The sequence below is a fragment of the Phalacrocorax aristotelis genome, chromosome 5 (genome assembly GCF_949628215.1).
Source record: "Phalacrocorax aristotelis chromosome 5, bGulAri2.1, whole genome shotgun sequence".
NCBI classification, from domain to species: Eukaryota; Metazoa; Chordata; class Aves; order Suliformes; family Phalacrocoracidae; genus Phalacrocorax; species Phalacrocorax aristotelis.
Genome location: NC_134280.1, coordinates 70,909,689 through 71,047,830, shown reverse-complemented (window position 1 = coordinate 71,047,830; position 138,142 = coordinate 70,909,689). Strand labels below are relative to the sequence as shown.

Below are 138,142 nucleotides of genomic sequence, written 5' to 3'. Positions count from 1 at the left end.
ACCTGCCGGATTCTTGAAACCTTAACTTCCCTTGTTTATCCCTTTCCCACCCGCCCCCTCCCATGACGGGACTGCGCTTCTGACCATGCATCAGCTTGCTGGAGCTCTATGCGTGCTTTGCTGTATGTCCGCTGTCTACAATAACTGGCAGATTAGAAGCCCTTGATTGTGATTTCTAGTAAGACTGTAAGTCCTGAAGGCATTCGAAAGGAGAACACAAAACCTCTTCCATGTAGTGTTCTATCAGGTGAAGTATGAAAATACTTTAATTTCTTTGATCTTTATTTTAAGATATGAATCATTGAGAAAGAGTTATGGGAATTTATATAGGCTTACATAATATTCCTGAAAGCATTAGGCTCTCCTACAGTCAAATAAAGCTGTAAGTATTTCTTATGCCAAAAGTTTAATCTTCATTTTAGGAATACCATTCTGGATGAGAAACAGCAGACATGATAAAAACCTTGATAAACAGACCTTGTTGTAGAGCAGCACCCACAGCATACCGCTGCAAACTTAAGGTTTTATTCAGAAGTTTGCGTTTCTGAGGTCTTATTAAATAGCAGATTTTAGACTTTCCTTCCTGGTACAGTTAACGCTGGTTCCTACTACAAGACAAATTACTCCTTTTAAGGACACTGGTGATATCTGAGTGCCTTCAGCTTTGGAACATCCAGCGGTTTTGGCAGGGACAGAAGTCATTTTAATTGCCTAGAACAAAGTAGCATGAATGGGATGGGGAGAGTGCAAAGGTCAGAGATGTCTAAGCAAACTTCTGGCAGGGACTGAGCCAGTGTCTACCACCTCTGCATGCTGCTGTCTTGGAAACAGCCGTTGCTGGGCTGAAGCCGACTATCTTTCAGCTGAATCAAATCATCCATGAACAGGGTGATTGCAGAAGTTCCCATGTATTCAGTCACTTCAAATACTGAACGTATTCATGTCATCTTTTGCCTTCACCTTTCCTCTAGCTTGTTTGACAGGATGATCTTCTGAAGAGTGCTTGGCTGGGATAGTGGATACTTCCACGGTCGCAGGGGGACATCTGGGTGCCTGTTCAGAGGAGAACAGCAGTCTTCCTCCATACCTCTCCTGTGGGAGGGCTTTTGTGGGCAGCAGAGGGGATGGCATTGCAGCCCCGTGAGGTTCAGCACCAGCTCTCCAGTTAGAGGAGTGTATTAGGAAGTTCTCATCAGGCAGTTGAGTCTCTGACCTTAGCTTTGTAGTGCTGTTCCAGGAGAAAGATCTCATCTCAAAGGAACTGGCACTGCAGACCGCTGCTGTGCGCTGCTTCCATTTATAGGGCAGAAGGAAGCCTTTGGGTCAGCCAGGTCACTACGGTCACATATACAGCCACATCAGATCTGTTACATGGACTCTTCAGGCTGTAGCTTAAGTAGCTAGGTTTCATGCACTGCTTCTGTCAGGTGATTTTCAAGCCTTATTATTCTGTATGTGAGTACTTATTGATGACCAGCTCAGAGGTGGCTTGTTTTGGCTTGGTTTTTGTGGCTAATGTTGTTGTTCTATTTAAAGTTCTACTTACTCCGTGTTTACCCGCCTGATGTATTTTTACACAACTCGTGTACCAATTTGCTATTGGTTTTGCTAAAGCAATGAGCTTTGCTTTTAGACTCCCCCCAACAATGTTAGCTTTCCCCCTAACATTTTAGTAGTTCTTCTCTTTGTGTGTTTTGAGTTTTTTTCTTAGAAAATGGCTGTCCAGAACTGTGTAGGATGTTGCAGATGTGCGAGGGCTTATGTTTTGTGTGATAGTCTTAATGCTTCCCAGTATCTCTCTGCCAGTACCTTGATGGCCGTCTGTGCATGTGCTTTTATCATGGCTGTATTACAGTGACAGCTCAGTGGCTGGCAGATAATACAGAGTCCTTCTGTTGCAGCTGATGAGCTAATATGAAAACTTACTGGTTCCTAAGTGTGCAACTGTATTGTGAGCTCTTCTGTTACTCTAGTCCTTTGAGATCAGCTGATTTTTATCTTTGCTGTCCCTGCCTTCCCTGCTGCTGCTGTTTGTGCTTTGTGTTATTAACCTACTTTTCACCAAGGCCATTGATCTTAGCCACCACCTGAGTGGTATCCATCTAGGCTGGTGACTCTTTTTTGCCTTCATTTCAGTATTACTGGCAATGTCAGCTTTGGCCAATGGTTCATCCAGCTTTACCATTTTTCTACTGACTTCACATCCCCTCCCCCCCATTTTCTCCAGTTTAGCTAATAATTTGCTACATGGACCTGTACCAGTTGCCTTACTGTGATTCAGAGATGTAGGACTATCATGAAAATAAGTATGTATGACTATTTAGGAAAGATTTCTTTACAAACTTACCTGGCTTTTTATCCCATTTTCCGTGTTGTTCCTGTAAAGCGTTGGCTTCAAGGCCCCCATTTGGTTCCATCCAAACCTTCTAGTAAAGGAGGAATACTGCCTTAACCCCAAGAAACAATATTTTACAGGTGGCAGATCTTAAGCTCTGCTTGAGGGTCCATTTGTTGGTGGGTGAACGCCCGAATTTGGGAAGGGTAATGCATTTCATGATAAAATTAATCATGGATAAAGTCAGCATCAGTATGCTGACTTTTTAGTATTTGCAAATAAAAGATATTCTTCATTTGTATTGTCAACTCCTTTTATGGAGCCTTGGACATGCAAATAGCCTGGTGTTGCAAGAGTTCAACGATGCTTTATTGTCTTTGTCAAAGTAACGTGCCCACATTGCAATTGTGAAGAAATTTTCCGTGACAGTTATTAATGCCCTAGGAAATAGCTTTTAATATTCCCAACCTTTGCCAATGGTTATTTTGATTTACTACATCACACGTGACAGCACAAGCCGTTTGGAGAGTAAGCTGTGAAATTCTTAACTAACCCATAGGCTAGAGGGCTCAAGTAGCTAGATACGAGCAGGCAAGAACTGGATCTCTTCTGTCCCTGGGTAGGAGGCACAGGCAGAGCAGGCCACTGATGGAAGTGGATGGAGCAGCTGGTGTCCTTGTAATTCTGCAGTTCATTAGAACTTGGTCCAGGGAATGGTACGTGATCTGCTCCTTTCTGACAACTCCTTTAACAATTCCGGAATCTGGATACTCACCACTGGGTTTGCTTAAATTATTGGACTGTTGAGATGTGGTACTAATTGGCTGCCTTTTCACTGACTGGGTGGAATAAATGATTCTCTATGTAGGGGTTTTGACAAGATGAGCTTTTTTTAACACATTTTTCTATCTTAACATAGCATTTAATGTGTTCAGACATTACATTTAGACATACAGAATTGCCCACACAGAGCCTGAAGGGCTCACCTGTCTCGGTTACTCTCAGTTGTCCCACCTCCTGGTCATTGTGACTCTCAGGTCATGGGTGATGCTTTTGAACCTGAGCTTGCTGTGGAAAACCTTGTACTCCAGAGTGGTAATTTGAGCAGGCGTATGCTGGCCCAGGCTCATGTGGCTGCTCAGACCAGGCAGTTCTCCCTGCTCATGTCCTGTGCAACTTCTGATTAGCCCTTCATAGCTTCCACCTGCTCTGCAGCTCTAAGTGTCTTGCTCAGGCAAATAACTTAGAATTTCTTTACTCATTTAGCCTTTCAGGTGGCATAGGTCAACTCAAACCTCTGTTGATAAGTAGGGGTAGGTGGCTGGTTGTGCACTCAGCCAGGCAGGGCTCTCCTGTTAAGTGTTCACCCTGAGTTCGCAAGTCTCCCTACAATGGCAACAGCTTAGTGTTTGAGCATAGTCATCACTAAACTATCAGGTATGTAAATGATTAGTTGAAGCCTACTTAATCGGGAAGATAGTCCTAATTTGAGGGAGGTTGATGGTGACAAGTGCATTTAAGGAAAACAAATATTAGAGGCGTGCCAAAAATAACAGCTAAAGCTGAGGCCAGTCCAGGAAGAGAGAGAACACAATGTTCATACGGCTTTGAAAACATCTTGTTTATGGTGAACGTGTACAGATATAAAGTAGTCTTCAAAACCTCCTGATGACTTATGTCAGCCAGGGAGAAAGCACACTAAGTTATAACCAGGTCTTATTTTTTTATTCTGAGGTATTGCTGAGCATGTTCAGCAGCGGCAGATCACCTTGCCAGAACCCTATGTATACAGGAGAAGAAAGGGTCCTATATAGAAAAAGAATTTATATTTTTCTGGTTTCTGAGCTGTGTGTATGTCAGTTTCAGCGCTAGTCTGCCACATTTATGTCTGTGAGTAGTGTAAAATCTGTCATACAAGGCTTTATAGATCAGAAAAGAGCATTTTTAGGGCTCTTAGTCTGAAGGCGACGTTTGAAGGAAACAACGCCCAGTTCTGTGGGAGAAGTGTGTTAATGAAAGGTTAACTCTTCTGGCTTGAATGTAGTGCTTACTCTTCAAGGTACGCAGTCATTAGAGGAAAGGATAGAAAACACCTTGTCAAACACAAACTGATTTTTTTAATCAATCACTTACAAAATCGCCAGTGTATTTCTTTTTATCCTGCAGACTCGCATGCAAAAGGCTGAAGTACTCTGCAGCAACACAGTGGTGCCGGTCTAGGGAGAGGTTCCTCTCTTCCAAATAATCCTTTGACCAATGGAGGGGTTTTACTTATTTGTTTTTCTTAAGCTGCATCCTAGAAAGACAAGAGGGTGCAAGCATGCTCTCAGTCTGTCCTTCCAAGTGCAACTTGCCAGTGGATTTGAAAGTTAAACACATCTGAAGGAAGGACAAAAGGCTCAGGTAAGGGTTTTTACAACTCTTGTGTAAGGACGGCTGCACAAGAGGCACTATGTATTGCCTTGCCAAGGAGAAGGTATGCTGAACTCTGGTTTTCCTTCCCTCAAGGAGACCAAGGGGCAAAACCACCTCATAACGTGTGTTTAGAGGTTGGTTTGTTTGTTTTTTTTTTAATGGCTGACCCCTAAGAAGACACTTCATTGTATCGCATAATTAAGACATGACAATTATGTTTGTAGACTTTAAGTAAAAATCTTAAAAGTTCCAAATTTCCAGATAAAGCTATTATAGAGCTCTGAACTTTTTGTTATACAGGCCCCACCTGCCTATTTTTTTTTCCTGGAAGTGTAAAGTAGGCTATTTTGACGAAATTAATTTGGCAGTTCTGCTGAAAACAGGTCACACCTTCTCACGTTTCAGCCTATTTTAGTGATGGTGCCAGAAGCAGGTTGTTGGAGACTTCGTTTTAAAATGTGGGATTTTTTTATTTTTATTTCGGCTGCTTGAGGCTGAATTGGGCAACGACGACATTGATTTTTGTTTCAAGGGGCAGACAAGCCTCTGGGAAGCTCTGCAACAACTGCATCATTGTCCTGCTTTTAAGCATTAACATACCTGAGTTGCCTTGGGGTTATAGAGATAAATGCCCAAATCAGGCCTGAAGGTTCTTGGCTTTTTCACTTCCTGGCAAAGCACATTCATGCGGGTGGAACAGCTTGCTGTCTCAGCTCAACCATGTGAATGACTGTCTTGATTCCTCTTTGCCCCAATCCAATTCTAATTATCACCTAGATGTAACCATGGAAGGAGAGCTCTGTTTTATAAGTGTAAACAGGAAACACCTGAAGGAAAGTCTATTACAATCATTCCAGAGTGATTAGTACGTGATGTGACTGAGAGATTCAAATATCCCCGTGGAATGAGTCAAGTTTTGCTGAATTACCGTTCGTAAATTTTTGGATGTGGTTAGGAAAAAATGCTGGAGCGCTCTGCCAGTGCGCATACTGGCTCTGCCTTGACCTGCTCCCTTCCATATGGGAGTCAACAAAAACACTGGGTGAGATTTCAGAGCCCAGAAATCGCTTTACAGAATAGAGGCCAAACCAGTCTCTGGGTGGAGTAGGATGAATGAGGGGCATGAGGGCAGCCCATGGACCTCAAAGTTTGTACCCAGGACAGGCAGAGAGCCTGCTACCTGAGGACTGAGTCTTTCAGAGGAACCTAGGGGACAACGATGGAGCTGGAAGTGCACAAATACTTTAATTTGTGTACCCTTTAGATTCAGTGTGAGAAGATCTGTAATCACACATCTTGGGAGGATGAAAAACTGCTGCAGACTCTGAAGCAGTTGAGTTTTGCATGATGTTTCTCTTATGAAGAGCTTGAGGTGATCTCATAGGTCTTGCATCTAGCACCTGCTAAAGCTTTGGTACATCTTAAAAATTTAATTCCTAGTAAAAGTGAAAATACGTTTGATATTTTGAGATGCTTTCTGCCCCTTGAGGGAACAACCTTGTCTTCAGGGAGAAAGATTGGCTTACAAAAGTAAAAGCAGTTGTTCCTTCAGCCGGCCTCAGTCTTGCCTTTCCTAGCAGTAGGCAGGCAGAAGTTGGCAAAGCGTGTTAGCTGTGTAGGGCTGGGAAAACCAAAGCTGGACAGCTCAGGTTACGTGAGATCGTGGAGAAAGAAGTTAGATTGGTTCAGGAAGGATACAGTTCTCTTCCAAGGACTGCTAGAAAGCATTGCAAGTGACACATCTTTCCTTCTAATTCTTAAATGTTTAGTTCATTGGGTGGAAGCATTGTCACACACTGATCCCATATTATTATCCACAGCGTGACAGATTCTGTCTGTTAACACGCTTCACTGGCGAGGTGCCAGGCAGTTAACATGTACCACAATTTATTAAGTTTTCCACTGTCCTTAAGCAAGTCGCTTTAACCCATATGACAGGAATTGGTAGAGCAAGATGCACGAAACTGGGGGAAGGGGGATACGATCTGTTCAGAGGTCCAGTAGTCTGCGGCAAGGTCAAGGGTGGTAGGGGTCTCAGACCAGCTGGGAGGGAGCTCCACAGAGTTGCTCCCATCCTCCGATTTTCATAGCTGGTGTGAAACCCCCAGTCCCTACATATCTTTGTTCCCAGAGTCTTAATCGCCGCAGCACACCCTGCTACGGCTTTTGGAGCTGAACGGGGGCTGTTTGGGCAGATAAATGAGGGGCAAGGTGGGAGGAAGGCTTCTTGGTTCAGTGAAAATGTCCATGCTTGTATAGGTTAAAAGAGCAACACAACTAAACCCTCAACCACAAGGTGTGCTTGTGATTAGCGCTTAGCAGCGAGTGGGTGACAGCTTCTTGATTTGGTTTAAATACTTGCCTCAGGGTGTTTTGTTAGAAACTGTCCAGGCTCTTGACATAAGTTTAGGCCTAATCTGCTGGCAGGTGATAAGGAGTGTAGGGAGTGGCAGAGGCACCTTATTGGGGTCTGCACAGCTGGGGCTGGGGGCTAAGCAAGGGGTGACTACCAAGTCTTCACCTAGTCCCACCCCTCACCTTGGCCTCATCGTGGTGCCCCCCTCTTCAGCAGACCCCCGACATTAGTCTGGTCCCAGGGTCGGGACCCCACAAGCGTTCTTAGGGGTCCTGGTCCATTCTCAGAGACCCAGGTAATGCCTGAGCAATTCTGGCAAATTTACATAGCAGCCTGTCTGGTGGTTAGAGAGCCTTTCTGGCTGTACTCTTTAGGACTGATGGTGAACGCTTTACTTGAATGCTGGGATTTATCGTTGTGTGGTGGGAGCATCTCTTCTGGAGATCTTTAGTTACATTACAGTAAGGGAATAATTGACTGCTTTTCTGCTTGAAAGCTTGCTAACATCCCGTTTGTCTGTTTCTGTAGCTTACTGGAGGTTTTGGCTGTGTGTCAGCGTTGTGTATGAGCTCTTCCTCATCTTTATACTCTTTCAGGTAAGTGACTAAACCTCTAGTTACTGAATGCCAGTGTAACGTGGATATAAAATCCTTTGTGGTGTTCTTCAGGATTCTCGCTGATGGCAGGAGATGCTCTTCATTTTTGTGAAATCAAATCATTGTGCTATTCAATGAGATTTCTAGGTTGAAGAATTAGAATATTATAAAAATATTTCACCTGGCTGTCTAACATCCAGTTAGTCTCAGCCCAGGTTAGACACTGCAGCAAAGTGTTCTTATATGAGTTGATAAGAAGTCAGAGCTCTTGTTTAGATCAAACGATCAGGAGTTGGTGATTCTGATGTTTAGTCTCTGCTCTGCTGGACTTGATGTGACTTGCTGAAGTTGTGTACCAGCTGTTAGTTTCTTAGATCCTACAGGTTATGGGGTGAATTCATCTTATTTAACCTTTTGAAATACTTTTTACCTTGGATGGTAAGTGCTTTGAATGGGGTCTTTTTTTTTTTGCAATAAACTGAAACTTCATACACGATTTTTGTAGTGGCAGCAAACTGAGGATGATCTTTCTTCTAGAAAGATGTGCTGTCAGTACTTCCAAACAAAGCATGTTCTTTCCTACCATATCCTCACCCTTTAGTAAACTGAGATTTTTTCCCCTGGCTTTTATAATTCTGTGACTTCTCAGAAACGCAGCAATTGGTAAAATATTTTGAGATAGGCGAGAACAGTAAACCTGACGCTATTACCAAAGCCATTGTGTTCCTACACATGTGCTTACACCACTGCAGATGAAGTCTGAGTGGCAAGAAAGAGCTCGAGATTCTGAAGGAGACTCGCCTTTCCTCAGCTACGCAATCAGTGATTGCATTCATCTCCTCTGGCAACAGCATGGTTTTAAACCAAAAGCAAACGTAGAGATATTAAACCATGAGAGGTAACTGTCCTGTTCCATCAGACAGCTGGCTGGAATTCAGATTTAGATCCCAGTTGTTCATTTTCAAATAGGTCCTTCTTGCTGACATCTTAGTAGTGTTCAGTGTTTTGCCTTGTAAAAGGGTTGTGCGAGTACCATCACATACTCATCAGGTAGGTTTAAAAACTCATTTGAGATGAGAGAAGGATGAGGAGCGTGTTTGTAAAAAGTGTTTTGCCTCTAGAAGCCAAATGAGCTTGAAGAAGTGGGGCTGGAATTCAGAGGTGTCAAGATCTGTCAGTCTTCTGTTGGAGCTGTGAACAAGTTTTTAATATTGATCAAACCCTTTCCAGCTAATCAAAGATTTCCTTTGGCTCCAGCATTTCATGGTCTGCTTGGCTTTCCTGGAGGCTCCGCAAAAGTCAGTGCCAAGCTCTCTTAAGAACACAAAACTGTCCTTTTTTTTTTGTTTGTTTGCCTGGCTTTTTGTTTCAGTGGGCAGCTGGAATGTGTAGGTCAGTAAACAACGTGAGTTTCTGTCCTGTTGACGTAACTTGGGGGTTCGGTGTAAACCCTTACGCAGGGCCCTAATGTCTCGTTAGGGTTTCTTTCAGGCTGCCTGTCCTGCTTGGAGGGAGTGGAGTTCAGACCCTTTCACAGGCATGAACAGGTCTGTCTTGCCTTTTTTGTTGCTGTTCCTCACCACTGAGGAATACTTAATTTATTCTCATGTTCTTAGTGCTTCATGTCACCCTGTTTTTTTCCAGGCATCCTTGTAAATGATACTCCTGACTAGCCGCAGTCAGACTGAATAATATGTTCCATTTTTATTTGATAGTACTGTCAGAGTTCTGAATTCTGATAGAAAAGCCTGGAATTGCTTTGCTTTCCTCTGGCGGGATGTCGTGTTACCAGCTATTTAGCTGTAAAGGACACTCGCTAGCTGTTGCTCGGCTCTGCACTAAAAATACATTATTACTTTGCACAGGTTTAAATAAGGTGAACGTTTTGCTGAGTCTGTGACTCAGCTTCCTTAAAAGCAAATACAAGCTCGATCATAGTTGAAACTTGTCTTACCGTCAGTGTGAATTTAGTAGTTTTATTCTGTAACTATTATTTTCGCTGTTAACTAATTTTGGCCTTGCCCTGCTTTTACTGTCAGCTAGTCTGTCATAGAAGTTACATTGCTTCTCTTGTGAAACGCTGTCCACAGCAGCGAGCAGCTTCATTGGGAAATACCTGTTCAGCAGGTGTGAGTTACTAGTAAACTAGTTAAAGTTTTGGTCACTGTTTATAACTGATATTTTGATAGTTTATTCCTTGCTGTTCGCTTCAAGTTTGTTACCTGTGCTGCTAGAGGGACCCTACCTGAAACGACTGTTTATTCAACGAGCCGCAGTGAAATGTTTCTGCCATGAAGTGCGGTGCGGTTCTGACTTTGTGTAGCTGAAGCGAGCTGAGCACGCGTGCGCGACTAATCCTGCTAACGGCGCGCGTCCTCGCTCTGCTCGGTCTGCGGATGTTTGCATGTGCCGCATCTCTCCTGAGCTGCGCGTTCGAAGTGCTGCTGGATCTTCCCCATTCTAGGAAACCAGCAGGTCACTAACGCAGGAGATGCAGCCATTCAGTGAGCCGTTCCTGAGTTACTGGCTGCATTTTAACCCTTGCTGAGCTCAGGGAGGGGAGGGGAAGGGCAAAAGGGTCAGTGGGAAGGATGAATTGTGTGCCAGTTCGAGTGCTAAGCTTTTGGGAGGGAGGGGGCATAGAGGAGCGGGTTGGGAAATGGAGTTAGAGCTCTGATTTTTCATCTTTAAGAAATCTTAAGTTCATTCTGCAGTCATTTTTTCCCCTTAATATTTAGCATTAGAGGCCCAGAAAGTCAGGTATATGTGCTGTCTGATGCTTTGACGTCTGGATGTATTTCAAGAATTGTTCTGCAACACATTTGGAAAAAAAAAAACCCACCCATTTGAGGATACAATATTGATCTTAATTATCTTTGTGCTTCTCCCTGTATTAATACTTCCTAAGAGGGAAACACGGGTTTTGTGTTCCTTTTGCAGACTGTACAAGATGGCAGACAGTTCATGAAGTACATTGATCCACATTTAGGTGTTCCTTTGCCGGAAAGAGACTACGGTGGCAACTGCCTGATTTATGATCCTGGCAATGAAACTGATCCATTTCACAACATCTGGGTGAGAAACAAATAAAGTTACTTGGTAATGAGTCTGACTAGTTTTTGGTAAAAGGCTGCTTAATCGAACTCTTCAAAGTGCAATCCTGAGTCTTCCTGAGCGTCGAATGAAAGAACACACCATGACTGACTCTTTAGCTCTCTTATTTCTCCTCTTGACCTTTCCTGTCGATCAGATGGAGGTGTGGCTCTTTGTATCCTAATTACATTGCCTAGGAGAGAGGGCAAACTGTTTAACAATCCTTGTTTCTCAGATTATTGATGCAAACCTTTGCCCCTAGGAGTCTGGGTTTATTTGTGTGCTTAAAGAATCTTCTGCTTACAGTCACTTTGGGCACAAAGTTCAAAAGTTGCATGTTGCCGAGCAACCCCTAAGTTACTTTTCTGAATACCAGAAACTGTCTGGTTATTGTTTCTTGCTGGCAAACAGAAGACTTGAAATTCAACGGCAAAGGAATTGTGATTGTTTACAACTCCGTGATTGCATGGAGCTGTTGGTGCTTGTGTAGTGAATCCTTTGGGTCTACTGTGTAAGTATTCAGTGCATCAAGAGCTGGAGTAACTGAGAGCAGCTGTCCTTTTCTAGTTTTGGGGCAAAACTAGGAGGAGGATTTTCCCTTTCCCTTTGCCCGGGCATTTATGGTGGCAGGACTGATAAGACTTAAGAAGCTCTGATAGGTGAAAGATGGGGGCCTGATGAAGAAATGCACGTTCTTGCTCTGGCTTGAACATGTTCTGCTTCTGTCCCCTTGGAAGGCAAAGAACATGACATCTAGCATTAAAAAGGTAGTCTCCACTTTATCAATACAATCCTAATTCCAGTTTCTGCCCCTTAAAATTGTGACTTTGCTTTGAGGTTAGCTTATTTGTTCAGTGTGCTTGAGAACATAAACTCATAAAATGCATCTGGTATTTATATGAGAAACAACTGAAGTTTATTGCTGCATTTTTCTTGGGGAAGAAAGTACGCCTTAATGGGTTATTGTTTGTAGTGCAAAGTGACTCACTCTCTCTTCTTGGTTTATAGGACAAACTGGATGGATTTGTTCCTGCTCACTTTTTTGGCTGGTACCTGAAAGTAAGAATGGGTCTTCTGTTACAGTACTAGTCTACTTTTAAAGCTTGACTGCTTCTGTTTTAGTGATGCCAGTCTTTGCGGTCAATTATATTAGGCAGTCATCTGTGAACTAGAATAAGTGTTTGTAATACATGAAAGGCGCTTCCCCCCCCCCCGACCATGTTAGGTCACCTCATTTCTTTCCAAAGTAACATTACGTTGACAAGCTCCCTCCAGCACTGTAATTAATTCTGAGGTCAGATCAATAAAAGTAAAAACCTTTACTCCTGTATCAAGATAAAAGCGTGAATGACCTCTGAATGTAGAGTACGGGGATGACAGCGTTCAGTGGAAGTCTACTGTTACCCAAACACAGATGCATGATGATACACTACTATACCGAGGCAGGCTTTTGCCTGTGGCATCCAAATCAGGACTTTAAATATTTAAACGGGTAGTGGGCTAATTCTTGTTACTTTTAGTCAATATCAACCTCCTGCAGACGGAATTCCAGTTGTGCTTGTCTTTGGCAGAACACATGTTTTGCTGATTGCTTTGGTCTCTTAGCTGCTTTTTAACCTGAGCAAACTTACTAGCTACCTTTATTTTGCTCTGCAGACCCTGTTTGGTTTTTTTCACCTACAAGACCGCCATATGTAATAAACTGGAAAAGCTCAGGCCATTTTAACAATAAGCTATAACTGTTGTTTTGTTTTTCCTTTTCAAAAGCACAGATGTATTCCTGTCAGTGTTTTCTTTTGTTCTGGCTGTTTTCCCCTGTAACCAAAAGATGGGTATGCTAGGCATGGGGAGGCTTAGATGTCAGATCAGCTTGTCTGTGGCTTGCTCTGTTAGCATACAGAACTGTAAATCTGGAGAAACTTGGATCTACTTCACCCAAGAGAATTACATGAGAAACTTAAATATCCAAATAGCATTTCAGTTGCATTCTGTATTTATTTTTACAAATAATGTCATACTGAGGAAAAAACGCCTAAATCGTGAGAGCCTCGTAACAAGACATAAGGGGAATGGTAACACATTCCTGAGGAACTAGAATGGGATAGAATTCAATATGCCAGGCCACTCAATCAAGCTATTATCTGTCTTGGTCTGGAAGAAGCCTAGTTTTTATTAGAGAGACTGTTTCTGCAGAAAAGCTTGAGATGATATGTCATCCTGTCACCCTGCAGTCTGATTTGAAGAGCCCAGCATACTCCACGAGGTGTTTGTTTCTGTGCTGCTAAGCTTGAAGGAAACTGGCTGCTATATTTCCTGTTTGTCAGTTAACATATTTTTCTATAAAAAGCTGGAGGTTGAGTGTGTTGTCGTCATAAACAGAGATGAGCGTGTGTTTGGGTTTGTTGTCTTTTTTTTTTTTTCTCTGGTTCAAGTAACAGACTCTTAAGCTGTATCTTGAAGCACCAGAATGGCAGTACTCAAAATGAATGTGCCTCATTCATCAGAAATTACTGTGGGACTCCCCGGTTGCTCTGGAGTCATTTAGATCACATGCTGTCAGACTAATGTGTGATGATGCCTATCTTGTATTTTTCCATCTCCTGGCTGAGGCGCTCAATGCCAAGCTCCGTCTGCTTTTGCAGAATCGGTGCTAGCACATTTGGGGTTGCCCCTTCCATCCAGGCACCCTGCTGAGGATACAGCAGACCAGATGTACAGGCTCTCTGTGCTTTTATCCACTAACAAATATGAAATAAAGTGTTACCACAAATCTCTTCCCTTGTTTTGGCAGTAGGCGGAGATGGTACATATGTTCTAGGGCTGCAGCTCGGCTGAGTCCTTATGTTGAATGTGGAAGAAGATGCTGCTCTTCATTGCTCACCCTGACGAGCTGCCAGCTGGTATAAAGTAGGCTCAGGTGTCCCAGCACAGCCAGGGCTGAGATTTAGTGCAGGTGACTTTAAAAGTTTGCATTCAGCAGGCCCCGAAAAGCCTTTTTGGAGCAGCATTAGAAGGTCTACCTGTGGTGGTTGAGCACCTCATAACTCCATTTAACTAGCATACTTCTGAATCCCACCTTGCCTGCCTTTAGTCTTTCATGTAATGGTATTAATGTCACCATCTATATTCTTCAGTGTCTGTCTTGTCCATTGTGCTGCATACCTGATAAGTTTAGAGGCCTGTGAGCATTTGGCTTTACTAGACTATCACATGATAAAAATAAGATTGTCATGAGTTTCCTGATCCTTTTCTGGATACTGAGGCAAGATATTCAACTGTAGAAATAACCAGTAAACAAAGCACAGTGTTGTCTGCTGTGATCAGAGTCCAGAAGGGTTAACCTCATATTCCTCAAGTGATTGGTTTTGAAATTTGGGAAAAAAGGTACTAATTTTTCCAAACACTCTTGCAAAACTGTAAATCTGAGCAGTGCCTCCACAGTATTTATGGAGTTCTGCTTTATTTAGATTTCTAAAGGGCGATAGCATAAGTGGGGCCTGGTTCTGCTCAGCCTGGTGTGCAACTATTCATTTGGTAATGGTTTTTAGTGTGTTGTGCAGCTGTTGTGGATGTTTGACAGAGTTTGTTCTCCCTTTATATAGACATTGATGATTCGAGACTGGTGGATGTGTATGATCATCAGTGTAATGTTTGAGTTTCTGGAGTACAGTCTGGAACACCAGCTTCCAAACTTCAGCGAATGTTGGTGGGATCACGTATGTACTGCATCGATCATAATATAATGTATTTGTCTAGATGGAAGTATGTATTTTAAAGGGAGGGGGTAGGAAATGATGAGAACTAAATTATGTCACGTGCATGTGGCCAAAGATGCCTGTGTGAGTACTACAGCTCGGGAGCATTGGTGCTTCTCTGTGACGAGTCTGTAATGTGTTTGTTGCTGTATAATTTGGCGTGTTTTCAAACTGTTGCACATGGTTAAACGTTTTGGTTCATTTCACACCAGAGGAAGAACCTAGACCTTTACCCGAGCATTTTCAAATATTTGGTGACAGTACAAACCGTAAAATCTAAAATTAAGAGAAAGGTAAAACTTTGTGTATGAAGTGTCAGATGGTGATTCTTCTTGCCTGTTAAAAAACCCAAAACCAGTCTCAGTGCAATCTGAGTCCAGCTCTTCCTTCTGTGCAAACCTATCTTCACTGTTTTCTCCAAACAGTAAATATTACTGGGTTCAGTGCTTCCAGTGTGGTTTATAAAAAGGTTTTGAAAGATAAAGGTTTGGCCTTACCATAAAGCTGTATGGTGTTTGCGTGTGATAGTCTATAGCCATTCTTGTCCACAAATACTGCTTGTGTGTGTTTTTTCAAGCCAGAGGGACTACTGCGATCTGGTTTCTCTGCAGAAAAAACAAGCTCTGTAGCTTGAAGTGACACACTCTTTTTTCTTCTTTTTTTCTTTTTTTTTTCTTTTCCTATGAAATGTAAATTGGTTACCAGAGTGATCAAAATTATCTACATTCCTGGCACACAGCTATGGTTCTTATGTTATTCTGACTTGCTTTTATTCTCACAGTACAAGCTCTTCCCCAAGCTTGTAATGATTTGCTACATGGTTGTATTTTATAAAAGTAAATGCATTATGTATAAAGGCATCGAGCAAAGCTATTTGGCCTTCAAGAAACTTCTTATGAAATGAACACTGTGCGTGCTGCTTCTTTGAATGCTGAGGACTGCCAGTCTTTTCCTAGCTCAAGAGCTCCATCTCCAGAATTAATGCTTGGCAGTAACATAGAGCACGGGGAGAAATGACTTGTTTAATTTCACATCTTGAGCCTGGAGATAAGTCATTTCTTTAGGAGGCAGCCTGAGAGCCTAAAGAGTATGTTAAGTTATTGGGCATAATAAAATCCATCTGTAGGAACAAGTTCAGATTTTTTGGTGTGTTCCTAAAGTTCTCATATAACAGAGTGGAGCTGAGCTGATAGTAAGTGGGAAGAGGTGTGCTCTGTAGCGGAATTAATACAGCAAAAGAGAATCTGCAGCCATCATCTGTGGAAGACTTTTGCTTTGTTTGAGTAGAGTGGGGCAGCTGGAGTTCTGTCTCCTGACAGTTCGTGCACGTCCGTTCTCTGGGGATGTTCAGTCTGTGTGACTGAGAGTGTGTCTGCATGTATGTGTACCTATAGTATCTTCCCTTCTACAAGCTTTAGTGTTTCTTCTCCAGCTTCACTGTGGTTTTTCTCCTTTCAGTGGATAATGGATGTGATCTTATGTAATGGATTAGGAATTTACTGTGGGATGAAGACTCTGTCTTGGCTTTCTTTGAAAACATACAAATGGCAAGGACTTTGGAACATTCCTACATACAAGTAAGTTGGTGTGGAAAGTAATTCCACAAGCAGTAGCACAGCGCAAAGTTTGGGCCAGGGTTAAAGATCTTGGTTGTTGAAAGGTTGTGCTGTTAGGGTTAACGCGAATTAAAGAATTCATGTGTGTTTAGATGACTCAAGTACCTAGTAACATTACTGCATGGAAGCTTGTTTGAGAGTTTTATTTAATTTGCAAATGAAATTGTTGAAAATATACCTGTCATGAGCATTGCCTAATGTCTAGGAATGAGGGCATCTTGTGGAAATGAGCTTATTTAATCAGTCAGCCTCACCGCTGTGCCTTGGAAAATCATGGAACAGATCGTCCTAGAAGCTATGCTAAGGTACATGGAGGACAGGGAGATAATTTGAGGCAGCCAGCATGGCTTCGCCAAGGGCAAGTCCTGCCTGACCAACGTAATGGCCTTCTATGATGGAGTTACTGCATCAGCGGACAAGGGAAGAGCTGCAGATGTCGTCTATCTGGACTTCTGTAAGGCCTTTGGCACGGTCCCCCACAGCATCCTTCTCTAAATTGGAGAGAGATGAATATGATGGGTGGACTGTTTGGTGGATGAGTAATTGGTTGGATGGTCGCATCCCAAGGGTAGTGGTCAGCAACGCAATGTCCAGATGGAGACCGGTGACGAGTAGTGTCTCTCAGGGGTCCATATTGGGACCAGCATTATTTAATATCCCACATAGGCAGCGGGATTGAGTGCACCCTCGGCAAGTTTGCAGATGACACCAAGCTGAGCAGTGCAGTTGACACGCCAGAAGGATGGGATGTCATCCAGAGGGTCCTGGACACGTTCAAGAAGTTGGCCCATGTGAACCTCCTGAGGTTCAACAAGGCCAAGTGCAGGGTCCTGCACCTGGGTTGGGACAACCCTGGCTATCAATACAGGCTGGGGAAGAAGGGATGGAGAGCAGCTCTGCAGAGAGGGTCTTGGGGGTGCTGGTGGGTAAAAAGCTGGACATGAGCTGGCAATGTGCACTTGCAGCCCAGAACCGTATCCTGGGCTGCATTGAAAGAAAGCTGGCCAGCAGGTCGAGGGAGGGGGTTCTGCCCCTCTGCGCCGCTCTGAAAAGACCCCCTCCAGCGCTGCATCCAGCTCTGGGGCTCCTCAGCACAGGAAGGACATGGACCTGTTGGAGCGGGGCCAGAGACGGGTACAGAAATGCTCCGAGGTCTGGAGCCCCTCCGCTATGAGGCCAGGCTGGGAGAGTGGGGGTTGTTCAGCCTGGGAAAGAGAAGGCTGCGGGGAGACCTTATTGCAGCCTTCTGATACTTAAAGGGGGACTATAAGAAAGTTGGAGGCAAACTTTTTAGCAGGGCCTGTTTTGATAGAACCAAGGCGTAATGGCTTTAAACTAAAAGAGGGTAGATTCAAACTAGATATAAGAAAGAAATTTTTTACAGTGAGGGTGGTGAAACCCTGGCCCAGGTTACCCCGAGAGGTGATGGATGCCCCATCCCTGGGAACATCCAAGCCCAGGCTGGACGGGGCTCTGAGCAACCTGGTCTAGTTGCAGATGTCCTTGCTCACGGCAGGGGGTTGGACTAGAGACCTCTAAAGCTCCCTTCCAGCCCAACCCATTCTGTGACTCTAATGAAGTTGTTAAAGGAGATGCAGGAATCCAAGTCAGGATCATACCCTTTTGTTCACAGCAAGGGTCCTTGTGCGGATAATGCGTTCCCTAGTAATCAGAACTTCACGGTAATTGGGACACTGAAACTTAAAATTTAATAAAACCCTTGTAGTCTTGTACCAGTAATGAACTACCCTTTCCTGTAGCGTGTCTTTGCTGAGCAAAGCAGAACTGAGGAACTGCTTACCACAGTGGTGTAATACGTTAAAGTTTAAAATCATAGTCCAAATAACAGGCTTCTAACTCAGAATGTTTGTCTCATTAAGTAGTAATTTTTATGGAGTAAATGGAGGCGTTTTGCATATGTGATTTGGTGTCTCAAATGGCAATGTTAGTTGATGTGTCTTATGTGATGTTTCTTAAAATTGCAAGAATGTGCTCTGCTTTTTTCCAGAGGTAAAATGAAGAGAATTGTCTTCCAGTTCACCCCGTATAGCTGGGTCAAATTTGAGTGGAAGCCAGCGTCCAGCTTACGCAGATGGCTAGCAGTCTGTGGCATAATCTTTGTAGTAAGGAAACTTCTTTGTCTTTTCTCATCTCTATAATTTGATTTCATGTTTTGTAACACTGAAGCAACTGTACAAATGGTGACAGGCTGAAATTCTGACTTAGTGACATTTGTTTAGTTGAGGCTGGAAGAGGTCACTTCTGAATCCTGCAGAAGAAGGGTCTGTTTCCACGTCTGTGGTATAGTTTAGATTCATCGCATAAATATTTGCTCTTCCTTGCTAAACAATGTTGATTGGCACTGTGAGCAAGATAAACTATGATCTCCACATAATCCAGCAAATAACTGCTGCCACCAAAAACATTGGCTTTGGATGAAAGTGGCTTGTTTCTCTCAGTCTTAAGCAGATACATATCACGTTACAGCTGGAGAGGACTGTAACCAAAGTCTCAGGCTTCTGTATGTTAGCTCTGAGCCACATGGCTCCTGAAGCACGCGGTTTTGCCACAGATAATATTTTTACAAAGACTTAAATAATTCAGTTATCCTAGATTAGTTGTTTTTCACTGAACACGTAGCATGTGATGGTCTTAACAGTATCGAGCTTGAGCAGTTCAGGTGAAGTAGCTTCCCCATTTAGACAGTAGAGAAAGTTGGCTTCTCCAGCAGTCACGAAGGATGGACAGTCTACCTCCTTCATCTGGCCATTTGAGTGGCTGAATCTGTGTTACGGGCATGCATCATGTTGAACTTGTAACTTCCATTTCACAGTCACAGGTATCACGCACATGACACTGAGAGGGAGGATAAACTTGGCAGTTTAAGTGCTTCTTCCTCACTCCTGCCTCTTGTCAGTGGGCGGACTTTGGCCTCTGTGCTATCCATGGGATGTCAGTTGGCTCTGTTTTAAGTAACTCAAACTTATTTAAATTCAGCAACTATGAAGTTTATAAAAAAAAAAAAAAACTTGTGATACTTGTAGTGATTCCAGAGACAATGGGCATTAATCAGTGTCTGCATTACTGCTATGGTACAGGATATAACTCTGTCTTTTAACAGTTGCCTAGAGCAGCCTACCTTTAAGCATCTAGAAATATGTAGAATGTGAAATCTGGTGGTGGTTTATTTTGGGACCTGTCCAGTGACGTTCCCTGTTCTTGTTGCTGGGTGGGACACGTTAATCAGCTTGGCAAGCCACCATCACCTCTCTTTCTCATAACATTGCATTTTACGCTCATGTCAGATTGCAGACCTGAGGGTGCTTCAGGAGCGATGTGCTCTCCATAAGCACGCAAGCAGCGTACAGCAGTGCCTGCAACGAGTGCCAGGCAGTTTGCAAACTCGGTTGAATACAAGTTCACATCACCTGATTTCCGCTACATAAACAGTTTGCCAAGTTCACGTAGCACGGCAGAGTTGCTGAGGTTCCCGTAGTTTATGGGAGAAGTAAAGTAAATGTGCCTGCGTAAATAAAACACGTGCTTCTCCGAATGGTTGCTGTGTGTGTACTCCCAACTGTTTGCAACCTGAAGAAATTGTGTTTTAAGTGCTGGAGCAGATTTTGCAACTGAGAGATCCCACTGAATTTATACTAGTCTTTAAAATAGTACTCCTCCTTTTAGCAAAGCCTAGCCTAGCTTCAGCTGACAGTTTCTAAGCAGCTTCAGGTGTTGGCTCACTCTTTCTTTTGGATTAAACAATGCTTAATGCCGTTTGTTATTATTTCTTTTGAAGTGAGAAACTTGTGTCTACTTGCTCACTTAATCACATTGCCAGGGCAGCTCACTTGAGAACGTTTTGCTATAAATGTATACACAGTTCTCCTAAGCTGGCTTTGGCAGAGACGTTTGCATAACTGTAAAAAAAATGAACCAAACCGAAAAACCCAGGATGTACTGCTTATGCCTCTCATTATTTTGGGGTTCCCTCAGTCAGATTTTAAATGATAGTGAAAAGACAAGTTGCTGCTTTTAGGGTTTGTTGTCAGTAGTTCCGCAGGTACTTCAAACTCCCGATAAACTTGTTCAAAACTAGAGGCAGTGCTTGTCCAGCGTTCTGCTGTGGTTTTTTTTAACGCCTCTTCCAACACACAGAAAACTTTTTTGTAAACCCAACTGTTCCTGGTCATTATTGCAACTGGTGATGGTGTGCTTGGTAATACCGAGGAGGACTTTGAGGCGTTAGAGAAATGGTGGGGGGAGTTATACAGGGAGAGAGGGAGATTCCAGGCTTCATTCAGTGAAGTCTTCTGAATGTAATTAAAATGTCCTTTTTCTCAGTTTTTATTGGCAGAGCTGAACACATTTTACTTGAAGTTTGTCCTTTGGATGCCTCCAGAACACTACTTGGTCCTGTTACGACTTGTCTTTTTTGTCAATGTGGGAGGTGTGGCTATGAGGGAGATCTACGACTTCATGGACGACCCGTAAGCCAGTCCTCTTGTGTATATACCATGTCAAGCTTCACTTGCTTTATTCTGAATTTGCTCCAGCTTGTTGGCATCCATCTCAGGGCAGTAGTTCAGCTTGTCAGGGACCAAAAGACCTAATCCCAAAGCATCTGCTTTGTGTTCCTTTGTTTTGAAGGTAAAATTCTACTGCATCTGGTTAGAGAACAGCTGTTGTTAAGGGCACTCTGCGTGCACTGTTTGTAACCTCAGTTTTTAATAAATGATCACTCTTTTGAGAACGTAATGCATAAATTAGCTGGAGAGCCCCTGGCTTGTGGGCAGAGGAGAGTGGAACTCCACTTTCAGATTGATAGCCAGGAACCACAGTCCTTAGATGTACCTTCTAAGGACAACAGGGCCCAAACTAAAAAAAAATGTGTTTCTTAAAGGTGCTTCTTTTCTTGAGCTGTCTTCCAACTGGTCCCTGGTCCTCTGGAGCTCTTGTGGCACCCTCTTGCAGATCAGAGGACCCTGCTATAGCAAAGTGCACCCATACGCAACAGTGCATGTACTTTCAGTCTGTTCCTCCTTAAGCATCGTATTTGTCCTTGCTGCTTTTGTTTCTGCAGACCGTGTAAGACCTGAGACAGCTTTGTTCTCAAAATCACGTTTTCTTTTAAGTTTTAGTACTGATGTCACAAATTGCCTGAGCCCACATCTTAAGTCTGAGACAACGTCTGGCTTCAAGGGATGTTTCACTGTCTGTCGCTGACCAACACGAAAAGTGTCTGTGTTCAGAATTTAGGGTTCCAACATTCTGTGAAGATCAGTTTCCCTTGCAAGGCTTTGACTCCTAGAACTGGGAAGAAGGGCCAACCCACATTGCTTAGTCGGATTTCAGGACATTCAGCAGTGGCAGGCTGCCCCTGCCTTTGGTGTCGGACCTACTGGTTTGGGACGTGCCTCCAACTCAAAGGTAAGAAGAGGTCTCTGCCTCTCACTGGTGAGCTCCTCTCCTTAGCACCATTCACAATCTTCTGGTCCTTGTGTTTGGGTTGGAAAAACTCCTTTGCCCTCTGTTCAACCACATGGCATAACATTGAAATTTAGGAGAATCATCAATCACCAGTGCCTCATTGCTGATTCAGTTTGTTGCCATTCTTCCAATGAGCGGGAGAAGTTCATCCAGCAAGCAGAGACTCTCATCCTGAGCTGCATGTCTTCCTCATTGCCACCACCCCCTCCTGTTCTGGTCCTCTTGGTGGGTAAGGTGACAGGCCCCCTCACTTCTGAAGCTCGTGGCTCTGCTTGATGCTCCACAGAGCAGACATCATCAGGCTGTCATGCACAGCGGCAGAACCTAGCATCTGGTCTTACCTTATATCTTCTCTGTGAAGGCGTTTGCAACTGGACTTCAATTCCTTCGTGCGTTTGAGGTCAACCAAGCAGAGATAATCTACCCCTGTTTTACCAGCTTAACTGGGTGTATTTTCACTTGCACCTTTGTACCAAGGACCCTTTTGGATTCTTCTTGTTGTATTGTAGGGAGAAGCTGCTGGGGAAGAGCAGGCTGTACCAGAGGTTCCCAGCTAACAGCATATGAGAAATCTTCCTGACTTTTTCCTTTTGGAAACTCGCTCAACTTCTTAACGGATGAAGGTTGGAATATTCCATTGACCTTCCTTGTCAGAAACATGGTTCGTTGCCTTCTCTGATAGTGACGGGATTGTCTGAGATAAACTTATTTGATGTCTTCAGCTAACCTTGCAATATTTAGTCTAGGAAGTAGTGAAATTCAAATATGAAGACTTTTTCTCATTCTGGATTCTTGGTATCTGCAGACAGTTCTAGGGCTTTGCTTTCAGGAACTTGGTCTCGGACCAAGGTGACATGTGGCATGGTGACAGTGAAGTATCTAGGATTGAAATAGTCCAAGAGGAGGGGTGGTTTCTGAAGCTGTTCTCCAGCTCCTACATACCACGCTCCTGTTGTGACCAATATGCTGCCTCTGAGTTCTTGAGGAATGGCTATGTGAAATGTTCCTGCCCAGAAATACTTTGATGCAAGAGTCTGTAGCCTTTAACCTTGCCTTATCTTCCTGATTTCTAGTCTTCAGGTCTCTTCCAAGGAGTCTGCATTAAGGCCATGAACTTTAATCTTATTCATCAAATACAAAAAGGACTTTTCTTTAAAATCTTTCATGAGTAGGAGGGCAGGAAACAAACTCTCTCCCTTGGCAGCTTTATGTTCTGCCCAGCTCTTCTGTTGGGGTTACCTTTAATTCTTTTTTTGTCAGTGTGCTGTCATAAGCTAGTGAAAGAAAACGATGGCAAATGAGGAAGCAGATCCGCACAGCAGAAAGCTGACCTAGTCATCTGAACAGCTTGAGCTCACAGGGAGAGATTTGCTGTTCCGTTTTTTCCTCTCTATCCATGTGTTCAGGCTAGTTTCTGCCCATTTAATCTGTCATACCGAATGAACCAGCTGGAGCAGTTTCTGAAGCCCTTTCATCTGAGTTGGTCTAGGCGGGATACCTTTTAAAATGGAATGCACTCATCCCATCCACATCAGCAATAACCTACACTTGATTTACAGCATCATATATTATTCCAGTGTGTTTAGACGATTTTGTGTAGTTTGAGCTTACGCGTTGGTGTCAGATGTGGCTCTCGGGCCTCTTGTCTAAGGAACTGTGTGTTTTGTGTGCTTGACTTGCAATGACTCCCCTGGATTCAGGAGAGGGAAGAGAAGCTCTGTTCGCTTTCCGTGCATAGATCCCTTCCCGGATACTGAGAACCCATGGGGATGCAGTGGAGCAGATATGTCTGAGCAACAGGAAAATGCCTGCTAAAGGAAGCATGCTCTCTCCAGCGCAGCTCCTGCATCCGATGAGACGAGGGGAGGAGAAACTGGGAGCAATGTGCAGCCGCAGCTCCCTCTGCCCCAGCGCTATTGGAGACGCTTGGGCCTGGCTGACCTGCGGCGCTGGGCAGTGTACCAGCCGGAGGCCGCAGGGTGTCAGGCAGCCTTGTCGCTCTGCCTAGCCGAGAGAAGTGCTAGCAGAGCAGCCGCTCTCCGAGGAAATCCTCATCAGGGATTTGTAAGGTGCCTTGTCTTTCATCCACCGCATGGTGAAACCGGCAAGGAAGCATGGCCCAAAGAGCTTTTGTGGCTACTGAATATCACAGCATTTACTAAGCCAGTGCCTCATCCAGACAGGAGGCTGTACATCACAGCAGTCATAGACCGGATGGGAATTTCCCATTGCTGCAGTGCCCTAAAGTACTGCAGAGGTCACCTCAACATGTCCACCCCCCTCTCCCCAGGCCTCTCTAGGTTTGTTATCGCTTTTCTCCCCATCTCCTCTGTCCTGCCCCAGTAGTTCCGCAGAATTCCAGCTGAATTCTGCTGGATGTGTTTCGCTTCACATCTTTCACTGTGGTAGGAATGGAACACAGTAAGCCGGACAAAAGAGAAAGGACCTGGCAGGAAAAGGTACTTCAGAATACGCTATGGTTAAGTGAGAGGGCAAGGCCCTCTGCACAATAGATGCTCCCTGTGATTAAAGCAGGGGTGTATAGAACAAAGGCAGGATAAGGAAGAAGAGAGGCAAAAAGCACAGCTACCTTTAAGCTTAGTTGGAGGTGCTTCTATTGGCACGGTTTATCCTGGGCATCTTCAGAGACATAATCATCAGTCAAGGTAGTGCGTTTAGGGCTAACAGGACAGCGCACCAAAATACTTTGTGTGGTTTTTGAGTAAAAGATACCATTCAAAGGCTGTTGAGAAAAGCTAGTTGTGTGTCCTTGCTAGTGAAACACGGTGCTTGTGGTGGTTGGGGGTATTGCTTTTTCTCAAGTTCAGCCTTCCTTGATTTGAATCAGTTGGATTTCGGGAAACATTTAATTAAATCATGCCATGGGGGGGAAGAAAAAATACACACAAGTTCTAGTAGCTTTCTCTTGGTTCTTTCCTCTAATGGGATTAATATCCCATTTTAGATGCAGAAAATGGGTGGTGGGAGAACAAAAATTTAGTCTACCAAGCAGGAAGCGATGTACTTGACTCTGCACTGTTGGATAGCGCGTCTGCATGCGCCAGTGGTGCGATCCAGTGCATAAAAAAGGGCTTGTTCTGTTGCCCACACAGAACCCCATTTGATTATTGACATATGAATCGTCTGGTCTGTCAGGGCAGTAAGCTGCAAAAATGTCAGATCTAGAAATGACATGAACAGGCACGGTCAAGAAGTGGAGGATCTGACTGGTTTAGATCAGGCAATGTACCCAGGTTTCTAGCAATTCTAGCAATTACCTGTGAGGGTAATGAGGCTCCCTGAAAGGCAGCCTGTAGCTATTCTGGCTTTATACATTTCCCATGCAGGAACAGGTGACCCCAGAGATGGTGTATTTCCAGTCTCCCCTTCTGCAAGTAGAGCCTCTGTATAGAAGCCTTGGTGCTACTGCAGTTTAGTTTCTGGCATTACTGGTTGGTGAGTCCTTCACTAGACTTGTACATAGCACTGCAGCTTCGCATCAGCTTGTCTGGTACTGCTTAACAACAGACCCTGGGGATTAAATATTAATCATGTATTTGCCCCAGGGTTGTGTTGTGCTAGAAGTGAAACGCCGTCCTAGTGTCTTCCAGTATCTTGCCTGTTGTTAAGCTTGCTTCTTTTAAAATCCGTTCAGAGGTTGTTAGTGACAGCTCACTGAACACCTTTTTGGGAAGAAAGTGTGTTTCAGAATGCAATTATATAGATATTAAATATGGTTACGGCAGTGTGACTTGACATTTGCAGAGGAAATATAGGAGTAGAGCTATTTCACACTGTACCCTGAACCTCAGCTGGTCTCAAGCTGGTCAGATAACTGTTGTATGTGGATTTACCAATACCCTGAAAAGGGGGACACTTCCTTGTGTCATGTGATGATGATGTTTAACTTTTAATGTATTTCCAGAGCCTCTCAGAGGAAACTTGAGCAATACCAACATGAAAGTTGTCAGCCTGCATAGGCTTAGTACATGTGTAATCCAAACCAGACTTTTGGAATTGTGCAAAGCTGAATGAAATTACTGCGTCAGCTGTCTTTTTATGCATATTTCTCTGAATGCTTAATTTTACAGCAATAGCTTTGTTTTATCCGTGCATTTATTTTGCAGGAAGTTCCATAAGAAGCTGGGTCAGCAGGCATGGCTGGTTGCTGCTATTACTGCCACGGAGTTTCTGATTGTCGTGAAGTATGACCCCCATACGCTCACGCTCTCTCTTCCTTTCTACATTACCCAGTGCTGGATCCTGGGGATTATACTGGTGCTCACCTGGACAGCCTGGCGTTTCTTCATTCGGTAAGCAGTGTGGGGTATGCCTGGGTCTCGGGGGGGTGGCTCTGGACACCCGGCAAAAGCGCATCTTCAAATGAACGCTGCCATTAGCCTTCGGTGCCTCCCGAAGACAGACTGCAGCTCTTTCGGATGGCTACAGCTGCAGTGGTTTTGTGCAGGAATTAAGTAAACAGGGGTTTCTGTGCACGATCTGGCAGCTTTCTTTCCGGATCAAGCCTCTGGTAGCTTGAACCAGACCAAAGGGTCTTTGTGACACCACTTGCGTTAGTGTTGCTGTAGAAGCAGGTGAACAGTTAAGTGCCTGACTGCACCTGCCCTTCCTGGGCAAGTGAGGGTGGCGGATGAGATCAGTGGTGTTTTTCCTGTGCTCCGAGTTAGACAAGACTAAGATGTTCTGTAGCTTCGCTGCAAGAAGAATCTGCTGCATTGCAATTGTCTGGGCTGTCCCGGTGTCAGCGAGGAGCGAGCCAAGTTAAATGTGTTTGGTTTGGGCGCTGCTCTGTGCAAGTAAATGGAAGGCAGCTGCACAAGGCGGAAAGAGTTACACTGATCTATAGAGGAGACCCTGTGAAAGAGCAGTGGTTGCTCTTGCGGAGCATCCTGTTGCGTTAGGCTTCTGAGAGGGGGGATAATAGCCAGACTACTAGCAAGAATCACAAATTTCAAGTGAATCAATGCCATCAGCAATTTTAGAAGTTTACAGGCAAAAGACTCGCGTGGGCTGTTATCCCAAGGGCACTCGCATCCCGAACACACTTGCCTTACTGTTGTCATCGTGTACTGAAATTGTTTGTTCGCGTCACTAGTTCACGTCTGTTTGCTTTTCTTTTCAGTGACATCACCTTGCGGTATAAGGAGATAAGGCGACAGAAGCAAGAGCACAAACATGAAAAGGACAAGTGCTTGAGCAATGGTGATGGACACTCATCGATACTGGATGAACAAAACGGGAACAAACTAAGGGAGAGGAAACTTTGAGCAATGGACAAAGGGCTAAAAGGAACTCGGAGTGCTCAAGTTGGCCTGGTGGACAGTTTCAACCTTATCCTACCTAACTTGTAATTTTCATTGTTAGCTTTCCAATGTGTGAAAATCCTCTTGGGGAGATGACGTCACTTTGACGTACAGCCCTTTCTCCTGACGTACGCCTAGTCAGGGTCGGAGACAGTCTGTGTAGAGGGAAGTCAGAACCAACGCCGTTGCAACGAGGCGGGATCTTCATTCAAGCGTGTTGTATGTCTTCCTTGAAATTGAGCAAGGTTCGGAGACAAGGGGCTTTAAAGCAAAGCGCAAAGGGAATCTAGCTGATCTATTTCCAGTAAACTATAAGATTTCAATTTTGATGTTTGGGCATTAGGAGCGCTTGTTATGGAGTGTGCAGATAGCAGACCCAGGAAACGAATTTTTGTCTTTTTTTCCTGCTGAAACTACCTTGAGCTGTGGAGTAAGATCATGTAAAGTGTTCAGCTGCTAATTAACAGAACTGCAGCGAGATAAACATAGATAAACCGAAGCTTGTGAACAGGTTGCGTAACTTGCACAGAATGTACACTACTGTCACAGCCCCTGTAGTACGGGGGTTATTGCCTTTCCCTAAACTGACCTGCAGCATCCTGGAATATCCTACACCAGGTTTATGTTGTATCGCAGCTCTAGGGAGACAGACAGCTTCTCCTTTGTTCATTTTTTTCTTTTTTTTTTTTTAATTTTTCTTGTAGTCTTGGTCATCTCTTAAATGTAAAGGAAGGTAAACAAGAAGGGTCAACCTGCCTTTCCTTCCCTTTGTGGAGTAACATATTACGAGCATAAAACTGGGAGTTACTCTGTCAGTCTTAAGTTATTTGCCTTATTCTCAGCTCTTTCAGTTCTCTTTCCAAGAGCATTTCATTCTTGGTGTCTGCTGTAGGGGACACGCTGGTTCTGCCATCCTCCCGAGCTGCCCCGTTCCTCCCAGGGTAACCCCAGGCTGAGCAATCTCCGAGTCCAGCCGGATCAGGCGTTCTCTGCAGTTGCGCACAACGTAGCTGTTGACGTGCCGCCGCCCCTGCCAAGAGAGCAAACCGAGGCGAGGTGCATTGTTCTTCCCCGAGCCCTGTGTAGCCGTGGAGCTCTGCAGGCCAAGCTAGACAGCGGTTTTGCTGGTGACTCAGCATCTAGGAAGGGAAATTGGAAACCTGGGCTGCATTTTTTTGAGGTCATTATTTCATGGAAGTGCTACACTAAGCATCAATTTTGTAACCTCTGCTCTAAGCCTTTGCCTTGGCGTCCGAGGCACTGACGTAACCGTATCACTTTTTTAAATACTGTGATCTAATCTGGCTCTTAAAGGGTATTTTTCACAGAAGTGTTTATCCGGAAGAAAATGAAATAAACACCACCAGTAAAATTTCAAGAGCGCAATTCCCAACTTCTTAAGCAGCAGGAGACTTGCAGAGCTGCTGACTAGCGAACATCCGCCTTTTTGATCCGTTGCGGTCTTGTACAGGAGCTACAACCAAGGTCTGCGTTTCTCCCATGTTTACAGCGTGAGCCAGATACTTCCCACCCCTGAAGAATGGGCTTGCAGCAGCAGGGCACTCCTCCACTCATCGAGCCGTTCGGTTGCACGTGAAGAGCTCAACAAACGAAGCAGAGTGTGGGCCGGGGGGGCTGCCCCCGTTGCTCAGCAGAGGGAGGGGAGGATGACCCGTGCGAGGGGTGGCATCAGGCTGCTTCCTCGAGTCTGTACAACATACTGTGGATAGTTGCTCAACAGTTGCTCTTAAATGGTAGGGTTTTTGCTGCTGTGAGGTAGTGAAGAATACATGGCTGTGTAGCTAGGTGCTGACAAGTTTGTAACTGGGCAGAGTGCTGAGTTGAGCAAGTATTTATTTTATGCCTTTCCACCCGGAGTCGTTCTAGTTCCAGCTTTAGACCAGTCTTACTAATTGTTAACTGATTGTTTGGTAGCTCGTACCAGTGTGTTGTGCTTGTGTAGTCCCAGCTGAGCAAGGCTCAGGTCAGTGTATCTCCATTCTGTTTGTGCTGGTTAGCACAGTGCCCCCCCGCCCTGACCTCTCTGCAGTACAACCTCCTGGGTCTGCCTCGTGGTTCGGGTGGTAGCAGGCGCACCTGGGGAGGATCTGTCGCCGCACCTGCCCCCTCCTCCCCGCCAAAGACCCACTGACGTACGTTTGAAACAACTGGCGAAGAAATACCCGTTCCCTGGTAATGATTCTGGAGCCGTGACCTAATGCATAAAACACTGACTTGTTTGTCTACGTCCGTCTAAACAGCTTTTATGGTTAGTCTGGATAACCAAACCAGTGTAATAAAGCGATGTTTGCTGGTGTGTTCTTTGGTACAACGTGTGCGTGCGCGTGGTTTATCTCGCTTGTCGCCTCGCAAGTGGAACTGCGGGGCCGTGGTCTGAATTCCCCCGCAGTGGAAAGGCTGGCGAGTGCGTTGGTGCTGTCCATAACAGGTGCTGGGCCTTAAGGTGATGAACTTGTCCTGGTTTTCAGAGGAACGGGTGTTACAAGCCCTTGGGCCACCGCTGTAATTCAGAACTTCATCCTGCAGGACATCTACAGGGGTGGGCTTTCCACTGTGAGGGGGGGCTTGGGCTATGCGCAACATGCCGAGCAGCTTTGTAGTCTTGGCGCTTCCCGTCCAGGCTGATGCCTGGCCCTGCAGGTGGGCTCTAAGCACCGCAGTCTTGCCTGGTTTTAGGAATCCTTTCGTGATCATCTCTCGGAGAGGTGCTCACAAGCAGCCTTATACAGAGGAGGTGGAAGGACAGCTGATAAGCTGCACTTAAATAACATTTGGGGTGGCATAAAATGAGACCAGCCCTGCGGAGCCGACGGAGGCAGCAGCCTTGCACTGCTGCACGCATCTGAGTCTTGCTGCGCATCTTCCTGGCTTGCCGCCTTTGTCAGAAAACGAACGAGAGACCTTCCTCGGGTGGGTGTGCCCTGGTGTTTGTAGTGAGAGTTACCAAAGGTAAGTTGCTGGCTTTAAAAAGATAAAATGCGAGGGAATGGTTGGGTGGGTGAGAACGTGCTCAGCTGAGGCTCTTGTGGGAGAGTTTTTTTTCTTGCAAGCGGTTTCCCTTTGTTGTGGAGGCGAGCTAGCAGGGGCTTTGGGGTGCGCAGTTCTGGTGTCCCTCCAGCCCCCTGGTGCGGGCTGCCATGGTGGTCCTGCCTGGTTAGCACCCTGGTGCCCGCCCGCGCCCTCATCTCCGTCACCGCTCGGGCGCTGCAGCGGGGCTCCGCAGCCCCGAAAGACAGCCGTCCCCTTCCCCGGCTGTACCCACGAAGCCCTCGGGTCCGATGGCAGCAGCGGGGCTGCCCGAAACTCCCTGGCGTGGCACAGAGGAGGTGCTGACCCTGCGTGGTGCCGTTCTGGGTGGCAATTCAGCTGCTCCAGAGCATCCCAAGTTAGCAATTAGCTGTACTTAGCTGTTCCAGACGGCACCCTGGGGGTACCCGCTGCGTGGGCCGACTTGGGCAGATGGGAAACGGCGCTATGCGAGCGGCCTCAACCCCGCGGTCCCCAAAGCCCCGATTCCCACCAACCTGTGGGTCCAGCTCGGCACCCTTCCTCCCCCGTCGCTATTCCAGCTGCCTCCGGTGCCGAGAGGAGGCAGCAACAGCAGCCAGGGCTGCAGAAGGGTTTCTTTGCTGCTTTTTTTCTTCCCCACTATGACTTTTTGGTCCTGTTGCTGGACTCACAGGGCCTCTACGATGCTTTTGGCAGCATCGGCTCCTGACACAAGTATTCTGCTCTTTTTTTTTTTAAGCTGGATTGCTAAACTGTGCCTAATAAAGGGTCAGGCAGTGGCCCCTGCTTGCCTGCCTGTAAATGCCAGGTGAAGGAGCAGCAGCGATTTTGTTCCTGCAAGGAGGAAAGCCAGGGAGGGCACGCAGGGTCTGTTGGGGCTCTTTTTAATTTAATACTCCTTCCTTGAAGGTACCTTTAACCCTCCTCTGCTGGGGGGAGCCTGCAGGAACAGATCTTGGCTGAGCGGTGCGGGGCTCTGAGCATTTGCTGCCTTCCGATCATCAGCCCCGGAGAGTTTGTCCCTTAGGTTTGAGTGTCATCTTTTAGGTTTTTTTTTTGTTTACCCAGAAATAGTAAGTCATCTTTTTTTATTATTTTTAGACTTAAAAGTTTGCAGAGCACTGCTCTAGATGGTGTTTCCTACAGGAATTCAGACTTGGGCAGGGGAAGTAATTCAGGTAGATCACCTGTGGCTGAAAGAGCACATAAAAACCACCTGCTGTTAGATGCAAGGTGAGACCCCCTCCGCAGGCGAGTGTGCAAGAACGCGAGTGTGCAAGAACGCGAGTGTGCAAGAACGCGAGTGTGCAAGAACGCGAGTGTGCAAGAACGCGAGTGTGCAAGAACACAGTGTAACCGCCTGGAAGATACCAGGTATGCAGGCTGGCTGCTGTCGGGGAGCTTTTGCTGGGGTATTTTGACCAAGAATAAGCAGCTTTTGCCTGCGTAGTGGGCTGGCTGAGCGTGCCACCCGAAGCAGACGCCAGCTGAGGTGCCTCTGCCACGTCCCCGTGGGGATAATCCCCCCCAACCCAGCAGGAGCAGCCGATCTGCTCGCACGTTGCTCATCGTCAGGGTTTGGTTACCGGCCTGCGTCACTGGGCTGCTGTTCATTAGCGACCGAAGGCCTGACCCAAGCACAGGGGCGATGCCAAACTCGTGCCGTCTGTTAGCGATACGAAACCGCTGTTTGTTGGGTTAGTGGCGTCTGTGGGAGGCCGGATCAATCTGCACATGCCACACTGGGGCCTCTGGAGATTACCAAAACTCAGCCAAACCCGATCCCGTTCAAAGCACCTCTCCGTGCGTCAGCCGCAGCTGCCTTCGCCCCGAGGCTGAAGCGATGGAGAGCCTTGAGGTGGCCCCGCAAGAGGGTGCTGGCGTCCCGGGCTGCGCCGCAGCGAGGGCCAGCCTGCCCAGTCCCTCGGGAGCGGGACTTCCCGCTGCGGTAGGTGAGGTTTGGGAGCTGGCGAAGGAAGCCCTTTTTCCAACTGGTTTCTATACGCCTAGAGGAAGGGCTGCGTTTTGGAAAAGGCTGAGTCCTGGCTGGGCCGGGAAGCCCAATGCTCTTGGGAAGGACCCTGGATTGCAGGATGAGGCTTCTCTCCCACCCAGGCAGCGGTTTTTGGGTTACAGTCAAAACTTAGTCTGTTTTCTCCCTGAAAATTAATTCCCTGCCAGGAAAATCATGGGACCGTGTCCCAGCGCTCGTCCTCCCTGGAGCGACCTGGCACGGGAGCCCCGTGGCAGGGAGCAGAAGGGCAAACTGGCCCTGCTGCTGGATGTGGGGTTTTTCCCTGGGAATAAAGGCTCTCTGGAGTGTCACCCTGCCCCGTGGCCAGCTGAGACCGGCTTTGTTTGGGGTGCATGGGTGTTTTCCCCCACAAAATTGCAATTATTCTGTTTTCTCCAGTACAAGCGCAGCGCTGCCTTGCTGTTTGAAACAAAGGTGGCCTGGCATTTGAGGTAAGGTGGCCGAAATCGTGGCTATGGAGCCAGGGCAGGACGAGGAAGGATCTCCACCCCCGTTGCATGAGAGCATGTAGGAGAGGTTTGGCTGATGATCACTTTGCCCCAGGAGCAGGCGCCTGCCGCCGGGCACCGACCCTGTGCTCTGCAAACCGCCGAGAGGGCTTTTTGGGCCGAGTCCCGTGTCAGTGCCTCTTGGTGCTTTGAGAAGAAGCTTCGCCTTCTGCACTGAGGGAGAGGAGAGCTGATGGATTTTCTTTACGAACAGGCAGAGCCAACACCCCGCTGCTGGACAGCCCCAGCCCTGCCCAGGACCCCGGGCGCTGTGGCGAGGCAGGATGGAGGAGGGAGGAGGCTGGTGTTACCTTTCCCATCCCGTCAGGGGAGAAGAGCAGCCTGCATTAGGGACAGGTGAGGATCTGAGGATTTGGCTCTCAGGTGATGATCCACAGACCCCAAATGGCTTTTATGGAGGAGAGCAGCACGCTTTGGAGGGCAAGAGGAGGGCACTCAGGTCCTGATGGAGAGAAATAATACACAGGGTCCATGGGGTGGCCCTCCTGGGGGAGGGGGGAAGAGCTGAAAGGTGCAGAGGTGCTGCAGGAGGCAGCAGGGGAACGGGGGGTGTCGGTGGGGGTCCCTGGGCAGCAGGAGCTGGGGTTTGGGGCAGCCTCGTCTGGGCGCAGGGACAGGGGGCTGAAGGATGCTGATGCCGGGGAGGGCGGAGGGGGCCGCGCTCGGCTCGGGGACTCCCCAGCTCCCGGGGAGGGGGGCAGGAGCCGTCCCCGGGTCACCCAGCGTGGGGGGGTGCCGGGGGGCGGGGCGATCCCCCCAACCCAGGTGGAGCCCGGGGCGGCACCGCCCGCAGTCACCATCCCCCTCCCAGCCCCCAGTCGGCCAAAAAATGCACCTTTTTCCCCCAAAGAAGCGGTGAGTCGGCGCTCCGGGGGCCACAGGGGCCGGTCCTGGGGGTGCGGCACGGGAGGGGTCCCCGGCGAGGGGAGGGCTGCGGGCGGGGGCGGCGCTGGCTGCCCGGGAGTGCGGGGCTGGGCGGGCGGCTGCCCTCCGCCTCCCGGCTGCGGGCTGGGGGGACTTGGGGGGGGGCTGGTGGTTGTGGGGTTTGTTGTTTGGTTGGGGTTTCCTTACGGTAACTTCCTAAGGAAAGTTGGCAGCCTGCGGGGCTGGGTGCTGGAGCCCGGGAGGCAAACCAGAGCGAGAGACCCCTGCGCCGAGCCCCAGCCCCCCCCCCGGGCCCCCCCGAGCCCCGCTGCGGCGGTGGGAGAGCGGAGCGGAGCGGAGCCGAGCCATCTTCTCGCCAGCCCCGGGAAGCGGCGGATCCCTCTGCTTGTGCAGCCCCCGGCGGTCGCAGCCCCCCGGCTGCCTGGGAGCATCGCCGGGCGGCGGAGCCGGGGCCGTTCCGGCCCCTCGTCAGCCCTGAGCCGGAGGAACCGGGTAGGAAACGCTTTCCAGGCTAACCTTGCCTGCTCCTGCGGGGCAGAAGGCAGGGGATGCGGGTGGGGGGGAGGGTTCCTTCTCATCCCCTGCCTTTTCGGGGGATTTGGGCTGGGTTTGAGCAAAACCTTCAGGAAGGTCTGGCCGGCCGGGAGAGCGTGCCTCTCCCTGGGGGGCGCAGAGACCACCCAACTCATCGCACGAGTGAGCGGGAGGCGCAGCCCGCAGCCTCCCGCGGCCGGCCGGCCCCTCGAAGGGGAAGGAAGCAAAGCCTGGCGGGCTGATGCCACAAATCTCCCGCAGTGGAGCATCCCAGCCTGGCCCCCGTCGGAGCGGGGGGCTGTTTGGATCCGGGAGCCGTCCCCGCTGAACTCGAAATCCGTGGGGAGCTGTGGGAAGCGGGGAGCTGGGCAGCGCGAGCCCCGGCCCCCCAAGAGCCGCCGCCGCTCGGGTGCTTCCCCACCTCTGCTGCCTCGGCGGTCGCCGCATTCCTCCCCGCTCCCGGCGAGCGAACACGCTGCTGCCGCTCAGCTAGTGCCGGAGGCCGCGAGGGGGGTCCCCGCTCTTCTGCGCGGAGCCCCGAAGAGATTTTTTCCTGCCCGTGGTGTTCGTTACCTGCCCAGGTAAAATACAGCAATAAGCCCTGGGAAGGATCTGGGCTTTTGCCGCCTGTGAAGCCGGCGATTCCCGTGCTGAGCCTCGTGGCCCTGGGAGGCGCAGGGTGGTGCAGGGTCGTCGCCTTTGGGTGACAACCAGGTGGGACAGGTGCACCGCTTGCACCCCGAGGTGTCGGCCTGCCGGGAGGCGGCTGCTTCGTGAGGCAGCGCAGGGTCGGGGGGCAACGGCTGAGCGGGTTTGGGGTCAAGCGCGGATGAGGGGCAGAGCCCAAACCTTTGTGTTTTGTCAAGTTTTGGATGCGCGCTTATTTTTTTTGACAGATGTGCCAGCAGCAAACTTGATGCTGCTTTTCTGCCAGACAGGGCTTTCCCCCTCCTGCAGAAGGGGGACGGAGAAGGGTGGAAGAGCCTTGCTCAGAGCCCAGGATGGGGCGAGCGCAGGGTCGGAGCTGGAAGAGAGGAGGAGTGTTGCTGGAGGGCCAAGCTCACCAGTGAGGAGAGTTTAGCCCGGTCTCAGGGACCTGGCAAAAGCAGGCGTTGGTGTCTGGGTAAGGGCAAGAAGGAAAGGATGACCTCGGCAGTTGCTGCTGTGGTTTGTAACTTGGGCTGTGAAATCTGGGGCGGCAGCGTGCTCTTGGAGGGTCTCTGCACGGCACAGGGCCATGCCTGTGATGGTCCCGGTGCTCTGGGACCAGCCAGGGTCTCTGTGCAAGCTGTGTCGGGCCCCGCACGGTCTCGATGCCAAAACAGCAGCGAGGTGTCAGACCACCCTAAGCCTGGGGGGAGGCCCCCCTTCTTCCAGAGGGGACACGTGGCTTCGTTTCCATTTCTCTTCCCACATCGAGCCATTTTATCATCCCCCCCAAGCAGGAAAAGGTATCCCGAGCTCTGCAGCAGCTCACAGGGAAGCAGAGCTGCCCCGTCCCGCAGCAGAGCCCTCTGAGCCGGGGCAGAAAAACCAGCCGTCCCCGTGCTGCCGGCGGTGGGACAGTGGTGCCTGTCCCCTCCTCACCCCTCGCATTCGGTTTCCCAGGAAGGGATCTGAAAGGCAGCTCAGCGAAACGCTCGCGGGGAAGAGCTTAGTTAAAGTAAAATGCAATAAATCCCTTCCCCGGGCGCCGAGCGCCTTCACCTGCTCGCTCGGGAAAGGCTGGTATTGTTTTGCTAGAAGGAAAATACCACCTAATTCAATTCCTGTGCTGAACACTGCAGTCACTCGGTGTCTCTCTGGGTGATGCCTTGGGAATCTGCTTAAGATGCTGCTTAGAGCTTATTAGAAAAGGATGTTTTGAGGGGAAAAAAAGCTTTGAAAGAAATGGAAAATTGGAAATTCTTTCCAATTTCCAGACTGGAAACTTCCAAAAGAAATTGGAAAGAAATGGAGGGTTTTTTAAAGGGATGTTTGCTCTTCTGCAGAGAAAGTTGGTCCTAAAAACTTCTGTATTGTCATATTAAAAAAAACCAACCAGGAAATATCAAAAGAAATGGAGCCTCTTCGTTAGTCACAGTAGTTTTTCAGGACATAAAAAGAGGCTGTTTTGGGTAAATCTCCATAAAGTTGCACTATTAAGATGTCGGTGTGGATTTCCAGCACTGAACAGCAAAATGTCCCTTAAGCTGAGTCAGTCTATAGAGGACACGAGTTTAGCACGTTCTCAGCCAAGATATTGCTGAGTGTTTGTCCATTGCACACAGAGGTTTATACATGAGGAAAGAAGTTGGGGGACAAGATGGGCAGCTCCCAGCCTCGTCCCCGCCTTGCTGTCATTTTGGGTTAGTGGCTTGATTACACTTAGCAAAAAAGCCCTCCTCCTGCGGTTACCCCGAGGGCGGACCACGTGGCCCTTGCAGAGGGGTTCCCCCAGCCACGTCAGGCCAGTGTGGCTGATATTTTATGCCATAATGCACGGCAGATTCCACCTTTGCCTATTAAAATCCAAGACTGGGTGATTTTGGGGGGGGGTGATCACCCCTGCTGTGCCTGAATCTGCGAGCGCCCGCGGTGGGCTGGAAGATGATGCCCAAATGCTGAATATCCATCCAAGGCAAATCCGGCTCTTCCTCCTGCATGACGAGTGGGTTTTGGGACTGTGTGAGTTTTGCAGAGGGTCTGGGGGGGCTCCGATGGGGAGGTTTTAAGTGCGGTACTGACGATGTGTCCCTGGGCTTGGGGTTCGGGGACCGCGGTCTGTGGGAGCGCGCCAGCGGACCGTGCTCCGTGATCTCCTGGCGCAGGTGGCGGGTCGCAAAGGCGGTGCTGCCTCAGTTCGCCTTGGATTTGATCGTTGGGTGTTTGTGGGGGATCCCAAACCCCCTTTGCATAGCAGGAAATAGCTGGCTTAGATAAACCCCTTTCGGCATCGCGCAGTGCCTCTGCCGGGGTCTGTCTCGGAAGAGCAGCTTCCGTATGTTTAGGATGGATCTCGCGTACGCCTCGCCTGGGAAAGCCCCTCTGGGGAGGAAGGCAATCAAGCTTTCCCGCTGCAGGTATTGATTCCTGGGGAACGACATCATCTAACCCTGCAGCGACCCAGAAATTGGGCTGCTCGTCTTGTGCGCGGCCACAGCAGAGCTGCGGGCGCAGAGCAGCCCCTCGGGTGAGGCTGAGGAAAGCTGCGGAAGGGAAAGGCAAGGTTTAAGCTGGAAAAGAGATTGGAAAAGCAGCAAAGGGCGTAAAGGGCTCCCGGAGGGGAGGCGTCATGCAAAGAGTGATTGGAAGTGTCACCCATTAAATACTCCCGAGGTAAATCACGCAGCTCTGTGTCTCGGTGTGGCCACTCTCCTGGTTCCCGTGGGGTTTTCAGTCCCTTCTTTAGCTCCCCTGTCAGTGGCTGAGATGCTTTAGTGCACGTTTGCTCTGTGCCTGGAAGATGAGCCAGAGGCCAGAAGCGGTGGGGGGGCAGCAGCTATTTAGCATCCCTGCTAAAAGAAAAAAAAATCAAAAGGCAGTTCTTTTAAATTTTTTTCCCTTTATCCTAACTCATTGTCTCACGCGTTGCAGGCTGTCCCGCTAGCGGGGAGCGTTTGCCATGGACAACAGTCACGTAAGCAGATACCGCTTAAGCGGTGAGTACGTCTGAGCGAGCCCCGGGGAAGGGTTTTGGGGGCAGAGCTGGCTGGGGCTCCCCCATGAGCTGCTCTCGGGAGGGATTGCTGATCCTCCCTGCTTTCTGCAGGAGGAACCCTTCTCACATGCACACTGGGTTTAGTTTGTAATACAAAGGTAAAACCCTTAAAAACCCTAAGCTTTCCAACATTAGGGGCTCAGCCCTAGAAAACAGGCAGGTACAAGTACGAAGATGGTTTCCAGCTCAGTTATTCAGAAGTAGGAGCCAGGAAAGGGTTATTTTGCCCCAGTTTTGCCCCCCTGCTGTATGTAGCAGGAGGACGCTGAACTCCTTGGAGCTGGACGGCACCGAAAACCTCCATGTTCAGGAGCGCCCTGGAAAGCTGCAGCGCTTCCCCCAGCATCCTGAGCTGGGGACGCAGGGGATAAATCACAGCCCTTTGCAGATCATAACGGGTTTGGGCTGGGGTGGAGGAAGCGGGACCTGACTCCTACCCCAAGGCTTTAATCCACGAGATCCCTCTGGGCTGCTCATGGCCGCCTGGAGGGATCAAAATTAGGCGCTTTGGATGCGAATAGTTGGTTCCTTTTGATGCGTCCCTTTGCTGGCTTCTGCCGGGGGAGGTTTGGGGGCGGGGGAGGCAGCGGGTTGTCCCTCTGCACGGATGCGATGTGGGCGTAAGCCTCCTTGGGCTTTTTCTGGCTCTGGAGCTGCTGCTGAAGGAGGGAGTGCTGTGGCGTGACGCAGGAGGACTCCCTGGCAGCGCTCTGTAATGAGAAGTCCTTCCCCCCCCCCCCCCCCCCCTTTTTTTGTGTTACCCTGAGTGATTGGTGTTGGTTCAGTCGCTGGTGTGATGGAGGCTGGTGCAATGCAGCAACAACTGCTCAGTGTACCATCGCAGAGCTGCTGTGTCCTCCCTGCTTTGCAGCCGCAAGCCTGGCTTTCTCCTCCCTGGATCACAGCAGCAGCACTTGTGGGTTTTCCCTGCTTCCAAAAGCTGTGTGTCTGGGGTTCCCCCCCCATTTCTGGATCTAATTGGCATCCCCAGCCCATGGGAAACCAGGCAGCAGGGAGGGTTTCCCTGTGGTGGAAAGGGCGATGCAGACGTGCATCGAGTGGGATGAATCTGTAGCTGGTGAAAGGAGCCCCCGGCAGCCCTGGGGTGATGCAGCTGTTCACTGATTTTCCTGGTTTGCTGGGGAACAGGGTTGAAATACACGTGGGCTTCCCCTCCCAGGACAGCAAAGCAAGGACTGTGGTTTTTTGGTGTTTTTTTTTTTTTTTTTTTGGCTTGCCAAGCTGCTGCCTGGCACCGTTTGCAGCCCGACCGAGTGGGACGCTGCGCTTTGTCCCCCACCTTGGCCGAGTTTCTGGCGTGGGAGCAGCAGAGGAGGAAGCCTCTGCCCCGGCGCCATGGCTGGCTGACGGTGCCTCTTGTCCCCTCGCAGTTGCCACGAGCCCGCCTCGGTGGGAGATCGGCATCTACGCCACCGGCGCCCTGGTGCTGCTGGGGATAGCCGCCGTCAACCTCTGGAAGCTCTGGCGCTCGGGCAGCTACCCCGCGCCTTCCCCCTTCCCCAACTATGACTACCGGTACCTGGAGCAAAAGTACGGGGCGGCGTGTTCGGATGCTAAACACAAGGTAAAAGTGCGGAAAGTTTGGCTCGGCTCCTTTCCCTTTGCAGCACGTGAGCTGCTGGAGGGGCAAAACCGTCACCTGCAGCCTCTCGCCGGTGGGAAAGCTGTTGGAGGTGGCCTGGTGCTGCCGGGGGGTCTGGGGGGATCAGTGCGGAGCTGTAAATAGGGCTTGGGAGCTGCAGGAGGTGCAGAGCTTGCTGCCACGGCAGCTTGAGGCCAAGCAGGGGCTGTAAAGCATCCAAAAAGGCGCCAGTGAATCCCGGCTGTCCCTGGCTTTGTACGAAGGGATGGGATTGCATCTCTGGGTTTTTCTTTCCCTGTTCGCAGCGAGGGATGGCCCTGGGCTCGCAGAGGGCGCTGGATAAGACCTCACCCATCCGCAAGGCCAGCCTGCGGGCAGACGACACCTTCGAGAGCATCAATGAGCTGGGGAGCCTGGAGCTGATGAGCAAAGACCTGGGCTTGGCCCCCTACGGCCCTTTGAAGAAATCCATCTCGGCCGACTCCCTCAGCTCCGTCTCCTCCATCGGGAACAACTTCGGGCAGGATTTCACGGTGGGGCAGGTGGAGGTGTCCATGGAGTACGACGGGAAGGCGGCCACCTTGCACGTGACACTGCTGCAGGGCAAGGACCTGCTGGAGAAGGAGGACGCTCGCTTCGAGTCCTGCTTCATGCGCATCAGCCTCCTCCCGGCCGAGCAGATCGTCGGCATCTCCCGGGTGAGCCGCTCGCCCCTCTTCGCACGAAACCCCCGCGGGCGCGTGGCGACGCTCGCCGTGTGCCGCTCAGCCTTTGCTCTTCGGTCGCAGCATCCCTTGGCCGAGCTCCCCAAGACAGCGATGGGGCCTGGGGGGCAGGGACGCGTTGGGGCGGGGTGGGGTTGGCACAGGATTTTGGGGGCCCTGCTTGGGGGGTTTCAGCGTCCTGCAGTGTAGGGGTGTCCTGGATCGGTTTGTGCGTCAGAGACCCGGCAGAGGCAGAAGTTTCTCCCTCTTGGCTGGGATTTGCGATGACTTTGCTGTCTCCGAGCGTGGCTTGTGACAAGTTTTTCTGCTGGACTATCCGTGCTCTGGGGGCCGGGGATGCTGCAGCAGGTGGAGGACGTGCTCTGGGGCGAGACTGGGGAGAGACGGTGTGTTGGGCAGATGCTGCCGGCATCGTGCCGCGTCCCCATGCACCCTGTTCGCCCTAGTGAAGCCCGAGCACGGCGCCCCACAGCCGCCTCTCCGTTCTGCAGCGGCCGCGATGCTTTCCCTCCCCGCGCGGGATGCGGCGGCCAAAGATCTGGGCGGCTGCACCAGCAGGGCCAGAACCAGGGGTGTTTTGGGGGCAAAACCTCCCTTTTTAATTGCCCCAAAAGCTGCTCTCAGAGAGCAGGAGCCTCAGTTTTCTTTCAGCTACTGCTTTTTGTAGAGCTTGGGGTCAGCCTGTTTGTTTTAATCAGGATATTCCAGAAAGGAGCAGAAAGCTTCATCCCACTAAAGGAACCTTTCTGCGGGGGTGGAGGTACCATCCCAGCAAGCACAAAACCACGGCTTTTAAAATATTTCCACAGCGCCCTTTTAAGACCAATTTTCCATCCAAAGATCAGGCTGTTTATTTATGCTCTGGAGATATTTATTATTTAGCATCATTATTTATAATTCACCAGCACTAATTACCCTCTCTTGCTGTCCTGAGACAAGTAATAAAGACACATTTGGTTCTTTTAATGCTTTACAGTACTTAGGGCTTCATTTTTGGTTGTTAGGGTTTGTTTTTTTTTAAATAGCAGCTAAAATTTCTGTTGTGCCTTTCATCCAGAGATCCCAAAATACAACGTCGGCTGCAGGCAGATAGTCATCAGTGGGACTCTGGAGGTCGGTGGTATCCGATGGGAGAGCATGGGGCTGCTGCGCTAGGAAGGGGGTGAGGGGGGGTGCTGCCTCGTGCCCTTCGTCCCAGGGACGGGGCACGTCTAGGAGAGGACAGACAGACAGACATGAGAAAGTCCTTGGGATGAGATGAACCATCTCCCCACCGCTGCTGGGGAGCCTGGGCACCTCTTGGGGTGAGGAAGCGCAGCGGGTTCAGGGCTGAGCCCCCTGACCTCGCAGCGGGATCCCTTTTCCACCGGCTTGGACAGGTGGCAGGGAGATGGCGGCTCTGCTTTGCTCCCTGCCATCCAAGGCTGCGCCTTTCCATCCCGCGGGAGCACCGGGCCTCCTTTTAGGACAAAACCCTGATTTTGTGGGTGGTGCCTTCAATGCCAAAAGAAATAGGGCTGGAGTAGGGGAAAAGCGGTCTCTAAAGCCATGATTTCAGAGCTGGTTCCCTCCACCAGCGCTTTGGGACCGGGGAGTGACCAGCACCCTGCAGGATGGGGCCCTGGGGAGCTGCTGCTGCGTTGGCTCCAAGGGAACGATGTGACATAGAGACGATGCCTGGCAAAAAGCATCGGCCCATTTGGCACGTTTAGGGCTTGTGAAGCCCTTTGGCTCCGGCTTGGAGAGGGGCAGGAGGTTATTCCCGTCTCCTGGAGTGGCTGGGCTGGCCACGCAGCTGAGCTCCCAGGGTGCCAGGATGCCTGGCTCTCGCATCTGAGAGCACCAGATTAACCTCAGAATTTTAATTAAAAGAATTACTGGGTAATGGGGCAGGTCATGGCCCCTATTTTCTACCCCTATTGCTGAGCAGCTGCTGCAGTCAGGTGGGAAACAATCTTTGTCACCATCAGGGCTGGGGGACACCGTGCCCTTGCTGTCCCCAAGCCACGCGCTCCTTGCAATTCCCACAAGAGAAATCGGGTAGATCTCGGACACGACCCCAAAACCCAGCGGGTATCAAGGCAATCCCCCCCCCCCCCTTCCCCACGGCAGATTCAGCGGAGCGCCTACGCCGTGGCCTTTGACGAGCGCTTCTCCATCCCGCTGGACCCGGTGGCGCTGGAGGAGAACAGCCTGCGCTTCTCCGTCTTCGGCATCGACGAGGACGAGAGGAACATCAGCACCGGCATGGCCGAGCTCAAGCTCTCCGACCTGGACCTGGGCACGCGTCCCTTCAATGCCTGGCTCTACCTGCAGGACACGAACAAGGTGAGCGGGGGCGTGTGGTCCATCTCCCACCTGGGTTTTTTTGGGGGGTTTCTGCTCCCTGCTGGGCTGGGCTTGGTGGGTGATGGCACGTCGTGTCCCGCAGGCAGTGGACACGGTGGGGGAGATCCTGCTCTCCCTGAGCTACCTGCCCACGGCCGAGCGCCTGACGGTGGTGGTGGTCAAAGCCAAGAACCTTGTGTGGACCAACGGCAAAGTGACCGCAGGTGAGCAGGGGGTGCCTGGTGGGCACAGGGGTCCCTCGGTCTTCTGCCAGCTGGAGGTGGGCTCTCCTTCTCTATCCTACTGTGCTACATGGATATTTATTGGAGAGGCTCCACTGAGGACAGACCCTACCAGGAGGGTCCCCCAGAGGGTGGTTTCCCCCATTTTCTCCATATCACAGGGGAAACACATGACTGACCCCGGGGTTTTTCTCTCCCCCCACCCTGAGCAGATCCCTTCGTCAAGGTGTACCTGCTGCAGGACGGGAGGAAGATCAGCAAGAAGAAGACAGCGGTGAAGAGGGATGACACGAACCCCGTGTTCAACGAGGCCATGATCTTCTCTGTGCCGGCCATCGTGCTCCAGGTCCGTCCTGGCCTGGGGTGCATGTCCCATCACTCCTCGAGGTCCCCAAATCCCTGCACTAGTGGGGAGTTCCCAGGGTGTGAAGGGTTCTGGGGGGACTGTGGGAGCTGTGGGGTGGGGGCCATATATGTGCATATGCAGTGTTGGGGGGGATGTATGCATGGGATGGGGGTGTAGGGGTGTGTGTATGTCTGGGGGTGTGTATGCATGGGCTACGGGGGGGGTGTGTGTGTGGACATCTGGGGGGGGTATGTTCTCGTGGATGTGTATTTATGGGGTGGGGGTGTGTGTGTGGGGGTGTATGGGGTAGTGCTGGGGGTATGTTTATGTGCGCACGTGTGGCCGGGGAGGGCGTGGGGATTACGCGCATGTGGGGGTGGTGTCAGCGCTAGCAGTGCAGCGGCCGCTCTTCGCTGGATCGGCGTGATGGCCTCGTGCTCCCCCGCAGGACCTGTCCCTGCGGGTGACGGTGGCCGAGTGCGGTGAGGATGGCCGCGCCGACAACACGGGCCACGTCCTCATCGGCCCGGCGGCCAGCGGGATGGGCATCACGCACTGGAACCAGATGCTGGCCACGCTGAGGAAGCCCGTCTCCATGTGGCACCCGCTCCGGCGAAACTAGGCTGCTGGTGGGGGGAGCCCGTCGCGCCCCCGGGGTCCCGCACCCCGACACCGGCTCTGCCCTGGGGACAGCGGGCGGAGGGGGAGGCGCTGCCCGGCCGGCGGCTCGGCCAAGAGCCTCCGCAACACGGCGTTTGCAGCCGGGCAGGGGTTGAGCAAGACTTTGCAGCGCTGAAAAGGCAGAGATGCTGGCGCGTCTTGCTGCCAAAGTATTTGGAGGATAGAGCAACTCCTTGGCTGCGTCTCTCCCCATCTGGGTCTCCCTCGCATGCGCTGGGGGCTGCGAATGGACCCGCTGAGAAAGGAGCCTTCCCTTCAAATGGACCTTGAAAATCAGCCCCGACCTCCCCGGGCCGCCAGGCAGGGCCCTGAGCATCCCGCGTGCTCCCCAGCGGCCCCCCAGTCGGTGTTGCCCTGGGATGTGGACCCCAAGGGCTCCCGGCGAGGGGGTGGATTTCTTTGGAAGGGGGTTTTTGGTTGAACGGGGTGGGGGGGAAACGGAGAGGGGGTTGATAAAGTGCCGGCACGGCGTGGTTTCTCTCGGCATGTGTGGTTTTTCTGTTGGGTTTCAGAGGGATTTTGGTGTGCTGCACCGGCGCTGAAACTTTTCCAGCGAGGATGGAAAAAGGGTGAAGTAACGGCAGAAAAAGCAATTGCGATGATCTATGGTTTCTCCTTCCATCTTTTGTTAAGCAGAGCAGATCTCTGCCCGCCCCCGCTGGCTGCAGAGGGGTGTCTGCACTTGACGGGTGGTTTTTCAAGCTCTCAGGTTTGAGGTCATATCCAGGCTGAGTCATCCCCTAAAGGCCCAGCATGGTTGGGGTCAGCTTTTTCCCACCCCGGCCCCTTTTCCCAGCTAAACTAACCCTCAAAGCTGCTGTAACAGCACTGCAAAATCCTGCTCTTTTAACACAAATCTCGCAATGGGGCATTATTTTTTTTACAGCCCCTGGTCCTGGAGTCACGCTCTGCCTTGCTCATCCCAAAGCTTGCTTGTTTTAACCGAAATCGGGGTGCAGAGCCGGAACCTCGGCCCTGTGACCGAAGGCAATCACGAGACACCTTAATTTCATAATTTTTAAGCCCAACTCCTGTTCTGGGGGGAAGGGAGGGGAAAAATCTGTTTGGATCCTGTCTGCTCATGAGCTCCTGGCCCAAGCAAGGACAAGCCCCTGGGTAAGGTTTGGGGGTTTTCTGGGGGAGCCGATGCCCACCCCATTTTCTGGAGGGTGACAGACGGAGGGCCCTGGTGGAGCTCCCTCGCGGCACGGGCTGGTGGGCAGAGGACGCCCTGGGGACACACGCCTGGCTTGCACCGGAGCCTCGGCTTTTCTCTGCCTGCAGAACGCTGGCGGGAAGCCAGGCGGGGAAACCTGGGGGCGTCTGGGGCTGTTTGCCAGAAAGCTGGTGCCGCGGGCTGAGCACGGTCAGGGATGGAGTTGCTTGAATGATTTGAGCAGGACAGAAACCTGTGAATGAGCCCTTTATCCCTGGTTAAGGGGAACGCCGTGGTGGTACCCTGAGCTGGCAGCAATTTTCCTTTCTGCTCATCTGTCTCTGCCTGACCTTCGCTTTGGGATGAGGCTGCGACTTCTCTGCTGCCCCTCGCAGGCGCTGCTCTGGCTCCGTCCCCCGTGCGTGCCCAGCAGCGCTTGCCGACGCACAGATTTTCTTCTCCCGTGCTCCGTCTCTTCCTCCTCCCCACCTTTCCCCCCAGGAGCCCCGAAGTCCCATCTGCTGCCGCGGGAGGAGGTGCCACCACCCTGCGGGCTGACGCACGGCTGGCCCCGGGGACCAGGGCACGAGCCAAGGCAATGCTCGGCGCCGAGGTACGGCCGGGCAGGCTGGGTTTGCCCGGGAGTGGGGCTGCAAACGGAGGGGTTTTTTTTGAAAAATTGAGCAAGGTTTGGGGTTTTGGTTGGTTTTTTTTTTTTTGGAAGTGTTCACAGCCAGTACTAACAGGCACTGAGGTTTTGGGGAAAATTTGCTTATTAGCTACCTCATCCAGTATCTGGGAAGAGAGACAGACACAGAAATGCTTGGCTATCATGCAGCCCCTGCAAACTGCTCAGCCTTTGGTTAGGATGCGATGAGTGCCTTCCACTGGTGCCGAAATCGCCAGTGGGCAAGATCTGTGGTGTTTGGCCCCAAAATGATGGGCTGTGGGTCGTTTGGGGCGTTTTATTCTGCCTCTTTCCAGTCATTCCTCTGTTGGAGGCATCCCAGTACCTTTTGCTTCATGCTGGGGACAAAAAGTGGCTTCTTGAGCTATTCCTCAGGGGTGGCGGGCCCTGTGCGATGCCGCGGTACCTGCTCGGAGCCATGAAGGAGGAGGGGACAGGGCAGGAGGCTGCGGGTGGGTGGAGAGGTGGAGGGTGAGGATCAGCAGGCAGAAAACAACATGGAGATGGCTTAGTTGCGGTGGGTACAGGAGGCTGAACTCAAGGCTCCCTCCTGCCTGGGGGGCTGCACAAAGCTCACGTGGCCGTACCCAGCCTTTGCTGCTGTGGACTTTCCCAGAGGACATCGGCCTCCGGGGAGCTTTGCAGCAAGGGCAGGACAAGCAAAAGAAATGCATCTCCCTGGCTGGTCTGGGGAGCGTTGGGGAAGGGAACGGCACATGGCAAAGAGGGAGAGGCCTCACCAGCGCTACCGGGAGGGCAGGCAGCGGGCTGGGTGTTCTGGCGTGGCTTGCCGTGGTGCTGGCAAGGCAAGGACTCGAGGCCCCGCCGTCCCCACGGAGCCCTGGGGCAGGGCTGAGCCCTGCATGGGCCCCATCCGGCACTAGGGCAGAGCCTGGTGGGGCTGAGCCCGCAGCCGGCAGCCCCTGCGCGTGGTGGGGAGGGGATGCAGCCCACCTCTGCCTGCTCCCAAAGGGCAGCCTGAGACTTTGGGTCTTGCTGGCTGCTGTGTGGACACACCAGTCCACTCTAACTGGGAGCCGTGCTGGGAGGACTGCTGGACTGGGAAAACAGAGCTGGAGGCATCCATTTTCTTAGCCGGTCTCCCTGGAGGAGTGGGTCACCCAGGGTTTTCAGTTCCTCCTGTGGTTCTGCTCACAGACACATTTTTACTGTAGCAGGGAGAAATGTCACGGCAACAGCTGATTGCTTTAGGTGTTTTAATATCCGTCTGCGTACATCCATTACTTTGTCAAAAAGGATAACCGGGACAAATAAAGCTACTCTCCCTCCTCTGTCTCAGCTCTCTGTGGCTTAGGGAGGCCCAGCAACTACTTCCCCGGGCAGAGTGGCTCCAAGCTGTCTACCGCCCAAAATCAGAGCTCCCCTTTTCCTTTTGGGCTCAGCACGGCCCTGGAGCTTTAATAGCATCTTTGGTTTTTGCAGTCTGACCTGTGACTTCAAGGTTAAAAAAGGAAGTACTCAGATCTGTCATTTCTCCTTGTCTTTCTTTTTGCTCTTTCTCTGGCTGGTCAGTTCGCTGAGCTTCTTGTCAAGGCGCCGCTGGAGATGGGCTCTCTTGGCTGGGTCCAGGGACTTGTCTTTGGAGCCGCTCCCGGGGTAGAGAACCCCTTCTCTGCTGATCCTCTGCCGCGCGTGGGCCTTGGCCTTCTCCCCACAGCCGTGAACCTGGTGGCAAGAGAACAGATGCTGGTGGCAGCCGGGAAGCAGGGCAGGGATCACGTACCTGGGAATCAGGAGATTTTATTTACGGAGCCTGGAATTCTTCTTCCACCTGCTTTGCACCCCCCTAAAATCATCTCCCATTTATTTAGAGCTCCTCTAACAGGAAACAAAATATGAAGGTAATTTTTCTCCTTATGGAATCTACACAGCAGGGGAATCATCCTTTTGGACGGTTTAAGTGTTTCCATCCAGAACCTGGAACATCTGGGGGAAACTGTCAGGCGTTGTGTGAACAGCTGGACATTTTATGGTTCGCACATGAGAGCTAGAAATAAAACTGAGCTCCCGCTTACATTCTCTGTTAGCACAGTCCGACTTGGGGGAAAAAAGAGTGAAACAGGAAAGGTGGCATGGGAAATAAGAAGAGGCTTTTCTAGCCATGTATCTGCTGCTTTAGTGTAATTGGATCCGTCTTCTGTATTGGAATAAAAAAAGCTTCATAACGCTAATTCTGTGCAGGCAAACCCTTTCCAAACCCCATCTGCACTGAAACCCAGGCCGTGTTTAAGGTGCATTAAGCCAAGTTCAACACTATCCTGAATCATCGCCACCAGGTCTAAATTAGAGGCCCTAAAAGTTTATCCCTTCTGCTTGGTCCATCCCAAAGTCGTTTGATATTTTCATGAACGTAAGCTGATCTGAGGATCCCAGCCCGTTCTTCCAGTGCCGTGACAAGCCTTCCTCTCCCCATCCCTGCCGGAGCAGGCTGTCAGCGGCCGGTAGCAGCCGTGCACAGCACCTGGCCCGCAGCGCCTAGCCAGGGCTGGGATTTCCGAGCCTGCTGCCTGATCTGAGCCAGCTGTAGCTAACAGGCCCTCCGGACCAGCCTAAAACGGGCAGTAACTCCTGCGGCGGTAGGTGCTGGCTGACCATCGCTCAATGGGCTCTGCTGGGCTGCACAAGATGGGGGGGGCGTTCAGCAGCTGGGGGCTGCCAAAGGAGAGGCACGAGCTCTTTCTGAACAGGGACCATCCGTATAAAGAGGCTCCAGCCCCTCTGAGATGGCTCCAGGTATGTGCTAGCCCCTCTTAGGGCCAGGCATGGCTAGGAGGTCCCAGGCTATGTCACATCGAGGCCTGATAACATCTGGAAAAAGGGCTGAAGTTCAAAAAGCAAGAAAAACTCGCTGGTATGGATTTTATCCTTCCAATTGTTTCTCATTGGGGTTCTCGTTACAGTTCAGCAGGGAGAGGCGATTCTGCAGGAAGTAAATTTATATCCCAACTGGATTGTGAATGATGATAAATACAACTATTCTTTGCCATGGAAACAGATAGTACTTGACAAGGGGAAAATCTATGCTGAGGATTTATAGGTCAGCTTGCTAAATGTTGCTAAGCTCTGGGAGGCTCCACGTGGCAGAGAGCTATGCCTGGGTGATGCAGGATGAGGGATGAAGGGCACAGAAGGCTGCAGCTAAATGGAAAATCACCACCTCTCAGCCTGCGTACTCACCACAACCACCACCCAGCCACGTCAGCTCCGCCTGCAGGACTCAAACCCTGAGGCCAGCTTACCACAGAGCATCACATTTCCAACCCTGGAGACCAAAACTTACCTGCTTGCCTCTGCACCTGCACAGAAAGACGAAGCCTGACACCAGTTTAACCTTAGTTTCCTTCCTTCCCAGATCTGGGGAGGGAAGGGGTCTCAAGCAGCTACAGAAGAACAGCAAGGAAGAAGCTGTTGGTTCGGTGGCCATCGCAATACTACTCCCACAGAGGTGCAGGACATTACAGAGCTGCTGAGGTGCCTGCTTGAGAGTCCTCCTCCACAAAAAAACAGAGCAGAGGAGGCTGAGGGACTGCTGCCACTCAGACATCGATGGGAGCTAAAGCTGAGGCTGCACAGTGTCAAGCGACTCGGCTCCAAGCCAGCAAGGCACTTAAGGAGATGCCTCATTGCTAACCAGGCACGCAGCACTGCTCTGTGAGGGCTCAAGCCTTGACTTCTCCCTAGATTGCAGAGGGAATCTGCAAAAAGCTGGGAATCGAGTGTCCAGACTCCCCCAAGTCACTGCCTTAAGCCCGAATGTCTTCATTTCTCCTCTCTGCCTTGCTTTATCTGCATGACCGGGAGTTTAAATGCCAGAGAATGGTGAAGAGAGGCACAAAGCAAGAGGGAGGGGAGAAAAAGCGCTCAGGAGGAGGCGTGTGGTCTCATGTTAATGCCTGGCAGCCCTTTCTACCTGCAGCTCTAGAAAAGCTCTGACAGGGAGGGTTCTGGTTCACACTCCTCGCACGGAAATCCTGCCTGGGAAGCTCGATGGGGAAAATTCCCACGTTAAACCCGAGCTGCCTGGCACACCCTGCGCCTCTCCAGCCCCTCAGTGCCCAAAGCCCTGGGCAGGCGGCCCGGCCCCACGCGTACCTCCGGGATATGATGGCTGAGGCAGTAGCGCCTGGTGCAGTGGAGGCAAAGCTGTCCCAGGGTTGTAACGCTGGCTTTGCAGTGGGGGAAGCTGCAGGTGTTGTCAGCTTTAATGGCAGCAGAAATCAGAGCGTCAATATCTTCTTCTACCGTGCTGTCTGCTCCGCTTTGAACTGCTGGCTTTCCTGGGGAGAAGACAGGGGAAGAGACCTGGCCGTTTAGAAGTTGAGGACAAACCCGAGCAACCCGCAACCTGGGCTACTGAGAAGCAGCACGGGTCCGGGGAGTTGCTGTTTGCGGCAACTGGGATTTCAGCCCCCGTGAGACCTGTCACGCCAGTACACACTGGCCTGTGTTCAAAGGCACTAGTAGGAGCTCAAGACTCCCACCCGTGGCGTGTCTGGGTGCCTCCCTCTGCTAAAATGGCTGGGGAAGAGGAAGGGACCACGGCTGGCAAGGAGGACAGCAGCTCCCAGCTCTGTTTTCCCCTGCATCCGCGTTTAGGAGACAGCCACGGCCTTCAGTGTGGGCCAGGTACTCCTCTTAGCTCCTTGCCTAACATTTGGGAGCCTCCCATCTAACTCCTGAGCCTCTCTTCCTGGGAAAGAGTCCCCAGCATTTTCCCTTCGACTTAAGACATTTGCCTCCAGGCATGCAAAAGCCCTCTCCCTCAGATGCTGCAGCCAACTGATGCTCCTGCCAGTTCTCATATCTCTGCAGCGACAAGCATCAGAGGGCTTTCCAAGAGCCACATCTCATGCTCCACGCATGCAGACAAATCCCAAGGCCTGGAGGCAAAAACGGGGATTAAGTAGCACAACCCATTCAAGGAAGGCCATTAATTGTGCTGCTTGTGAAGACAGTGACCTACCTTTCGCTTCACTTTTGTCTTTTTTCCTGCTGCTGCCCTGAAGGCCGGCACTGGGCTCCTGAGCCTTCCTCGCTGCCTCCTCCCGTCTGGCTTTTTCCCTCTGAACTCTCTCCAGGTGCAGGGTTTTCAGGTCCACTTTCTCTGAGCTGTTGCTGCTTCTGCCTGGCTCAGCAGGGACAGGAGCCTCCCTGCTGGGATGTTGTGGCTGAGGAAGGGGAAGCTGCTTGCTGGGGGGAGCGGCCGCGGGCGGCGAAGGCTTGGCAGGCTCTTTCTTGCGAACGCTGATGTACCGCTCCCTCCCGTCCCCGGTGCTCACGTGCTGCAGCCCGTGTTCCTCTGCCATTAGGTGAACCAGCATCCGATCGTGAGAATTGAGGGAGGGGGGGAAATCCAACTGCGTCTCGCTGCTCTCCAGGAAGGCCACCAGCATGGCCCTGAATCTGTTGGCACCTTCTTTTGCCCCCGGGCTCTCTCTCACAGGCCTGCTTGTGTTCGGGGAGGAGCGTGCTTCTGGCTTCTGGCAGCCTGGTTTGGTTGCTGCTGCTTTGAGCTTCCTCCCCAGAGGCAGCTGCGGTTTGGGGCCAGATGCTGCGGGGAGCTTTGTGCCCTGCTGCCGCTCACTGCGGCCCTCCTGAGCGTAGTTTTCGGGCACGAGGTTGTCGAGGTACTCGAAGGCTGTTCGTACCTCCCCGTGCTGGCTGAAATAATCCACCAGCCGCTTCAGAAAGGCTTGGTTGCTGACGGTGTGGGTGTCGCAGATGACAGCCACGTGGCGCCGGGCGCGGGTCACCGCTACGTTTATCCGCCGGTCTTCCGCAAGAAAGCCCACCTCGCCTGTGAGAAAGAAACCAAGGGGCTCAGGACTGTCAGTGGGTGCAGTGTTGGCTCCAGGTCTAGATTTGGCCCAAACAATTGAAGCGGTGCTTAGCTGAAGGGTGGGAGTCGGCATTTACTGGACTCTGGTCCCTGACTCATGTTTCACCTTCTTCTCTCTGCCCCTGTTTCACCACCTGCACGCCAGAGTGAGGGCTCCCCACTGAGTGCCTGGGGTCAGGAGGAGGATGGATGGCACAGGGAGAAGTGAATTGTTTTCCTGGGTGGTCCACAACACAAGATCAGGCTGGGACCCGGGAGCAAACGCAATATGGAGCAATGTGGAGGAGGGTCACCTTGCAACAGAAGAGGAACTGCAGGTAAAGAAATGCACCCTGACCTATACAAGTCCCCCCTCCTGCCCCCAAGCTCTCAATGGGTTTAAAGTAACAGCCATTTGGGCAACTCTGCAAGGTTTGCTTCTGCTCTCTGGCCATTTTCTTAAAGAAAAGCAGTAAGAGCTAGCAAATGCCAAGATGACTCAGTGAGGATCAGCTAGCAAGAAGGGTAGCGTGGGCGGCTTTTGAGTTTGCAGCTGCTGGGGATAAAGACCAGGACAGTCGGGAAGAAGTTAGTGTCTCCGCTGGTGCGGTGACCAGCCTGGCTCTGTTTCTGCCTTGCCTCAGCTGAGCAGTCTAGTTTGAGCTGCCATTGAGGAACAGGGTGTGGGCGATCCCCCCTCTGCTCTGCAGCTGAGAGGATGATTTCCAGTTTCTCTGATGTGGTTTTGCCTGACTGCGGGGGCCAGTCCAACTCCTCTGATCTGGCAAGAGGGTCTCCTGCTGGATCGGGAGTGGCTGCAGAGGGACAGGCACCGCTGGTCAAGGTTCCCGGCCTCCTCTGAGTTGAGAAATGCAGCTGCAAAAGGGTATGGATTTGTCCCAAGGGTCTCAGAGGACACTGACAACACCTTGTGCCCCATGCAGACCACAGCCGTGCCCAGACACCACGAGAAGCTGTCTCGTGCCCCCAGGAAAGTGAGCGACTCCTGTACCGCATCTGAGCTTTGGCTGCTAGCTGTGCACGGGAAGGGGCTGGGGGATGCACGCCTTCACGGAGGACACCAGCTCCCGCTGAGCAAAGGCAAGGTGAGTCACTCATGAATAAGGACTATTCTTAGTCCTGTCCCCCACCTCCATCCTCCCCGCAACGCTGCTTTTCTTGCTCTAGGCTTTCTTAAAAAAAAAAAAGCCTCCTTCCACACAGCCTTTCCCTGTTTTTTTCCTTCTAGACATCAGCACTCCTAGCACATACACAGCGTCTCGCCCTCAGCAGCATTAGCAGCAATGGTAGTGCGGTGAGGGATGTGCCTCTCTGCGGGTTAGAAAAGGGCAGTGATCCACGCACGGGGAGAGGTGGTTCACGGAGCGGTCCCACTCGCGCCCTCTGCTCGAGCTGGCTGCCACAAAACCCTTCAGCACGGGCCGATGGCTCCGCCAAAGGAGCTGCATGGCTCCAGGGCAGCAGCTTTTTTCCAGCTATTAACTTTTGCTGCAGCTGCTGATAGGAAAGAACTCGATTTTCCGCTCTAGATTTTGCTCCCAAAAGAAGCATTTTCTGTGCGTGACTTGTGATGCTAGTTCTTGCTCGCATTCTTCAAGGAAGTGACCCACAATAGGCTCCAAACCCAAGAAATATGCCCCCAAATTTCCACCTTTAGCGGGAAGTGCTCAGCACTCCAGTAAACGTGGTGCTAACCTGACATGTGCCATTCTTAGGACCCTGGGCTAAATAATTTCTGAGGCCTCAATAGCCAGGAAACCTTCAAACTAAGCAGTCCTGGCTTCCTTTTCACCTGCTGCCTAGCAAGGGAGCCTTCCTCTGCAACTGTGACAGCAAATATATTTGTTCATTTAAAAAAAAAAGGCTGAAAAGGAAGGTCCTTGCCAGTAAATTCATTCAGAGCAAAGTGCTAGAGACCGTCAGAACTGCTGTTAAACCACAGCACTTGGCTACATGACGAGCCACCTCTGAGCAGTCACACAGCTCCTGTTTCTCTCCCGTTCCCCAGGGAGTAACTCTCCAGCAGTGAACGCTTACCTTTCCTGTTGGATCTCACGAACGACAGGATCACTGCCTCTTTCTCTCTTCCTTGGAAACCATCAACTGACTTAATTTCTAGCTCTGGGTACCTGTGGCAAAGGTGCTCTCTTAGCATGTCCACCTGAAAAACATGCAATAGACACCTTTTAAAGGCAAGCACAAAGTGAAAAGGATTAAAATGGCAATATTTTGGTAAAGTCCCATCCTCTCAAACCTGCAAGGCTGAGCACTCACATGTCCTGAAGGTCAAGCACTGACTCCTGAGGCTGGGAGTGGAAAATACCAGACTAACAGCATTTCCCTCCATGGCCTCAAGCTGCTTAAACGTGGCAAGGTTGGCCACAAACGCTGATTATACAGTTTGGCTCTGCTGACTTCCACCTTCATCTCTCTGGGGACGTTCTGGTATCGCTCTTGGAGATGGCAAGGTTTGAATCCACCCCCGTGCATCTGCTCTGCATGCATGTGGAAAGAGAGAGATGCCAGGAGAAGGTCATCTCACCTGGAGGTTGTAGGGGGCTACAACGGCGATGTCTTGTGCCTTCACACCAGCTTCCACCAAGGCCTGGATGTGCAAACCCACCAGCTGCACCTCCCCTAGAGCAGAAAGCAGAAGTGGCGGTGATGCGAACAGGCTGGCAGGCAGAGCCTGAAGCCGCCAGCCTGGACGTGCTGCAGCTCAGAGAAATTTGCCCACCTCCCCTTAAAGAGCAAGGAAAGGCTAAGGAAAGTCCTGCCTGCAGCCCAGCGTTGCGCGGGGGTAACGATTCCCAGCCTGGCTTGCTTGGTTAGATGGTGATGTGCTACACAGCCCGTTCCCAGGGCCGCACAGCCCTTCTTGCCTGTCCAAGTCACCAGCTCGCTTAAGCTTAAGAAGAACTTTCTGAACAGCACTTGGCTTTCTCTGGCCTTCCCATATTAATCGAAGAGATCAATGATACTCCAGGCAATAGATTATTCTCTGTCTGAAGCAAGACCCTACACCTCACTAAAAATTCAATTCTCTGTGCTGCAGCTGAAAAAACTCCACCTTTCCTTTTCATTCTGCTTTTTCAATTCCCCGCATTTCTAAACCCCCGTGACCAAACACACAAGCTTCACGCTCAATTCTGTGTGCTCAGACCTTCCAGAGACTGCAGGCAGCCTGCCACAAACAAGTGGGTATTCTGGATGGTGGTTGGTTCAGAGAGATCTAATGAGGACAAGTTAAATGCAAATGCGGACTAGTTCACTGGGTTATTGCCTGGACTGACTTTACCCTCTGTTTTGCAGCAAAACACAGGTATAAAAACCCAGAATCTGCAGTATGCTGCTCCAAAAGGCTGCCTCCCAAATTTTGGGAGATGTGCCTTTAATCCCCTGCTCAAAATCCTTGAGTTATCTTAGAGAAGTCTTTTTGGCTCTCCGTTTGGGGACAAGAGCCCGGCTCTGTTCAGCAGGGCCATGGGGACTGGTGCATGGAAAAATGAGAGGCACTTAAACGCTGGCGGGTTTTCAAACAAAAGAAGGCAAAATATATTTAAGCTGGTAAAAACTGTCCTTGTGTTTTACAGACCACTTTCCCTGCTTTGCCAGAGAGGGACTTGAAGCCTCAGAAATCTGTTGCTGGCATGAGATCTGCCCTGATGAGCAGAGAGGAAAACAAACGACCCCCTGGAGCAGGCAGCCATGTTGCCACATAAGCTCTTTGGCCACATGAGTGAATGGCTAGAGAAGCCTGTGGCTCGGCCACTGGGAGAAGGGCCGGCAGCAGCCAGGGGTGGCCGCGGCCGAGGTGGCAGGGCACAGGGAGATGGGTCCCCTCCAGGCACCACAGAGCCAATCTGGGCAGTGAATTTACAGCCACGGGGAAGATGATGTCCTGAAAGAAGAGTCTCACTTTCCCCAAGGCCAAGGCTCACTGTGCCCTCCCAGCAGTCCTTTAGCCGACAGCTTTCTGGGCTAAAAGCTCTCCCTGATGCTTTCTCCATAACAAGGTTGGCATATGTGGCTTGTCGGATGAAGCACCACATTTTGGACAGCCCATATGCAACACATCCTGGCAAAGGCCTTCTGTGAGCCTCTTAAGAGCCAGCTAGCTAGCTGTGGAGATGCCAGACTAAATCTAGAGAAGCACGAGTAGCATCCTTGAGCAGCAAATCACAACCACCCACTCTGCTGAGGAAGCGTGGACACAAAGGAGGTAGCATCACCATTTTCAACGTTCTCCCACTTCATTAGAATGGCTACGGCGCCTGACTTCACACTCAATCTCTATAATGAAACCTATATTTTAAGTCAAAACACTGCAGGAAACTCAACGTCTTAAGAAAATGAATGGAGAAGAGCCAGACAGGACTTCACGAAAGGAGCAGGACTGGGAGGCAGTTCTGAGCCATGTCTACAGCCTCTCTGAAATAGGCTTGTGCTTTGCCTGATATTATTTGTTGTGCCAACTTGTGCAAAGCACCTGCCACAGGGATCCTCCACCCTGTCCCAGTCCACAGCATGGAGAAATGTCTCTGGAAGGGAACAAGGCAGCCAGTGTGGCCACCCACAAGCTGCACGCTGTCATCGCAGCCCTGTGACCACTCCGCTCTGGCTCCGAGTTCTTTGAGCTTGAAGGTTTATAGAGGAAATGCTGACTCAAGTAAGCATGGCTCCCTGGGGACCCCACCTTCCCCCTGCTCCCCGCTCTGGAGGGGGACATCTCTGGGACGTGGCTCAGCTGGTAGCGCAGCCGAGCCTGTGGGAGGCTGAGGACCTCAATCAATTTCGGCCAACAAAATTTTCCGAACAACGGTACCTGGATTCCCCTTAGACTGCTCATCTTCCACTTCCAGCTCAAACAGGCCACAGCCAGCAGTGTCTATAAGCAGTAAGGGAATCGCGGTCTCTTCTGTACAGGTGACGCCCGGCAGGTCCCTGCACAAGGTATTTGGGAAAGGGCCAGTTAGCAGCGCTGAAATTATGCCAAAGGGATGATCAGTTGTGTGGTTGCTTACTCCTCCCAACAACACTGCAAAGACAGAGGGAAAACAGAGCTGGACATGGCTTCTGAGGGATAAGGCTACAGAGCAACAACAGTGTCCTGTGGGGTGAAAACGCAGGAAGACTCGCTCTGGAGGTGGTGAAGAATGGCAGAAACCGAGAACTGAGGTTCCCCCCTTTCTGCTCCACCAAGCTTCGGATCCCTTTGCATCTGCGGTGATGCTACCAGAGCATGCCATGTACAATAACTAAGCAGGGCCCTTTAGCTCTGATCAGGTCCCCCAGCTTTCAGCTCCAGGCTTACTGGGTTCAGTGCCAGGACGACAGCGCAGCCAGCAGCACAGCAAGTCCTGAGAGGTCCAGGGGAGTTTGGCCAACACCAGAAAGCCACAGCTGAGAAGCCATTATTGCTCTGCACCATGGGATTGCCATTTAAATGCTCTTCCAAAATGCAAATGAAGAGCTGAGGGCCCTCGAGAGTCTCACAGGGGCCAGCCAGCATTGTGGAGAGCTTCCTCACCAGCTGTGCTGCACAGCCCGGCTATTGCAAGGCAAGGGTACAGCGTGTGGGTGTTAGTCTCTCAATTACACGGTCTCAAGCAGGAAAGATATGCAGACCTAGGGAGATGTGGCAGCTGCTTTCTGTTTTTTACAGTGTTGAGAGGAAGACGGAGTGCCTGAACTGTTAGAGATTTCACAGCAGTGCTGTCGGGCAAGAGAAGAAAGCACAGCACAAGGAACCACAGAGGAATTGGGTTTTCACATCATTCCTACATCTAAAGCTGCTGCATTCAAAAAAAGTATTAATAAACCATATTTTAATACCCAAGGAAGTTGGTAGCTGAATTCACAGCCTAGGAAGAGGACAGGCAATGGAGGGCAGGAATGGAAAGCCTGGAGATGACAGGAAAGCTCTGAAACAACGACGTGTTACTGCACATCATGGAGAGCTGTGACTCCGGAGAGCCTGCAAATAAACAAGCCAGAAGGCAAGGCTTCAAAAAAGAGGATTACCTCTGAATGACAGGCAGGGAAGTGAGGGCAAAGGCAGTTTCCAGTTCAAGACAAGCCCCCAGCTGCAGCCTCTCCTTCCCAGGACTCCCGGCCCTGCATGTCTGGTCTCTGCATTTGTGTGCCACCAACAGCCCTTGCTTCCCGCGGACTCTGGACATTACTCACTCCATTGACAACAAAAACCTCCTGTTGACTGAAGCTCAGCTATTGCTGCTGTAATGCCTGGCTGGGAAGGTACAGGCATCAGTGCAGCTATGACAGGAAGCCAAAGACCCTGCAAAAGAGCCCAGGATGCACCTTCCCCAGTCCTAGGGCAAACAGAGCCCAAAGGAAGAGGCCTTCCCTGGCTTTGGGGACCGGCTGCCTCAGCCCAGCGACTGGATTCAGAGGCACAAGGTACCTTCCCCATCTCCCAGGACCCCAGGGACCGGGAACCAACTTTACTTTCCACGATCTCCTCTGGAGCAAGGCCGTCTCCAGCTCCCCCTTAGAGTGCTTCTTCCCCTCTGGAGGCTACGACGGGTTTATCTCCCTCTCTTCGTAACATCAAACCTAACAGGCTTCCCATCGCCTTTACACCCGCCCCGCTTGCTGGCCTACCACTGTCCAAGTCTGTGCAGGCGAGACTTTTAGCAAAAGCCAAGTTCTCCGTGCAGATAATCCTGATTCTTTGCCTACTTGCAGGGGCCACGGGAAGCCCTCGCAGCATCTCTCAGTGCCAGGAAAAATCTCATCCCTGGGAATGTCGCTTCAGAGGAGTGATACATAAATATTTTAGGTGAGAGAAGAATCCATGCTCTTCTAAGGCAGTGAGGTTGCAGCAGAACCAGCTGTTGCCTTGGAGAAAAGGTGTCCAGTGCTTTGCTACCGCTTCAGCACGAAGGGAAAGGCACTTCTCCCACCTGCTGCAAGCTAGCCCAAGCTGCGGAGATGGATTTTTGTTCCCGGAGAGATTCTCGGTCTGTGATGACAAACCAGTTTGTCCCTGCAGCCAGACACCGGATCCAGGCTCCACGCCCTGCCCTAGGGCATCCAGGCACCCTGTGCTTCGTCTGGGAGGAGGCGATCCCACCTGGGTGAGCTGCGCATCGCGACCAAGGGGCATTCTGGCTTCTGAGCATCTTCCAGGTCTCACACTACTGGGGCGGGGGCGATCCCCCATATGCCCATCAGCGAGGGGGTGTTAGCCCAAAAAAAGAGTGCTAAGGAAAGGGACACCTGACACTGTACTTAGATAAAAACTGACAACAGAAACAGCTGGTGATTTTCAGGCCATATTCGCACAGACTGAGTCACAAATTCTGAATGTGAAAAATACTGCTTGCAGCCTCTCTGACTTAATTCTGGAGATGTGTGGGGGTTTCTGATGTGCTTCAACACCCATTGCAGAAGGAAGGGAGATTTGGGAAGAAGGTTTTGCTCCCTTGGAAATACTCTGCCCTGGAAAGTTTCCTTTTTGTGAGAGGAGATAGTGCTGCAGAAATCCGTAACAGATCACAGACCACGCATTTCCAAGTGCCTCCCATGGCAGAGCAAGAGCTGGTAAAGAAGTACGAGGGTGTGTGGAGCAGAACTGCACTTCTTCCAACGATCAGTCTTTGTGCTTCAGGTAAAGGAGGTGAGACTTGCGTCAGCAATACTCTTCAGGGAAAGGTCGTGGTGGGAGCGCAGCCTTACTGTCAGACATTGAAGAGTCGTTCTGAATGAAAGCTGCAGGTATCAGGCTTTACAAGTTCAGCTGGACCAAAAAATCCCTCCCAATTTGTAGCACAAGATGTCTGCACCTGGACCTTCTTCCAGCTGTAGGACTCAAGACTGGGACACACTGCTTCAAGCTTCACCTCTCAAAAGAGCACCAAGGTCATTGTAAAGTCAAGGCCAGAATACAATCATACGGGCCAGCTTTGCCACTTCCAGAGGCGTGGTGGGGGCTACGGTCTGCATCACTCCACTCAGAGCTTTCTTCAAAAGGAGACCTTAAAATGCTTTCAGCAGAGATGGAGATTCCCCTCCTTGCACTGAGCTTTGGGACCCTTCAGGTTTGTCACCCACCAGCCCTTAGGAAGGAGGTAACAAAAAGCTACAGACCCAAAGTTTGTCAAATGCCATTGCTGCAACTGCAGCTGGAGCCCAGGCTTTGGCTGCTTTGCAGTATGAGCAGGCAACTCCTGTGGGCACTCGCCAGCCTGCCACTTCCCTAGGATGCTCCCCTTAGAATGGAGCTTTTCCTAGAACTGTCAGAGAATTAAACATTTATTTCTTGCTCAGGTAAGGGATTAAGCAAGTCATTGGCCTAAGCCAACAGAAGAGGTGAGATGCTCACAAATACCATGAAGGAATTTGTACCCACACCCAAAACAGAAGATCATGGTCCAATATCAAGCCCCTGCATTTCCTGGTCTTTTACAGAAGCACAGAAACTTTACGTCGTCCAGTGCCTGAACCGAGGATTGCTGTATTCATGCGATATGTCAGCAGGGCTGTGGACTGGCAGGTCTGATGATGAGTTTAGAGACCAGCGCCTGCAGGAAAAGGCCCTGAGCAGGGGACTAAGGACTTTCCCATCCCACTGCGGATGGGAAAGAAAGACGTTCACTCCTTCATCAGCTATAAAAATAAACCAGCTCATCAGACTAACAAACTCGCCTAACTTCAACTTTTGAGTTGGTTTTCTGTCTTAACGGTTTCAAACGATTTTGCCCTGGGGTACTTCACTAGTGCTATTTTTAATCTGCAGAGTTAAATGGAAAAAAACCATGGCAAGGAACAAGAACACTTGAGAGGAGGGTTTTGTATGGCACTGATCCCGGAATTAGATCTGTATGGCTAAAACACTGCTGAAGGACTCCCGTCCATCTCAGCTGAGCTCCTCTTGGCAATGATGAACCAGCCTTGCCTACTCTTACCTACAGACCCCACCACACTCGCCCATAAAATCCCATACGTATACACAAACGTGTGCGTAAACCAAGACAGAAGTCAGTGTAGCTTCACTGATGCAAGTTGAGCTGAAGCCCCGATCGCCTTGAAGCCTTAGCTCAGAGCATGCTGACGCCAGCAGGAAGCCCTGTGGGGGCTGCAGCCGGTGTAGATGAGGGGGCCGGGGGTGTCTCGAACACCAAGCTTGCTCTTCCCGTCCAGGCAGTGTTGTTCACACTGTTCACAAGTAAGATTATTTTGAAACAAGCATGACAACATGGCCTCTCCAGCCACCTCTGTCCGAAACGGGATCTACTATGAAATTGAGAGATTCTAAAGGAATACCAATTTTTCTGACTCCTAAATATTTGCATTTAAAAAAAAAAGTATTGCTAAAACTCCAAGAGCACCACGCGGACACGCCCGGTGACATTCCAGGCTTCTCCAAGCCCAACAGAGAGAATCAATGTTTCCCCATCCACCTCCCAGAACTGCACTGACTGCAGTTTTAAAAAGCAGCAATTATTGACAGCCACTGCGTGTTGGCAACAACTGTCCGCCCCAGGGTGCAATGCAAATAAAATGCTAGTCACTTCCTTTAAATTACCAAAGAAAAGGGAAACCACTGTAGACAAGGAAGGGATCCGATGCCCTCAGACCTGCCTCAGGTGCTGCCCTGGCAGTGAAACTATCCGAGCTGGAAAGGGAATCTTGCTTTCTGCTCTTGCTGATGTCGATGCTGGGACCAAAGACGGGACACAGGCTGGCCCTCATAATGGCGTGGACATGTGGAAACACAAGACAAGGCTGGTGTTTGCTCCCACCCTCAGTGAGACCTTGAGATAGAGAAACACTGCTTGGGGTATGCCCACTGCACGTCGGGCCTTCACATATTCGCAGCAGGTGCAAGGGGATTTTATCTTGCTGCTCGTCACACCACAGGAGGAAACAGAAGATAACTCTACATTACTTCTTGTTACATGGGACAAGGGACAACCCCCCCCAATTAATGTGTCCTCAGTTAAATAAGGGATGAAACAAATGCTATTGCAGGCCCAGGAGGACTGGAAAACTCCATCACAGGGAAGGGACAAACCCTGCAGGTGATGGGATGAATAAGACATCTCTGCTCATGTACCAGTGCAGAGCGAGGCACTTACTTGAGCAAATGCTGGGCTACTGATGGGTGAGCAGTGAGCCGGCCACTGTACATCTCCGAGGAAGCCCACTGCATGACGGCCTGGTGCATTCGGTACTGCACCGTCAGCATCTTCACAATCTTCTCCCCGTACCTCTCGACGAGGCGCTCCATCAAGCTGAGCGAAAGGCCCTTGGCAGCAGCCCTGCATGGGAAAAGCAAGTCAGAAGCGGAGTCTAGATGTCTGATCCAAAGTGATGATCTAAGGTGCAGATGTCACCCTCTTTGGGCTAAAGCATCAGTCAGCATCTCACTACAGACGCGGCCCCGGCAGTGCTGCAGCTGGACCTGAACGCAGTGTTGACCAGTGCTATCGGGGTTAAGCTGCAATGCCATCGGAGCAGCTGCACCACCTGCACTGGACCCTGCTGAGCACCCTGCTGTGGCTGGGATGGCGTTATCTCCCAGGCCTTCCTACTCCGTTGCGCTTGGGTACCAACAGGCGGTGGAAAGGGAGCAGAAGGCTGCAGGGTCCCACGCGTTATCTTCCGGTGTAGGCTCCCCAACAGGGTGAAGACCCTCAAGGATAGACTTCTGCCTTGTGCAGAGATCAGATCAGCCTGAACGCATCAGGGCGGAGAGGTGCCTGCTTCCCTTTCCCGCAGGGAAATACTCGGGAGTGTTGCCACCGTAACGCAAGAGATACAACCGGTATCGGCTATCCCAGCCTGCGGCGGTCAGTTCTCACACCCCGATGTGCTCAGCGTGGTGGGAACAGGACGAGCGAGGATGCCCAGGTTCTCTGCTTGGGGAACCAGCTCCAGAACAAAGAAACCTCTGAACCTGTGAGCTCATCCTGTCAACATCCTTAGTCACGCTGCTCGTAACGAGCTCGAGACACTGCATCTGTCAGTGTAACACTACACCCGCGTTACTGCGAGCTCAGCAACGGCACCAGAACCACCCAGTGCATTAGCATCAGAGCTCGACCCCAGATCTTGAAATGCTTGGTGTCAGCGCAGTCAGACCCCGCTAATGTTTTACTGAGACGCTTGTGGCTCAAGCGTTCTCAGTACACTCACCCAGACTGACGCACTAATGCATTTCAGTGCTCGTTGCTTTATTACCCATTAAGAAAACCAACACTCCATCACTTCTGGCAAAGGTCCCGTGCTTACCTCTGTGGCACAAATTAATAAAGCTCCTAATGAAATAAGCCTTTCAGGAGCCTAATTGCTTTCTCTTCACCACACAGAAAGGGTTTGTTAGAAGCATCGCCCAACGGTACTGTCTGAGGAAGAAGGACAAGAATCGCTGCGCTTTGGCTTTGCTTTTTGAGCATTTCAGAGCATAAAGAGTTTTTTTATACTGTGCATCCACTGCCTTGTACAAGACTGTGGTTCATGGTGAGGGGCTCTGGTTGCTACCAGAACACAATGAACACGCACAAAGATGATGAAATGATGATAGAGAACAGCTCAGGAAAATTATTTCTGTCAAGGCTAAGGGGCACAGCACGTACCCGATTGCTGCCGCGGGAAGCCTCACATTACTACATGGCAACACAGCGAGCATTGTGTCTGCTGTACTGGCCGGCCCTGTCATGTTAACAACAGGGCACTTGGTAAATATAACATGAGACTGCAAAGTCATTAAACCTGCAGAAGAGAAAATTGAAGGTAGATCTTTCCGAGAAGTTGAGTCTCATTAGCCCTCCTCGCTAAATCACAGAACGCAGCATACACAGGAAAAAGGGGTCATAAACTGCGAACGGACGCACCTGCAGGACTTTGGAGACAGCGCTGCTTTTTCAAAGGCTGTTGTAATGCTAACAAGCCTTGAACACCACGTACAGGCACAGAAGCCAGGAGGAGGGTTGGCAGGTTTGCAATAAGGATGTTGTGCTTTAGGCAACAGAGTTTTCCAGCTGTGCCGGGCATTTTGCTGCTGATCACGAACCACCCCGAGGTTGATGTGAAGCTTTTACAGCTCCCCAGCCCCAGTGCTGCTACTGGCACGTACTTAGAGAGGTCCTTATGCTCCCAGCTGAGAGCGCGGGAGCAATGCAAGGTGTGGGTGAGAGAGCAGTCTGTCAGAGGTGGGCTGGGTTTTGGGGAGGGGAAGGGGATTAGGTGGGGTGAGGGGAAAGAGCAGGACGTGGGGCTGGGGAGCTCATTGCCATTGTCAGGAATTAGCTTTTCTCCTTCCAGGCTCATCACTGAATGAGAAGGCACCGACAGCCCGCTGCTCCCAGCTCAGCTCTGCCCCACGGGGGCACGCTAAAAGGCAGCCTTGATCACCCAGGCAAGGGGGAAAGGAAGCGGTTTTAATAGGGAGAGTTGTCTGCACTCAGGCGAAAGCACCCACATGAAATATCTGTTCCTTGAGGAACAGCCCTTCCTCCTGCGTGACCAGCAAATCTGGAGGTTCAGAGCCCACCTCTTACTTGATCTTTGCCTAGAGCATGACCACTATCACCAGGATAAAAATGCTTCTGGTTCCTTCCACCAGCCATCCCCTCCTGACAGGCTAACTGAAAAGCAGGTCACATATTGAATCACCCATAGGCGAGGTGATTCTTGGGGCCAAGAGGACACCATGAGGCTTTAATCACCCTGACCAGCGTCAGCTGCGACCCACACCCTCTGCCCACCGGCCCCATTTAAGCTCAGCACTGGCCATACAGCCCCTGCCTGAGTTGTGTCCTAGCTCTCTCCTGGATGGAGAGATCTGTGGACCTTGGATCTAGGCTGCAGGTCACTTTGATCCTGTCTTTAGCTGTATCTTCTAGGTAGAACCCAGACCCATGTTGTGGCTTTGCTTCTAGCCCACCTCCTGATGCAAACCCAGGCCTGGTCCACAGCTTGCTGGAGCTGCTGCTGAGCCCTAAGAGCCCCCGCTCGCTGTGCTCAGGCCACGTGGGGCCGTGCCCTGGTGACGATGATGCTGTTCCTGGTCTTCGCTGCTGCCCGACACTGGCTGTGCAAGTCACATCAGGCGACTCAAGCGAGAAGTGAAAGATACCAAAATGAGATGCTCTCAAAGCGTTAAAGGGATGCAGCGAGCTTGGCAGCCTTACCAACCAAAGGTACGTCCCGTTTGCTTCTGGTCTTCACTCCCCTCTCTCAGCTTACAAATTCTTGCAAGTCTAAGAGCAAGCCTAAAAGTGATTTTTTATGCAGGACTGATGGGAAAGCCCTGGTGTTTTTTAGCAACAAATATTCTGAAGCATTTCTGGTAATGAAACACAGTAAAGCTTGGGGAGGCATTAAACCTCACAGCAAGCCTTAGAAATAGTGCTCTTCTATATACTAACAGCACAGTTTCCACCACAGGGATCTACATGAAGTTGTATGTTGAATTAATAATGAGGATGTTAAACCGCTTGCGAATATTTCACCTGTTAATAAATTTCCTATTATTTTACCACTCAGTTAATTCCTGCTATGGCTGATTTCTATGCCAACAAAATCATAAGAGCACTGAGCAAAAGCATTTTTAAGTATCAATTGCTTTAGAGAAATTAAATCGGGACAGGAGGTTGGACAGACAGAATCAAGCACCTGATGCTCTGGAGAATCTACTTTAAAGTACCTAAAGCAAAGCTAGGAAAGCTAAAATTACTGAAACCAGCCCACAGCAGCTGGTGTTTGCTGCTAACCTGGTTTCACCTTGCTTCACACACAGGAGAAGGCTGTACTTGGCTCAAATGCACCTTCCCAGGGAGGGGGTGGGGGTACCAGGGTAGATCCCAGTGAGGGACGATGAGGCCCTGCTGCCCTCCATAGGTAAGGCTTTCCCCTCCAGCTCTTGGAAGAAATGCTGCATGTTAACGGTGATGGCTGTGGCCAGGTGGAGCCCGGTATTTCAAAGGTTTTTGTGCCCACCATCGTGTGAAATATCTTTTATGGGCTGGGTGCGAGGAGTCAGCCTGCCATGTAGATGTCAAGAACGATCAGCACTAGGGGGAACAAGAGGGATGAAGCTGTGCCCTCACTCATGTTCTGTCCGTTCTTATCCTCTGGTTAGCTGGTCTCCTTCCTAAGAGACAGGAGGCATCAGTGTGACTCTGATCTCTGCTGTACACCACCGAACTCAGACAGCGCAGTCTAGAGAAGGATGTCGCTGCGTTTCCCTACCTTGAGAGCTCTGCATTATGCTCTTGGATGTCAGAACAGGCCGAGGCTGTTGTGGACATGCAACGTATTAGCTGTCCTTTGCTTTGTGCCCTGAGCTTTTCTATCCCGGTATAGGTTTAAGAGGTTTCCAAAAGGTAAAGTAGTAGTAAGTGAGGCTGTGCAGAACACCCCCTTTCTCTGGGTATTGTGGGGTGTTTTTTTTAATCCTTGCAAATATGACGGAGGCGGGGAGCTTGCTCCTTCCAGCTTTGGGGGTTACCACAGAACACCAAGGCCTGACGCTTGCTCTTCGGTGACAAAGTGAAAGCGAATCCACTTGGACCTGGCAGGCAAATCAGCAAACTACTGAGCATGGAGGACTAGCACATGGATGGGGTGAAGACGTCCAGCCTGACTGCTAACAAACCAGGCGGCAAAATATCCCCGTACCCGCCTAAGAAACTAGTTGAGAGCAAGAGGTCTGATAAGTATCTGCGGATATCTAAAGAGCGTAAAAACAAATTAATAAATCAAAGCCCTGATGTGGAGACAAATCAATTAGGGTGTCGGGAAAGGACGGAATGAGGACTAAAATGAAAACGAGGAAAACAAATGTTCCTGTCAGACAGCAGAAAGTGTCCTGGCATTGAGATGCCCTCTGGGACTGGGCCAAAACCCAGCAGGAGGCTTGAAGCTGATGTCCATGAGCTTTGGAGCGGGCTGCCAAGAGAGGAACAGCAGGGGACTGGCATTTGCCATCGCTGGGAGGTCGTTCAGAAGAAATGCCTCCAGCACAGGTAAGATGTGGGTGAATGTACTGTAAAAGGTGTGTGTGGGGATGCCTCTGCGTCCTGAGAAAACTCCAGGGATGTCAAAAAGCAAGAGAAGCACCCTTCAGACTCCGCCAGAACTCCCTTAGCCTCAGTGGAAGACAACCCGATGATGATAATTGATAAATGCTGAATCCATGGAGGAAAAAGCAGGTAGCAAGAAGGTAGTTACCCCAGACAGGGCCCAGCTCCCTGAGCTGAGCGCAAGCTGTGCGGAAGCCCAGTCATCTGACCGCACTTGCAGTATGGCTCCTGCAAAGTATTCCTGTTTAACAGAGGCTTCCTGCTTAGGTAGGACTGACTTCACATACCGTAGTAACAGACGATCCTTCTGGCAGCCCAGATTCATCCCGGCTAACTTTAGACCCTTCACTGAGGTCCCGAAAATAGGAGTCCACCCACCTCAGGCCTGCTGTCATCAATGGAGGAGAAAGGGAAGGTAGGCGGAAGGGTTTGAGGCCGCTGCATGAATCATCCCTGGAAATAGCTTATCGTTTTCCGTTAACCAAAGAGGAGATGGCAGGTGATTCGGTGCCTTAATTAGATCTCTGGAAATACCTAACAAGATGGAGGTAGATGCCTTTGTGTTGCATCTTGCAGCCTGCAGGGACTGTGAAAAGCGCAAAGCGGTGCTCTCCAGCATCTGCTTTCTTTGCACCGTGCAGGGGGATGATGCTGTAAAGAGGAAAGCTGTGTTACGTGCCTCGTTCGATACAGCAAATGCTTTTAGTTGGGCAGCAATTAAAAACAGGGCCAGAGTTCAGATCTGTAAGGAAAAGAGCTAATAATTTTTAAAGGTGTTTATCTGAAAAGTAATTGGATTTCTCAAAATAAGTTGCTCTAATTGATCAAAATTTGTTAGCTTTTGCACTTAATTAGGAGGCCAGTGAGCCAAACTGTCAGCTGCTCCAGCTGGACCTCACTGCACGTCTCCATCACAGGCTGGCCGGGCCATTCCACTAGACAGCAAGAGAGCTTGAAAGAGAGACACTCTTTTCTTTCAGCGTTAGGCAGTTTTGCTTCCTACCAGGATAACACGTCGCATCCCAGGTATTTCCCACGGGACAAACACTCTGCGTTGTGCTATTTAAACCCGCTGGAGATTCAAATGCTCTGTCCAAGAGCCCTCTGCTCTACAGAGCCAGCAGAGTTGAGGGACATGTTGGTAGCCTGGAAAGAGGAGAGGGAGACTTTGCTATTCCCATACAGAGGCTAGGACTAGAGGGGAAGACTCCAGATCAGGGCCTGCCTGATGAGCACCCACTCCAGCTTCTGTATGTACAGTTAATACCTACCAGTGTACCCATCTGCGGTTACTACCTGTGGGGCTGCTACTGAGAGCTCCCGCTGAGACGAAAGGTAAAGCCATAAATAGCTCAAAAAGCTTTATTTTCCACTTGGTTTCCTGCATTCTCAGTCTTCCAATAGTCAGCCACCTGAGTAACAGGCAAAGCTTGAAAACACCCAATTTTGAATAATTTTACTTACTAAGATGTCAGCCTTTAGAAGTGAGGGGAAAGTCAGGAAAGATGGACTCGCAGACAAACGCCAGGCTGGGTTTCAAGACATCTTGGTCAGTCCTAGAAGCCACCATGGGTGACCTGTATGACGTGGGATGAAATGGGGAGAGTAATCCTCCTTCCCCCTTCACGCTGTTTATCCAGATCATAACGGGGACTGTCTCTCACTGCATACACCATGCCTAACGCAACAGGATATTACCTGGAGTTTCCAGTGCTGAACCAACACTTCGATAACAAATATAGAAAGCTGGGTTTTCTCTGGTTCCATCCTGTGTGGCTTCTCTTGTAGCTGCTACTCTGGTTGAGTTCATACGATGGCTTTCGCCTGAGTGCAGGAACAAACTCAGGTCTCTGCTTTGTTATCTATTTTCACAGAGCTGAAAATCTGCTAGACTTTCACACTTTGACGGATTTGCTTCACGTTGGCTAATAGGTGTCAAGAGTTGCTCGGGGAACTGAGAGAAGACTGGCTGGCAGAGGCAGCTGCCTTGTAGCAGCTTTGCCTTTTAGGCTAAAACAGAGAGACTTGCCTGGAGAGTGGCAGCATTGGAGAGCACAGCCCATAATTCTTCCAAGTAAGCTGAAGTCAGCTTGGCTTTTTGCACTTTATCTTCCAAAAGGCAAGTGTCTGCGAGGCTGAGCTCTGGTGACTGGTGTCTTGTCACACCAGCACCCAGGTCAGGGAGCTGCTGATGCCTTGAGCAATAATTTTGGTTAGTGTAGCAAGTTTTTTTGGATCATAATTTACTGGGAAGCCAGGCCAAGATATAAATCTGTTAACACTATTGATGCAGGCACGCGTTCTGTCTGCTCTACTTTATTTTATATCTATCGAACTTTAGGAAGGGAACAGTGTGACGCAGTGTTTTAACACCCCTAAGGTTTCTTGTCCAAAAGGGATTACCCCACAAGTGGTGGGAGCTGACCGAACAACTGACTTCCCTGCACGGTTGGTAACCCTGCCAAGGCAGAGGTCCAGAAGATCTGACTTCTACCACACTTCCTCTTAATTTTACAAAGACCAGTTCTTTGTGCAGCTGGGATTTTGAAAACATGGGAAGAAAACATGCAAAATGCAGAAAAAAACCTGTCAAGCTCTCTTTAAAGAAAAACAATGGGAGCAGCAAGGACAAAAAGCTTGGTCCAAGTCACACCCACAGGATCTAAGGAGCAAAACAGTGTTTCTGATGGAGAACGAGGATGATATGATCACCTGTGACCACAGGAGAGATGCAAACTAGTGGTGGCTTTTCATCACAAAGTCAAATGAACTCAAAACTGAGGGAGAGGAAACTCCTCAAGCAGGACCAGGAGGCAATCCAGGAGGCCTGCAGCAGACGGGTCCTACCAGTGAGCAGCTTTTTGCTGTTGATTCCACGACGCAGCGCCAGCAAAGGCTCCAGGCATCAGCCATCATGACAGAGCAGAAGAAAGCAGCTGGGCAGGTGGTATAATGTTTTTGCAGCTCTTCTGAAGAAAATCTGCGTCACTTCAAAGAGGGGCCAAAAGTGACATCAGTTGAGCGTTAGACCTGCTCACCCGTAGTGACAGAGTCCGTATGTCTACTATGTTTTGCCCTTAATCTGACAGTCTTGGATAAAATAAGTCTCTAGGCTCTGTTCCCGGGGTTGGGCAGCCCTGTCTGCCTCGCCAGCACACAGCTGCTGTCTTGGGACCACAGTGACTGTTTGGTGAGCATTTCCACCCACCTAAAGGTTCTGAGCTTGTAGATCAGCATTGCTGTGGCAGGAGTGTGAGACACAAACAAGTGCACTTCCTCAACCAGCAGCATAAGCAGAGGAAGGGCACCCACCTCCCTCTCCTCTGTCTGTTCATAATTTGCAAAAAACTTACTGGCACAAGCAGAGAGAGGGGTGAAAATCACAAACCAGTGCCGCTGCTCAGAATGGCAGCCAATGAATCCTGCTGGCCGAGGACAGCAGGAAGACTGGGGCATCATGCAGCTGTGTTACAGTGTCTGGTGGAGAAGAGGAGCCTTACACATCACTTAAGGAAAAGAACGATAACCCTGGAATTAGAAGGACCCAAGTGCAAATTTCTTCTCGCCAGTAACCAGATACTTACTCCAAAAAGTACCCTGCACATCAGGCAAAGAGCTCTTCTCTACTGGGACAGTTTTGTTATCTGACTCCATTTTAAACCAATTCCCCATTAATGTAAGCAAGCAAGGCTCTAGCCTGCAGCTAGCCCAGCTGCTTCTTCCCACCCCAGGCTAATAATATCTGTCAGTTTAGCACAGATTACAGCCTCTCTCCCGCTCCCCAGCCTCGGCCAGCCACTTGGCTTCTGTGTGGAGGTAAAATTACTTACTCCCAATTTACAGATGGGGAAAACCAAGCCACAGAGACTGCAAATTCTCAGTACCTAAACAGCGAGACAAGAAGGGTAGGGGGTTCTGGACAGGCTTTTTTCAGTTCACCAGCCTAGATACCTCTGCCAGACAGGGGGGAGTGTGCTCATCACCTGCCAAGATGCAAAATGCAAATGCAGAACAAGCATTTGTGCATCTGATGATGTAAAACGAGATGGTACAGTGCCTTAATATTATTTGTGCCACCTCTTCGCCACCTGCTGTGAGCACCTGTCTCCCCTGGATTTTTTATTTCCCTTGTTCAAAATTCAAGTGAGGTTATAGATATGTATCTTGCTCATTAGTTTTTGGAAGCAGGAGAGAAAGGTTATTAAATCAGGCCTATTGCTCTGCTTCTGCACAATGACTGTTCAGTAATTCCAGATCTAGAGCTAGATAAACATGCACACATTTCTATTTTAAACAACCTGAAGGCTCCCCAGTAGTATTTGGAGCAGCCCCCTCGAAGCACAGGCAATTTACACTAACTGCAGATCTTTTTCACAAACTAATTGTTCTTAATAGGCATGTTGTAGGTATTGTGAGGTTTTATAACCACGGTGGCGTGTGTGATAACGCAGCGGCTGGGTGAGCCAACTCCCACATTAATATGGTAAATAAATACATGTGGAGCCACAGAAACAGGATTTAATAAAGGGAAGAGAAGACTTGGATTAAACTGGGTATGAGCCCGAATTCACTCTACAGAGCCTGCAGTCAGCAAAGAGGAGGCAAACCAGGCCACCCTTCTTGCCAGGTGCAAGGAAACCTCATGTAGAAAAACAGACTATCTTTCTTAAAAACAAACGTTTTAAAGTTTATATATAAACACTGGTCAGTGAAACCAGAACCTGTGTCTCTGTTTTGTTCACCTTCTGTTTGCTTACCATTTTACTAGTTCGAATGGCTGATGTGATCGTTTTAAGCTGTTTTTTTGAACAACTTCTCGAACCACTCTGAAAATTACTTTGCATAGGAGAGAACTGAAACACAGCGCTACTAAGCAAGCGGAATCAAAAACATATCTCTGCTGATGACACATCTCTCGGGAAAACCATCTGTCAAAATATACACAATTTTGAGTAATCCAAGAGTAGTGCATAGCGTAAGTACTCCTTCTCACTAAGGATTAAAACCAAAGCAAACACGGCAAGCTCAACGCACTGAATGCTTTGGAGCCGGGGCGTGTTTCAGGTGACTGGGGGGAGGATGCAGGCAAGCACGTGGAAAGCGACTGTCAGGCCCTCAGCGGTACCGGCCAGGCCAGGCCAGACCCTCTGCTTATCTGCTGTTTGTCTCAGCAGTACCTGCCCCTCACGCAGAGGCCCCAGCAGAGCAGCAGGACCTGACGTCGCTACAAAGGCTTTTTGAGCAGGGCTGTTTGCACGATGCTGCAGAGCAACCTCTGGCGTTCCCAGTGTCACAGATCTTCCCAAAACACAGTTTGGCGTGAGTTTCTGCTTGCTCTTCCTGCCTCTTTGCGCTCGCCCTGCCTGTCTGCCTTGCGTTTTCTGCAGAGGGTCCTCTCTGTGGGCACACAGCTCCCAAGTAAATGTGGGACAAGGACAAAAGGCAATGCCGGAGAAAGCTGGGGCTCTAGCTGCTGGATTGTGCCCCCGATGCACCTTAAAGGACCTCTGCAAAACGAGCACAGCAGTGCTTCAAAGGCAGGCAGCTCCCTGCCACTCGGAGCAGGTATTCCCACTGTGAACAGCCAGGATTTGGTGCAGAATCACCTTCTGTTCCTGAGGCTTGCTTTAGCAGCTCTGCCAAGGTAACTCACCTAAGGTTGTTCCTACAAAGCAGACTCCTGCGGGCCGCACCGCTGCTCCCACACGGGTGAGAGCCTCACTGGCAAGGTGCACGCACCCTTGAGAACTCCCGGTGACTCCAGAGCGGGGCCGAAGGCTGCCTGTCAGATTGCTCTCCCTTTCTGCAGAGTCGAAACCCTCGCCAGCCCTGGAGCAGCTGCACAGCAGGCGCTCGTCAGCACAAAAGGCAACTCTCCGGCGCCGTGCTGACCTCACAGGCTTTGCTATTATGTGGTTCGGGCAGCAGCAGGTAAAACAACCATCGTGTCCCCATGCGATAGGAAAGCTGGCTCAGATGGAGCCACGTTAAACTTTAAGCAGTGGCTACCAGTAAAGCAGGCCTGACATAATTCTGGCACTGTGACCAAACCCAGCTCGCGGGGCATACCAATAAATAATCCACATCAGCGAAACCTCTCGACACTTGGGGCATTCAGAAGCAGTTGGCTGCATAAATAACAGGAGGCCCCAGGACCGCGGACCGCTCCTTACTTGTGAGAGATGATGGTGGGGGGAAGCTGTTTGTGATCCCCGGCCAGGACGCACTTCCGAGCCTTCAGCAGAGGTATCCAGCAGCTGGCTTCCAGGGCCTGGGCACACTCATCTATCACCACGAGATCAAAGTGATCTTCAGGAAGCAGCTTCAGTGGGCCATCAGAGGAAGCACCTAATTAAAGGAGAAGCCATACAGCTTAGCAGGGGAGCACAGAGGAGCAAACTACCTGTTTTTAAAACAAACCACACATGCTTTGTGATTGAGGGAGGCAGGTAAAGTAACGTTTCTTTGCAGAGGTTTAGAAATTCAGCTCTGTAGTCCACGCCAAATACATATACATTCATATGTACGTGCCAGAATTATTTTTGCCAATTTCTGTTTGTCCTTCTTTGCCCTGGCATCTGGGCCCAAAAACTTCCAAGACTCTTTGAAAGCAACAGTGAAACCCAAACGACAAATAGAATATGCTTGAACAGTTCACCTGGAGCAGGAGCAGAGCAAAAGCACTAGTGAACACCCGCTCTCCAGCCCTCAAATGCAAACAAAACCTCTCACCAGCCAAAACTGAAAGGATGAAGGACTTGAGATCCGCCTTCCCTGACACACTGAGGGACATCCCAAGAGGGAGAGATCAGCTAAGACCCTGCCTCCTCTGCCCTACGGACCCCGGCTGTGCTGCTCTGCCCTTCCTCATGGCAGCAGGAGAGGGGAGAGCGCAGACTGTAACTGGACAACCACGGCAAGGTCTATTTTTGTACATCAGACATCCATTTGTAATGTCAAACAAATAACCCTTACGCATGTCCTGCTGTAATCCAGGCATGAACCGATATTGATCCATGCATCGATCAGAACTGTGAGTTTCAGAGGCATCAAAAACATCACTGCAATTCATAAGAAAAAGGGATGCAAAAGGAGAGGAGGATTAAGAAGCCAGCATGCCAGACAAAGAGATTTTTATTCATGGCGTTCACAGAAATGTTCTTCCAAAAGCTCCAGCGCTATTGCAGTGTAGCTCTGAAAGCAGCTCTGATTAGGGGTGATTTTGCTTTGCCACTGTAAATCCTGCTGCCTCTACTGCTTTGCATCAGTTCAGCTGTTACAGTTTGTCAAGTGAGGCACCATGTTTTCCTTTAAACATTTTTTTCCAGCCTATATGAATCCACGCTGGTACCAAGGGGCATACAGTTTGAACAGTTGTGCCATGTGAAGGTGAAAGGAAAAGAAGTAAGTAGAAAGGTTCTCTCTATCTAAAATGTGATGTGCAGCTGGTTTTCTTCCCTTACAGCCTTGCAGCTCGACTTGAGTTTATCGAACTCCCATTAACTAAAGGTCACTGCTGTCCCTGTGTGTGGCCATGATAAAATTCTCTCTGTGCTGAACCTAGCAACAGAGCACTTTGGCTTGCGTGAATAATAATTCCCATCAAACTACGTGGTTTCAGACAAATACGAAGATGACTTAACTGAGAAAAATACAAAATCCAAACCCCTTGTTTGTCCGACACCTTTTGCTGAAGCAGAACTGCACAGACCTCCACGCTGGCTAGCGAGCCTTAGAGTCCCAGGAGAAAATCACGTCTGATCAACACAGCAGTCAGCACAAAATACCGGTTTTACTGAAAGAAGGAAACCTCCCCCTGTTTTTTCAGGCAAAGTTAAAAGAAGCAAGAGGCCAATTCCCAGCAAATAATGCACCAGAGGATTTATCTTTCCTTTAGCCTTCACACCAGTAACTTGTGAACAGCCCTGGAGGTTCTTTTTTTATGATCTAAAATTATTGATGTTTCCTTTCAGCAAATAATCCCTGAGCAACCAAACCTGAAGATTATAAGTGGTCCCTGGCGTATTATACATCTGATCTGGAAAAGCACTTTAGCACGTGTTAAACTTTACGCTTGCATTGCCTTTCAATCGCCAGGGTGTTGCTTTCCTGCTTGTAGATGCAGATGTGCCTACGTGTGCTGCCTGACGAACACATGGAACTGTTCCCTGAATCCCATGTCGTTTACACCACTGGGGTGACTTACAGAGCCAACCAAATACACGCAGACTGAGAGCAGGCTATGGAAACATGTGCTGTATCTAGTCAGTCACAGAAATTAGCCAAGCAGGAAAGCAATTCCATGTGACTGATGAAATCAATAAGCAGATTGCACACCTCCGATAGCACTTGTTTACTCACTGAAAGCTCAGCTCCTACTCAGAACTAGCAAAGATGGGCCATGTTGGCTCACACCAAAGGCCCTTCTGGACCCATATTCTTTGCTGAACAACATCACGTGCTGGGGTGTAAGCAGGTAGAATCCCACTGTGGGGGAGTTTGAGAGCTTGCAGCAAACTTGACTGAACACTCAGGAGCTTGGAGCAGAAGACTCGGTCTCCCTCCTATCCTGGCAGGATGCTGCATTGCAGGGCACGTGGTTTTCACATGAGTCCTGGCAAGCAAGGTGAATTACTGCAAAGAAAAAGAGGATCGCGCACCTGTGTTCGTAGCAAGGACAACACTGGCATGCGTAAGGGCTGCAGCCATGGCAGTTTCTTCTCGTTCCTTTAGCTCCTTTCTCAGTGCCTTAATCTCACTGAGAAAATGGCTCCGCTCTCCCTTGTCTTGAGCCTTTTTGGTTTTTGCCTGTAAGATAGAAAATCAAGATAGAACAAACTGTTTCTAGTCCTAGGGATATGTTCAGCTTCTCAGATAACCAAAGAACCTGGATACAGCATGGCTTCTCTGTGTCCATCACGATACACTGGCTCATCATGATCAGCCCCATGAAACCTTGGTTTCTCTCCCCTCTCCCTGCCAGAAAGCCCCTTCCACAATCAGTGTTGCCTGAAGCATAAAGAGTATTTCTGTCTATGTAAAACATGAGCTATATCAATACAATCCCAGGCTCTGAGCATGAAGCAGCAAAACAAGACCGTTGCTGCCCAGCTGGGAGCATCAGGATTAACACTATTGCACAGGGTCCAGACAGCAATTTCTCAGACTTAGCTGGTCCATGCTTAAACTCCTCTGGCTGCACATTTTGATGGTCTTGAATTGGGAGCATAAAGTGTTAAAAAGTAACTTCGCGTCCTCAAGTCCTCTGTTCAGCCCTTCCTGCTCTGCCCTGTGCTCTCCCGATGCCCCGGAGATCAGGTCAGGTGCTTCAGTCTGTCTGACGGCTGAGTCCAGGCACCAGTCAAAGCATCGGGGCACAAAGCAGGAGTAACGTGTAACGGCGATGAGGCTTAATGGGAAGAAGGGTCTTGTGCCTTTCTCATCCTGCTCTGTTGCTGGGGGGGAAGCAGGGACCCTCTGGCTCCAAGTGACCTCGAAGCAGGGGGGGCTCCCCAAGTTGACTGCACCATGTCCAGCCAGAGCAGCAGCTTTGCATTTTTAAAAAGGCGTCTCTGAGTTGCAGCGAGTGATTCCAAGCACTATCTAGACAGGATCATGGGGTTTTTTTAGCAATGGCTATTAAAAATATCTAACACATCACATCATCACCACTGGTTGCTAGCGCTTCCCCAGCTACAGACCAGCAGCTATGATACAACAGCCAAGCTATCCTTCAGTGCAAGTCACCCTGAGAAAGGTACCCACACTCTTGGAAATTTGGATTATTTGATGGAGGTAAGGCTGATGGCTTGAGAAAGCTGAAAAAGCTGCAGACAGAAGCTTTTATAAACAGCCAAACCAATAAGACCTGATGGTTCCTACAATCATCCTCTGTACGGATGGATGCTCCAGTGTCTAACAGGGTTCGGCTCCTATTGCAGCCTTTACCCTAGGGAAGACATTCATGTGTTATGTTTTGGTTAAACTTGTAGGTATTTAATAGCCATGAGACCTCTACATGTCCACCAGTGTATTGAAAATTGGCTGACGGGCTCAGACGTTGCAGGGGAGGGGTCACAGACAGGTACACAGATAATGTGATCACACAGGCATCTTGTTGTTAGCTTGACCTATGAGCACAGGGTGGGTGCCAGTCCCTGACACTCACTGAGCTGAAGGGACAATGCAGGTTAGCATCCACTTCCTCTCTGTTAGAGACAGAGGAACATTAGAGAGCAAAACTGATGGTGCTGGTAGGGCCAAGTTTAATGTCTGTTCTGCAAAAAAGATCTAGTTTGTAAATCAACAACAGCAACTGTTCTCTGATGGTGGCTGGTGACATTAAAATACAAACATCCAACTGACTCTTAGCTCTGAAAGCAGCCAAGGCAGCAGGAGCCCAGTCCTGAGGTAAGAGACCACTGTCAGTCAGCCCCAAGGCTATTGCTTGGCACGCTGCGAGCCTGGATCCGGCTCAGTCCTCGTTAGGGCTCTGTGGGTGCCAGCAGGCTCTAATTGTCCTGACCTGCCTCATTTGGGCCCCCACCCACACTCTCATTGGTCTGGGAGCTGATTTAAGGCTAGACCTTGCCCCAGCCCTAAGCTATTAGGTTTGTGTCTTAGGCCTGGCTTTGTTCCTGGGTTGACTGCAGACCTGCCTCCTTTCTCTGGACGTGTCTGGGAGCCTGGACTGCTGGCTGACCCTGCTCAACATCGCTGGACCTGTGCTGCCCTTCCTGCTCAGGTACTGTGGGGCTGTGCCCTTGGTGCAAAGAATACCTGGAAGCTGATGTTCTGGGAAGGTTGAGGCCTCAACAGGTGAGGGAAAGAGATGCAAAGGGGTAGAAAAGCGCAGCGAGAGCATGATTTTTCATTTATGCTCCTAGCTCTCTTGGGGTTCGGTGTAATGGTGAAGGAAAGAGTGAGAAGAGTCAAAATGTGGCATGCACAAAGGAAGAAATTATTACGGGGCAAGTAGGGATGTTGCAGGGGAGAAACTGAGGCAGGATGAGGGGAAAAATGGGCCAGGACCTCAGAGGTGAGCTCTCTGCAGCCCAGAGAGAGAGAAAGAGATACTCATAAGTCAGGCGCATCTTCTGTGAAAGACACGATCATGGGCAGCTCAAAGCCTTGCTCTGCAAGCTGAATTGCAGCAGTATGTGAGCTCCTGGGTTTTTGTTTGGTATTTCAGGGCAGAACAAGCCTTGGTGGCCAGTTCGTGTCTCCCACCACCACATACCCCTTGCTCTAGGGAGGATATAGATGGAGACCTTGGTGCTGAAGGCTCTTCTTTCTCCCTAACTTCCCTTCCATTATGGAAAATCAACAGTGGAAAAAATTCTCCTCCCACCTTTCAAAGTGCATCCCAAGGAGAGGAAAGGGAAAACTAACTACTAGTGAGAAAGATGGAAAAATAAACTAAGAAGTAAAAAAGACCTGGGGTAGAGCCATGACTGCAACCAGGTCTCCACCCCAGCAGAGAAGTATATCCCCTTTGTGAACTTGTCTCTTAGCTACAAGTACAACTTTTCCCTTCCCTTTTTCCCTTTTCCCTCTCCTTCCCTTACATTATATGCAAAAGCAACTTTTCTGCCCAGTGACTTCCCCAGCTGCTCAGCAACGGACGCACTGGATGATGCATAACCACATTTGGGAAAGCTGAAGCTGTTGCCATAGTGGTGGCTGCAGATCAGTGTTCATGGAGCTGAAAGCCGTGTTGGATCTGCATCATTTGAAAAAGTAAACGTGCAGTGCCTTACTGAAGGGCAGGGCAATATACTTGGGCAAGTATGGCACAACATGTGTGCAGGGGTATGAAGATGCCTTCCTGCATATTTGACCGAGACAGGATCTTTCCTGAGCTGGATGCATCTGCAAAATGGCTTCTGGACAGTGCTGCCACCAGAAGGGGGAGGGGAAAAACATATCTAATTAGTATCAAAACCTATAATCTCAAGGGAAAGAGCTACTTTGTAAATTAAGTTTGGAAAAATCAGGTTGGGAAAGAAGAAATTAAGGATGCATTTTTATAGTGTACTCTGCTTTCTACCTGAGGTGGCTGAGAGTGGGAGGGAGTGTCAGGACAGCCAGGCATCTCGTTAGGAAGTGAGTTAATGATGTGAATGTTTCTCTCGCTCTCTGATGAAGGGGATTGTATGAACAATGCTAGATAGATAATCTGGAGAGTAGGGCACTGCAGCATCTCCCCATGCAGCAGCAATGACTATGATTTTGCTACTTCAGTGAGGAATTCAGCCCTTGGCTCCTTCCACAGCAGATAAAGATGAGCAGGTCACCGAGGAGGCCCAGGCAGCCCTTGGTAGAGAGTCTCCCTGTGAGATGCCTTTTCAGGTTGGAAGCCTTCCCCAATTCTAAAATTGCCGGGTTAAATGCTTCCCGATCAAAGTAAATGGGATTAATCCAGGCCACGTGCCTCTCCAACTGTCACTGTTAGTCCCCTGCACTATGCTACTTCTTCCTTTCCTCTCCCTGGAAGTGGTCTTGCCACTGTTGTCTGACCATGAGAGGCTCATGCCCGCCAATATTCTACCCCTGCCCGTATACAGTAAGATCCAGACTGGGAGCATCACTGCGGGCTCGAGGTGCCCTGAACCCACAAATACCAGGTTCAGGTAGGGTGCAGGCTGGCCTCACGCTGCCCATGGCTCGCAGCAGGACCAGCCACTGTGACTTGCCTCTAGGCACTGATTTTGGGGCAAGCTGCAGCACCTGGCTGTAGTGATTGTCTTCTAAGAACATCGAAGAAGTGGCAGACTTGTTTCTTAGAGACAAAGCAGCTTGCCTGGCTGGCAGATCGGGTACTGCTCACCTAGGGAGCTGGCATTCGGGTGACCCGCACAGGGTGTGTTGTAGGGATACGTACAAAGGCCTGGTCGATGTCCTTCCTGATATCCGCCACTATCTGGGCATTGTCGCTACGGGCCAAGACTGCGTCCAAGGAATGCTGTTGGATGGTCTCCAGCAGGCGAGCAGGGTGCCCAAGCCGCAGGATGTGGGCTTTGTAGCCAGCCAGCCGTTCCACCAGATTATCCACAGCAACGTTGGAAGGGGCACAGCACAGGACCTGCGAGGGGAGAAACCAAGTGCTTGTTACTGCCAAGGACAGCAAAATGCTGGAGCAACAGTATTTGAGCAGGAACATGTTCAGCAGAGAGAGGGAAACCAACACATCTACGGGGAATAAACCACTGGCATCTCCGCAGCCTCCAGACACCAAAGGCAATTCTCACCTTGCTTTGCAGCACCTGTGCAGGGTCTTCAATAAATAGCAAACCAGAGCTTCGAAGCTTACAATTACACCTAATTTCAGCTGATAAGAGAAACTCCTGGCTCTTTGCCAGCCAAGCCAGGCTCTGCAGTGTAGCACAGCTGTTAATGGGTCTGCTCCAGCTGCCATGAAACCCAATGAGCTTGCAAAATAAACCAAGGTGGTCACTGTCACTGCAGTCCTGCCGCCCATACTCACTTTCAGGCCTTGCTGTACGGCTTGCAAGATGATCTCTACTAGTGTTGTGGTCTTTCCTGTGCCAGGTGGTCCATGGACGATGGCAAGCTCCCTCTGCGCCAGAGAGAAGGAGACGGCCTCCCTCTGCGATGCATCCAGAGAGTCATTGTAAAGCTTTAGAGGCTCTGGGGAGACAGCAGGAGATTCACTTGGACCTCGGCCCTAGCTTGGGTGCTTGCTGAGAAGCGCAAATCCACGAATGCAAACAAGAAGCTCTCAGTAGCTGGCCCAAATCAATTTGACAATGAGCGTAACCTTCCTGGGGAGGAAGGTACACCATGTGCCATCTAGGTGGATAAAAGAGCCCAGACTGGTAAAAGTGAAAGCATAACAAGCCTTAAAGCAAACAGGCTGCCCATCCTGCACGTGTGTCTTCCCGCTCCTCTCTCCTGCCCTGCTGCTTTGCAGATGGAGCAAACATCCAGTTGTGAACACAGTCAGCCTGTATCGGAACTTCTCAGCATTTAATGAGGCATTTTCTTGCTATAACATCAAGTGTGCAGGATCTCCTGGGAGTGGAGGGTGCTTTGGGTTTATTTTAAAGGTGAGCCAGCATATTTAGTAAACATTCAATAAAAAGAGGGGAGGAAGTAGTTGATCTAGAAAACAAATCGCTCCTGTTTCAGTCAACAAACCCTGCACAGCACTAGTAAAAAAGCAGCAGAAAAACAGACAGCTTCTGTGAGCAGAAAAGAGCAGTCCTGTATTGTTCAACAATGACTGGAAAGGAAGGCAGGGAAAAGATACAAACCAGCAATATAAATGATGAAAACTAAAATTAGTTCGGGCTTTAACGATCAGAAAGGGAAAAAGGGAAAAGAATATGCAAATTGCATTACAAGAGAATTGGTTTCACTGCAGAAGACCGAATTCTCACAAGCTGCTTTTTACCTCCCAGATTTATCTAATTTAAACCCATATTTATTCTCGTCCCCCATAATCCTGCTGCTAATCTCCTTGTTCATTATGGAAGTTAATTACAGCAGAGATGATGACTCATTACACTGAGGTTTACCGAAAATAATGTTCCCACGAAAGCTTATATAAGACAAATCTCTGGGCATCGTTCCCTGCTGGGCATCATGTGTTTTATCTGTAGCTTTGCATTAAGGGCTTGATTAAAAGCGTGACAGTTTCTTCTGGTTTTAGGCAGGTTCACTTGTGTGCAACTCCCGCGTAACCTCTGGCACTGACTTTTGGAGCAGCACAACTAAATGAGGTGTCTGGGTTAAACAACACTTGTTAAAAAGGTGCTTAGTGAGGAAGAGAGAAACAGGACTAATGGTACTTTTTTTCCTGTTAACCTGCCTCTTGCTTTAAATGTAATTTTTGAGTTGGTGTGCTAATGACTGAGAAGACTAGGAAGCATCCCATGGGCTGGGGGAGAAAGACAGAATAGCTCAGAAACTGGAAGGCATTTCCCACAATGAGGAACAGCCGGGACGTAGGAGTCATTGATATTTCCTTGCTCAAGGAATGAGATCAGAAACAGGCTTCTCCACACGTATGCATACCCTCTTCCCTTTTAATCACACACTGCCAAAAGTTGCTGTGTGGGCAGGCTGGGAAATGTGCCTCTCTTCTGGGCTGGGTGTGTTAGTGGTGAGGAGGGTAGAGCCTTTTAAGGGATGCTGTGGCTCCTCTAAACTCCTCTCCATCTACCAGCTGGGCTCCAAGTAGGCTCACCTGAAGAAATGAGGTTTATCCACTCTAGCAGAGCTGGCCCAAGAGCTCTTTACAAGCAATCAGTTAGGATTTGCACAGATGCTCCCAGAGGACACCCGTTAACCAAGCTCTAGCCCTGTGGCACCAGCTCGGCGTGGCACCAGCTCTGCATGGCTGCCTCCTGCTCTGCCCGAGGCTGTCCCTCTCAGCCTCCCAGTGCAGACCATGGGCAGGCTGAATGTAAATCTTCATCCTTGGGCCTGGCAGGGATTGGTCTTGCTGGTGGTCAGGTAATTCAGCGCCTGATGTGCAACTCTATTTAGGAGTGTAGCATGGTGGGGGTGGGAAATCGCGTTGGCCATCAAGGCTGGTCCTCCAACGCTTCTAGGAACCGAGACACTTCTGCACAGTACCAGCAGTTCGGGTGAAGAAGTGGGTTGGGGAGTGATATTCAAGTCCAGGAAAGGGGTCTCTGTGCCAAACGCAGATGGGAACAGTCCCTCCTGGGAGGACGAGCTCGAGCTCTCCAGAGCTGGAGGCCCCTCCCTTCTCAGCGTACCTTCCAAAGCATATTCCTCTCTATCAGTGTGTCTGGGCACGGAGGGCAGACCGGACCCTGTGACCGGCTCCTACAGTACCACCTAACTGCAGCCACACGCTGTTGGACAAAATCCACGTGGGTGATTAAGCGTGACACAAGGAACTTTCCCTGCTCTCCCTATGAAGTATTTGGCAGCTTTGTCCAGACTGCTTAGTTTTAACTTATGGATCTCAAGGGCCTCTTCATGGCCTCTGTGACAGCAAAAGGTATCTCATGGCAGAGGGACAAGGAGCATCTAAGACTTTTGCAAGTGACTGGTCGCATGCGCTGTTCTGTGCCAAGAAGCTGAGGAAGTGTCGTGGTTCAGCCTCAGTCGGCAACTAAACACCAGCTAAAACCATGACAGTAAGTTTTGCTAGAAATCCCTGGTGCTTCCCCAGTGCTCTGTCTGCTGGGTCAGCTTTCACTGGGGACACCCCTGCCTCCTAGCTAGGCTTTTCTCCTTCCTTCTTTCTCCTTTCAAATATCTTTTTACAGCAATAATTAGAAGTAAGCCATGCCTTGTACTCCATGTGACCACACGAGCCAGCCAGTGTCTGGGCATGGAGATGAACACCCCTAGTTTTTTTTCTAGACCAAGACTACAGGAGAGAACTGCTAGCTATTAGTGATCTGCACAGGATTATGCCTACAATTAGACCTTATTTCTGAAAGAAAAGGGAATGTGTCCATCCAGCAAGCAGAGCAATGCTGGCCTCTGCTGGCAGGCAAAGCCTGTCTCTCTTTCTATATGTCCACAACAGTGTAGGGGTGCAGGGGTCCCTGCATACGTGCTGCGAAATAGCAGCTGTGTCCAGGGAGGGTTTCTTGTAGGAGAATTCTGGTGGGAAAGCTCTAAGTGCTTCTGGGCCATGAGTTCAGGTTAAAGTGGAAGAGGGCCAAGCACAGCATTTCTTATGGATGGGCCTCTGGATTTTGCTTCCCAGAGAGTCTGACAAGAGCAGAAAACCTGTCAGTTCAGAGCTTGCCTTTTAGAAAGCTTATCTTCCCACTTGGTACCTTTCTGGGGGAAGCAAGGAAAGGGTTGGAAATGGTTTGCAGTGGGGACCAGACCCATTTGTAGCTGCAGATCCCGTTTACCCACTGGTGATACCTTCCTAGGCTCCTTTTGACTACTCCATAGGTTATTCTTCCCAGAGCCTGTCTAGTGTTTGTGTTATGCCAAGGATAGTTATTGAGTTGTATTTTAAGTGTTTTGAAAGGACTTAGCCTTTGATGTGCAGTGCTATAGGAAACCCCTCAACCCATGCACAATCCCAGCAGCCCAGGAGGAGAGATGAAAAGCACAGATTTGGTGTCTGACTTCAGGGGATACGATCCTTCTGGCTGCACAGGGGGTGTGGGCTTGTGAGAGTGTGCTGATGCTTTCATGATCTCCACTAGCCTTTCAGCTATGCCCTTTGTGTAGGAGACAGCCTCCAACGCCCCTACCCCTTACCACCCCATGGGGAGCCACCAGCTTTCTGGATCAAACCTGAAGCCCCTGGCTGTCCCTCACAGCTCAGATCCCAAAACGTTTATCGGGCCTGGCCCAGCTCAGCGCTGAGCCCAAGCATACTCCTGGCTAGACCCAGAGGGGCGACCCAAGCATCTCACAGTAGCCATGGTGTGAGAGCCCACTAGCTGTGAGATTTCCTGTTCCCTGTAATGACCGTGGGATGGGAACGCTGGTACAAACTAACTTCAGGCTTCTCAGGGTCAAAAGCTTGGCTTCCTGCCCCTGCCAATTACTGACAACCATCTTACACAAGCCCACTCTTGGAAAACGTGCTCCAGGACATTGCTGCAGTGGGAGCGATGCCTGTACCCGTTACTGCTGGGAAGGATTTGTCCTGAGCAGGATTTTCCTGACGCCATGGGAGACCGCTGTGTGCAAATCAGCATAGCACCAGCAATTCTGCCAGTCTTCAGGAGCTGGGTAAAAGGGCACTAAATGGTTTTTGTCATTATTACCGTTCTGTGCATACTGATTTGGGTTTTTTTTTTTTAGTTAAGCCGCTATCATGCACTGGTCAGACACCAGCAGCCACTACTTCAAAACCATGTTTCCATTGGCTTTATCAGACTCCTTGTCAAACTAATCGGTCAGCGACTGGATTTAGGCACCCTCCTGGGATGACACAGACTTTAATATAGATCCTCCAGGCACAGCATTTGGCAGCCTGCTTTCAAGATAACCCGGGCAGCTGCAATCCAGTCATGAGATCACAGTGCAGCACGGCAGAAAATAAGCAGCTAAAAGCTATTTACCAGATAGGCCACACGGATAATGTAACTCTATTTGGGTACGCCCTAAAGAGGCCCTGTACAGCCAACCTTTTGGGGAAGAAAAGAAAAACTAAACCAACAACAAAACAAAACCCAAACAACCCAGATGCTTTTCCCTTTTCCCTCCAGGTTGCAACCACCAGCAGAGCAGAGGATGGCATTGAGACTCCACTAGCTTTTCTGCTGGAAAGAACCACCACACCTCGCATCTGTCGGTGGTACTGGTGGGCATTCTGCACTCGTGTGCTGCAGCCTGGGTACCTTTTGCCTGCTTTCTTGAGGCCATGAAGCTTGCACAGACTTGCTGTCTATCTCTGGTGCCCTTTCAGTTCACGCCCTGTTACCACTTGAACCTGCTGACCAGTTTCTAACCAATTTGATATCAAGCCCCTATATGCTTTATGAAAATGCACAGTGGTATCAGAAGCAGGCCCGAGACTCCCATGCTTGCAAAAGGTGGCTTCTAATTTTTATCCCACACGAAAAAAAAAAAAATTGGATTTAGGATTCTGCTGCTGCACATATCACTTGCTGGCACCTATTCTGCCCTTGGAGGAACACCCTTGAACATCCAGGCATAGAGCTGGGTCCTTATGATTTCCACTCACCCTTCTACTTCTCGATCACCTTGTAATTTGGTTCTTCCCTGCCATTTGTACAGAAGATGGTGACAAATGCTCCCCACTAGGATCTCATCTGTTCTGAGCCTTCCTCTTCCTTTCCTGCACAAGGGTCAGTGCTAGATTTCTCTCTGGGCGGCTGTTTTATATGGTCTCACTCCTGCCCCTGGCGTTCTGGGCTTCTGGCTGAAGTGCAGCGCTTATCGCACCCTGGAATGGCATTAATAGACGTGTGTCTAGACAGCCAGTTTTGAGATGTACAGAACTTATTAACACTGAGACTCCTGATGGGTTTTGAAATCAGATGATGGCTGGGATGAGACGGATACAGGGAAGCATCTCCCTAAGAAACTATGATGCTTGGTCATGAAAGGAGGTACTGTGGCACAGAGGAGAAGCAGCCTGAAATGCTGTGGGGTTTTTGTGCCCTTCTGCGTCAGACTGCACACCTGGGAAACACTTGCTGCCTTCTGCAGAGTTTCCATACTACTTGCAGGGACGCATCCCTCTGCCCTAAGGTGTACAGGACACATGGGAGCTGCATGTGCCATCACATAAGCATAAGAGACAGGATTTATCCAGGCAGCTGCTGAGAGCCCTCCCCTTCAACTCAGTGGAGGCTGGCAGTTCAAGGCACCTTGCGGGACCTATTTAAAGTTAAAGTCATTGTTATTTAATTCCCAGCTAGTATAACATCCTTCTAGCTGGGGAGGAAGGAGCTATAAATTGAGAAGGTAAACAGAAGGCCTTTCCACCCTGCCAGAACATTTTGCTGTTCTCAGGTGATATGCTGCCTTCTCACATTGCATCTCCTCTGTGTCTAATGTGGCTGAATGTTTCTATCGGTCAATATTCTCAGTGCTGGGGAGATGTAAAATTCATCTCTCTGATTAGTTTGGCACATCTGAGCTATTTGGTGAAAGGGAGTTTTTCTTCATTAAAGAGGCAGTTCTGCTACCACAAGGGAAAAAGCAAAGTTGAAGCTGCTAAGAAAGTTAGTTCATTAAAATTTAATCCTTTTATCTAATATTAAAAACCTGAGTACAACAAGGTCCCTAGGTAGCCAAAAGGCTAAGAGGTTTGACTCAGACTAAGCTCAGTGCTTAGAATTATGGAGATGTGACTCACACTACCATTAATTCTTTGTCCTTGGTATCTCGTATCAGAAGCCCAGCCTGAAGGGGAATGGGAGCGTGTATGTGAAAGAGGCAAACCACTGTGGACAACCAAATACAGTAATCTAGGCAAGAGAAAAGCTGCAACAGGAAGCACAGAGCGCAGGCAGCTGTGGTGGGGAGGAAGCCGAGCAGAATCCTGGCCAGCAAGGAAGCAGGCGGGGTGGATGGCTTCACGCACGGCATGCCGCCGGCTGGTGAGAGGAGAGACCCGAGCTCTCTCCGTGGCTCAGATACAGGCTGCCGGCCTGATCCCGCTAGGCAGCTTAATCCATCCTCTGCCTTCACTCCCCGATTTTTGCAGCCCAGATGATATTTTCCTTCTGTCAAGGGATAATATTCATTAGCAGCTGCTCAGCAGTCAGATATTCTGCTGATCAGAGGCTTGGTTTCCCCATGGTTTCTCTGAAAGGGTAAGCTGTGTAATTTCATCTTTCATTTCTCCAAAGAGTTGCATCAGAAAATGTCTGAGTAAAAGGGGGTTCTACTTATAAGCATTTTTCTGACAGCCGTTGGTAAAACCAAGTTGTGAGGTTTTAAGTATTACATAAAACCAAAGCAGCCTGCACCCCTCCAACTTGACTGAACACAATGAGAAGGCTGTAAAAATAAAACTGCCAGTGTTCTCATGCTGTCTCAAACTGCAGTAGTTTCGGTCACTTAATTCCCATGAAGGCAGAGTTATTGGATTTTCAATATAGAAGCAGCGCTGGCACTTTCTGATCTTTGAAGTTTATGGATGGGATTGGAGCAGGAAGCAAATAAGAAAATGCCTCATGAACTAAACTGAATTTCAGACTCCCGAATGTGTGCAAACAAATTCCCCCATCACAAATCCTGCCTGTTTTATCCCAGAATTCAGCTTTACTTGGTACACTGAGAACAGTGAGCACTAGCTAGCTAAATAGATTCTCTTCCAGTGACAGGGGTCTTTACATGAGTGAAGTGTCCAGTGACCCATAAACCAGTATGAAAAGCAACTGTTCAATGCTGCCAGTTGCAACACCACTTATTACTCGCTTTCAGTACTTGTGTCTTTCCTGGAGCAAAGCAAGCTGCATGTTTAATGATAAAAACTTCACAAAGACCAGTTATTTGTGTTCCCATGAGTAAATTCAAAGAATGGGTCTTGAACTGAGAGACCACAAGCACCCTTCTCAGCTGGTCAGCCCAGAGACAGGACTTGGAGGGCTGGAAGAGAAGTAATGGCAGCACAGGGTGGGAAATGCCTGCAGAGTCATCACTTAGGGCTCCAGCTCTTTGCCTCTGTCGGATGTGACATCTGAAGAGGGAGCACCCTCCTAACTGGGCAGGGACAGAGTGCAGAGCCCTTATCCTGTGGGTAGGGAACTTCAGGCTTCACTGGATGCTCTGGAGAGTGAAGATTTCTGCCCTCCCTGTTTTCCCCACAATAACTTTCCATATCTTTGCTTAAAACCAGCATGAGAGCAGCAACATCACTGCTCTCACCAGTCCATCCAAAAGAGCTCTCCACCTGGGTAACTCGCAGCTTCACATGCTAAGGCACACTAAAACCAGTAGCAGTCTCAGTGCATGCTTTTTGGTGCCAAACTTGGCTAAAAGGCCTGCTGAACCTAAAGTTTCAGACTGCAGTTAGTAAACTAAATGCCTTGCTGCAGGTGTCCCCCTGACAGATGCAGGTGGGGGGTCCTGCATGTCTCTGGTCAAGGTGTTTGTGTGTCTGAACAACAACGAAGCGTCTAGAGAACAACTGAGGGGCGGCTGAGGGAACTGGGATGGTTTAGTCTGGAGAAAAAGAAGCTGAGGGGAGACCTTATCACTCTCTACAACTACCTGAAAGGAGGCTGTAGTGAGGTGGGTGTTGGTCTCTTCTCCCATGTGGCACATGATCAGGTGAGAGAAAACAGCCTCAGGTTGCACCGGGGAGGTTTAGATTGGATATTAGAAAAAATTTCTTTACTGAAAGTGTTGTCAAGCACTGGAATAGGTGGCCCAGGGAAGTCGTCACCATCCCTCAAGGTACTGAAGACGTGTAGATGTGGTGCTTAGGGACGTGGTTTAGTGGTGGGCTTGGCAGTGCTGGGTTTACAGTTGGACTCCGACCTTAAACATCTTTTCCAACCTAAATGATTCTATGATTCTACGTACTTAGCTGTGAAGGTTGAGGGGCTCTGACCCTAAAGTTGAAAAAAATTTCTCTAGAAAGAACAATCCAACATCTGCCATCACTCTGGTATAAAATCATATAAAGAAGCATCCTTACTTGTGTCACCGAATGCGCTTGGATCAGAGGAGAAGAAGAGGACGTTGATCAGATCAGAGGCTGGACCACTGCGGTACTGCTTCAGTGCATTTAAAGCTCTGCCAAAGAAGAAAATAGCCAGGTTACACACACCACATGAATTCCTTCAGAGATCCCTGCATACCTTAAGGCCCAGTGACAGAAGACTCTGGGCACAGATTCAACTATTCCACAGCTGGAAAATGTTATTCTACAACAGATTAACATCAAACTGCTGCATCCCCCAATCCTCGCACACGCACCCCTTATGTTTGCCAGAATTCCACTTCCTATTGCTCCAGTTTGATACAGTCAGACCCCGTGCCGAGCCTTTCCAGCAGGTTAATTCAGCAAGAGCTACTCATTCTCCTGCCAGGGTGGAAAAGACTCTACACAGGATCCAGGAAGCACCAGAGGTGATACAACATGGGACCAAAATATGTAGCTGAGTGTGGGATGAGGGGCAGGAGGGGAAGCGGGAAGAGCAGGACCACACCAGCCAGCAGGCAGATAAATTTAGGCTGTTGTGACAGTGTAGCATAACATATCCAGCTGAGTCCTCTCAGTACCGGTTCCCTCAGTAGCCAGCTGAAAAAGGCAGGCACATCCAAAAGGTGGATACCTCCCTGAAGTGGAGCTGCTATAGGAGTAAGAGGAATAAGGTAGGAAAGGAGGGAAACCAAGCTGAGTGAAGTGAACTGAGATCTGTCTCAGAAGAGCTCTTCCAGAATAAACTTGGCAGTTTTCATTCCGCTTTTGCACTTGTGAGCAGAGTGACCGTAGGCGAGCTGCAACCCCGTGGCCCTTACTTTTTCAGCCTGTTGTAGGTGACGTCGTTGGCTAATTTCAGGAGGCGGTAAGAGCTCTCCCGGTCCAAGCTCAGCACGCCATCTCGAGATTCCTCAAAGGCAACAGTCACTGCTTTGGAGGTGACACGGGTTACAATGCCTGTGGAGAGCAGATCACCCTGGCCAGCTGAATCATAAAGGCCCACAATGTCCCCTGCAAAGACAAATTTGAAGAAAGAGTGTGAAGTGGGGGAAGCATTTTGAAATCCTCTCTTTGGGGAGACCAGCAACCAAGCACAGTCCAATGCAGCCAGCAGGACCACCCGCACCAACCACAGCTCTAGCGCCGGGCCTCCTGCCAAGGGCAGAATTTGTGTCTCCCCGTAAAGAAAGAAGAATATCCCCCTCTCAGCTGACAGAAAGCACAGCAAGAGCGAGCAAAAGGACAATTAGCAGTATGAAGACACCAGACAGCAGTTAACCAGCTGCCTTCAGACCTTCACACACCACAGGTCTTGGGGTGGAGACCAGCACTGCTCAGAAAGCCAGCTTGCTTTCACACAGATCTTGGAAGAAGCTGACTTCTCTGAACTCTCAAACAAACCATTTTACACCCATTTTATTTTTTTAATAATAGCGAAGGAGTCTGCATGACAGTATGTGCCTCCCAGATGACTGCCCTACACCAGTCAGCAGCACTAAGAAAGACCAGAGATTTTTAAGGACTTGCTACAGCTTTTTCACAGTCGCTGTGAGATGACAAAAGAGAGCTGAATTATGTAGTGTAATGATGGAATGGAGATTTTGGGCAGGATGTTTGACTAAGTTCGTAACTGGGCTCACATTCGTTGAGGATTAAATGCCAGATTTACAAGCTATGGGAAGCTTTTCTCCATAAGGCCCATCAGCTCTTACATTAAAATGCTTGTGCCCCAGGAATAATTTACTGCTACAGCAACGCTATTTCTCTTTGAAGAGCACTGGCAGATGCTCTCAAGGCTGAGACCCCAATCTGCAATGAGTCATTTTAATTTCAAAGGTCAGCAGCTTGGAGGCCTGGGTGACAAAGAATGCATCACCAAACCAAACTTCAACACACTCTGGAATAGTACCATCGTGCAACCAGGGCCAGAAACAGTCTGGTTCCCCATGAGGACCTGCTTAGCAAGCTCACTGGTCTAGCAAGCTAAACCAGGAAAATTACTAAACTAAACCAGAACGCTGTCTGGTGCAGCCAGCTTCTCTCCTCTGGACCAGTTTTGGAGAGCACAAGGCAATATCCTCATTGCCTAAGGAAAAGAGAAGGGTCTTTGCAGGGAAAAAATAGTACTGCAGGCTCACTTGGAACTACCTCGTGGTCAAACCCAAGTCCTTCTGCAGGGTAAGCCTGCCCAGCTGGTTACAGCATGGCAGGCAGCGTCCCTGCCTTCCTTGGATACCGGCAACAGCTCAGCTCTGACGCTCCCGGTCGTGTTGTCATGGAAGTGATGGCAGAGGGTGAGACACAAGTGAAAAGGGCACTGGCTGATGTGCTGGTGAGTCTGTATTTCTCTAGTACGTTTACTTCCAACGGAAATCCAGGCGTGTCAACTAATAACAGGGCATACCTCACTTCTTTATCTTCCTCGCCAAATGTAACAGTGCAGGGAAGGGCAGAAATACGGCAGCTCGGGAAGGAAAAAGCAAATCCCCTTTCCCTTTTGCAATTGAAGTGTGACAAAGGCTCCCTACCTACCGCAAGACACAAACACGAACACTTTGGCTTGTACAAAAAGTGCCACAAAATCTTTAATGACGAGGGACCCAGGCTTTGTTTTTATGTATTCAGAAGGAGAGAAGCCAGCTCTTTAATCATCAGCACTATTTCCTGGTGCAACATACATACCCATAACAAGCCAAGGGAAAATGAGTCTGGGTTTCCCTAGATTCATCCTCTAGCAATAACATTTTCTCCCTGCCTTTTTTGCATCAATTGCTCCGTCTTTACAAATATCACATTAGAAAGATGTCAGGAAGAAGATATTGGTCACCTCTCACTTTACCTACTTCACACTGGCAGGAACACCACTTACCAGGCCCGAAACTGTTATAGGGCAGCTCAGCGTCTAAATCATATTTTCTAGGCTGAAACGTCACGAGCAGCCGCCCGTAGAGGCCGGTTCTCTGGTTGGCAGCTTGGAGTTTTAGCAAGCAGATGCCTCTGCGCTGCAGCTCCTTCAGGGAGATGCTTTCCTGCCATGCCCTGGAAATCACACAGGCGTGAAAACCATTTGCTGGACTGAAGCTGACATTCAAAGCATCAGGTGACAAAACAGTAAACGACAGGGGGAGGAGATGGAAAAGAAGGGGAACAACGACGGCAAAAGAAACACCAGCTTGATGAAGCGTTGGCTTACGCGATCGCTTTGCAGTGATGTAACTAGATTGGCTTCCACGGGCTTATCCTGAGAGACGGGGCAATGCTCACAGAGCCTGGAGAAGAGGTAACATCTGTTTCTGTGTATTTTCCCCTCTCCTGTCTGGGTGTGAGAAGGAAGGGCCTGCCCAGTTACCCATGTCCCATGAGAGAATAACGTGAGTTTTCTCCTATCACGTATTATTGCTAAAATGGAAGATCTGCCACTTTTTATGTGAAGTTGTGCTGACCTCTGACAAGCACCACACATGTGGCTGCAGATGGAAAAGGAGCGGGTGCCTGGCACAGACTTGCAGGCTACAAGTGACTATGGCACAAAATCATAGAATCATAGATTCGTTAAGGTTGGAAAAGACCCTTAAGATCATTGAGTCCAACCGCTAACCTATCACTGCCCAGGCCACCACTAAACCATATCCTCAAACACCACGTCTGCCCTTCTTTTAAATACCTCCAGGGATGGAGACTCCACCACCTCCCTGGGCAGCCTGTTCCAATGTTTGACAACCCTTTCGGTGAAGAAGTTTTTCCTAATATCCAACCTAAACCTCCCCTGACGCAGCTTGAGGCTGTTTCCTCTCGTCCTATCACTTGTTACTAGGGAGCAGAGACCAACCCCCCCCTCACTCCAGCCCCTCTCAGGCAGCTGCAGAGAGCAAGAAGGGCTCCCCTCAGCCTCCCCTTCTCCAGGCTAAACCCCCCCAGCTCCCTCAGCCGCCCCCCAGCACACTTGTGCTCCAGACCCTGCCCCAGCCCCGCTGCCCTTCTCTGGACACGCTCCAGCCCCTCAAGGGCCTTCTTGTCCCGAGGGGCCCAAACCTGAGCCCAGCATTCGAGGTGGGGCCTCACCAGTGCCGAGCACAGGGGTCCCATCCCTGCCCAGCTCCTGCTGGCCACACCAGTGCCGAGCACAGGGGCACGATCACCTCCCTGCTCCTGGTGGCCCCACTATTCCTGATACAAGCCAGGATGCCATTGGCCTCCTTGGCTGCCTGAGCACGCTGCCGGCTCATGTTCAGGCACAGGCAGCGGCTTTGCAGACTGCTGTCCTTTGGGCTCAAAGTCTGCTGCAGCAGCTGCGTTTGCTGCAGAGTCTCACTTGCAGGGAGTGTCTTTATTTTCATATAGATCAAAACAAAAAAGAAAACCCCCAGGTTTATTCTCCTTAGCCCCCCAGTTTGGCTTGTTTCCTGTAGGTTGCTCCGTAGGGAGTTGAAGTGTCAGGGGATGCCAGGAGTCTCGTCCTGCCTCCCGGCACCCTCTGTCCTCAGGGCTGGGTAAGGCCAGGCCTCACCAGCGCCAGGCGTGGGGTACCTGCACCCCTGACACGGCCACACGCGACCCGGGGGGGCTGGTGACACCCCCGTCCTTCCTGGCACCAGGAACCCACGCGAGTCAGGTGGGATTTGGTTTCAGCTCGAGCCCTGGGGGCAGGAGAGTGGAGCTTGGGGGAGGCTGCAGGGTCCCAGCACCCCCCCACAGTCTGGGGGAGGAGAAGGGGAGCCCCATGGTGTTGCTGATGTGAGCTTGGATTCTATAGGTGACAGCAAGCCCTACAGGGTGAGTCTAAGAGGGATTCCTACAGGCATGAGCTGGTCCTATAGGGCTGAGTCCAGCAGGGTTTCCCAGAGGTGAGAGCTGGCCCTATGGGGCGAGTTTCCTACTGGGGCATGCTGGTGATATACGAGTGAGTACAGCAGCATTTCCTATAGGTGACAGCACATTTCCCACAGGTGACACAAGGTCCAATAGGCATGAGTCAGCAGGGCTTCTCATAGGTGACAGCAAGTCCCTTAGAGGTGTGTCTGTCAGGGCTTCCTATACGAGTGTCAGCGTGGCTTCCCATATGTGACAGCAGGTCCTAGGGGGAGGGTCCCTCAGAGTCTCCTATAGGTGACCTATAGGCCTTATAGGGGTGTCAGCATGGCTTCCTATATGCAACAATGGCTCCCAGGAGAGGTCCCTCAGGGTCCCCTACAGGTGACAGCAGGCCCGTATGTGACAGCAGATGCCGGGGGAGGGTCCCTCAGGGTCCCCTATAGGTGACAGCAAGCCCATAAATGATAGTGAGTCCCAGCGGAGGGCCCCTCCGGGTCCCCTGCAGGTGAGCTATAGGCCCCGCCGGGACGGGTGCGGCCGCGCTGCTGCCGGTGCCGGCAGGCTCCGTGCGGACGGCCCGGCGGGGCTCCCCCGCAGGCGGTACCTGCTCTCGGCGAGCTCGGCCTCCCGCTCCTCCCGCAGCAGCTCCAGGTGCCGCTCCGCCGCCTCCGCCGCCATGGCCCCGCCCTTCGCCCCGCCGGGAACTTCCGCTTCCGGGGCGAGGGTCACCGCGATGGCGGTGGCGGCGGCGGCTCGGCGGCGGGCGGCGGGTGAGGCGGGACGGGACGAAGGGCCCCGAGCTCCGCTGCGGCGGGGCAGGGCCGGGGGCCGCGTCCCCTCCGCGGGCCTAGCGAGCCCCCGCGGCTCCCCGAGCGGAGCGGAGCGGGGCTTGCCCGGCCCCGCGGGATCCACGGCACGCACCTGGCGGGTCACCCCGGCGCTCTCCCCGCGGGGCAGAGCCGCAGAGGCGAACGGGGCGCAGAGGAGGGCCTCGGGCCTTGGAGCGGCCGGGACGCCGCGGGGGAGCGTCAGCAGAAAGGAGAATGGGCTTTACGCACCCTTTCCCTATCCCGCCATGAGCGGTGCCGCAAGGTCCAGGGGGTGGGGGGTGCGCTGGGAGTCTACCGACCCCTCCCTTCCTCGGCGGGCTGGGAGGCTGGCAGGGGTTTGTCCCGGGAGCAGGGGTCGTTCGTCAGGACGGGGGGGGCTCGGGGGCCCGGCTTTGCCTCTGGGTGCGGTTTCTGCGCCGGGGGAGCGTGACCTTGGTGAGCTGCGGCCTCTGAGTGAGGTGGTTATGTACCTCTTGGGAGGCACGGTGGTGTTGGGTTGGTGGTTGGACTTGATGATCCTAGAGGTTTTTTCCAGCTTTAATGATTCTATAAGACCATGGTTCTAAGTATGTTTGGTCTTAAGAGGTCCTTTCCGGTCCCTTGTATGGTTCTTGCTTTGGCTAATGGGTGACAAAGACAATGTTCCTGCAAAGAAGCTGTGCGCTGTTTGTCTTTTAATTAAGCAAATTGTTCTAGAAAGCATATTGTTATCCCTGAGATAACACAGGGATAAATCCCCGAGCGCATGTTTTTAGGCCTTCATCTGTTTCTGCTAATTAACAGTGTGTGCGGGCCAAGCTTCTTTCCAAAAAATGCTGAACCTACACTCAAAGTGTAATTTAAGTTGTACTAAAACACACTCTGAGTATTTGCCTATTGGAACGGTGACACAGCTTCACTGTTCTGGTGAACGTTAGCTCGTGCACGTGTCGCTCTGAAAAGAGCAAATACGTTTTTCTAACTCCCATCTGCCGTTGTTACTTGCTGGGCTGCATGGCTCATCCGCGCCTCTTGCTGGGAAGGAAAAGGCATGTTTGGGGTGGTGAAAACCCACAGACGGGAGTGTTCGAACCAAATCTGCCGAACCTGCCCCGCGCTTCCATTTGCTGTGTCTCACCTGGCGTTGCGGTGTTTGCTCGGGAGCCGCAGGGCCAGTGAGTTACTGGCAATGTGTCCTGCCTGCCTTCTCTGTTTTCGGAGTGAAAGCTTTGTAAGGCTTAGTAGAATTTTCTGAGAATCACCTGGTAGATGTTCTGAATAGCTTCCCTCCCCTTTCTGGAGGGCCCAGAGGGCTGGGAAGGATCCTTCCAGCAGCATCAGTTAGGGCTCAGAATTAAGGGAGTGCACGACGGAGTTCCTCAGGCCACCTGTTTCTCGCCTTCGGTCACGTTGTTTGCCAAAAGAGGGGGATGCTCTGAGTGTAGCTCTATGAAATTGTGGTGTCTAGCTGGAAGTGTCACTTGGAATAAGTGTTTGCAGTGGGAGGCCTCTCGTGCTCTCAGCAATGCTGCGCACAACTGACGGGCCCTTTCTCTTACTGTGTATTGTGTTTTGCTTCCCCCTTTATCTCTGCCTGTCATGATAAAATGGAACAAAGCTTTTACAGCGCTGTGACACTTCAGCATTGCTGTAATGCTGCCTCACCAGGGACTAAAAGCCCAGCAGTTGCTGCTAATTTTTAATTCTTTTTTCCCCTCTCTCCCTTCTAGCCTTCTTGCTTTCCTCTGCGGTGCGGCACCAGAGTTCCCAGAGCACGTCACTGCAGCAAGGGTAATGTCAAATGGCTTTCTGCTTTGCTTTTTGCCCCCTGAAACACTGACCTTCCTTGCTGGGGGTGGGGAGGGTGGCTTGTGTTTCCTTTGGAAAGGCTTGTCTGGCCCCTTGGTCAGTCTGTCACTTCCCAGTAAGTTTTGGACTCTCTGCCTACCTTCAGTCACCTTTGCCAGAAGGACACTTCTGTTGATTTGTGAAATTAAGCAACAGAGTCTAGAGACAGATAATTAGATGATCCACCAAGAAAAGGGCTGCAATGTGGGCTTAGCCCATAGTAGACAGCAGGGAAGCCACTCAAGTCAGGGCATTGCAAACTCCCCAGCTTTAGAAAGGGCTTCAGCTGATGCTCATCTTTTTATATACAGGTAGCCTACTCTGCAGGCAAGGTTTATCTCCTGCCTGGAGCCTCCAGTATCTGATAAATACCGAACTTGCACTGCAGTCTTCATAAAATGGGGTTAACAGCCAGGAAGCCTCAGGCTTCGTTTGTCTGAGTGCTTTGAGAGCTGCTTGTTTGTGGCTTTTTGCCTCCTCTGCTGGGATCTCACAGGGCGGTACGTGGTCCGAGCCGCAGGCCGTGCTGCTGCTTACTTTAACCAGGAGGGGACACTGCAGAAATAGAGAACTCCTGTGAGCAGCGTCGGGGAGAAATGGCAAGGTTTGCTCAGTGCAGGGGGCTGGCCTCTTCCCGCCGTCCCCGGGCGTGTGGGAACACACTGGGGATCTCTGCCTCTGACACAGCAGCCAGCATTATTAGTAGACCCCTCAACAGACCCACGACGCCTCGGTGCTTGTGGTTATACGCTTGCTTGCAAGTGCTTTGAGTTTCTGTTAAAATAAAGCCCTCTGAGAGGCCTTGCTGGGCGTTACAGACTAAACTGATCAAACGCAACTGCTGCTGTGTTAATTTTGCCTTCTGTCACTAGCATCTAATGTTTTTTTCCTGAATATTTTATGCATTTTATGCATCCTGCGTTATTTTTACGTCTCGTTTGTGAGGGAGATGGTATTTACTGAGCAGCACCCTTCTCTTCAGATTTCAGAAACCGGTACCTTTCTGGTCATCTCATTGCTATCCAGGGTGCATCTCCCTCCTCTTTAAATCTAAGATTGTCTTTGTGGTATCATAGATTCCTGCTTAATAAGGAGCTATAATCCGATGCCTTTCGGTCACGAGCCTCTTTCTGAGCAAAGGCGTTTGGCACCTCTCGGGATAATCCCTGAGTGCTGCAGGATGGACTTCTGCCTCCTTTCCCTGCCCCCAGAGCGTGTACCGCAGTTCTCATGAAAGCACTGCATGTGTGAAGTACTGACCCTGGCTAGAGTGGTGCTTTTCTCTCCAGTTCTTTGGGAACAAATCAATAGTTTTTGTAACTGGCTCTTACGCAGAGGTGTAAACAGCTGCCTCTGGTCCTCCTTGTTGTTGCTCCTTGTCCTTGAGATCTTAAAACCAGCTAATTATAAGCAAGTGACATTTGCATTTTTTCCACTCAAACTCACACTGTGAGTTTCACATAGTGTTTCATTTTTGAATTAATGCCCTGTGGCACATTTGAGCAGCATTAATTGTTGTTGAGCTCTGATGTTTTGTACAGGGTTCTTGTGATTTAGTGCTGTCCGTGCTGCTGTCAAGAAAGGCAGCGTGTGCGAATACCTGCGGTACTGACTGTACAGGGCTTGAGGCGGTCAGGAATTAGTTCAGTTTTGAGGCAGAGGATCCCTCCCAGTGACAAGCTTGAGAAAAGCAGAAAGCATCCACCGTGGCAGCTAATGAGAACATGTTGCTGGCTGCTAGCTGAAACGCCCCTGGCAATTTTCAGTCTTTCGTTCTGTATCTGTTCTGCAGCCTGCTTGCCTTCAGGCCCCCAGTTTATTCACTAAACCGAAGGTGTCACTTGTTGTGCCAGCCATATACCATTTTCGTAAGTGAGAGAGTAACGTCTGAAGTGTAGAAAGTAGAGCAGGCTTCAGGTAAGATACCTTCTGCACAGAATTTGTCATTCAGGTGACGGTGCAGTTTGAGCTGTGGGTGCTCCCACGATTGTATCGGTGCTGAATGATCCTAAAGGGATGCGCCTGTGATGCTCAGGAGTCCCCCGGGCTGGTCACCAGGAAGGTCTTTGGGGACCGATGCAACGTCTTGGAACAGAGAGGCACGGTTGCAGAGTGTTTGAAAAGAGATGTTATTAAAGCGATTCTCTATCACAACAGTGGAAGCTACCCTTTCAAGAAGAATAAGGATTTAATTTGCACCTTTTAGCAAAATATCTCGGTGCTCAAAGCCATCATAAGGACCGATGCTTGTGCTTGGGCGGGGGGCGGTGCGTGCTCCCGCTCCCTTCTGTGGTCTGAACCGAGATAGGCATGGGTCTGAGAGGTCTCGTTAGACGGCTCTGCTGGTCCCTCCCCAGTGTGGTGTCATTGTAGACGGACGTGGTAGCAGCACAGAAGAGGCTTTTGGGCTAGTGTTTGTTGTATTAAGTGCTGAATCACATTGGGCGTGGGAGAGGCTGTTATTGCCATTCAGGGAATGCAGCTGTAAGTCACAAAAGAAGAGCAGCCTCATAACTCTCCTGTAAAGAACCCAGCTGTGGTCTTAAGGCCCTCTCTAAACTATCTATTTAACAGAGAAGAGCTTCAAAAAATAGAGGAAAAAAGGATGTGTGTGAGTCATTTGTGTGTAGCACTCAAGGCTCGTTTAAGAACGCTCATTAGCCCTCCTTCCCCATCAAAGGCGCGTTCCCTCCTTCCGGATGCTCCCCGCGACTGGGTAACTTCAGAGCTTTGTGTTCGCTGCTGAAGTGGGTTGAGGAGCGTCAACGTGTTCAGCCTCTCAGCTGTGGTGGAGGGAACTTGTATCTATACCTGGAAAAAGTTTAAAAAGAGCCTTTTATCTAAAACTCAGGGGTAAGCAGGGTTTAAGGTAGGTCTGTTCCCAATGGAGTTGGTGACAAAATGAGGCAGTGGAAAACGACCGGTGATCGATGAGCTTCATCACCACTAGCACATCGAGCTGCAAATCTCAAAGTCAGGAACAAGTGGTAACCTAGCCTGGGTTAATTTTCAGTTAACTTTCAGTCTGCTTCTTTCTGCACTCTTCCTTTCTTTCAAACCATTTCAAATAACATCCTGAAGTGGGCAGTTTAAAAAAAAAAAAAAAACGGAAAAAAAAAATCCATTTCCCCATCCCGAATATTATGACAGGATGGGAGTAAAGCAAACCAGCCGTAGAGGCATTTATCCCTTTTTCTTTAAGTTTGCTGCAATTCATGGTGAACCTAAGTGGCGTTAAGCCCTGCGAGCGGCGACTGTGTTTGTTAGAGCATTTGCAGGTTGAACTTGGAAATGAGACCAAGTGTTTTCTCCATGGTTTTGAACAGCCTTCTGATACAGGCTGCAGCTTCAGCACTCTTGCGGCATTTCTTGTCCCACTGGAGCGCTTTTGCCAGGTGTTGGGAGGAAGGTCTGGTGACTTTGCCATATCTAGTGTCCTCCATCGGTTTAAGGCCTAGGGAGGTGACATGTCTTTGCCTCGCCTGCCACCCTCTGTCCAAACACTTAAGTCCGGAGTAGAAAACCTCACCTTGCTCATGAGCTGCTACAAATTGAAAGATGATATGTGGGAAGTTGCTTTCTGGCCACAGTGGGCTTTGGGTTGAGTCTTTTCTACTGACAAATCATGAAGTTCCCTGCAAAACTTCTGCTCCCCCAGTGGAAAACCACTTCCTAATCCATCTCCAGCTTCTTTTACCTTTTCTTCTCTCTTCATGTTTTACATCTCTTGACAATATCTGTTTGCTACAAGTGACTCTTACCTTATTGTTCACAGACTTGTCGCCAAAACATCTCTGACTTCACCCCCATGGCCCGAAGTGAAACTTCCAGATCCGGCAGAAGAAGCCAAGTATCATGCAGGTAAAGGTCTCCAGTCTCCACGTGAAGACCAGCACTCCAGTATTGCCATTGGTGGCCTGACTGAGCATAAATAGTGTCTTCAATGATTGGGGCTAGTTTTTATTCTTCATATTTTTGTCTAATTTCTGGCACATGTTAGTGTCACTGGACTTGTGCTCCAGCTGCACTGGGGACATGGGTAGAACGTGAGGTCTCCTTAGTTTCTGACAGCATGTAACACTCCCAGAGCAATCTTACCTGATGTTACGTGTTGTTTTCTAAAGCATGAAACAAGCCTTTTGGACAGGAGAAAACAATTGTTTTTCTTTTAATGAATAAATGAAAAAGCTCAAGCCAGCATAAGCAGTTGGATGGTGGGCACATCAGAGAGCTGGTGTATTTTAGCGCATAAAACAGGGCACCAGAGCCAGCATAAGCAGTTGGATGGTGGGCACATGAGAGAGCTGCAGAGGTGTGACATAAGGCAACGAGCAGCTGGGAAGTGACATAATGTTTGTGAAGGCATTCTTGTCGCCACATCTAGTCAGGACCGCTGAAGGCAGCCATGGTCCTCCCGAAAGGAGCACGTGGGCCGTGCAGTGGCCAGCCGCACATGTTGGCGAGTGATGTGCCCGTAGCTGTTCAGCAGCCATCCTCATTGTAGTGCCTTACTAGAGCACGTCGTTCTTCCACTGGTGACCAGACACAGGTTCCCCTGGCAGGCGGGGATGTGCGAATCAAATACAGGGAAGGCATGTGTGTCTCGTCTCCCACTGCCCAGGCGGGGCTGTTGTCATCCAGACCGTGCTAGGGGTGGTAGTGGGGAAGCCGATGTGTACAGGATGTTTCTCAGAACTAGGCAATAATGAGCCCCAGCGGGTGCGTTTCTTTTACAGCACTGTGGTGGTGGCAGTTAGCAGCTGTGTGCTTCGTGCAGGCAATGAGCTCCTGTGTATTAACAGGCAGTCTTACTGTCTCATTGCACTAGCCTCTGGGACATCTTTGAAAGGCACCTGACTTCTCTGCTTTCGATGGGAGAGACCCAGGAAGTGGAGGAGAGGAGTCCTTTTACAAGGAGAGAGTGAGAGGAGAACAGCTGAGTTGTGTCCCCGTTTTTCCAGAGTCTGCTACCATCTGGCTGAAGTGTGTTAATCACTGTGAGTGATGTGCTTCGGAGAGAGCCTCCTGCTCCAGGTCTCCTCTCTGTCTGTTTTTCACCCTCCTTTTTATCTGCTTGGCGCTCCTGGGGTTGCTCAAGTGACAGATGAGCGTTCTGTCCCCGAGCATGATTTGACCCAGCAGTGAACCATAAACTGCTCAGTTTGATTTGCTGAAGTCCTGTGGCGAACAGGGCCCATGTTTCCCTCACTGATTCACATGGGATCCTCAGGGCCCGTGAGATTTCCGTGCCTTGTAACCTCCTACTGTTTATGAACTTGTATCATCATCTCCTGGCTGTGCTTATCCAAAGCAAACAGCGAGAGCGTTTGAATTCTGCCTTCTATTTTCCTGCTGGCTGTGGAAACAGCCGTGGGTATTTTAGGAAGGGTCGCTTCACATGGTGCTGAGGCACAGGCCATGCTAACAACCAAATGGTAACTTTGCTTGGTGTTTCCAGTCACTAGACGTGTTTGGAAGAGTTATCCACAGCTTCAGAGCCCAAGTGCGGCGAAGAAAATGGACCTTTTTCGGTTACGAAAAGATGAGAAAGCCCCGTGGGTAGAAAGTTGAAATTTGACAAGGAAATAACTCTTGTCAGAGCACGACTCTGTGTTTTGCTGAGAGAAAACTGTAGGCCAGCATTTCGAAATCTTGTTTTTGAAATGTTGAGCACAGGACTGCTGATATACCTGGGTTAGAGCTGGAAGAAATTTATTGTACCCGTTGTGCCGTTGAGGACGTAACAGAGAAGGGGTTTGTATTTTTTCTCTGGACTTTTTGTAGCGGACGGCTGTGAATCAGAGGAGAGAGTACACAGTGGGTTTTTCCTCTGGGACAGCAATTCCAGCAACACAGGAGCTAAACTCTTAATCTTTGTGGGAACCGCAGCAGCTTCTGCCTTGCAGATAGTTTCTGTCCTTACCTCTACCTTTAGGAGTTTGCATCTGCTGGGTTGAAACTTGGACGCTGTCAGAGTATTCCTGTAAGGACTGAGTTTGGTTTGACTGGCTGCTGAATTCTTGTCTGTCCCAAATGGATGTTGTTTTGTTTACATTCCAAGAAAAAATGATTCAGCCACTTTTGAGGACAATGAAGAAAATCTACTTTCCCAGTTACAGAAAAGTTGCTCTTTTGCTGAGCAGCTTGAGAGGGTGGAAAGCTGCCATTTGGCAGGGGGATGGCAGTCATTAAGCAATACCTTTCCCATAAAAATTGGGTTTGGCTTCACGGCACAGGAAGCTGATCACAGAGACGGGGTTTGTTCGTGTGCAGGACCTCGTCACTGGGGTTTGCACTGCTCCTGGCACCCGCTCTGCACGCGTGTGCGTATGGGAAGAGGTTGTCTGGGAAGGAGTGAGGGAAAGGGCTCTCCTGCCTTCGCTGCAGGTACAGGTTCTCAGGCCGGGCTTTGTTAGTATGCTGGAGGCCTTTTTCCCCGTGTACTTTGCTGAACTCTTCCTGATGTTCCTGCGTGCCTTACGCTGCGTTCAGAGTCCTGGGCCTTCCGCATACTGCTTGGGAATTGAGGGGAGCTGCCCTCCAAAGGCAGGGCACGTGGACAAGCGCTCTTTACTGGAAGGCTTGGTATCTGAATATGGATATGAATACAGTGCATTTTAGGAAGCCTAAGAAATAGGCCGAGAAGGCAAGTCTTAGATTAGCTGCACAGGATATATATTAGGTGTTTACTTACGCATGGGTCTGCCAGCAACTAAAATACAAATAGGTCATTCAGTTTACAGAAGGGAGGCTCACACCCGGTCGGACATAACACTGCTGTTGATCCTTGCTTAGAGATTCCCAGAAGACGATAAAAGTTTTGGTGGGAGAGGGTTGTGGCTGAACTAGTTTTGAACAGCTCTTCTCACCGTGTTGTTTTTTCTACCCCGACTCCTTCCTTGCGGTTTGCCAACAGAAGTGGTACAAAAGGTGAACAAGATGATCGCCACGGGCCAGTATGGAAGGCTCTTCGCTGTGGTCCACTTTGCCAGCAAGCAGTGGAAAATAACCAGTGAAGACTTGATTATGATGGACAATGTGCTGGAGGCTGAATGTGGAGACCGAATCCGGATGGAAAAGGTGACGTGCCGCGCTTCCACGGTGCCTGTGGTGCCATGCTGTGTATGGGGCCAGAGCAAATCACCTGCCAACATTCCTTGAGGCAAAACTCACAACCAGTTGTTAAAAACACATCCTGAAGAGCTCCTGTTGGATCTCCCGCTCTTGCTCCAGCTATTTGCTTTGCCTTAGCTTTGTTCCAATTTCAGTTACTCTGTTACTGATAATATTATTGTGTTTTTTTGTTGAACAGGGTTGGAATGAGTTGTGCCAGACTCTGTTAGGAGACAGATTTTTGTTGTACTAACTTCATCCAAAAAAAAAAAGAAAGTTACAGCAGTTGTTTCTAGAGACGCCAGCTAAAGACTGTGTTTACCTTGAGACTCCCAACACCCAAAATACTTGCAGTATTTCCAGAGGGACTGTCACTGCTCAATGCTTTGCAAGATCCTTATCACGCTGAGTGTGTTGGGTGGAGGGAGAGAGATGGTACATGTAGGGGAGAATTGCCAAGATGCAATTCAATATCTTCATCCTTAGCCGTGGTTGACTAGCAGGAACTTGTAGAGGCTCATTAATCCAAATCTTAAGTGAAAGATTATGAAGTGGGATTCTGTTGGCTTAATCGTAATGTTGGTTGTTAGAGCCAAGCTAGCAGCTAAGGGGAGCCGGGCAGTTTTTCTCCTCATCCACTGCTTTGAAGTCCAGTTTTGAGGCAGCTTTTTAGGCGTGCCTTCAGCTGCATCCTGATCTGCGTGGAGTAGCCAGCTAGGAATGCAGAGGTCTGGATGGGAGTGAGGAAGGCAGAAAACTTGCCTAACCGCCATAACCCTTTGGGGATTTCACTGGCAAGTATCTGTCTAAAACAAAAGTCAGAACATCACATGGCCATTTATATGTTGCTTTTAACTGCTGCTGTACAGCTAGCATGGGGAAGGAGGCAGCCTGTGAGAAACACTGCCTCTTTCCACGATGCCCTCTCTACTGTCCTGCCTGACCCTTTAGGTAGGCAGGTGGCTGCAATGCCCTGAAACAAAAGGGCTAGTCCCTGGGGTGGTGAATCCCCTCGAGATGTTCATTTCTTCATTGCCTGTCTTGAGGACTCATGGAGGAGAATGAGGAAAGTGTTTCTTTACTGGGATATGTAGAGATTGCTATAAAAATCCAATTATTTTAGGAGCTGCCATTCATTCAGATCCCACACAAGGCATATTGTTGTTCTTTCATGTGCTTTTCATATCTTTTACAACTGTCGGTGAGCCAGAACGGAAAGGTTCAGTGTGTTCCAATCAACGTGAAAGATAATTCTAAAGCATGTTTTAGTAGGATACGCTCTCCTGGAAGACTTGTCTGTTTAACCAACCTGTTTCTTGCCCGTTAGCTGCCTTTCCCCACCGTTCCTCTCTAGTAACAGTGTCAGGTTTGAAATGTGTAAAGGCCTGTTTCTAAGCAGTTTGACTCCTTTATGGTGGCTGTAGAATTTGGAAGATATTGTTTGCATTTCTGCTGGGACAATGAATCGGTGGTAAATGCTTGATTTATTTTCCATAGGTTTTGCTGGTTGGTGCTGATGACTTCACGCTTATTGGAAGGCCACTCCTGGGGTAAGATGTCTCACACAAGAAATATCTTCAGGCAATCTTAAGACAATTCTTGTAATTAATTGTAGCTTCAGGGCTCCTACCGTCCATGAAACTGAAGAGAAACCTGGATTTATCAGCACTAGCTTTTCTCCCAGCCCTGTGGCTTTTGAAAGAATCCCCAGTAAAACAGGCTCATCAGCTCTGCTGGCTCTAACCATCGCCACAGTGCCAGGGCGGAGCAGCAGTGCCCATTTCTAAGGTAACTGTAGGCTGTTCACCTCTTCTGGGTTGGATCTTTTTTCATGGTGTAAGCCTTGTACAAACTAGCAGTAAATCTTGCTTTTCACCATCTTTACTCCCTTACCCTAAGTTTGGTGATAGTCGTCTTGGAATAACCCAGAAATCCTTTCCCATCCATTAAACACTTAATCTGACTTGGGTTTTTTAACCCATTTCCTTTTGCCATTGTCTTAACCCAGCAGGCTTTAAGATTAATTTTAGAGTTCCTAGTTTTCCCTTCCTCTTAGTCACATAGCCCAGCAATCAAAGAACTGGGGAGAAGGCGTTTGCACCCTTGGCACCACCTCTGTCCCAGTGCTGTCGGACTTGCTATACAAACTGGTGGAACACCTGGTTCTTCAGCCTTTTCTTTACCAAAAGGAAGTGGTGTGTGGACCAGGGGTTATTGCTCAGCTCTTAGCACTGGCCAGAAGCAAAGTCATGAACTGTTGATTTCCCCAGGATGAGAGGTTTTAGTGGTAAGACAAGCCAAGATAAGGTGGGCTGCAGGCGCTCAGAGTATCTGGAAGCCGTGGCTGTGGTCTGGTTGCAGGCTAAACCGCATGTTTAGGTCTTGGTTTGAACTGCAGCAGTGTGGCAGAGGACGGTCAGATAGGGAGGAACTTGTACATCTGAGAATTATTTTGTGGCTGCTTGTAGGTTCTGGTTAGAAATACCGCATGGTTTCAGGCTGGTTTCACTTCTGAGTGCTTTCTGTGGTACCAAGGGCTGTTGGTATTTAAGGGTTACTTGTAACGTGTTTGTACAGTTGGTAACGTACCTCAGTTGTACAGGTGGTATCTGCCTCGGGTTCCCTGCGTTAGGCAGGATTTTGAGGGCTGCGAAATACTGCAAATAGATCTGGAGTAGCAGATCGTCAAGAGTCTTTGAATTATTGCCAGATATTGCACTTGTGGAAGATTTTAGGAAGGGGAATCTCATTATTAGGAGTAGAAATGTCATCTTGCAGAAATCCAAAAAAGAGCCCAAGTTCTACAGACAGGGATGTGTCATGTCAGGCACCTTAGGAGCACCATCCTTTACCCGGCACTCTCAGCTCGCGGCCCCGGGGTGGTTCTTTGCAACTCTCAGTTTGTTGCTGGACTTGGCATGTGGCCTGAGACCCAGGAGCCCTGGGATGGGAAGAAAGACAGCCGTTTGGTTTCTGCAAGTGCTCTAAGTGTGTGGAAAGCAGTGTCAGTTGCTTGAAGCAGACCAAACCGCACATCTGCCAGCGTTAGCTTGAACTCCAGTGACTTTGGCGGAGGAGGATCAGCGGGAGGAGGAGGCAGCTGACCAGGCAGGACAGAAGGCTGGTGCAGAGGTGCTGTCCTCCCTCCGAGCTGCTGGGAAACCTCCCGAGTCCCCCACTCTCTGATACAGACTGAAGAAAGGAAAACAGAACCCGGCGTGTCACAGGCAACGTGGACTGCAGTTCTGTCATGTAGTTCCTAGTTGTGCCTAAACCACAGACATTCTGGAGAGTAGATAATAGGCTGGATGTAGACAAAGGCAGCATTGTTCCTCTGTTGTTTTAAAAATAAACGCATTGGTGAATGCTTGCACCGGTGTCTGCGTAAGACAGTTCATTACAGCTGCACTCCCTGTTCAAACTCGGAGGCGGGTAGGAACTTGTCCTGTTTTGGACAGATGGTCATGCTTTAATTTTCTGTAGCAGTCAGATACCTCCCAAGATGACACTCCTCTAAAGCCTTAAAAAACAACAGTGCAACAAAACAGAGCTGCGTGGCAGAGGCTATTCTGGGAACTTCTAGCTGGCTTCTGCCCTGGAATCTGTTAGGTTTTGTGTTTGTTCAAGTAACTTGCTGTCTGGTCGATTGGCACAAGGGTGTCGAGCGGCGTCGCGGGCTGTGTATTGCAGAAACTGTTGTGCACTTTTAAAGCTGTGATTAGAAGTGAACATAACCTTGGGCGGGTTTTCTATTTCAGGCCATCAGTTGAGTGTCCTCAGCTATTTTAGACCTGAGTGAAATGAATGGTCCCTCTATGAGAAAGTTTAGCTTATTTCTAGACAAAGTACAGCTGATGGGAACTTCTTCCTGTAGACGAACCCTGTTCTTTCTCCTGCTACCTGCCCGTTTTTGCAGTGGCTTCAATGGAAACAACATGGGGCCTTGGTCCTGTTCTTCTCCCAGACAGCCAGGCTGGGATTCAGCTACCTTCTGCAGTGGGCGAGTGAGCCTGTCTGTTGAAATTATTACCTCTAAGAGCTGTGATCCTTTAGGGCTGTAGGTTGCCTGGATCTTTTTCACTGCTTAATGACAACAGCTTTCAGCCCAACTTAGATCTACGAGATTTCAGTGTGAATTTTTCTTGCCTCCTGCAAAAACCTGATCGATGTGCTTTGTCACGAAACATCTTGCTGCTGAAAGCAGCCGGCCTGACTGTCTGTGTCAGACGCTGGGAAATGTGTGACCCCCTTTTTATTTTTATGAACATTCATTCCAGTCATACCGAAAACATTCGATAAAGTTTTCTTTTTCTTGGGCCGTGTTTTGCTGAGAACTTTTCTGTTCATATGCACTTCATCAGTGAGTTGGTTTCTGCTGTGCTTCAGCCTTTCAACCAGCAGGTCCTAGTGCTTTGTCCAACAGAGAGGGACTCACCGGGCCCGTTGGCATTGAACTTTTGAATTGCAGAGTGAAGCCACACTTGGATACTCAACTGTCTCAACAATACCCTTCAAGATTTGCTTGAAAGCATGTCAACAGCTATGAGTAATTCGGGGGGATGGGATGCTTATCTACAGATCTGTGTCAATGTTGCTGCTTTTGGCTGACTGCTGCTCAAGGCCTAGGACAGCTAGTGTGGTCCAGTGGCGAGAGCTGTATCAGGGGGAGCTTGGCTGTGCTACTGCAAGCCCTGGCTCTCCTGAGAGCAGCGCAGAGATTTCAGCGACCGGGTCGCTTTATCTGGCCTGGCCGCTTTCCAGCTTTCCCATGTGATCATCATTAGTGAGTTTCTTACATGCCTTTACAGTCCAAGCCTGTGAGAAGTCAGTGGGAGTTTAGCTTTCCCTTCGCCTTCAGTGGACAGGAATTAGGCCCAGAAAACATAGCTCCCTAATTATAGTGGTAAAACGCGGCCAGCCCCTGGAGTGCAGTTCATTCTTTGGTTTCTTTCCTAGCGTTGCAAAGCCTGCTGTGTATTTCAGTAGTGCTGTTGGGTGCTATCGCTGGGCTGAGTCTGGATTACATCCTTTAGCTGGGATGTCAGGGTCACCCAGTGGTCTTTTAAAATCTAGATATGTCTGTGTTCTTCTGGGCTAGTCACTAAATGCAGATATATCAGTTTCTCTCCTCCGGCTGTCCCTCCCTCCTCCCTCAAGGATTTGATCTCTAATACATATTACACCCCAGAGAGTAGATGTTAAGAGAGATGGTAAATGTCTCGGAGCCTTTGGCCTCCTAGTGACCTTGCTGGAACGGTTAGGCTAGATGGGTTTCCCCCTCTACCCTCCTTAAGTGCAGACAGAGTCATTTGTCAGGAGGATGTTCTTTAAATGTCTCTAGCCACGAAGTGAGCATGCTAATGAGTTTTTAATGGTAATCTGCACTGATGCCGCATGAAAGAGTGTCTCTTCCTTCTCCATTGTGGCTGTTGATTAAAACCACGCTTTCCAAAGCTTCAGTCTGGCTCTTGTAGTTCCTGTGGATGTGGGCTCTGTAAGGCAGGGTGTGTTATCTGTGTGTCGCCTTTCCCCAGAAACCTGCTCACTGATAGGAGGAGAATGTAAACAATTAAAAAGTTATACTTTCAAAATTTACTTTTAAGGAAAAATCTCGTCCGTGTGGAGGCTACTGTGATTGAAAAGACGGAGTCATGGCCAAAAATCAACATGCGCTTTCGGAAGAAGCACAACTATCAAAGGAAGAAAAGTAAGATGAACACAGAGCTTCCTTCCCTGCTGCTTTGTTGCTGGGTCCGGTGGGGGGACGTGACACAGGGCGGTGGCTGGGGAAGGAGGCTCGGTCACCATAGCCCCAGGACCCCTTGTAGCACTGCACCTCTTTCCCAGCCCGCTGCCCCAGGGGTGCCCACAGTACTCGGAGCACGGTGACTTAGTATTCCCTTGGCCCCCTTTGTTAGATAGGCTCGCAAAAGACCCTGCTGAAAATAAATGCCCTGGGCAGAAAAGCAGTCTTGTTCTCTTTTCCCCAGCTTTAACTATTGGATATGTAATCACAGATATTAGCAAGTCTTAACAGTACCCTGTGGCAGGCTTTTTGATTACCAAATGGCTGCCCCCTCTCCAATACGACTGAGAGAGAGAAAAATTACAACTTTTTTTGTGGAGTGGATGCTAGAACCTTGACCAGCCTGACGCCATCCCACGGGAGCTCTGCCTAGACCTCTTGTTCACGCCACACCACTGGTGTGCAGCTGTCCCGCCAAGGTGGCAGCATCTGCCAGTACACCCCCTCCTAGGAACCATCACGCCTTGGCACGCCGCGGGCTAATGTAGCTGAGCCAGCAGGAGCCTTCCGAAAGGTACGCAACAGTTTTGTGCTGCCATCTGATCTTTTTTCCTTTTTTTTTTTCTTTTCATTCTTTTGCAGTCATTAGGAACCCACAGACTGTCCTTCGGATAAACACCATTGAAATTTTCCCCTGTTTGTCATGATTGATCGGGTATTGTGTGGCTTAAGTTTGTTATTGCTTTAGGCAATTATGGAAATAAAACTGCCTTGTCATTGGAAAGTTCTGGACTTCTTGCTGTTATTGGAAAATGGAAATCTATATGTGCTTTCTTTTTAAAACAACAAAATGAAGTATTTTTTAAACTATTATTTCAGCCTTGATGGTGTTTATTTGTGAGGAGTTTTAAGCAGCCCAGGAGCCACTGCTAGCTGTCAAGCTGTTTCATGCCAGCTGGCTCTACCTTTGCCTGCCCACCTCTCTACGTACTTTAGGAATTCAGGCTCTCAGCTGCATCTTAAAAATACCTTGGGCTTCGCTGGCTGTGGAAGGAAAGGGCCATCCGCCTCCCCAGTCCCAGAGGTGAGGCCCTGAGCCTGGAAGGCAGAATATGTGTATAATTAGTCAATTTGAAGAGCCTGTTGCTGTGCGTAGTTCTCTGCATCCCTGCAAGCTTCCCTACCCCGAGACTGTGAGTGCACGTCAGACTAGCAGGGAGGCAGGCCTGTTTGGGTGAGCTGATTTGCCCTCTGGAAGTGCTCGTTGCTCTCCGCTGACTGCAGTTAATTCACTGTAAATAGGCGAGGTGTTTTTAAGAGAGCTAAGTGCAATTTTGCTCCCCGCCCTTTTTCCTCTCCTGACAAAAGCCCTGCTGCTCTGTGCATGTAATTGCTGGCATTGTATGGCTTCAGGGAATATCCTGGGATACAGTGTGGCCCAGAGCAAACGTGGGGCTGAGGAGAGCAGTGAGACAAGATGACCGCAGGATCCCAGATCTACTCCCAGCTCATGCTCAGTGGTGAAAATCCTTCTTAAGGATTAGCAACAGGAGATGCAGCTGAGAAATTGCCCTCTTAAAGGTGAGCCAGAGAGTCTATTGCATAGCAATAAATTGTCTGCGTGTGTAATACCATCAAAATAACAGATACCACTGGCTCAGGAGTGATTTCGTGCCTATTTCACAGACTTGGTGCTTGGCCAGCTGAGTGTATTTGCATGTCTAAGGCTCAGTATTTTCTCTCCACTTTGTCTGCAAGTCCAGTACTGTCACCTACTGAGCAGCAGGTTCAGCAGGCTTATTCAGCCACGGTCTGCATCTGTTTCTGGACTGTAATAACAACCAGGAAGAGTTTCCTAGAGCTTTCAGCAGGCTCTCAAGTAGCTATCGGGTTCCCTACAACTACCATGAGAAGTGATAACTGGGCCCTGCTCACCCTGTCACTTCTCCAGGGAATGCCTTGCTTTGAATGAGTCAGGAGGAGAGTCTGCGTATGGGTGCCCTTATGCACCCTCCGTGACTCCTTCGTAGGGCCAAGGTTGCCCACAACCCTGTACTGAAGGAAATGCTAGTTTTGAACATAATTATATGTGGGTCTCGTCCTGTCAAATCCCGCAACTCTGTATAAACCTTCAGGAGATCACTTCAGGTGCCGTGAATGGCAAGCTTGATGGCTCAGGCTGTGTTTTATCTTGCCTGACTTCAGCTAGAGAAAGATCTGGGCGTGCTTGGGTTAAGTTGGTTCTCTAGTCGCTGGAGAGAGATGGTCATCTGCAGAGGCTGACTCATCTCTTCCCCTTTAGGATCAGCTGGCACGAACAGCCCTTGGGAGATGCTGTTCCTTCTCTGCTGACTGTACAAGGAGGTTGGACACCTAGGTTTTAAACAGCTAGCAGTAATATGTGTGCTGGGGCCTTTCTGCGACCAGCCTTGATCATTGCATCCTTGTTTCCAAGCTCTTAGACGTGGAAGGCAGTGGGGGACACCCCTCCTCCAGAAATCATCTCCCCCCTCTTCCCCCCTCTCCCAGAGGTGGCCCCAGCTCCGCGCTGGGACCCCAGATCCCAGCAGTGAGGCGCAGTACGTTGCGGGCTGGCACGAAGACTCTTGCAGTGACTGCCTTCCAGTTACAGACTGTTCACAGTCCACAGAGGAGGCAGCATTGCCAGCTGAAGCAATTTCACTGCAAACCTCACAGTCCCTCTGTTTCTTAAGGCATGTGAGTGCCAGGGCTAAGAAACAGCCTGTGTGTCTTGGCTTTGAGAGGATGTAGGGGGAATTTTCTGTCCCTCCCGGTTATGGAGAAGCACTTGAGAATAACAACAGAGGCTTCGAGGCTCAGAAATACAGAAGGAAGAGCCCAGTGTTGATTCAGAAGAAAAAGCAAATGTCAAGTTGGTCTGTAAAATTGGTCCCCCCAAAAAAGTCTTTGGGAAATGTAATTCTAATCCGAGTGAGATACTATATGAAATTAGGGTGGCTTCACAGTGCTTTTGGGGGATCAAAATGCAGGAAGGGAAAAATTCAACCAATATCAGGAAGTCTGGATTTTTGTTTTGAAAATTTTATATCATAAAATCAGAGTGAAATATTCAGGTTTTATTGAAATGATGTGTTCAGACTGAGGCAAAAGGGGATTATTTTGGACATTTTCATCAGGGGAATTTAAAGGAAAAGCTTTTTGCTGTTCCAAGTGGAAGCACAAATCCCCAGTTCTTCTCTGGAGTGAAGTCACGAGTCTCCATTTGGCTTCACATATTGAGGGGTGGCTTGCGATAATCCTGGCTGCTCGGTGTGGTTTGCCACACTTAAATAGTTTAAGAGCAGAAATTTCTCAACAAAGCAGGCTCCCCCCTCCCCAAGCACTGATTTATAGTGGAAATTTATCTGCTAGGACAAAACATCTTGTTGGACACCACATCAGATCAGGGTGGAATTTGAGAGATGCTTTGCGCAGAGCCCCTGAAGATTAGGCATCCACGTGGGTTAGACGAGAACCAGGCCTGAGCTCCTGCCATTCAGCACCTCTAAAGCAAAACTGCGGCGTTTGTCCCCATAATCTCCCCTTACTTAGTGCTCTTTGACTCTGTGTAAATAAGGATCCGCTGCCCGGAGGGAGGCTCGAGAGCCAGAGCGGAGGGCATCTGTCTGCTCCGAGTCAGACCCGAATTCCAGCACGTGCTCCCTGCCCGTGGGCCACAAAGCCGCTGGCTGTTCTGGCTTTTCTCTCGCGCTTTCGAAGAATGTCGGTAGGGCTCCGCTTCGTTCCCCGGCAGAAGGACAACAGCCTTTGCAGCGCTGACGTTCTTCTACAATAAGGAAGCGTTGTTTTCTCGCCAAGCGGGACCTCGCCAGGCGGGAGGTGCCGTTGCTTCTCTGCCAGCTTCGCTTTGGCCTCGCATCGCTCTCGCGTTCCCCCGTTTCAAGCATGAATGCCTGGGTGCAGCAGAGTGGGTTCCTGGCTCTGCTGCTCTCTGGGCCCCAGGCGGAGCGTGCAGTGCCCCCAGGACACCCCTCGCTCCCCCGGTCTGTTACCGCCCTGGAGGGGCGCAGGGAGACGTGTAGCCAGGCCCTAATTAAGCGTGCGCTGTTGCACAAGAGATCAATGAACTGGCCTGGCTGAATGTCAGCCCAGCCGAGACCTCATCCTTTGCCCTTTTAAAAAGCAATGGACCGTGGCACTTTAATTCGTCTGTGGCTGCGGGATTGTTTTCCTCTCCCTCAGATAAGGAAGCTTTCAAGAGTTGCATTTGGAGCATGGTTTCAATCATGAAAAGGTTAATGCGGTTCTTCTAAACCCTCCAGCAGGATGCGATGCTTACGGCTGCTGGGGTGCAAAGTCTGCCCCTGCGAGGTGCTCGGAGCTGTGTTCCGCATCCTGACGAGGATAAGGTCATCATCGCGACCGAAGGGGAGACGGCCCGTGCTGGTTGTCCCACAGGACAGCTTTCTGTGGCCTATCCCCACAGCTCTGTCTGGACAAGTTTTAAATTACCTACGTGATGGGGTTCCTCTTCCTTCCCTTGGCAAGTTGGTCTGTGTTCTAAAATAGGCTTCACAAGCAAAGCCATTTCTCGCAGCGTGAAGGCTTCCCGTTGTGAGGATCCATTACTTGTGCAGCCTAACGAAGCGTGACAGACATGGTAAGCGTCAGCGTCCTTTCTTCCCGGCGGTCACCTTCTGCAGAAAAACAGAAGTGCACGAAACTCTCTCTTTGGGACCCGAGGGCCAGCAAAGGGATTTAGCGACTTGGTTGTGATGTTTGGGTCTGCTTAACATTCTCACGCTCTGCCGTGTCACGAGCTGCAGGCGCCTATCCTGTTCAAGCAAGGCAGCTTGAAAAGTTCTTAGGACATGTCGTTCGGGCCTCTGGGGTGGAAGGGAAATGCTGTTAATATGCCCCTTTGGTGTGTTCTTTTTTTTCCTGTCAGCTTTGCGAAGGCGTCTTTGAACTCTTACATGGAGCCAGATTTATTTTCTCAGCATGGTCTGGACACGTTTTGGCTGCACATCGAAATACGCTTTAGCGGTTAGAAATCAGCCACAGACAGAATGTAACACCAGGAAACGGCCTTGGTTTGATTTCTCTTGCACTAGAGGTTTTATTCTCTCTTTTGACCAAAAAAATAGCCTCTTCATTAAGAAGAGTAAAGGGAATGCTTCACCACCGGGTCCAGGCTGACACAAAGCCCTTACAGAGAAGTCAGCGGCCAGCAAGCCTGGGCGTGAGCAAGCACTGGGGCTAGGTGTCTTTCATCTGTTTTCTCTCTCCCTATTTATAGAACATGGGAGAAGCGACTGGATCCGTGTCCTCGCTCCTGCCGCGTCTCTGCCTGGCTGCTAATGCAGTATTCACACGGCTGAAGCAAAGTCAGGGCTTGATTTCGGTAGGAACGGAGCGAGTCTGCAAAGCCGCTGAGAAAGGAGAGGGCCCTGAAGGCTGAGAGCACTTTTTAATTGCATGCTGGCTTTGCTATAGCAACCAAAAATATGTTTATTGACGGGGCGGCGTGGCTTCAGTTATATTCTTGGAGAGCATTCCCCGACGGCCCCGTCCGACGTTAACTCTTCCGAGGCGTGCTGGCAGCGAAGCTTGCTGCATGCAGTTACTGTCTCGAGAGGGGCAGCATTTGTACAGGCGTTAATGAGTGACAATTAAATGTGATGCGTGAGTTGGCAACGCGGGGTCTGAGCCCTCCGAGTGGATGCTTGGGAGATGAGCTAAACGTTGCGGGACCAAAGCTTTGAAATACCTTGGTCATTTTTGGAAACGGGGTGCCGGCTCCGAAGCGGCTTGAAATTGAGTGGGTTTCTGTGTAGATTTCTAGTGCCCCGCACCTTTGGATCATCTAACGGAGAGAAAAGGGACCAGCTTTTGTTTTACCTTCCTTTCCTAAATAAAAAAACACCACTTCTCTTTCAGAAGCAGCAAGGTTCAGGTTTTTGGGGAGCTCTCGAAATAGCCAACGATCTGGCGGGGGTTTAGTTTGGACCATGGTATGGGACTGCCAGGATCCGAGGCTACGGCCTGGGGTGATTTGGTTCTTTGTCTGCTTTAGGACAACTTTTTATTTCTGCTGGATTTCTGTTTGCAGGGACATGATTCATGGGTGCCTTTGGCCTCTTTCCCAGTGCAGACTTCACATCTTTAAAAAACTGCAAGTATGGAATAGCCTGACCACAAATATTTCAACAGAAAACAATATGTACTCCACCTACTTTCATCCGGCTGTGCCGCAGGTGCTTTGTTACACTGGAGGTGGCTTATTCAGCGATTGCGGATGATAAAGCTGTGTTTCCATCGCCCTCCAGCTGAAAGGTCCCCAGCAGACGTGGGACCGCGTAGGCACCAGTGCTGAATGCACGTGTGGGAAGACACATGTGGCTTCCCACCATGCCAAGGAGATCTGTGTGTGAGGTGAGTAGGAGTTTCTCCAGGTCGTCCCCAGATGTGCTGTCAGGGATATAAACCCACCAGCTCCGGGGCCCAAGCCAACCTTTTCCTAAGGAAGTCAAGGATGTCTTTTTCTGCGTCATCTCGGAAGCAGTTGGTGTCGGATCGGAGGGTCACAGCAGCCCCATCCAGCCTGGTCACGGGTGATGGCTTTGAAGGGTGTAGAGCTGTTTTCTCTCAGAGCGGTGCTTTCGGCTCCCCACCTCGGCGGGAGGGTCTGCAGCAGTACGTGGTTACCTAGTGATCCCCGAGGCCAGAACTTCACCGGGCTGGAGGTGAGCATAACACTTGGAATTGCAGCACTTCTAGGTTTGTTGGCTTAAATCAAGGACGAAAAAGAAACAAATTTACACACGTTCTGCTCTAGCTCAGTCTACTTTTATTTCTGGTTTTGAGATAAGTGAAACAACACGGTGTTTTGGGGGGTGAGAATGAAGGTGGATGCAGCTGGCCAGAGATGTTTCTCCTTCAAAGCTCTGCCGTTGGCTATCTAAGCACGTCATTGCAATGTGCTTGGCTGGATTTAAACATTTGCCGCCACAAAGAGTTTTGGGTGGACGCTGCTGAATGCACTTGTATTCTGTCGTGGAGGCTAAGGAAGTACAGGAGATTATCTTAATGGAAATACCACTTCTCCCACTCCTCCTCTGTGGGCTCTGCAGCAAGAACAGCACTCTCTGTTTCAATAACACTTCTGCGTCGCAGAGCGGGTTTGGTGACGCTGCCCTTGGATGCGGGGGCAAGTGTCTACAGATGCCCTTGTCTTCTCCAACAAGAGCCTTTAGGGGTTTAGCAAAGGGGGCCAGTGAGGGTCTAAGGACAAAAGATGGGTTGTTGCCAAGGGCTCAGTTTCTTGGGCTTGATGGGCTTTGCGTAAGGTCACCCCAGAGCTGAAAGATGCCTCCTCCATGCTGAGAGCATCTACCATGGATCTCCTGTATGGCTTCTTCTGTGTAGGATAAGGCTGAGCCCGTGAAACCTTGCTGGGTGATGTAATGTCTTTGAAATGCGTAACTGCCACGGCCGATCAAAACTAACCAAAGAGGGGACCTGGATGGGCAAAGGAGGACACTCACTCGCTAACTGCTAAGACCAGTCTAAGAAGCCAGTTGAAAGTGTCCTAAAATCCAGCCTGGGATCTCGTCACTTGCTAGACATCATAGCAGGGCCACTGAGGTGTTCCTTGAGGGGAGATCTGCTGTCTTTTCCCTTGGCACTTGAAGAAAAGGATGAGACAGCATAATTTTCTCTGCCATTGCTGAGAAGCCTCCCAGTGGAACAGCTCTGCAAGGGAGAATGTTGGGGGTTTGGGGTTTTTTGGTGTTCTGAGTATGTGAAACAACGCTGCGACTGTCTGGTTTGGTTTTTTTCTGAGGAAGAGGGAGGTGAGCTCCAGTCTCAGCTGGGCTCTGCTGGCCTGTTCTCCGTGACGTTCTCATGCTGTTCCAGCCGAACACAGCGTTGGGGCTCAGCTTCAGTCCTACCCACGACACGGTGGTGCAACGAGAGCTACAAATCTGTCCCTGGTCAGAGAGCTGAAGCCATGACAAATCCAGGATTGGCTCTACAAAGGGTTGCAGGAATGTGATGCAATGCAGCCGATGAGAACTCACCGATTCCCATTTGTTGGGAAAAAATAAACTGGAAAGGGTAACCTCTTGCAGAATTCATGCTTGGATATTAATATCTACCAGTAGACCTCATCTAGCGGAGCTGTTGAATCATTTTTCTGCTGTTCCATTCCCCAAGGAAGGGTGCGTACGAAGATGGTTGGCTAGCACTTGCCATCGTGGGAGCTCACCGAACACCAGCCTGGGGCACAGAAACTACTCAGATGTGGTTTAACAGCAGAGCTGATGGAGGAGCAAGGACCTAAGTCTCAACCCACCTAGCTCTGAGGGATGCTTCAGCTAAGCTTAGCAAAGCTAACAGTGGACTTAACCTAGCCTTCTGCTAGAAGCAGAGGTGAGTTTTAAGCACCTGCCACGGGGGAGGTGGCTCCTGGATGCATTTACCGCAAGTTGGGATGCACCCAGGCCAAAATATATACGGACACTACCCAGGGCACACAGCGTGGGAGCTGTGCTACGTAGCCCTGCTCCTTCGCACCATAGTCGTCGCGGCTTCTGGTGGCCAGATAACCAACTTTCCTAGCCGAAACCCCCCTGGCGTGCTGCTGCCTTCGGCGGAGCCAACCGGCAGCTCGTTCTCTGCCGTTGGAGTGGGAGATGTGTTTCACTGCACATCGGTGCTCTGTTCCTCGCTCCAGCTGACAGAGCGCAGCAGGATGCACACGCTTGCAGAGGGAGGAGAAGGGGCAGAACTGTGAGAGAAACCGCCGCGGGTGGGGGAGATACAGCAGCCCTTCTTTACAAGCAGAACCCGCGCTGGAGGCTCAGGGCTGCTCGTCCGTGTCGGCACGTGCATCCCTCTCCTGCCCGATGGAGATGCACGTGGGAACTGACGGGCCGCCGTCGCGAGGCCACGAGTGGCGGTGGTTCAGCCTTGCAGAAGAGGGGAGGTGAAGTGATTTTCCCAAGGTGATATTGGAAGTGTGTGGCAGGGCTGGCAGGTGAATGCAGCTGTGCTGATGCTGTGCTTCAATTTTAAGTCCATCCTTCTTGTTCCCGCATCCCTGCAAATACGTGCCCTTTTAATGCAAGCAAAATGAAAGCAGGCAGAGATGTATAGGTCGGGACTGCTCGGCCTCCAGCACGGCACAAGGCTGCGGTGCTAATTGCTTTACCAAGAGGCGAGGGCAGCACGCTCCTGCCACGAGGGACTCTCGCACAAGAGGAACCTGAACAGCCTCTGGGAGCAGTGGAAATAGCTGTTCTAGATGCCTCCAGCCAGGAGGCCAGTTCCTGCCTTCCAAAGTGCAAGGGTTGCTTTTCCATGAAATCTGACCATTTTTTTTTTTTGTCATGAAACTTGTAGGCAAAGAATTTTCTCTGCAGCTTCTCCCTCACTGTGAGATTTGGCCGAAACCAGGAAATATATTCAAAAATGGTATTGAAGAAGACAGAGGACTTGATTGCAGACATCTCATTTCCTTAGGAAATCAGGCTAAAAATAGGGAAGGAACATAACGGAGACTTCTTTTTCTTGACACCCCCCTCCCTTCCCCAGCTGGGAATCAGCTTTTGTCCCAAAATCTGAGGTTTATTGCTCTTGCTGTTGTCTTCTGGGCTCCAGATGTAGTCAAGCCGTGAACGTGTCTCTCGTCAGCTTTGGAGAACGGGTGCAGGGACATGGTTGTCGTGCGCGGCTGATGCACAGAAAGGCACGCGTGGGGAAGCATATGCCAGCTTGCGATGGCAAGCTGACTTTCAGGGGGAGGTGTGCTGGCTCTCTGAGGAGAGGCCTCCAGGCTCCTCCAGGACAGCCCCTGTTCTACCCAGGGCCCCTCTCTCCAGCCAGAGCTTTGCCCCGGTACAATGAACAGCGATGGCTCTCCCGTTGGCAGCCGCAATGCTTTAGATAACCCTTCTCCCTGTTCAAGGTGAGACACCCACTCAGGCGCTGGTTGTGTGCCAAAGTCTTCTGCAGGCATCAGCGGTGTTTACTTTCGACACATGATACGGTCTATAAATATTGGGTGGGTTTCGTGTTACCTTGAGCACCGTCCAAGGCGGCGCGGATGGCCTGTGCTCTGTTGCAAGCAAAGTCACCTGAGACAGTCGGGCAGAGAGATCCCAATGCCAGAGAAATGACTAAAGCCTTCGGAAAAGAGACCGAATCCCTAGCGCAGGCAGTCAGCTGCTCCGCACCCTCGCTCAGGTCTGTTCCGCTGGAGTTTGTGGTGCTGGTGTCACCCGTGCAGCTGCGCCCTGCGGCGCACTGGGGACAGTCGGACATTGCAGGTCTTTCCCCTCATCCCAGCACCCTGTGGCCCCACAAGACGCAGCCGTGCCCGCGCTGGCTGCTGCTCCAGGCAGTTACACGTTACCTGTGTCCACACCTGTACGTATACACGCACACACAACCCCTTGCTCTGCGGTACACCCTGAACACTGGTATTTAATACAGCCTCGCAATGCCGCTGCACCAAAGCATGTGCAAAGTCTGGTTCCAGGCCTGTTGCAGAGTCTTAGCTTTTCGGTATTGATGGCGGTTTACTTGCTGATTTGTGCAGGGCCAGGACTCGATGTGCAGGGCTGGCGCTCGATGCAAGGGCTGGGTGCTGTGCTACCGCCCGCCTGTGGAAAGCAAGCTGGGTCTGCCCAGCCGAGCTTGGTGAGGACCCGAAAGGTGGGACAAGGGGGGAGGCTGGGGGCTGAGCCAACTTGCCTCCATTAGCTTGTTTTGCCCGCAGACGTAGCCGCAGATGAAGCCGTGATTTCACGCAGGGATCTGGGGGGAGGCAGCACCCTGGCCGCGTTTCCCCACCTGGGGAGGTGTTGCGCCTCTCCCCCGCTCCTTCTCCGCTTTGCCCCCTTTTAGGTGAGCAGCTGCCTTTCGTTTGGCCAAGGGTCCCAGCGAGAGCCCCCCGGAGCTGCTTGTGTGCGGGGAAACCGAGGCGGGGGGCCCGGAGCGCCCCTCTCCCGGCACCGCCGGCGTCCGGGGCGAGGCAGCGGCACCTCGGCTGCCTGACCTGGGGGCACCACCCCTCGGCTGGGGGGGGAGGAGGAGGAGGAGGAGGAGGAGGAGGAAGAGGAGGTGGGCACCGCTTGGGGACCGCCTGCACCGAGCCCAGGGGCTGAGCCCGGCCCGGCCCTCGGGGCGGAGCCGGCGGCGCAGCGCCCGGCGGAGCGGGGAGCGCGGCGGAGCCCCCCGCAGCCCCCCGGCCCCGGCATGAGCTTCCCGCGGCCCCTGCGCCGCTCCGTGAGCCTCAGCCCGGCCCGGACCCTGCGCCTCGTCGTGCTGGGGCAGAGCGCCGTGGGCAAGACAGGTAGGACGGGGCTCCCCGGCATCCCCCCGCATCCCTCCTGCACCCCCGGCATCCCGGCCGTATCCCCCCGCATCCCCCCCGCGGCCGCGGGTCTCCGCCCCCGGGAAGAGGGGTCGGGGCCCCCGGGGGTGCAGCGGGGCCGGGCGGCAGGCTCAGGCAGGCGGCACCCGAGTTCCCCCCCGTCGGGCTTCAGCAGCCAGGGCTCGGCCCGAGCGGGGTCTCGGTGCCGAAGGGGTCCCCAGGGCTGCGGGTCAGGGTGGGACGGTGCCGAGCGTGGGAGCTTCCAGGACCGAGAGCCGAGCTCAGGTTCGAGCTGTAGCGCGTCCTAGGCGTTTGCGGCTTGTTTTAGCAAAGGGAGTGGGGTTTGCAGACCCTCGAGTTACAGCGCTGCGCTTAGTTTTCCTTCAGGAAAACTCCCTTTCCCTGCACTTTGCTCAGCGCTCTCCGTCCGCAGCTGCCGGCGTGGGGATTTGGGATGCTGAGCCGGGAGCACCTGAGCTCGCTCCTTCACCCCCACGCCTGCCCGGGGATCATCTTCCCACCCCTTCCCGCTCCCCTGTCCCGGGCCACGAGCACCCGGGGGCGAAGGCATCCTCGGCTCCGTTTCTGCGCAGCACCCGGCGTGCGGGAGCGGGCTCAGGCGGTGCCGGCCGCTGGCAAGGGAAGGTGCGTGTCCGCCCGCGTCTGCGTTGGTGCCATTGCAGCGGGGCAGGGGAGCAGCGAGGCACGCAGAGCTCGGGGGGACGCGGCCGGGGCTGCTGTGACCTTGGGCACAGGGCAATGGCCTGCTGGCTCACCGCTCCGGAAAAGGCATAACCTTTAAATACGCTGCAGCGGTGGCACCTCCGCCTGGCTCGCGGCCAGGGGCTTTGGCTGTTGGTGCCGCTGAAGTTGCGTTTCCATATACAGTAACCGGCCAGCCTCGTGCCTGGCTGGCAAGCGAGTTCCTCTTGCCCAGCGTTAGCGAAAGATCATGATTTCCCTGATTAAATTAAAGGAGGCAACTCCCAGCTCTCAATTAGCAGCCTGGCGCAGGAACGGGGCCCAGCTCTGGGTGTACCCAGAGCACCGGGGCGGGGGGGTCCCTGGGTGGTAGTTGGCCTCGAGGTCCCTGCAAGCAGATGGAGCCGTGAGCGATGGCTGTACAAAGAGTACGAAGCGCTTTGGCTCGCCCCCTACCCCAGCCTGCCCATACGCGCTTCCCCCCCCCGGCATTGATTGCATCTGGCGCGGAGTGGGCGCCTGGCAGCTTTGGGCCCCTCCTGCGAGCAAGCACGAGGCTGTTGTGCCTCCTCCATAGGATGGGAGCCCACCAAGGGCCTTTAAAGGTTCCTCCAGCTGGGTTCAGCCTCGGTGCCCTTCTCGGTGGCTGCCACGGAACGGCTGGATATCATGCAGGGCTGATCTGCAGGGTCTGCCTCGTGTCGGCTCAGCTCCGGGGGTGCCTGCAGCCCTCGTGCCCTTCAGCAGCGCTTTTTTGCTGTCCTCTTGGGCTGTGACAGTAACACAGGCCGTGAAATCTGGGCAGAGGGAGGCAATCGATACCAGGCTCGTGCAAAGGAGAGCCGGACCGTGCCAGGAATCGAGAGCGGCCCCTGGGAATGGCAGGCACCCTGACGCAGGTCTCTCCCTGCCGCCCTGGGTGCTGTCCTGCATGGCCTCTCCAGCAAAGGGATAGCGTGTCATCTTCACTGGGTGCTCTGCCCGAGCTGCCGGGTCCCACTGTCTGCGAGCCCCTGCGCCAGACGGTGAGTGCTTTCCCCTGCCCGGTGGAGCGGTTAACACCCTGGGTAATGGCCCGTGAGCATCTGGCCTGAGGGACCTGGCGCATGATGAAGGAGTCAAAACCATCAGCATCATCGCCAGAGCTCACGGGGGGCTGGGGAGGATGGGCTGCGGGAGGCGGCGGGGTGCTGGTCCCCCAGGCTGGGGAGAGGCAGGGCTGCCCGAGCTGGCTGGGAGAGGAAGGGCTGCGATGCGTGGGGATCCCCTGTTTTGGGGAGGGGAAGCAGGGGAGGGTGAAGGTGGGTTTCATCCAAACCCATCCCTCAGCTGCCAAGCTCCCGGTCCTGGCAGGGTGTGAGTGGACCCCATGCCAGAGCATCACCCAGGTGAGCTGTTGGCATCCACCCCTTTGGGAAGCAGAAGCCAGGCTGGGAGAGCTGAGGGGGCCGAGGTGTGTGAACAATCCAAAGGGCAATTAAAATCCAGACAGCTGCAAAAGGGAGAAAAACCCTTCAGTTACCAGCAAAAGGGTTTGATTCTTTGGAGCAGTTTGGAGATCTTCACGATCCGGTGATCCGAGGTCCCAGATCCTCCAGGCGGGGACAGGTTTGGGTGCAGACCTGTGGCTGAACCCCGTCGGTAGTTTAAAGGTTTGGCCCGGGCTGTGTAAATCACCTGCAGGAGGCTGTAAATCCAGCCCAGCCAGAGCTTGCATTATCTTCTGTCTTCTGCTGTTGATGCTCGCCAGTGTAAACTTTGCCATACTTCAGAGGAAAGCTCTGCTTACAAAACACGAATGGAAGATGAATTGCTGCTGTAAGCCGTTACGCGCGCAAGAGAGATGTGTTATGCAGCAGCATAAACAGAGCAGCACGTGGGCGCACAGGGCTCGATGCAGCCCGGGAGGTACCCAGCCACTCCCCGCAAAGGCAAGTTAATTGCGCATCAAACCATCCCGTGGTTGTTCCTAGAGACCAAATGAAATATAAAATTAACCCTTTCAGCTTTGGGGCTTTCCAAGGAGAGCCCTTTCTGAGGTTATTTATGTTCAAGATGAGGAAATAAAAATTCCTTATAAGGCTGCATGGATGTGCTGACGCCGCTGTGCCTGCATCCACTTCTTCCGATTGGCAGCTTCCCGTGTGTTCTTGCGCTCCAGCCAGTTTTTAATCAATTTAATTGTCTCCTGTTCTCGTACAACACCATGCGCCCCGGCTTTGGGTGGCTGCCTAACATATGACACAGAATCAGGTGCTTTCTAGAAATCGAGTCTGACTTGTCTTGCTCTCCCCCTGATAATTTGGTCGCCTCTTTGAAGATGCTGATAAGTGCCTCCTGCGGGATCCTTGGTTACCTCTGCAGAGCAGATTTGCTAAATTAGATGCTCCTTCCATCAAATCCCTTCTCTGATGGGCAGAGTTTGAAGCCCAGAGATGGCTGGGAAGGTGAGAGGATGGTGAATCCCCCAAGCAGGAGCCGGGCAGGTGTAGGAGGGCAGGAGAAGCTGCTTGGGGCAGGGATGCTGGGGCTGAAGAAGCACAAAGCCCGGCTCGGGTGGGAAGCCCCACTCCCAGGGCAAACACACAGCTCCTGACCGGCACAGTGTGAGTGTGCAGGGGCAAGACGTGGAGACCATTTGCCGATGGCTGGCTGGGACAAACTGCCTTGAATCACATGGGGAAAGCAAGCTCGGTGTGGGAGTGCATCAGTCCTGCTTGGTGTTAGCTTTTCATCAACGTCTTGTATTTTTGAGGGGGTTTAATACAGTACCCTGGGTTTGGTGAGGCTTATTGTCCCTTTGCACTCCTGCTCCGTTTCCTTCCTCTGCTGTGCTGATGCCTGGTGCACAGCTCCTCCATCCTGTCCCTTCTGGGCTCTGCGCTCCTGCCTTGCTCTTCCTGGGTTTTTTTTTTCCTCATCCCCACTCATTTTCCACCAATTTCACTTTCCACTGCTGTTGCCTTTCCAAGCCAGCTCTCAGCCTCTCCGCTGCCTTTTGCTGATGTCCCTGCACAGCCTGTCCATACCCATTACCGTCACTGACACCTTGAAGGGCTTAATCATCACTTCCATTAGCCGTGCTCCTGTGCTCCCTTCAGCCTCCGAACCACGGGCTTCTCTGTCCACACCAGAAAATCACATCCAGGCATCGACGGTGCATTTTCAAAGCAGCCCTGTTGGAAAGGTGTTACATACAGAATGCCACGTGGAGGGTTTTGCTTTGAACCGGTGTATCTGCAGCACCAGGCACGTGGATTGGCTCCTGAGCACCAAGGCAGCCCGGAGGGTCGTTTGAATTAGCTTGGACCTCAAGGACCAAGTGTGAAGATTGGTTGTGCTGCCTCACTCTTTCCAAAGGCAAAGAGCAAGACATTCCTGGAACAACATCTGAGAGGGTGTTTGTGCTGCTGCTGACTTTTCTCCCTGAAACGCAGCTCTGTAGGGAAGATCCGAGGGCGAGAGGAAAGCTTGTTCGCTCTGCAAGGGCGGGGGAGCTGCTTTCAGAGATGCCAGTGCTTTCCAAGTCCACCCTGTCACATCCTAAAGGCAATTCCCTGCAGAAAGATATTCTGGAGGGTGGGGATGGAGGTGAAGGCGAGTAGAAAAATAAGCCTTTGTGCTTGGCTGAGGGTCATTTGCCAGCAGAAGGGATCTCAGGAGATGCAGTTGGTCACCTGCGGTGATCTCGTTTCCAGACTGGTCACTTCTCCCGCTGATGTGGAAGCTCCTTCAGTGCCGGGGACCTTCAGGGACTGGATCTTGCACCGCCTCCTTTGGTGTTTTCTGAGCAGAGGAGGTGTAACGTTTGAATCTCCCGTTGTGTTTGCTCTGTTGCTTTTCCAGCTCCGTGACCCAGAGCCGGGTTCCCGTAGCGCTGCCGTTACAGGGCTGCTCCTGAATTAACCCCCCGGCAGCCGGAGCTGCAGAGTTTCTCCTCGGTCTGAGCCGAGCTGCAAACCCGCAGCCCCGGCGTGCAGCCACATCCCCACCCGCCTCCGCTGGGCGGCCGCTGGTCTGTACCAAACCCCCGCCACCCTGTAATTATCCCATCCTGGACGAGGTGACCTGTTTCGGCAAGCCACCGCGGGCTCTGCACGGCATGCCCTTGCTCCGTGCGCGGCTGAACAGCACCTCAGCTTTGCTGTTGTTCCTCCTCCTCTGTGAAAGCCCAGGAGTGAGACCACTCATGCTCTGCAATTGCAGCCTCCAAGCCATGGTTTTCCCTTGCTGGGCAAAGGAGTTCTCTTGCGTAAGTGCCTGGTGTAGGCTTGGAGGCAACTTCTGCGCCGCTGGTACATTGATGGCACCACCTGCTCCTCCTCGCCTCTCCAGTACCCCCGCTTCAGCCCGAGCAGCACAGCCTCCTCGCAGCTCTCCCGGGGCTTTTCTAGGGGGTGCTTGAGGCTGCAGGTGTGAAAAGTCAAGTAAAAAGTATTTTGGCTTTGCTTCAAAGTAAAACCATGTCTCTGGCCAGCTCTTCAGCACCGCGTTCCTGCGTCCACCCTTGGGGTGCTGCTAGCCTCGCCGTGCTCTTCCTGAAATTAAGCCGGCTTGGTAGCATCTCTCCAAGGGCTTGGTAGCATCTCTCCAAGGGCTTGGTAGCATCTCACCTGCTTCTTCCCATTTTCACGCATCCCACTCTCCTCTAGTCACCTCCCCGTGCCATCCAGGGTGCTGGCATGGGGACCGCAATGGTCCTGCCTTGGCCCCCGGGGCTGCTGCGGTGCCAGGGAAGGCTTCCCTGTGTGCCGGCTCTGGAGCAGGAGAGCGTGATAAAACCCAGCACTTATCAGGGCAGGGGCAGATGCATTTTTGTGGCCCTTTGGCCACATCGGGGATGATTAGCAAAGCTTGATGCTCTGTTAGCAGGAGTGACAGGTACGCTCTGGCTGCCTCCTTGCCCTGCTCAGAGCAGCAGGATTTTCAGCACCTCCAAATTGCTTCGTTACTTAGAAAGCCTTTGCTTTTTCCCCGTTTTCCCATTCCTGGCTATTTGCCAGCTGAGCCTCAGCCCTGTCTGCTGTCCCCATTGCTGGAAATACCCATCTAGAGACCTTGCACTACGGCAAAGCTTTTGCTGCCCCTTACGGGAAAATCTAAGGAGTCTTTTTGTTTTGTTTTGTTTTTTCCAGTCCCCAGAGAACCTGCCCACCTGAAACAAGCCCTTGCTCTGGAGCTGAGGTCTGTCTCCTTCAGCCTGGCTGGATGGAGAGAGATGATGAGAGGCAGTGCTTTTCCCCAGCGAGCAGACAGCCCTTGCCATGTTTGATGGAGCTATCGGGCAAGCCTCCAGCATCAGCAGACCTCACCCAGCCTCACACTAGAGTGTAATTCTGGCTTCGCATCTCCCGGCCTCTGGTGCAGGGAGATGCGGTAATTGGATACGAGAGGTTTCATTGCCCGCATTGCCGTGCTGAGGCTGTTCCTGCCTTTCCTTGTTCTTGCAAGCAGGAAAAATTGGGCCAAATGAATTGATGCCCGGGTTGATGCTGTGCCAGCAGACAGAAGGGGCAGGGGTGTTTTTGTGGCGGGGGGGTGCTTTGTCCCCCTGCACAGTGGAGAGCTGCTGGGGAGCAGGACTCCTTGGAAGGGTGAAACAGAGTCAGCGGTCCCCGCTTGTGCCCAGCATCAACCAGCACCAAGCGCTGGGGGTGTGAATTCCCAGGCGCAGGCACGGTAGGGAGGTGATGTGTCGGCCCAGGGTGGGCTGGTCCTTGGGGCACCTGCTCAGCTCCTGCTCCGCCGGCTCCTAATGCTGCCGGGTGCCTTTCCAGGACTGCTTGTGCTGCAATACATGGCTGGCGTATGAGGAGGACCTCCCGGTTTGCCGTGCTCTGTGTTCCCCCGACTTTGGCCTTTTGATGAATTTCATGAGATTTGGTGCCAACGGCCTCCCTTTCTCCGTGCGGTGCGCCTGGGTCAGGTTAAACAAACACTGCTGAAATTCATGAGACCCATCCAGGCGGTCGTACCGTCAGTGACGCTGATACAGAGGGAGAGCCTGGCCCAGCACCGACTTGCCCCCGTGTTGAGTTCGCCATTGGAAAGCGGTTGGCTGGCGGCCACTGAGGGGATCACTCACCTGGCATAAAACTTAAGCACGTGCATAAATCTTTGCAGGGTCAAGGCCAGAAAATGCTATTTACCAACCCCAACTGTGCAGGAAAGTGAATTCCACGCGCGAGGAGCCGCCTTTCGCCTGCACGTCTGGGTGCGCTCCTGCGGCGCGGCTTCGCCGTCTGCCGAGCACGGTGAAACGCCTGCGGTCTCGGCCGCCTCCTGCGGAGCCCAACCGCCCCTGGCTGCCGCTTTTGGGGCTCCCGAGCTGCCGCGTCCGTGCGACCTGGAAGGACATTTCTGGCAGCAGCAGGAGAGGTTGCTCTGGCAAGGCGAGAGATCGGGTTAGCCGGTCTTGTGGGGGCCGTCGGTGCTTTCCATTGCTGTTGGGCTGCATTTCATTGACGTGACAGGTGTTTTGGGGCTGACAACGAGCAGGCAGCTTTGGGCAGAGGTGCCTGGTATGTTGCTCATGGAGCTGGGCAGAGACCTCCTCCTCTGCCTGGGGCATCCTGTCGTGCATTGGGTTTTGGTCCTTGATACAACTGCTTGCAAAGAACATGCAAAAACCATCTAGCCTTTTCCTAGGGCTGCAATGAGGTTGTTTTGAAATGCCAATGTCTACAAGCTCCAATTTTTCAGGCTGCATAGGAGAGGCGAGGTGCGAGCTGTCAGCCCGGGTGGCCTCCGGCCCGTCCTGGCCCACTCTTCCCACATTGCCCCCGGGGTGAAGCAAAGCAGAGGACAGCCTGCATGGGGCTGTGCCATCATCTGAGCACTCTGCAGGGAGAAAAGGGGGCTTGTAGCAATCTTGGTCCAAGGCAGCCACCTGGGCAACCGTGATCCTCTCCCAGTCTGCCTCACCCTCACCTTTCGCCACCAAGATCTGGCAATTTGCTGCTTTACTGTAGTCTTCTCTGGTGCTCACAGGGCAACCCCAGCCAGCCTGTGGCGGTGACCCAGCCTACTTGGGCGCCTTTGAAGACACTTTTCCCAACCCTGTGATAACCTGGTCCTCACGGCGCCGGGTTTGCAACATCGCTGCTGGGGTGTCTTCTCCTGGTGCCCACACGGGCACCTTCCCGTGAGGCTGGCAGGCCTTTGCTCCATCCCTCTAGCCTCAACCAGCCAACGTTTCTCTGCAGGTTGATCTGACAATTATAACTGGGTTTGTTGTGGGTTTTTTTTACAGCACTGACTGTAAGATTCATCACCAGGAGGTTCATTGGGGACTACGACCCAACTCTAGGTAGGTAAAGTCCTTTTTCTTGTTGCTTTTGCTGCTGCCACTGGCTCAGCCTGGAGACTCTGGTGCACCCAGTGCCGCGCCCGGCAGAGCTGACTCTGCTCCCAAACTCACTGTGTTTGTTCCTCTTCCTCCTTGACCAGACTGGCAGCGGTCAGAGCCACCAGATATTGTGGCACCTGCCTGGCTCTTGCATCCCTTCTTCCTTTTCTGTTTTGTTAAGGCAAAATCTGTTGGGGCGAGCAGCTGGCATCGCGTGAGGCAGTGCAGCGCGCTTTGTCATCCTTGGGCAATTTGCTAGGAGGTGGCTTTTAAGGGGAAGGAGGTATCTAAGCCACTGGAGCAGTGGCTAGTGCTTCCCTGACTTGTAGAGGGGTTTGTTTTGCATTTGGGTCTGAGGTTTTTGGGCACTGAAGTCACATCCCTGCCAAAGTATCCCAGAAATGACCGGTCGCTGGCTGTGCATCCTTCTGCCTAACCCCTGCCGTCACCCGCTACGCTGGGAGATTTTGGAAGTCTCTGTGTTGCTCTAACCCAGCTGGTTCACAGGGGACCCAAGGGAAAAGCTTGGTTTGAAAAACAACCCTGCCGTTGCCCCGTCTGTGCTTTACATCCCTGCTCCTCACTTGCTATGGTGAGCGATGGCTTTTCCCGCCCCCCAGGAGTGCGATTTCTTTTTCCTCTCTGCCTGCTGCTTCTTCCTCCTGTTGGGCTCACTCCGTATGATGGGATAAAATACGGAGAGCATACGGTGAGCGTACCCGGTGCTCCCCCGTGTCGGAGGAGGGGGAAGGTGCCTGGTTTATCCCATAGACAGCCAGGCCAAGAGGGCTTGCGCCCCAGCGTGCGGTGGCACACGAGCCCCGGCGTGACCGAGGTGCTCCATCTGCACGGAACGAGGCGTCCCGTCGAGCATGCTGCGCCCAGAGCGGTTGCTAAGCAGAGTGCCAGCTGGTTTTATTGCCTGATGACATTAGTGAAGCTCAGAGTGGTTTTTGTGCTGGAAGAGCTGCCCAGATGCACACCTCGCCGCTGCTTTTATTGCTTGGTTAGAAAGGAGCCGCTCCCCTGCCGCTTCGGAGCAGGAGTTCAACGCCCGCTGGGCAAAGGGCTCCGGTAGGAGCATGAGCAGGGTCTCAAAACAAAACCCAGCTTTTCATACCCTCCTGCTGAGCCCCTCTTCCTTTGCAGAAGCATCCCTCCGTGACCCCTTTTTGCTCCAGTGCTTCCGTCACCCTTGCCACTTTATTTCCAGCAAGGCGAAAGCCAGCCGCGTGCTGGCTGAGGGTCTCTGCTTTGGGCGCAGGGCTGCCCCTTCCCAGGTGTGGGAGACAGGCTGAGGACCAGTTCAAGAGGTGGACTCCAAACAGAGGCCACACAGGCTGCAGGTGGCAGCGGGTGAGAATTGACTCCTCTGGCATGGCTTGCACTGAGGCCACCTCAGCTGTCATTTGCTACCCCGGGGGCTTCCCTCACCCACACTTTTCTGTCTGTCCTCCTCCAGAAATGATCTACAGACACATGGCTGTCATCGATGGGGAGATGGTGCACTTCGAGATCCTCGATACAGCAGGACAGGTGAGCTCACACCGTTTCACAGCTGGCTGACCCTGGAAAACACCATGGCAGAAGTGCGACTTGCCGCTGAAGGCAATCCCTGCTCTTCCACCAGCTTTAATCTGTTGTGTCCAAAACACTGATCAGAAAGGAAGTTTTGGAGAATTTATGTCTCTCTAACGTCAATTACAGTGTGGCTTCAGCTAAATATTTCCCTTTCCGCTTCGTGCTGTGTGGCACAGCCCTGCTCCCCGTGTCGGTGGAGCATCCTGATGGCAGGGAGACAGCTCAAGGGAGCAGGAGGGTGCTGGGCCAGAGGAGCCACCAAGCACAAGGACTGCGGGCGATGGAGAGCCCTATGCTGGCTTCCTGGCTAGCAACAGCCCTACCTTTGTGTCCCCGCTTTAGCAGCGCTAACTCTCCCCCCGCCCACATCAGGACGGGGCTGATTGCAGGCTTCATCTGTCATTTTGCCCAACCCATCAAATTCCTGCCCCGGGCTACCTGTGATGCTTTGCACATTGCTGCTGCCTGCAAGCCCACGGCCAAAAACCTTCAGGGAGATGGTGACGGGCCCCCTTGGGAGGTTTTCTAGGCTGCAACCAGCAGCGTCGGTTTTTAAGAGGTGTTGGGGCTTCTGGTGTTTATACGAGCTTGTCTGCCCTCCAGGAGGAGGATTCCCTGCAGATAGAGGAGAAGATCAAGTGGGGCGATGGCTTCGCTGTGGTCTACTCGGTGACAGACAGGTGCAGCTTTGACGAGGTCATGCGGCTGTGTTTCCTCATCAACCACATCCACTCGAGCCCCAAGCGGAGCAGCGGGAGCGAGCAGCCCCCTGTGGTCATCGTGGGCAACAAGAAGGACTTGCAGTTCGACAGGATGGTGTCCACGGAGGATGGTGAAAACCTCTCGAAAGCCTTGAAGCTTCCTTTCTACGAGATCTCCACCCGGGACAGCTATGAAGAGACCGTGGCAGTGTTCAACAGCCTCTACCAGGAGCTCATGAGACAGGGGCATTTCTCCCCGGGTTCCTTCAAGAGGAGGACGGTGTCGAAGCTGATGGAGAAGATCCCCAAGATGCAAGCCAGCTCCACCTTGAACTCAGCGGGCCGGAGCCTCAGCTTTAACTCCTTCAGGGACTACATCCCCGAGTGAGCGTCCCCAGTGCGGAGGCAAGAGCCGGGACCGAGGGACAGGTTATCCCTGAAGCCCGCTGCTTCAGCCCCAGGGTTGAGGGGCAGCTCGTGGGGCTGGCTCCCAGGAGGGCAAGGCTAAGACGTGGGGAGGGTGGGATTGGGGTCCAACAGCCTTTTAAAGCCCGTAGGCTTTTACACATGGGCTTTGCGTCAACAGGGAAGATGTTCTACGTTCATCTTACCCCTTTGCTCCCTCTTCCTCCTCCTGCATGGCTGAAGTCAGGAGTGACGGTGGTTCGTGGTAACTTCGGTGGCGTCGGGTCAACCCTCGCAGCCTCAGAAGTGTTTCAGCGGGGATCAGACCCAGCACAGACACGTCTGTGTGGGTTTTCCTGCTCCCCTAAGAAAGCTTGTTGGGTCTGTCTGTGCCCCGAAGCGCGCACCCACCACGCCGGGGTGACCCTGAGGCTTGCGCTGGCCCCTGGGCTGTCATCAGCCACCCCTGTCCCAGGGAAACCGGCCGTCGGTTCTGCTGCTCAGTGTTGCTGGTGGGTAAAATCCCCTGTGTTTAGTGGTGGCTGCTCAAAACTTTTCCAGCCTGGCCGGTCGCTCCAGGGAGCAGGAGGGGGGTGCCCTGCCCACATGCACCCCTCGCTGCCCCTAGACCCGCCCGCATGTGGGCTGGTGGGTGGCAGGGGGCTGTCTGCCCCTCTGCCTCTGCTGTGGCCCTCCCTGAAGAGCCAGGCCAGCCGGTTTGCCCATCTGCAGCCACCAGTGTCTGTCTGTCAGAGCCCAGGGCTGCATTTCCATCCCGGTTTTCCCCTGGGTTTGTGAACTGAAGCGGCTCGCAGAGGGGCAGACCCCCACGTCCCCTGCCTGTAGTGGAGCTGCAGGGCCCCAGCTCTGCTGGAGCCCTTCTCCCTCCCAGGGTGCTCACGGGCCGGCACCAAGGGCATGCTTAAAAGCAAAACAGAGATCTGTTTACAGTGGGGGAAAAAAAGCCTGTTAATCCCTGGCTTTTCTAAAGACCCATTTTTTTAACATTTCAGGCTCCTTGGGCTGCTCTCCTTTAATAACACTGTAAATAAAGTCCCGGGCAAAGGGCAGCGATGGCAGCAGATGTTGCTGCTCCATCTCAGGCTGCAGGCACCACGTGCTCACTGCTGTGCTGGGGTTTCTGCCTTCGCCGAGGCTCCTCCTTACATTACGTTCCCATCTCGCTCGGGGCAGCCCATCCTCAAGGGGAGGCAAAGCAAACAGGCTGCATTTCTGATGTATGTTGAAACCTTAGGCTAAGATCACGCTTCTTCAGTATTCCCAGGGCAGCTTCTCCTGATAATGCCTTTGCCCTGCAACTCAGCTGCACGTAGCACGAGCAAAAACCGCTGGGTGCCAATTTGAAGTATGGATGCAAAGGAGCCAATACCAGGAGGTGCAAATGATGCTCCTTGCAGGGACCCCCTTGTCTGCTTATTAATTTCCCTGTGCCCAAAGGGAAAATCGCCACAGCCTGAGAATTTGTCTTTTTGCACAGAGATGGGGCAGCAAAGGCACAGAAAGGAGCAGTGCTTGCAGCCAGTGGCATCTTCTCCCTGCAGCACCGTGTCTCTCCCTCCTGATGCAGAGCGCTGCGTTGCTGTTCGAGGTGAATGTGCGGGAAGACCTGCGGTGTAACACGCCCGTGTCCCCCCTGTAGCAACCTATCGTGTCGCCTGCTGCTGCGTCCTCTGACAATAAAAGCCGAGTTAGCAAACACAGGCGATGCTCTTGTGCCTGTGAGCGTGGGGACGGGGTTATTCTGTCGTGCTGTTTCCCCGTCAGGGAGAGTGTAGCAAAGTGGGGCACGGTGGGGGAGGGCATCTCCCTACCTTATGCCTGAGCCCCAGCACCACGTGCCTCCCTGGCTCCCTCCACCTCAGCAATGGGGAAGGCGAAGGCAGCGATGTGTGCCGGGGGAGCGTATAGAGCGAGGCTTCCCCTGGAGCCTCGCAGCCGGGGTAAAGCACTTATCCCACCTCCCCTCCCTGCTGCGAAACTCTCACGGACATCCCTTCCCCTCTTATGGCTCCCAGAGGTGTTTCCTGGCGCTGCTTGCGTCTAGCCAAGGGCTTTCTCACCAAGGGTTTCATTAAATCCCACCTTTGTTCATAGACCCACATCCCTCCCGTGGGGTGAAGAGGAACCCTGTTGAGGGGCTGGGCCAAGAGAGCAATTTGGGACTGTTCCTTGCCAGCATCTTAATTAAAAACCTGAATGCCAGCAGTGGGAAATGCTGCTGGGGGCTGCTGGTTCGCTCGCAGTGTACAGCGAGGGCAAAACTGGGGGATTTAAAGCCTTGGGGACCTGGCCAAGGGGAAACGAGGGCTGGGGTTTTATTGTTTGTTTTAATTTTAGGGGTTTTTTTATGGCATTCCCAAGCGAGCTGAACGCTGTGAGCCGGGCTTGAGGTTTTGTGGTCTGGCAGCTGGAGTGGGTGCTCGCTGCCCGGCTGCTCGGGGATGGCTGGAGAAGGGCGGCTTTCGGGAGGCGCTGAGCTGGCGGCAGCTGCTGCGCGCCAGGGACCCAGGTCAGCTGAGAGCCAGCCCAGCCGCGAAGCCGCCGGGACGGGGAGAGAAGAGCCCCGTAGCGCTGGAGACGCAGCCTTCGGCCTCACTCCCTGACCCCAAACCCAGCAGCTTGTGGCCACACCACCAACCCAGCTCAAGAGGGATCAAAAATCATTGGGATGCTGGACATCTGCTCGAGCCTTTCTCCGTGACACAGAGGCTTTGGGTGTCCCTGAGCACATCACTGAAGTCCCTGATGTCCCCAAGGCTTGTCCAAGGGACTGTATTTCCTTGCTGGCTCGAGCTCTACGTCGGTGCAGCTCCGGGCACAGCAAAAACCCACGTTATTCAGCATGAATTATTCAAAATGATGAATGAGAGAGGACCAGCTTGTGAGCAGAAAGCACAGCCAGCTGCCGGGAACAGCATCCTTTGGCGCTCCTGGCCTCTGGGAATAGAGGAGCGCTCGGCACAGCAGGGATCACTGTCCTGAATTAACCCCAGCACTTTTTTTATAGCACAAGGAATTCAGAAAGGTTTTTAGCCAAAAGCTCAGTGCGGTTGCTGCCCGTTTCAGCCCACAGCCCCCTCTCTGGGGCCAGGAGGCAGCTTGGCCTTGCTTCCCTGCTATAATTGTCAAGAAACCTCATTCGTATCAGGCTCAGCTGCGTTCAGAGAGGCCGGGGGGCTTGTTAGGGCTGCTAATTGCTAATTACTGAAAGCCTTTAGTGGCTTTCCTGGGGGAGTGTCTCCTCCCAGGTACAAAGTCTTGAGGGTGCCACATCCATGATGGGTGGGAAAAGGCTTGGTGGGGGGAGTCACCCTTGTGGTGGTCTCTTGGGGGGTGGGGGGGGAGACACAGATGGGACCTCAGGGGCTAAAGGTGCCCTTGGGGATGATGCATTGGGGCAGCCCAATACAGCCTAAACCCCTGTGGTGGGGGCTCTGCAGGGCTCAAGCAAGACAGGAGGAAGAAGAAGAAAAAGTGGAAGGTCTCTGCTGTCCTTGGAGCAGAACGTGCTTGGGGAGGTGAGTTAAACTTGGGTCCCCAAAGAGGAGGTGCCTAGACCTCCCTTTTGCAGCCCCTTGGAAGAGCCTGGCTCTGATGAGATGCATGACCTGTAGCTTCCTCCTCGCTGAGAAGGACAGTGCTGTTAAAATAACACTTACGGGGATTTTTGGGGTGGAATACAGCGGTGTGTGGAGTGAGGGCTGTGATTTCATTTGCCTTGGAGATCTCAAAAAAAAAACCAACCACCCCTCTCTTGTGGAGGACCAGGCTTCAGGGCTGCTTAATAACCCACACAGGAAAGAGAGACTGATGGAGCCGGGGTATCCTGTACTGACCCTCTGGGCCTGTGTGTTGTTGGAAAATGCCCCTCCTCCGGGGACATGTGGGTGTCCAGAGGGTTGTGCAGCACCTGGGGGCCATCAGCCCTTCGAGCCCGATGTCTGGGCTGCGATGGCTCGGCTCCACAGAGAGAAGTTGGAGAGCTTTGGTCTCATCATCTGAAAGGCATCTCCAGGGCAGTGATTTAATTTGGCGAGTGTGTAGGCTGCAAATCTGCTTACCAGATTTCTGGGAAGCTTGGAAGATGCAAACAAAACAGAAATGTCCTTCCTAAAAGCTCCCTCTCCTGCCAGACACCACCAGCCGCTCCTGGGCACGCTGAGGTTCCTCATATCTCCCCTTAACCCCGTCTGCAAATGCCTTCACTGAAAAAACGCGTATCACGTGGGCCCAGATCGGTACGTGTGACTTTTCCCGTGTTGTACTCAGGCTGAGCCCTCCTGAGCGAGATGGGGCGGGAGCTCTTTGCGCTGATGCTCAAGCCCTTTTGGTACCTGCTCCTCTGCTTATGCACCCCATGCAGTTTTGGGGAGCTTCCTCAAAAATTAAGCCAGCTACAGGGGCTGGGACTCAACTCCAGCAGGCAAAGCCTTGCTCGGAAAGAAAAAACCATGCTTAGGTGGGGATGGGAAGGCTGGTTTCGGTGGGAGATGTGACCACCTGTTAGCAAGGGGCACAGCATAAGCCTGTGGGGTGGAGCTGCTTTCTCTTTGCAGCTGCAGCCTTTACCTTTGATCTGTGTTGGTGGTTTGTTGTTTGCTTTTTTTAAATTTAATGAAAAATGGAGGGCTTGAGCTTTCTGAAGGCTTTACCTAGAAGAGCAGTGTGTGGATCTGGTCTTGCTGCAGCCCCAAACCGATTCCTGGGGGCGAAGGGGAGAGTGGAGCCACAGGTGGCACCCTCCAAGCAGGTGCTGCTTTTAGACATGCAAAATAAGTGCAGCCTTTCCTCTAGTGCGTTGCTTTGATTTAAGCTCAGAGCCAAAAAATCGAGGTGGTCTGGGTGCTGCAATATTTCCTGGCTTGAAGATGCCCAACGTGGGTGCCTGGGGGCTCCCGGGTGCTGGGTCTGGGGGTGCAGGAGGGTACGTGCTCAGTAAAGGTGGTTTCCTTTGGCATGACAGGCTCCTCTCTCCCAAATTAGCAGTTTCAGGCGAGTCTTGTGCTATGATTGTGTTGGGCAAGTGGGCTCAGTCCCTGCCACCCTGGGTGCCCTCTAAATGTCGGGCTTTGCCTGGGGTGGGGGTTGGGGGGACAAGAGGTAGAAGGGGGCTGTTTCCATCCTGTTGGCAGCCAGAGCCTGTGACTTTCCAGCTGTTTAACAGCTGCTGCGGCACATCCGTGGGTAATCTGGGGAAGCTGAATACCTGCGGGGTGCTCCGTGCTGTCCCCAGCCCCACCCTCTGCCCGAAGAACTGCTGCTCGACGTGGGACCGCGCTTAAAGCTCAGGCAGGCTGTGAACGGGTGGGAACAACTTCTCGCAGTTCAGGCGGACACGACGCGGGGTGGCAAAGAGACAATAGCCCCGAGCAGTCCCTTCCAAATGCCGTTACTATTTATATGCCCACGTTTTCAATGCGAGTCCTGTTGCTCGTTTTATTGCCGTTATAAATAGCTGCGAAGTTGCCTGGGAGTTAATGGAAATTCGGGATTGCTTTCCAGGGGGAAACGTGGGGCTGAGGTTTAGGGTTTTCGGGAGCTGTATCACCCTCTCTTCTTTTTTTTTTTTTTTTTTTCTTTTAAACTGTGCAATAGCTTAGCTCTAATCACGAGCACTATAACGAGGCTCTGTAAGGCAGGAGAATTTCAGCACAGCTGAAGGCTTTTGCTGGCCCTGAAAGGAAAGGCTGGGAACTGCAACAGGGAGAAAAGCAAAAGCAAACCTCCCACCGCAGCGCACCAGCCGGCTTGTCCCTGGGTTTGAGTTTTAAGGCACCTCCTCCAGGTTAGGAAAGAGCAGATAAAGCACGGGTAGGTACCACGGCGGAATTGAGGGCAGGAGGATGGGTACGCCTGTGCTGTCAAGCTTCAGGCAGTCTGCTTTGGCCCATCACTGTTCTCCTGCCTTGTACAAATAATGGGGGGGAAAAAATGCCTTTTTGGGTGTAGGCTTTAAAGGTAATGTAGGATCCATCCCCACGGCGAGAGCTGGGCCAGAGTGCGGGGGATGAGGCTGCTCCCCCTAGGGAAGACAGAGGAGAGATGCCAAGTCCCGGAGGCACTTTGCTCCCACCCGTTTTCTTTTGTTCTTGGCCAACCCACGCACATGGGGTTTTTTTGGCTGTTTTTTCCTCCTCCTTTTTTTAAAATAATAATATAAAAAACCCCAAGCATCCCCTGTATAGGCTGGGCATACTGCTGCGAAGCGCTGGTGCTTTGAGCCCATAGGAAAATATTGATGGTAAGGGCTGGTCCTTTCCAAGTGCAACCCTGTGCTTCTCACCTCTGCTCACATACGTGGAAAACCCCTCTGGCTGTTCGTGCTATCTGCTTTTGCAGCCAGCTTGAAAGGTAACGACAGGATTTTTGAAAGGATGTGGTGTGTGATCTACAGGGCATGCTGCGAAGGAAGCCTCTCTTACGGGCTGCCGATCCTAAATCCCAGTGGGAACGAGCCTTAGTCCCTGTTTTCTGGGTGTTTCACCAAAAAGCTTTGATCTCTGAGCTCTGCTTATTGATGCTGGTGGGTTAAATATATTTCCAGCTGCCCACCCCATCACTTCCCTGGACACTAGCGGCTGTAGGAGTTGCATCCCACCCACCCCAGCAAAAGCCCTCAAGGATTTGTAAATCAAAGTCCTTCAGAGGTGCCCCTCAGCGTCCATGGGGCTTGGAAATCCCCACTGGATGTGAAATGGGGAACTCGAGGTCTCTTAAGACCTGCAAAGTCGGGAATGGGGAAAGATGCCCCATTTTGCAGAGGAGGAGGCTTAAAAATGTGTTTAAAAAAAAAAAAAAACCCAAACAAAAAAAACCCACACACGAAAACCCTGCAAGAATTGGGGCAGGTCAGCTTGCTGGAAGCCAGGCAAACCACCCCAAAATGTTTTTTCTGCAACCAGTGGAGGAGAATTGGTTTTTCTTGGCGGTTTGAGGAAGACTAACCCAGACAAAGTGGGGCTTCAAGCTGTTTGTGGGAGCCGTGTCGTGCTACGATTTGTGATGGGCAGGAAAACTGGTAAAATCATTCCTCCACCCCACAAAAACATGACTTGATGAGAGGGTTCAGCCCAAAATCTCCCGTGCAGCCGCCTGTTTGCAGAGCGGGGGGTGGGGGGAGGTTAATTGGGCAAAATGCTGAGTTGCTGAAACCTCTGGGAGGGTTTTTCCCGGGTGTGCAAGGAAGAGATTTGAGCTGCTTTTTATGAAAAGCATTCTTAAAAAAATCCTC

The 138,142-nt window shown here is 51.1% G+C and overlaps 5 protein-coding genes across 9 annotated transcripts in view; 4 read left to right on the top strand and 1 right to left on the bottom strand.

Annotated features, from left to right (window-relative positions):
* PTDSS2 (phosphatidylserine synthase 2) overlaps nucleotides 1-29,309 on the top strand; it is a 49,730-nt gene extending 20,421 nt beyond the window's left edge. The window contains exons 4-13 of one of the 3 annotated variants that reach the window (XR_012660863.1): nucleotides 7,635-7,702; nucleotides 10,643-10,777; nucleotides 11,804-11,854; nucleotides 14,398-14,511; nucleotides 16,009-16,127; nucleotides 18,175-18,289; nucleotides 20,508-20,653; nucleotides 21,299-21,593; nucleotides 25,781-25,966; nucleotides 26,797-29,309. Coding sequence is in view for 2 of the 3 variants with exons in the window: in XM_075095309.1 (XP_074951410.1) it covers nucleotides 7,635-7,702; nucleotides 10,643-10,777; nucleotides 11,804-11,854; nucleotides 14,398-14,511; nucleotides 16,009-16,127; nucleotides 18,175-18,289; nucleotides 20,508-20,653; nucleotides 25,781-25,966; nucleotides 26,797-26,941 (1,079 nt within the window). In the remaining variant the exon portion in view is untranslated. Of the gene's footprint in view, nucleotides 1-7,634; nucleotides 7,703-9,230; nucleotides 9,250-10,642; nucleotides 10,778-11,803; nucleotides 11,855-14,397; nucleotides 14,512-16,008; nucleotides 16,128-18,174; nucleotides 18,290-20,507; nucleotides 20,654-21,298; nucleotides 21,594-25,780; nucleotides 25,967-26,796 lie in introns of those variants that run through there. The other 2 variants (XM_075095309.1, XM_075095310.1) reach the window with 2 other exon arrangements.
* Nucleotides 29,310-36,651: 7,342 nt separating this feature from the next.
* On the top strand, nucleotides 36,652-44,080 carry SYT12 (synaptotagmin 12). Of its 2 annotated transcripts, XM_075095307.1 has the most exons (7): nucleotides 36,652-37,611; nucleotides 39,062-39,255; nucleotides 39,579-39,971; nucleotides 42,111-42,326; nucleotides 42,430-42,550; nucleotides 42,781-42,914; nucleotides 43,363-44,080. In XM_075095307.1, exons 1-7 carry the CDS (start codon nucleotides 37,575-37,577, stop codon nucleotides 43,534-43,536), a joined length of 1,269 nt encoding a protein of 422 aa, XP_074951408.1. In that variant the 5' UTR covers nucleotides 36,652-37,574; the 3' UTR covers nucleotides 43,537-44,080. The 2 variants fall into 2 exon arrangements, with proteins under 2 accessions (XP_074951408.1, XP_074951407.1); XM_075095306.1 differs by lacking the exon at nucleotides 36,652-37,611 and having other exon boundaries at nucleotides 38,452-39,255.
* Nucleotides 44,081-46,642: 2,562 nt separating this feature from the next.
* On the bottom strand, nucleotides 46,643-93,963 carry IGHMBP2 (immunoglobulin mu DNA binding protein 2). Of its 2 annotated transcripts, XM_075095304.1 has the most exons (16): nucleotides 93,877-93,963; nucleotides 91,330-91,499; nucleotides 89,279-89,471; nucleotides 88,452-88,549; nucleotides 79,839-80,002; nucleotides 79,236-79,436; nucleotides 75,013-75,160; nucleotides 72,526-72,700; nucleotides 72,092-72,190; nucleotides 61,403-61,585; nucleotides 56,125-56,243; nucleotides 53,842-53,936; nucleotides 53,337-53,460; nucleotides 50,424-51,257; nucleotides 49,553-49,737; nucleotides 46,643-47,125 (listed from the first exon to the last, which is right to left on the bottom strand). In XM_075095304.1, exons 1-16 carry the CDS (start codon nucleotides 93,948-93,950, stop codon nucleotides 46,928-46,930), a joined length of 3,060 nt encoding a protein of 1,019 aa, XP_074951405.1. In that variant the 5' UTR covers nucleotides 93,951-93,963; the 3' UTR covers nucleotides 46,643-46,927. The 2 variants fall into 2 exon arrangements, with proteins under 2 accessions (XP_074951405.1, XP_074951406.1); XM_075095305.1 differs by lacking the exon at nucleotides 72,092-72,190.
* Nucleotides 93,964-93,984: 21 nt separating this feature from the next.
* MRPL21 (mitochondrial ribosomal protein L21) lies at nucleotides 93,985-109,661 on the top strand. Its single transcript, XM_075095303.1, has 7 exons — nucleotides 93,985-94,042; nucleotides 95,812-95,872; nucleotides 99,705-99,790; nucleotides 102,846-103,009; nucleotides 104,540-104,592; nucleotides 108,646-108,749; nucleotides 109,431-109,661. The coding sequence occupies exons 1-7, from the start codon at nucleotides 94,006-94,008 to the stop codon at nucleotides 109,493-109,495; spliced, it is 570 nt and encodes a 189-aa protein (XP_074951404.1). The 5' UTR covers nucleotides 93,985-94,005; the 3' UTR covers nucleotides 109,496-109,661.
* A 10,278-nt stretch (nucleotides 109,662-119,939) lies between these two features.
* LOC142058132 (ras-related and estrogen-regulated growth inhibitor-like) lies at nucleotides 119,940-132,609 on the top strand. The gene is made up of 4 exons (XM_075095302.1): nucleotides 119,940-120,132; nucleotides 128,108-128,164; nucleotides 129,666-129,739; nucleotides 130,388-132,609. Exons 1-4 carry the CDS (start codon nucleotides 120,036-120,038, stop codon nucleotides 130,871-130,873), a joined length of 714 nt encoding a protein of 237 aa, XP_074951403.1. The 5' UTR covers nucleotides 119,940-120,035; the 3' UTR covers nucleotides 130,874-132,609.
* Nucleotides 132,610-138,142: the final 5,533 nt, after the last annotated feature.

What these genes read in the sequence shown, in the direction of transcription:
- SYT12 (XM_075095306.1), top strand. Translation starts at nt 38,779, where the DNA reads ATGCAGCTGTTCACTGATTTTCCTGGTTTGCTGGGGAACAGGGTTGAA. An exon ending in GTTCGGATGCTAAACACAAG is followed by an intron (nt 39,256 to 39,578) that starts GTAAAAGTGCGG and finishes CCCTGTTCGCAG; the next exon opens with CGAGGGATGGCCCTGGGCTC. An exon ending in AGATCGTCGGCATCTCCCGG is followed by an intron (nt 39,972 to 42,110) that starts GTGAGCCGCTCG and finishes TCCCCACGGCAG; the next exon opens with ATTCAGCGGAGCGCCTACGC.
- IGHMBP2 (XM_075095304.1), bottom strand. Translation starts at nt 93,950, where the DNA reads ATGGCGGCGGAGGCGGCGGAGCGGCACCTGGAGCTGCTGCGGGAGGAG. An exon ending in GCCGAGCTCGCCGAGAGCAG is followed by an intron (nt 91,500 to 93,876) that starts GTACCGCCTGCG and finishes TGTGATTTCCAG; the next exon opens with GGCATGGCAGGAAAGCATCT. An exon ending in CGTGAGATCCAACAGGAAAG is followed by an intron (nt 51,258 to 53,336) that starts GTAAGCGTTCAC and finishes TCTTTCTCACAG; the next exon opens with GCGAGGTGGGCTTTCTTGCG.
- MRPL21 (XM_075095303.1), top strand. Translation starts at nt 94,006, where the DNA reads ATGGCGGTGGCGGCGGCGGCTCGGCGGCGGGCGGCGG. An exon ending in AGCACGTCACTGCAGCAAGG is followed by an intron (nt 95,873 to 99,704) that starts GTAATGTCAAAT and finishes TATTGTTCACAG; the next exon opens with ACTTGTCGCCAAAACATCTC. An exon ending in ATTGGAAGGCCACTCCTGGG is followed by an intron (nt 104,593 to 108,645) that starts GTAAGATGTCTC and finishes TTTACTTTTAAG; the next exon opens with GAAAAATCTCGTCCGTGTGG.
- LOC142058132 (XM_075095302.1), top strand. Translation starts at nt 120,036, where the DNA reads ATGAGCTTCCCGCGGCCCCTGCGCCGCTCCGTGAGCCTCAGCCCGGCC. An exon ending in GAGCGCCGTGGGCAAGACAG is followed by an intron (nt 120,133 to 128,107) that starts GTAGGACGGGGC and finishes TTTTTTTTACAG; the next exon opens with CACTGACTGTAAGATTCATC. An exon ending in GGACTACGACCCAACTCTAG is followed by an intron (nt 128,165 to 129,665) that starts GTAGGTAAAGTC and finishes GTCCTCCTCCAG; the next exon opens with AAATGATCTACAGACACATG.